The sequence below is a fragment of the Myodes glareolus genome, chromosome 3, assembly GCF_982192425.1.
Source record: "Myodes glareolus chromosome 3, mMyoGla1.1, whole genome shotgun sequence".
NCBI classification, from domain to species: domain Eukaryota; kingdom Metazoa; phylum Chordata; class Mammalia; order Rodentia; family Cricetidae; genus Myodes; species Myodes glareolus.
In genome coordinates this window covers 96,863,758-96,985,653 of record NC_142028.1, presented here as the reverse complement: position 1 = coordinate 96,985,653, position 121,896 = coordinate 96,863,758, and the positions used below count along the sequence as shown (strand labels likewise).

At 42.1% G+C, this 121,896-nt stretch overlaps 1 protein-coding gene and 1 pseudogene across 2 annotated transcripts; both read left to right on the top strand.

Annotated features, from left to right (window-relative positions):
* The first annotated feature begins 431 nt into the window (after positions 1–431).
* Tek (TEK receptor tyrosine kinase) lies at positions 432–109,164 on the top strand. Of its 2 annotated transcripts, none has more exons than XM_048453082.3 (23): positions 432–988; positions 38,354–38,665; positions 47,994–48,104; positions 48,491–48,643; positions 52,601–52,732; positions 53,168–53,308; positions 60,356–60,484; positions 63,224–63,375; positions 74,012–74,156; positions 74,462–74,623; positions 76,702–76,836; positions 81,329–81,616; positions 88,493–88,792; positions 90,637–90,788; positions 92,115–92,325; positions 94,070–94,180; positions 96,473–96,663; positions 97,165–97,278; positions 102,385–102,455; positions 103,225–103,265; positions 104,138–104,234; positions 107,372–107,471; positions 108,196–109,164. In XM_048453082.3, the coding sequence occupies exons 1-23, from the start codon at positions 937–939 to the stop codon at positions 108,268–108,270; spliced, it is 3,375 nt and encodes a 1,124-aa protein (XP_048309039.3). In that variant the 5' UTR covers positions 432–936; the 3' UTR covers positions 108,271–109,164. The 2 variants fall into 2 exon arrangements, with proteins under 2 accessions (XP_048309039.3, XP_048309038.3); XM_048453081.3 differs by having other exon boundaries at positions 90,637–90,791.
* On the top strand, positions 54,140–55,849 carry LOC125412365 (polypeptide N-acetylgalactosaminyltransferase 1 pseudogene; annotated as a pseudogene).
* Positions 109,165–121,896: the final 12,732 nt, after the last annotated feature.

Below are 121,896 nucleotides of genomic sequence, written 5' to 3'. Positions count from 1 at the left end.
GGCTTACCAAGGCTATAGAGTCAGTGCCTCTCTCAATCAGCTTCTGAAATACTGTCTGCCAATAACCATGAAATTATTCATGTTCCTAAAATCTTCCCATGCCAAGTTCTCCAATAAATTAGATCACCCTCCAATGGAATGCTCATAAAAATTAAAGCTGTAGCCGGTAGCATGCGTATATTTGGGCTCGGGGCCAACAAACAAGCCGTTCGGGTGTAAGAAAATAGGCTAATGGTTGTGGAATCTAGTCTCCCGTGGCTACACTGAGAGCTGACCTCAGCCCTGCTCACTCAGATTGATTGCTTTCCAGGTTATGATTCCTCATCACAGGAAGCGTCTTTGCCCAATTCACACTCCGTGAGTTAAACTCAAAACACAGAGCAAATGCGGATCCCGGAGCCCCTTCTGTAAGGAATCCCGAGTGCACCCCAGAGAACTGCTCAGTCCGAGAAGGGCTGGTCCTCATCGCATACCATACATAGGTGGAGGGCTTGTTATTCAATTCCTGGCCTATGAGAGGATACCCCTATTGTTCCTGAAAACGCTGACCAGGACCTCACTTGTAACAAAGATCCCTCTGCTCCACAATCCAGGCAAGGCAGGAGCAGAAGCAGGAAAGATAAGTGTTTGGATGAAGGGCAAGATGGATAGGGCTCGCAGTGCCCCCCAGTCCTGCTGATACCAAATGCCTTTAAGATACAGCCTTTCCCATCCTAATCTACAAAGGAAACAGGAAAAAGGAACTTAAAACTCCCTGCGCTCAGACAGAAATGAGACTGTTACCGCCTGCTTCTGTGCGATTCCTTCTTGCCTCCGACTTGTAAACAAGAGCAAGCAGACCATGCGAGTGGGAAGTCACAAAGTTGTGGGATTGTGAAAGGCTCCCAGGGACCTCATGCTCATCTCTGGACGCTGGATGGGGAAATCTGGGGAAGTATGGACTCTTTAGCCGGCTTAGTTCTCTGTGGGGTCAGCTTGCTCCTTTCTGGTAAGTTTTGGCTTGATGTTTATTTATTTATTTGTATGTCATATTTTAAAACACAGTGCCTACTCAGCTTTCTCTCTCACCAAACCGTCATTTTGGTGATGCTGACACTGCTTTTCTGGGACTCTCCAGTTTACACACGTAAAGGCTGAAGTTCAGATTCCCCGCTGGCGGCATGAGTTGGGTTTTCCTAGCCATCCCTTGTGGATGCTGCCTCCTGGGTTGCCGTGGCCTCTTCCAGGACGGAGTAGTCACCTTATTTGAAGAGATCTGATTATTTAGGCATATTCTTTCTTGCTTCTCATTCTGGTGTGTTTCCTTATCGATAACAACAAAAATCAGGTTGTAATTACTTCAAAGAAAGTCTTTTTTTTGTAGCAACAAAATTCCTACCTATCTCAGTACAGATTGTCATTATCAAATAAAAACAAAAAGTGTTTCTCTGTTAAAATTTCATATATCCATTCATTTCAATCCCACTATTCCAATGCGAGGCTTTTCTTTCTTTTTGGTAGGAGTCAGGGAAATTAGGGCTATGCCACTGACCTTAGTCTTTTTGATGTTTTACAAAGAAGAAATCATAAAGAACAGCGTGATCTAACTAAAACTTAGCAGTTACCAAGGTCACTGGATTTTTACCAAATCCTGCAGTGGCCGCAGGGAAGAGCTGGTAAGAATAAGCTTGGGTTTTGTGTGTGTATCACAGACGCTACGCAGTGGGCAGCCCTGTAACTCACCCAGTATGTGTAAAGCATGCTGGAGAAACATCAGGACCCAAACTGCAGATCACAGATGCATTATTGCCATGGGTTCCTCCCTAGTGGTTTGAAAATAGTCTAATTATTATAATAAAAATGGAATTGACACAGGGAAATGAGTTTGGGAAATTTTACCAAACTTACTGATGAGGCTTTTATATAGCAATAGAATTGGATACAAATGCTTGTGATGTATGTTATTTTGTATTTTTCTATATGTGTAAATGTTTTGTTATTAACTCAGTAAAGTAACATAATTTGCCATACAGCTTGCTCTTCAATTTGGTTTCAACAACCAATATATTAGAAATGTCATATTTTAAGAGTAACACAAATTGCTGAAAGGAATGAATATCTACGATGGTGCCAACTACTTATATAGTAATTTATAACTAGTATAAACTACTACATATCTATGTTACTATTAATGTTAATGTAAAAATATGTCAATTTCTCCATTATTATGTATTTTAAAATAATTATCAAAAACGTCTACTTTTGTCTTGATTTCCAAGTGTCAAATTTATCAGTGACATAATCTGGGACTGATTTTACACCAGAGATTATAATAGTACAATGCCCAGGTATCAACTTTTGCTCTGATGTAGTTTTAAGTTAAATAAAAGAGTAGTATGCTTATGTGCACACATGTGCATGCACACACACACACACACACACACACACACACACACACAGAGAGAGAGAGAGAGAGAGAGAGAGAGAGAGAGAGAGATACACCTGATTTTAACTTACTATTTCCCCTTAAGTGACCTTGTTATGACATTTTGAAATAAAAGTTTAGAAAAATTGCCATAAAATCAAACAGAAAAGTCCTGTGGCCAAAATAGTTGTCCCATTGCTGCTTGAGTTTAGTTCCTTGAAAGAAATTTCTGGCGGGAAGGTGACAAGCAGGAGGAGGCCATGTTCTCATTAAAAGGTGAAATACAGAAAGGTTAGACCTTCTGGGGAAGGTCTGTACTGATTCCTAATTTTCATTCTGGTTCTAAGCTTCCATGAACATGACTGTTGAGGCTCGGTGACCACAGCAAAGCCACAGGAGTCCCTTATTCAAGCCAGTCTCTAATAGTAGACCTCATTAATGTGGCAAGCGATGTAGGGCTAATATATTTATTGTCTGATTGGTGACCTCATATTCCTTTTTTGGGGGGAACAAACATAATTGAAAAATAAAGATTTTATATTTGCTCATATAAAGGTTGCTCTGCATGGCAAAGCAGCCTGCTAATACATAATCTCAAAGAGGTCTGTAGCTCAACAACTCAAGATTCTGGGGTTTGCTCCTCCCATTTGAGAATTATTGCCAATTTCAGCTTGCAAATAAGTTCTCATAACTTAGTAATATTACCCACTCCTTAATTTGCTATCTCATCAAACCTGGCTGCTTGCTCTAAAGAGCTAGATACCCTTAAAAAAATTACCTTTCTGTTTGATCATAAATGTCCTACATGATTTACACTGGTGGAAAACCTGAAGTCTTTAGGTCACACAGCTTAAGCTATCTTTCCTGTCTTGCCTGACATTTTAAACAACTGGATTCAGAGATAGCAACGATGTTGTCTGGGGTGGCGGAGGAAATGCAATAGTTGGGTCAGGAAAGTGGACCCAGGTGGCGCCTCCTCCTTGGGCTTGGGATCAGGACACCTCTTGGAATTGTTTTCCAAAGGAAGAGCTGGCCATCTTCAGAGATGTTCCTTTCCAGCCACCGCTGTTGTTAGCACTTCCCTCTCAGCCCGGCCCCGAGGAACTTCCGGGAAGAGTCCAAATCTTCTAAGATGTCTGTCCAGCAGGAAAAGAGTTGTTCAATTCCCTCTCAAAAGACCAAGAAGGTTGGTTCTCAACCTTCCTGCTGCTGAAGCCCTTTAAAACACTTCTTCATTTGTCATGACCCTCCAACCATAAAATTATTTCTGCGGCTGATTCATAGCTGTGCATTTGCTACTGTTAGAAACTGTAATGTAAATATCTTTGAAGATAGAGGTTTGCCAATGGGGTTGAGAACCACCGCTCTAGATGGGATGGTTCTTAACTCTTCTGAAAATATCAGTTTGTGACTTGTGGTTCCACCTGTCAGAAGGTGGGTCACGTTACCTTTGATTTCTCATGGGTGACTCTCTAGTTACCACATAGAATCAGGATTCAAGAAATATCTGTAATCTAGAAGGGTTGGCCCAAAGCAGAAGATACCATTTCAAAAATAGTTAAATGTCAAATTTGTTACTTGAGTTAAACACAAACTATGAATGTTCATTGTTGGAGAGAAGTGGTTAGTTTAAAATTCTCGAGAATCATAAGTAGGTTTTGATAAGAGACAGAATTAACAGGAGCTCTGCTTACGTGAAATATAATGCACAAATTAGGTGCAAATGAGAAATGATATTGCCTCAATGTACTGTGTAGAGTGTACCCATTAGACACCAAAGACACAGAGAAACTTGACAGCCAATTAACACGGAAGATGTAACAGTTTAAAATATAGATGAGGAATCACATATTTGAGTTATATAACATCAAAGCTCAAATGGATAGTGACAGCAAAGTAATCATTCATCCTTTTGGATGAGAATATCCATTTTTCCGGGTTGCTATAAGTATTAAAATTGACTCTGCATGTCAAGTGCTTAGTAAGACTTATCCCAATGAAGCCAATTTTTAACCAAAGGAGAAGTTTGCCACCAGCATCACTGTGTGAAGCAACAGTGATGTCATCTCTTCCAGAATCTAGGTGAAACTCTGATCACTTATAGTCTTTTTCCACATGACCTTATCATGGTTAAACCCCTCAAGGTTCTATCCAGTTACCCCTGCTTATGGTACAAGACCTCCTTCAAAATCTACAAATCCTGAGGCTGTAGAGATGGCTCAGTGGTTAAGAGCATTGACCACTCTTCCAGAGGACCCAGGTTTGATTCCCAGAAGCCACAGGGCAGCTCATAACTGTAATTCCAGGGGATCTGACATACACGCATAAAATAAAGCTAAATTATTAAAAAAAAACCAATATCAACAAAAACTACCCATCCTTTGTCTTGGCTCTTGTCTGTGGAATCTAATCCACAGATTAGAAACAAGAATTTAAAATTAAAATACTATTATTTTGTATGGGTTGCTTGGCTGCATGAATATCTGTGTACTATGTGTGTACCTAGTGCCAGTGGACACAGAAAACGGCACTGGGTTCCCTGGAACTTATGGATGGTTGTGACCCACTATATGGATGCTGGGACTCTAACCTGGGTCCTTAGGACTAGATGCTTTAACTGCTGAACCATCTCTCCAAACCCATAGAAATAGCATTTTTAACCACCCACCCTGCAAACAGTGCAACCTTCCTTAGGTAGTTTTTTCTTTTCATGTTTTTCTCCTAATCCCATACAGACCATCAATGTCTCTTTGAGTTTGGGGCAAGTAGATTTAACTCAATTTGATTCTTAAATTCTTTTACAACTGATGCCATTCATTTTCTATTATTATTAGTGCATTAATTTGACTTTTAGTGATTTTTTTTAACTAAATAGAATTTAATAGTTGTGGTAAGGAACACTTGGCACCCTATAGTAGACCTGAAAGAAATAAGAAATGTTGTAGACAGGGTTGAAACCACATTCAGACACTATTTATAGTAGAGAAAGTTCATAAACAATGAAAATAATAGTTATTGTTATCTTAAAAGGTTAATTTTTACATAAAAAGATAATTTATTTTTTTGGACATCAAAAATAAAGGATAAACGCAAAAGAGTGTTTAGCTAGACTTTTACTTAGTATTAGGTATTTTATAATTGTTGAATACTTCCTATAACATATGCACAGGCTTTATTTGATAGACATTTAACACATTTTTGCAAGCCTTTTGATATCCATTATTTGTATGTCTTTGGTCTCAGTCAGTGGTGGTTTACTGAAGACTTACTTTGGGCCATGACAGCACTGGAAACTAAGAATACAAACAAGGTTGACCCATTCCCCCTCTTTACCTCACAAAGCTCATATTTTAGTGGGAAAATAGACGATTAATTGTAAGATTTTGTGATAAATGATGTAATTGTAATTTATACAAAATTTATATAAAAAGTATTTACAAGGGTGATAGAAGTATTTATTAGATTTGGTTATACAAAATGAGATCACAACATCTAAATTCTATATAAATATTTCTTTTTATTTGAATTTTTTAATTGCTGGGGATTAAAATTATTTGGTTTTTGATTGCTGGGGATCAAATCCAAGGTCTCGTACATGTTAGGCAATCACTCTATTAGTGAGCTAATTTCACAACTCTTAAACATAACTACTTAACAACACGTAGACACGTGCATCTTTAATACCATCATTTAGATGGTGGAGACAGGAGGATTATGAGTTCAAAACCGAACTGGATTGCATAAGGCACGTAAGTCTAGCCTGAGCTACACAAAGAAACCCTGTTTCAAAAGCGAAAGACTGGGTGTGTTACTCAGTAGCAGAGTGCTTGCTTCGAGTTTACATAGTCCTGGGGTTGCTCTTCAGCATGATAAATAGTTAAAATTATAATAAAAAGTAAGTAAACATTAATTAAGTGTCGTTAACCACTATAATTACTTCATTGACTGCTTATTTAAAGAAAAGAAAAGAAAAGAAAAGAAAATGACACTAGGAAACTTGCAGGTTGAGGTGTTTTTTCCCCCTCTTTAGAACTTTTAAATAATCACAAATATTTTTATGAGTTATGCAGAGGCAGAGGTTTTGGAGACCAGTCTCCTTGTAACTTGTGTAACTTGTCTCTTGAACTGAGTCATAACTCTGTGTAGCTTGAGATCCTCCTGTCTCTGCCTCCATGGTGCTGAGATGGTGGGAGGAAACTACCACGTCTGGTCCAAATTATTTTAAACTCAGAAGAAAAACTTTCTGTTAGCGGAAGCAACCCAAAAGGGGGTTGGCGGTATGAAACCATGGGTCAGGCTGCAGGAAGAGGAGTGGAGTTGGAATGTAAAATATTAAGGTTAGAATCAGACTGGGAAGGGCCTTGGGGACTACTTTAAATAGCTTGGATTTTGTTCTCTATATGTTAAAATTTAGCATACATCCGATTTCAGCTCTGGAAAATTCACTGTCATAGTTGTGTGGAAGACGGATTAAAATGGTGGGGACTGTAGGTTGGGTCCGATATGGCTTCTCAGCCTTGTAGGCAAGAAGGCTGCAGGGATGAACAGGAAGTTCGAAAGAGGCTTAGGAGAAGAAAATGCAGGGTTAGTGATTGGTTGCACAGGGGAGAGGGGAGCAGCATTCTGGTTTGCGAAGAGATGGCGCCATTTAGTTTGCTGGGAAATATGGGAAGTATGAAAGAAGTAACTGATGGAAGAAGGGCTAGGGTAGAGCCATGATGATTTTGTACATTTTGTACATCATTTTGTTGATGCTGAGATTGCGTTTGAAGGAAAACATTGAGAAAAACTTGTTTTCTGAGATCTGAAAGTCAAAAGAAGAGAATTAGGCAAAGGAGAAACAGAAATCTTGATAGTGAAGGGTTTTATAAAGAGCTAGCCAGGGACGGTAGAAAGAGCAACGCCAGGCAGATCTCTTTCCTGAAATCGCTAGCTACAGGAGTTGTCAGGAGGAGGACAGCTAAGGTGCAGGTACCAGGGTGATAGCCTCCAGGCCTGCAGCATTAGCCTACAGATGAGTTACTTTACCGAGAGCCAGGCAGCTGCACTGGCCGAACCAGATCTGGGAGGGGGTCAGGAGATCAGCTGGCTTCACTCCCAGCCTCCAGGAAAAGCAACTTCTAAAGCTGCCTCCCATGTTTCTGGTATTTTAAACTGATAACCCAGTTCCCACCAGTCTGACCAGGCTCTTCCTTAGCTTACATCACAAATACAGGAGTTTTAAATGGAGTCATGCTTGCTTTCTTCTACCTCCAAGATTTATTTTATTTATTTAGAGTGTGTGTGTGTGTGCGTGTGTGTGTGTGTGTGTGTGCACGCATAAGGAGGTTAGAGTTCGGTTCTCCCCTTCCGCAGTGTAAGTCTTAGAGACTGAACTCAGGTCTTGTGAGCTTAGTCTGTGAGCAAGCACCTGGATCCTTCCCCTGTTTCTTCAGGAGTCTGACCATGTTCCCTCCCCAAGGCTGTGGGAGCAGGGATGAGGATCACAGTCTGCCAGATGGGCAGAGTCTTTACTCTCTGGTACATCTGCTGATGATAGGGAGTGAGCTTCTGTGGCTCTAGGACTGACTTGGTGTGTAAGCGACAGAGATGGAGACATCCAAGGATCAGTCACAGGAGTCGTTAGGGCTGAGGGATGTTGTGGGCAGCGGCTGTTTGCTCCCCGCCTGTCACGGCTTGACTGGGGAGGTGTGCGTGGTGGCCACACCCATCTCAACAGATCTGTCAGCTTTCCCGCTTTTGTTAAAGGGTGATATCATGCTTCCTGGGGGGAGCTCTGGAAGACAATGAGCAGCCACTTTCCTCTAGATACAATAGGCGGAGTCAGGAAGGTAGTATTGACATTGCTGGGGCCCAGGAGCTACTCGCTGCTCTGAGGCCATCAGATGGTGAACCAGTGTAACCTTGGCACGCAGGCCTGGCTCGCACAAGGCGTCTGGCTGCAGAGCCAAAGAGGACTCCGCCCTAGGGACCGGAGTGCTTTAGACATCTGGGAATCTGGGATGGGCTTTAAATTCAGATCTCTATGTCAAAAGCAACCCAAAACAAAACAAAACAAAAGACCTCAACCCAATCCAACTAAAACAAAACAATAGTCTCACCAGTAATAACAAAAGTAAGTACTGTAGAGTGAACACCTATGTGCCAAGGACTTTAAAGTAACTTTAACATCTTGTCTAGTAGTTATTGTTACTCGTTTTTTAGCTCAGTGGTAACCAAGGCTCACATGGTTAAATTACTTGCCAAAATCTAAACTGTGTGGCCGATATCAAATATTTGGAACTTCCGAACATCCGCATTCAAAAGATGTCACCCCTTCCCACTGTGATTCAGATGGGGGCTGTCAGTCACTGGACATAGGGTGTCTTTTCCATCTAAGGACAACAGCTGGTTCACTCGGAAGATGCAAAACCCAATAGGAGTTTAGAATTTGCCTGGGACTTTATGAGGACTTTGAATGAAAGAAGTTCATTCTCTTTCTTCACCAACGTCGGAGTCTGTGGCCACTCAGGGAAGCTGGTGATCTGGAGGAGAACCTGACCTGAGAGCAGAACAGAACCACGGCAGGCACAGACAGTATTTAATGCCTGGGTTCAGCGCTGTGGGACCAGAGACCCATCCCCGTCCCTTGTGATAACGTGGATTTCATTATTTGCTTTGACTACCTTGACCTGGTTTCTGTCTTCTGAAAGTGAAGCATCCCTAATGACCACGTACTTGCCTGGGAATGATGGGAAACAAAGCTAAGCAGAGCAATCCTTACAACATCCCTCTAGGCTGATTTCTGACAGGTCACTTCAGGCTGCATTCTGGACAAGGCTAATGGCATTTATTCATGTGGTCTGGGGAAAGTTTTCAAAGGAAAGCTACTTAACAGGACTTGCTACAGTGTCAGCGTGTGATAAGCATCCAAATAATCAGATGTTCTTAACTGCTTCATGTCCAAAGCGGGACCTTCTTATGACGCCCGATGTTGGTCTGTTAAGAGCAGGCCTTCATTCCTGAGCTAATCTGTTGATGCATGTGTGGGGATGACTCTCTGGCTTCTTTGACTGCCTTAAGACCACTCTTCTATCAGAAAAAAAAAGGAGAGAGGGGCTTAAAACTCTGAGTTCTTGGGCATCTGCGAAAAGTCTGGATTGTCAGGTGGGAAATTCCTTGTTGGTGACTCATCCAGCCAAGAAGATGGAGCCACTACTTTCCCCAACTTCTTCTGTCCTCTGGCTCTTGGCCTAGCAGAGACCCTAGGGATGACGCATCACCTGTAAGGTCCGCCTCCTTTCAGTTGTCCTCAGCTGTTGCTGTCTAGTTGACACCTGGTGAACTCAAGCAGAATCTCTGCTTGTGGGGTTTTGAACCTAGGACTTTATGTGTGCAGGTCCAGAGTGTGACCACTGAGCGCCCCACCCTGACAGTCGGCCTCACTTGTGATGAAGCTTGTTGCCGCCTCTGCTCTGCTCACATTTCCCCACTTCCTCCTCCTAGTTGCCCCCTCTTCTCCGTCTCTGTTCTTGTGTCCCTCCGCCTGCATCTGAGAACACTGCTCTTCTTGGGTGGATCTCATCCTCCTCCTAGTTTTCTATTTGGACCTCCAACTTCAGAATCAAGGAGGACGAAGGGGGCTGTAGTCGGTTGTTTGAAACCCTTCTGATGCCAGTTTTGCCCATGGCATCAGCCTGTTGTGGCTCTCAGTCCCTCACACAATGGAGCTGTGTTCCATTCCTGCTGGGTTCCTTTCAGTTTCTAAACCTTTACCTTCAAACCTGTGTGCATTTGCATTTGGTTGGGTAGGTTTTTTTTTTAATTTTTATTTTTTTTTTGTCAACTTGACAGGAGTTTAAAGCTATCTGGGAAAAGGAGCCTCAGTTGAGAAAATGCCTGTTTTCAGTTGGCCTACAGGCCAGTCTGTGGAACATTTTCTTGATAAATGACTGATGGGCCCAGCCCCACTGTGGGAAGTTCTGCCCCTGGGCAGGTGGTCTTGGGCGCTATAAGAAAACAGTTGGAACAAGCCAGCAAACAGTGTTTCTTCATGGCCTCTGCTTCAGTTCCTGCTGTGAGTTCCTGTCCTGACTTCCCTCAGTGATGGACTGAAGTGTAATATGAAATAAACCATCTCTTCCCCCAAGCTGCTTTTGGTCATGGTGTTTATCACATCCATAGAAACCTGACTGAGACATGTATATACTATGTCCTCTGCTTGGACTACGTCACCTATCAGACATATCCATAATTAGTGGTTGAGCTCACATGTTATTTCTAGAAAATCAGTCTTGACCTTCATGCGTAAATTAGGGGCCTGCCTTAGATTGAGGTAAAAATAATTAATTAATTAATTACTTAATTAAAAAAATGGCCCTAAGGACAAAGGCAGTCACTCAGCATATAATCACATGGTCTGAGAGTGAAGGGCCAGAATCGTACAGAAGGTATGATCAGGTCAGCCATACAAGCATGGTGCTGTCAACTGACTGAGGAGTCTTAAGAAACAATACTCCCTCTGGCTCACATGGGAATGAAAAGGAGGGGCATGGTTCCATTGTGGTCTTCCTCCATCATCGATTAAGAGTTTCATAGGAAAAATACAGCTGGCGAGCAGTGGGGGCAGTGTGTATGGGCCCTGGATGAGCTATTTTGTGCCTGAATCTGCTCAAAGTTCAGAAGTGGCCGCTGACCGGGGAACCTTTCAATCTGGCACATAGGAACTTTCAGATATAAGATGCTTGCCTCTGTTATTATGCTTGGAACTTTGGCTTTATTTTTATGCCTACTGATCTTTATTTGTTATTTAAATATTCTTAGCACTAGGCATATGCGTCACACAAGTATTGGCAGAGCCATGCTTAATAAGCAGGTTTGCTTATTATTGTTCAATTATTATTGTTCTGAGCATTTGTTTCTCTAAATGTTTTATACAGTAGAATTCCTCACATTAATGTTGAGTGTTCAGTGGGCTATGTCCTATCAATCAGGTATTCATATGCATATTGCTCAGCATGAGGCTAGGAAAATTAATTTAAAAAACAGAGCTAATAGAACAAGTTGTGTACATTGCATCTAGAATTAGTAAGAATCATGGAAATGATGTGTGAATGAGTATAGATGGGGAGACATTTTTCTAGCCAAATAGACAAGCCATTTTTTTAAATCTTGCCTGTTTCCTAAAGAATGATTCACACATGTCCAAATAAATAATATAAAAGTAATTTGGGCATGTAGTTTATTCTATGCCAGTGATGAGAAAGCCAGAGTCTCAATGCTTTTAGCTTGTCTCAGAGGATGGTGTGGCCTTTTATCTTGCTTTCCCCAGGAACCCCGGGAAGTAGACACCTAGTTTACCGCCGGGACATAGGGAGCCCCCTTGGAAATGGTCTGGAAGTCAGACGGCAAGGCACTGAGCAAAGCCTGGCAACAGAGGAATGAGTAGGGCCACTCATTCATTCTTGTTGGCATTTATTGAACTCTGCCAGGCACTGATCCAAAGTTAGTTAAGAAGGGGACCTGATCACAAGCATTAATGCCTGTTGGAAGAGAATCCTTACTCTTTCTAACAGGAGCAGGTAGAGGCACGTTTGCTGCAATGAAGGATTCTGGGAGAGGACAGGGTCTTACCGAGATAGTGGCATTTGAGAAGGACAAATAGGCCTATGGAAAATCAGTAGATGTAAAGAGAGGAGGGAGATCTTAGGAATGGTGGGAAAGCGTTGAGAATGAAGGATAGAAGGTTTAAGAAACCCTTCTGTTCCTCAGTGTAACTTGGCTGTCAGTACAATGAGGAAAGAGGCAAAGCTGGGAAAAGAGGTTGAGAAGAAGGGAATTGGGCTTGAGATTGGATGGGATGGAGACATTTATCTGGGGTTCTTTAGGACATATCATGAGGCCATGAGAGGGAGTGAGGTGTTCCAGGATGGAAAAAAGATCAGCGTAGGTCCAGGAACCCCTGCATCAAGGGGCAATATGGGTAGATGAGGAAACACAGGGTCCCACCTGAGAGGATGAGCCCAGGAGGGAGGGACTTTTATGAAAAATGGTGGAGGTATTAACAGGGGAGGAGCAGAACTAGAGAATCTGGCTATTGGGTGTCATTGTTGCAAAAATGTTTTTAGTGACTAGATAGGGATTGGGCTATGAACTAAGAAAATATATCAGGTAAGCATAGATTGCTTTCTGAGAGATGTTTCCTGTCTGGCAGCTCCCTAGTTCCATAGGCTTTTCTGTGAGCTAGATTAGGAGGTGGACTGATCAGGAGAAGGATCCAGGGTCTTCTCTCTACCATCATCGACTCAGGATGATGGAAGGTTGTGCAGGAGTTTGAAAGGAGGTAAGCAGGGCATACTGTCCACTGCCTCTGAAGCAAGGAATTCTTTTAGGTTTGTGGATGCGTCGTAACAGGGATGGGTGGGTTTTTTGAGGTGTGTGTTTGACACTCTGTCATCTAGTACAACAGTCAAATTGGCATTTTCACGCACGTATACTATATGTGACTCATGCCCACTCTCATTATCCTCTCTTGCCCTAACCCCAATGATCTTTTTTTTTTTTTTTTTTGGCAATTAATCCTCTTACTTTCATGTACTTTGGCAGGGGGTTGTGGCTCTATGAGTTTAATTAGGTTGCTTACTGGACCCTGGACAAGGGTATTTTTATAGGAGCATGAACAACTTACCAGCGACTACATGATTGGAGAAGATGTCTCTCCCTCCAGCAACCATGAGCTGTTACAGTTCTTCAGGGTAGGTGGAGCCTTGTGTGTCTTCCCTTAGGCAACAATTAACTGCTGAACATCTAGAATCCTCAGAAATACTTTATAGGTTACTGCCTTTTCAAAACAGAGAGACAGAAAGAACAGTGGGGGAAGGGAAGGGAGGAAGGGGAGGATGAGAGAGAGAGAGAGAGAGAGAGAGAGAGAGAGAGAGAGACTCCCAATGTGTTCATGCTAGCCCCAAACTTCTGAACTTGTCCACTTCCTGCCTAAGCCGCCTGAGTCTACAGCTGTGTGCTGCTGCACCTGGCTAACCTTTTAAAAATTAGAGATCATGTGGCGTTAATGTCCTTCATGGTAAGTAATGCTGTTTCAGTTCAGCCTGCTCATTTGCTAGATGTTGACGGAGACGCAGAGAGCTCAGCATTTTGCTTGAATCCCTTAGCTCTTGAGAGTTTAAATGTCTTCATTTGAGAGAGTGTGGAAGGCAAGAGGACATTGCTGTGGGGTAATGCTCTTGTACACGATGCTGTTGTGTAATGCTCTTGTACACTGTAAAGATTTGTTACTTGTATTGGTTTAATAAAATGCTGATTGGCCAGTGTCCAGGCAGGAAGTATAGGCAGGGTGACCATACTAGGAAGAGGAAAGGCAGAGACGCAGTCACAAGCCAGGCACAGAGGAAGCAAGATGAAAATGTTTTACTGAGAAAAGATACCAAGACACATGGCTAAACATAGACAAGAACTGTGGATTAATTGAGGTTGTAAGAGCTAGTTAATAATAAGCCTGAGCTAATAGGCCAACCAGTTTATAATTAATGTAGGCCTCTGTGTGTTTCTTTGGGACTGAGCGGCTGTGGGACTGGGTGGGACAGAAACTTCAGTATATAGTACGTAAGCACTTAAAACAAGTCCCGTGCAATTGCCTGACTTGAAATCATAGTCCTGCTTAATGGTTACATTGGTTAGCACCGTGCAAGAGGTCACTCCCCAAACTCAGTGGCTAAACTGATTTAGGGTTTGGTTCCTCACTTGTGCTGCCCATGCTTGCACATCAATGGGGTTCTGCTGCAAGTGACAGCAGCTGGGGTAGCTCAGCTTCTTGCTGCCAGTGTGGGGTGTGGGTTGTTTGGATGGCTCAGCTCATGCACCCACCTCTGTGGGCCAGCAGGTTAGGTTAGGTTAGGTATTCATTTTCCTGATGGTATTGGAAACTCACGAGGGCTAAGTGGAAACTGGTAAGTGAGATTTCCTTAAGAACTCAGTTTTGGATAGCATTGTTAAGAACCATGTCAAGCCTAAACTCAAGGACTAAGAAATATACTAGACCCTGCAAAATCTAAAACAAATACATGGATGTAAAGAATATGGAAGAGTTGGGGCCAAAAGGTCAACCTAAAGCACCTGCTGTGAGCTTTGAGTACAAGAAACATCATCTGTAAAGCTTCCACTGTAACAGTACCCACATTAACAGTACCACATCTGGGGAAGAATATGAGTCACTTCTTACAGGCATCACATAGAGCAGGGCTTGACCACAGAAGATGCTAAGGAAATGTTAGTATTGTCACTAATTTATCCACCTAACATGACTATGCATACACAGAGTGGAACAGAAAGGTTTGACTTCACCATTTGTCTGAATTCTCAGTCCTTTTCCATCAGCAGAAGGACCCCAAGGAGAAGCCTTCTAAAGAACCCTCAGAGAATTCATTTGTAATTTCATTTTCTTGGTCTTGGAAGTACCTCAGAGCCACAGACTCCACTTCCCGCCCCTGATTGGGCTTGCTCTGTTCTGCCTGCCTTCCCAGCCCCCTCCATCCTGTGTATGTCACGGCCAGTGTCAGCACCGCAAGGCACACAAACCACCTGCCAAGAAGTGTGGAACCGGAGCCAGAAACAGACGCCAGCTGCAGAAGCTCTGCCTCGTCCAGAGGCCTGGAGTAATCTAACAGGCCTGACACAGCCTGACCACGGAGTGACTCCAGACTAATTCCAGCATGAGTAACGTGTGAGTCCTCCCAGCTGCTTCTGGAAGCAAACAAAGGCAGTGCTGCTGCCAGCCCAGGGAAGGATCCCCTCTGACCGTATCATTGTTTTCCCAGGGGTGGCTCTCTCTAGGGAGAGCCAGCGACTTGGGCTAGCGTCTATTAGGCATCCCCAAAGTCTCCAACAGCTTAAGTTCTGACAAAACTCAGAAGTGTGTAACCCTCACTTAGCCCACTTTTCCCTCTTATGGAAGGCGATTAAGAACACAGATAACTGGGCAAACGGATCCGGGCCAGAGCCCTATTCCACTACACATGACCTTGGACAGTGACCTTGGATAGGTCATGTCGCCTTGTGTGGAGCAAGAATAGCAATGTTATCCACCCTAACAAGTTGTGATATGAAGCGTGGCCAGTGCCTAGCAAAGTGCAAATTAATAAATTTTCAAAACTATTAGCTGTCATTATTTCCCATCTCTCTGTGCAATGAGGCTAAATTTCCCTCAAAGCCCCTGTCTTTAAGAATCTATATCCAGTACTCTTCCCTTATCTGTGATTTTCTTTTTCACATTTCTTTTGTGGTTCTCTGTTAATGTCAGGTCAAAAATATCGCATAGGAGACTCCAGAAGTAATCACACGTTCTCAGTTGCTCACCATTGTGATTCAAAATCTCTTCCCGTTCAGCTGCTCTGCCTCGCAAAGGCCTTTGTCCAGTGTGTCCATGCTGTATACACTGTCTGCTCCCTGGACACTGGAGCCGCTCCATGGGATGCCAGACTAACCATTGCGGCGTCGCAGTGCTTATATTCAAATAGCCAGCATTTTAAACTAGTGGTTGAAAGGTGATCAAATAGTCATGGTGTCAATGTGGATGCACTAAAGAGACTCCACAGGCAAAGCAGCGTAAGATGTGAATGTGTTAGGGAAAGAGAAAATATATGCTGAGGTTGCCAAGGTTTATAGTGCAAGGCTGTGGAACTGTGAAGAAATAAGAGGTCATGTTAACTTCTCCGATGTTTGTCATGTGACAAACGCTTAGTTCATAAACACACTTAGTTAAATGAGTGTGTTCATTAGATGAGTGTTCATGGATAGCAAAAACAGCATGCATAAAGTTTGGTACGTTCTGTGATTTCAGACTTGCTGTGTAACATGGGCTGTTCCGCCATGAATAAAGGAGATTGCTGTACCCATTATTCTATTCCATACCATTCCCTCTCAGCACACTTCATGGGACCCCAGCCCTTTCTATTCTTGAACTATTTTCCCCCAAGACTGCTGGTCATTTATTTACTTACTTAGTAAATGAGTATAGCGTAGATGACAACTTATATTTCTCTTCGTTCTACCATGTGGGTCAGAGTCTTTGCAGATATAATCATGACCAAAACATCCACTTTGCTATAGAAAGGGTTGCTTTGCAGTGTGAGTTGTTGTTAGGCATTCAGCGGGTAGATGCTCATGGTTGCTGTGTTTTGTAAGCCCTGGGCACAGGACTAGCATCCTGCAAAGCTCTGGTCACAGCATTTTCATTATATTAAACAGTAATAATTTCAACTGTTTACATCAAGCCGTATTTTTTTTAAAGCGGAGAAAACCTTATCTAGCACATCCCAGTCTTCGTGTGCTAGGAAACTAGATAGTGCTTGGAGACTCTTTCAAAGGTGAAATTGTAAGCCAAAAGCACAAAAATGTAAAAAACGTCCCTAAATAAATTTTAAAAAGATAGTTTGTAGTGTGAGAGCGGAACAGGAGAACGCCTGCTCCACCCGAGCTGGTAAATTAAGAATCTGTGGTCTCCACCTGCATTCAAATGCCTGGGAAATACTGCAGCATGGGATTTGAGAACAAAAGTTAACCTTAGCTAGTAGGCACATTCATAGAAACAGTGCCTGTAGCTAATCAGGACCCCTCCCCTTTCCACAGACTGCTCTGCAGAGCAGAAGTCAGGTAGACACCCTGCTTCACCCAGCTCCTTCTGGAAGTCTTCTCAGGAGCCTGTGTTTCCGCAGAAGCACGGCTTTCTCTTGTCACACTGTTCTACATGTTTTCCCTAAGAGGCTTATCCAAATGTCCATCCAGTGCAGGAGCTTCTCCGTGTCTTGGCCTTAGTGTTCAAGAAGAGTGAGGTCCCAGGGGAGCTGCCACTCCGAGGTGTTACTGCCTCAGCCTTTTGCTGTACATAGAATATTCTCTCATCTTGGAAGCATGGTTCTGAACTTCTGCAACTTCAAAGCAGCCCATCCAGTCCCAAGCTATGTGAGATATGCAAAAGCGATTAGATTCCCACTAAACGAATGACCTTGGGGAAAGAGCTGACTGTAATGGTACCTTTGACAAAGCTACCGTGTAATTTCAATCACTTTTTCTTATATGTGATACAATGTTTTATAATTTTTGTGCCATGTGTCAAAAAACTGCTTCCTAAGAGCTGGGCCATGGCAGCACACGCCTTTAGTCCTAGCAGACTAGGACTTGGGAGGCAGAGGTAGGAGAATCTTTGTGAGTTCGAGGCCAGCTTGGTCTGTAGAGAGTTCCAGGAGAGCCAGACTGCACAAAGAAATCTACACAAAATACCAAAAGACAAATCATGTCCCCAACGATACTAGCTTTGAAACTTAACAAAATATGTATTTTTATATTAAAGAATAAGGATATATGTTCTTCAGCAGAATAAATAACAGAGAGAATTCTGAAAATAGAATAGTGTTTTGGGACTAGTTCTATTAGGTTTTAATGTGGACTTCAATACCTTTTCTGTTTCGAAATTATTGTTTCTATGTGTATAGATGTTTTGGCTGCATGAATGTCTGTGTACCATGTGTATGTACCAGTCCTCTGGAGTCCAGAAGATGACATCAGATTCCCTGGAATTACAGATGGTTGAGAGCTGATATATGGGCACTGAGAATTGAACCTGGGTTTTCTGGAAGAACAGCTAATGCACTTTCAACTGAGCTCTCTCCCCAGTCTCTATAGGAGCCTTATGGCCATGGAAGGCAGTGTCAAGAGTGTGGACACAGACTATCAGAAAGGGCAAACCAGTCCTGAATTTCTATAAAATTTTGATACAGTATAAAGGACACAGAATTGTGAAGGAGTGAATGGTAATTCCAGAAAACTGGTATTTGTTTGAAAAAGAAGTTATTTAATAAACACATCTCTTATAAAGCAGAGCATAGTGGTACATGCTTATATCATAATTCTGGAGGCCGAGGCAGGAGGATTGCCACAAGTTCAAGACCAAGCTTGGTTACATAGTGAGTTCCAGGCCAGCCCAGGCTTCTGAATGAGATCCTTTCTTAAAGAAGAAAACCCAAAACAACCCTACAAGACAATATCATTATCAAGTCAATATCAATATCAATAAATCAAGTCTTCACAAGAAGATGGAAGTAAATATATAATTCAGTTTTCGCATGGAGAAAGATCTTTTAAGCTTAAAAAAGATGAAGGAAGTCAGAAAAAGTGAAAGTCTTATCTGGCAGTGGAGACACCATGGCCATCCAAAGTAAAAATCAATTTACCTTGTCATGTAAATGCCAATTCAAAAATAAACAAAAGTTAGAGATAAAGAACAAAACGAGAAAAATATTTGCAACAAATAAGATAGATAGACCTTAAAATAACATTTATCCTAAAAAGTCACTGAAATCAGCAGAATAAAATAAAAATGGGAAAAAGGAACAAAATGCATGAAAGGGGAAGTCCACTGTCAAATAAAGGTATGAAGAGGATTGCTTTAAATTGATTAAAAACACGAGATTTTTAAAAGTCATAACAGAAAAGATCAGAAATCAGTGAGAGAACTCAAATGCAGGTCAGGCTGGTGAATGGTGCCTTTCTCATGGACCACAGCCCTTTAGGAGTAACCTGACAATGTAGATCAAGAAACTTTTAAATGTTGTGATAAGGCTAGACAAACATTCAGGAGATGAGACTGTATTCATTTCAGCCGAGGTGGGGGCTCCTGTGCTTTCTGCCGTGTGTCCCGTCTACGTAAAGGAAGGTTATATACCAACATGTTAGCAAGCACTAAAATATTCCTCCCTAACCATTTCCTCTCACTGTCTTGATAAGCCGGAGCTAATGTTTAAAAAGGCTTTTCATGTGAAGGGTTATGTCTTTTATGTAAATTTTAGAAAGTTGTGAGATATGTTTTTCTTATAATTTAAAAAATACTGTACTTGCTTTTACCTTAAAATTACCATCACCTAAGTAAGCTAAGAAACAATGACCAAAGTGTCCATGTTTATCATGACTGCTGTCTATTCTGAGTACATAAAACGTTGTGATATTTATCAGGTTATCAATATGATAGATACATGGTGTATTCAGAGACAAAATTTCCTGGACATTTTTATTAAATTATTCTAATAGACAATTAAATAAGGAAAAAAACATTGAGAAGTGTTTCTCTCATAATATATAGTTGATTTCAGAAGTTTGGAAATAAAAACTTTGACAGTGGGAATCTAGGCAGTGGTTTTTCTTTTTTAAAAAGCATTTACTTACTTGTGTGTGGGGGCACCTACTTGTCTTCATGTGCACCACAAGTGTGCAGTGCCCACAGAGGTCGGAAGAGGGCGGTTGATCCCTCAGAACTAGAAGGAATTACAGGTTCTGGAAGCTGAATATGTTCCGCTGCAATAGCAGCAAGTGCTCATAACTGCTGAGCCCTCCCTCGGGCCTCTAGATACCCATTTTAGAGTATAGCATTTGTGTTAGTGTTGTTAAAGTAGGTATCTTTTCCTTTTTAACTTTTTAACATAATTTTCTTTATTGAATCTTTGGGAACCTCACAGTATGCACCCAATCCTTCACCCTTGCAACCTTTCTCACCCCCTACCAAGGAAAAGTAAAAAAGAAATTCATCAAAACAAAACAAACAAACCCCACCTCACTCCTCCATCTCTCCTGCCTCTCCATCATTTCTCCATTTGTCTTAGTGACACTGGGGCTGTGGTGTGTCACATATATGTGTGTGTGTATGTGTAGATATCTGGGTCTGTGGTTCTACTGCAGTTGGAGTCTGTGTTGATGTCCGTGGCCCATGTTACTATGAGGCAGGGGAGGCATGCGAACCATGTGTGTTGGAAGTTGAGGGCTTTGCTGAGCAGGGGTCTCCTGGCCCTTCACTGGCCCTGGCCCCCACTGGCCTCTGCAGGGAGAGAGCTGGCCCTGCCATTCATCTCACAGGAGAGTTGGTCTTGCTCTTCACCAGTCCTGGGAGAGTTGGTCTCACCCCTAATGTGGTTCAATACTGGGGGGAGCAGGTTCCACCCCTCAACATGGGCACAGGAGAACTAACCCTGATAACATGGGCTCAGTTGAGGCTCAGACTGACCAGCCAATTCAACTACTACCCAGGCCCACATCCAGTGCTTTGAGTTGTCCACCCCAACATCTACCCCATCTATTACCTCCTGGAGTGAGTGAAGGGACTGGTCCTGTGGAAACATAGCCACACGATCTTCATGACATGGCAATAGCAGGATGTACAAGAAGAGTCTCGGTGAGGGTCCAGTATTGATGGACCTTGAACTTGACCAACAACTCATTACAGTGAACATTTGCAAGTAAAGGTTTTTGGACAAAAGGTATGTATACACACATACATACATTATATAAATATACACACATATACATGTACACATATACACACATACATACACATATACATACACACACATTTGTGTGTGTGTGTGTACGTGTGTGTGTTTGTGTATCCCAGGCATCTGAACCTTCGGGCCTTTGATGGTAACAGGAACTACAGACAACAACACAGACCTTGGTTGCAGTAGGACCATGGACCTAGACAAGGCCGTTGGCCTAGGCCTCAGACGTCACCATGGCTCTGGGTGGCAACACAGGCCACCCACATCAGCCTGTTCCTCATCACCTTTGCCTTTTCAGTTGCACCTCTCTCCACGGTACATGAACTTCTCTTCTCCTCTTTCTCTCCAATTTCTCCACCATGTATTTATTCACTGTAATGACTCTGGGTGGGACTGTGAGTATCTTTCACCCTCCCCGGGCCAAACGGTGCCTGATGGGCCTGTGATATTTTTTTAATTCCAAGATAATTTTCATTCACACAAAGAATTGGATACACACAGTTTTGAATAATCCAGCCAGTAGCAATAACTATTATGTTTCCTTAAGAATGTATATCTACACACAGATAGCAAAAGATAGGCAAAGACAGGATTGGATGTTTGAATGGGAACCTTTGTTAAACATTGTCTCTAAACACAAACACAGTTGTCCTATGCTATGTTGTAAAACCTAGCTGGGAGAGAGAATTATCAGGATCTTAACCACAGGATTATTGGCCATAAACTAGAAAGGGCTCCATAGAAGGTGAACTCACAGAGTAAGCTCTGGTTTCTGGCGCTGCCATGTTACCAAAGTGTAGTGTTTCAAACATACAGCCTCCCTCCTAACTCTAGATTGCTCATCATTTTAGCTTTACCTGAAGGAAGGAGTGTGGAATGAGGAAAGTATTGAATTGAAGGTAAGTCCCAGAAATGGTATTAGAATCTCAAATACACAATACTGTTCACTTTTTTTTTTGTACTTAGCAGTTGGACAGGTCATAACTTATTTTAGGGTCATGGAAAAACTGTATAACTGGGAATGTCCCAGATTTCCTGGCTTAATGAGCAATATGTACCCCTGACTCTGCTTATTCATCTTTGTTTTCTTCTTCCACATAAAGAAACTTCATCCACTGAGTGTAGGGAAGATGACAGCATCCCAGAGCTGCTCGTCAGTCTTCCACAATGGCTTTTTTCTCAGGAAAATGACCTAGTGATTCATTCAGCGTTGGAAGCCAGTGGTCTCACTTTATGCTTGCTGCCTGCTCAGATTTGTATGAAATCAACTGCTAGACCATGCTCCCCTTTGAGAGCTTTGTTTGACTGGGTGGCTTTTATACTGACTTGATAGAGATCTAAAATTTCCAATAAGGCATTCCAGGAGCTGCCATGCTGGTCAGGGAGAAGGGCATGTGTGGGAGTCTCTGGGTGATACCCTGCCTGCATGGCTGCACTTAGGAAGACCCCTCTGCTGATAAATGTTATAGGATATGCTCTGGCAAACGAAGTTCAGAACCTAAAGTAGGAGATGCGTGTTCTTCTTGAAGAACTGTTGGCCAAGGCAAGGGTAGAAATATGTATTAGCAATTAGATGATGAGGTATGGACAGTTGATTCACATCTTTCTTTTTCTCTAGGCTCAAAGCAGATAGCATGCAAAGCAATAATTTGATGGGTTGACTATTCTAATAGGACTGTTTTGATGAATGAGTTAATGTGATTGAATTTTTCTTTATTGAAAAAAATTTACCCAATATATTTTGATCATACTTTTTCCTCCCCCAGTTCCTTCTAGATTTCCTTTACCTCTCTACCTATTCAACTTTGTTTGTTCTCTCTTTCAAACAATCAAACAAACAAAAATAAAACAAGACCCCCCCCAAGCAAAGAAACAAAAACAAATAGCAAAGGACTACTAAGACAAAAACTGTCTAAACAAAGAAAAAAAATAGCATTAGAGTACCATTGAGTTAGTTTTGCATTGGTCAACTACTCCTGGGTATGGAGTCTTTCCTGAGTGTGGTTAATATATTCAGAAAAACTCCATCGGAGAAAACTGATTTTTCCTTTGCCAGTGGGTACCAATTATAGACAGCCGCTTGATTAGGTATGAGACCCCATTTAGTCTGAACCCATGTAGGTTTTGCACATGATATCACAATCTCTATGAGCTCATTTGTGTATCAGTCCTGCTGTGTATGTAGACAATATTTTCTGGGAGCCATTCATCACTTCTGACTTTTACAGTCTCCCTCCCCCTTCTCCTACATACATTCTAAACCTTGAGGAGAGATGAAAACGTCCCATTTAGTGCTCCAGAATCACTCTCTGAACATATGACATTGACTTCTTGATAGTGATATGGTGAGGTATGCTTGTTCTTGGTACTGTCATTCTACTGATAATTAGCATGAAACAACCTTGGAGTAGACAGATATCCATTCTGTGAGACTTGCTGAGGAACCTGAGGAGTATGAGGAAGGTGAGGTTACTTTCTTCTTTGCTGACATTTTGGTGTTGCAGTTTTGACATCAGTCACACATACCTCAGTAGCCAAGTTTGAATTTCAATCATACAAAATAAAGCAAAACTATGGCTTTCTTAGAACATATTCAACATCACACAATTTAAGCACTAAAATCAATTTAACCTAATTTGAGTCTCCCAGCACTCTGGGTAGTGAGTCATACTACAATTCTGAATCAAAGGATTCTAGATTTCTGTTCTTAGAGCACAAGGGTTGTAATCACCCTTGTGACATATAAATATGTGTCATCTTTAGAGTATAATTAGATTTAATCAGTGTATATCCTGCTAAGTAAAACTTATTTTCAAGATCTACTGCTAGAAGGAAGATGCATTAAAAAAATAAATATAGTAGGTGTAAGATTCTGTGACACAGCTCCACATGCCAGCACCGGGCACAGTTGCCAAGTTTCCAGAAGAACATGGAAACCAAGCCTCATGTCTAACCAGGGTTGATGTTTCTTCACTAGGCTGTTGCTTCATGAAGTAAGTGATGAGCTGGGAATAAAGGGGGAAAGTTTCTTGTCTTAGTCTAGTGTGATTGAGCTGGGAGCTGTTTATTAGCTCATTTTCTAGAACTTTGTTCTCTGGACATAAGATTAAGCAAATCGTATCTACAAATATTTACTTCTCCTTGTGATGGGCTCTGCAGGCAGGGTGTCACTTACGAGGATCTGATTGTCACAGTTTTGGAGGGAAGCAAAACCCACTTTCTTTGCATTGGCTTCACAAAATTAGGAAATCATAAATCAGTATACCCAGAATCATAAATCATTGTCACCTCTTACACAATAATCATTACTATGATCACTATGTGTTCTACTGCGTGTCACATAGTCTTTTTATTTTGGCGACAGGGTCTTGTAGTATTTTTCTATGTAGCACAGGCTAGTCTTAGCCTTGCCTCAGTCTCTTGGGTGCTAGAATTACAGGTGTATGTTACTATGCCTGGCACATACTCTTTTTTAATTGGTAAATATGTATTGTATACATTTATGAGGTACCATGTGATATTTTAACTCATGAATACATGGTATACTAGTCAGTTCAGGGTAAATTTATCCTAAACATTTATCGTTTTTGTGATGAAGAATTCTTACCCTCTCCATTTCCTTGCCCTCACTCCTACCTTCCATTCATTCTCTTCTTTTTGTTTCTTTGTTCTCCTTTCTCTCCCTCTCTCCCTCCCTCCCTGTCTGCCTCCCTCCCTCTCCCTCCCTCTCCCTCCCTGTCTGCCTCCCTCCCTCCCTCCCTCTTTCTCTCTCTCTCTCTCTCTCTCTCTCTCTCTCTCTTTCTTCCCAGTGTAGCCTCTTCCATGTCTCAAGTGCTGGGGTTGCAGTATGCACTAGCAGGTCCAGCTATGCTGAACGTTCAAAATGCCCCTTTCTAGCTTTTAAAAGTGTTCAAAGCGCATGGTCATCCTACTGTAAAGTAGAATATTAGACTTCTGTTTTCTATCTAACTCCATGTCTGTTTACCTACATTTCCTATCCCTTCATGACCCTGTTGTCCCAACCGAACCTTACACACACTTAATATATTGCAGCTATAAAATCTACAAAAGATGTCTTTTTGTACATATGCGTTCATTTATCCATCCTCAGGGTAATGCTTAGAGATAGGTATCTTGGCCTCCTCTTATAGATGACCAGTCTGAAGTGTAGAGGCTAAATTAAATAACTTGTTAATGGTTCAGAATCACACATGGCTAGTATGCAGAACACTACTACCGTTCTTCGCAAGAATTCAATTTTGACCGTATTTATTGTTTTATTCTTTGTGTACAATACTGCCATGCAGACATAGCTACTGTTAGAATTTTCTAGATAAGGTTGAATTTATAGCCCGCTCTTTGGAAGTCAGTTGCCCTCTGTAAGCGCTCCTTGTGCGTTCCTGGAGTGCTTACATTCTCATTGTTCCTCTGACTCTGAGCTTGGGCTCTGGGTCTGATCTAGTTTACATTAAACTAAACACCCCCTCGTTCATTCCTACCTGTGCCTCCTTGCTGGTCAACTTGCTAGCAATCTCTAGATTTTGAGTTGTACAAAACAATGGAACATAAATCCTTTTCAACCCTGGTATTTAAGCTGTAACTCCGAAGAAACTAGACTTCAATGGATAAATGTGCACAGGGAAGAATACTTCTGGTAGAAGGAGCAGCAGCAGCCGGAAAGGAAGGGGCAGGAAGTTTGATCATCAGTACTGGAACTTTACAGTAGTTCCCGTGAGGGAGAACGGAGGGTGAAAAAAGTGGCCTAGGGAAGATATAGGACACGGAGGCTCTGGGCTCTGAAGTTAGGGCGGAAGCTATTGACAATGGCACATCATCTTCAACCACCTGAAATTAGAAAAGTGGGCTTTAACAAATGAGGATGAAGGGCTGGAGAGACAGCTCAGTGGTTAAGAACACTTGTTCAAATTGCAGAGAACCCAAGTTGGGTTCCCAACACCACATGTTGGCTCACAACTGTCTATAACTCCAGTTCCAGGCATTTGATGTCCTCTTCTGGCCTCCATGGGCACCTGTGTGCACATGGTGCACATGTATACACCCAGGCACATATCCACACACACAACTAAATGAATAAATAAGGAAGGAGAGAAAGTTAAGAGAAGAAAAGAGCTGGGCGGTGCTGGCTCACGCCTTTAATCCCAGTGCTTGGAAGGCAGAGGCAGGTGGATCTCTGTGAGTTCGAGACCAGCCTGGTCTACAGAGCAAGTTCAAGGACAGCCATAACTGTTTCACAGAGAAACCCTGTCTCAAAAAACCAATAAAAAAAAAACAAAAGAAGAAGAAAAGAGAGAGAGAAGAGAAGAGGCTGAGTTCAGCCTGACCATTCTAGCCATTCTACATCTCTGACCCATACTGGGATTTAGCAGGCACTTTTCTCTGGGGTGAGGGCAATGCCACTTGCTGAGTGTTAAAAGGTCCAAGGGAAACCTGCTGTTTAAGATCCATGGTCTTTTGCATGGAGCATAGAGTCACATGTGCTCCTACTAGAATAGGTAAAGAACTCAGTCAAACGAGCGGTGTCACACAATGCGTACAGAGAGACTGTCAGAGAGGAAGGGCTAGGGATTCTAGGATGTGTCACATCGGAGGTCTCATGGAGCCACCTCTAGTCCTTCCTTTGTCTGAGCCCGTTTCCTTGTCTGTAGTATGGAGATACAATATCCAGATCATGTGGTGCTAGCAAGAATTACAATACACTTAGTTATCTGAGATAGGTACTTAATAATGTATCGCTATTGTATTATTAAAATAATTTTAATAATATATATAATTGAAAAATAGAACTAGCAGATACTTACTCGATAGCAATGATCTGCAAACTGTTTTCTGTAAAGAAATGGGGACTCTAGGGAGGTGCCCAGGCCTGGGGGAATAAATGCAAAGCCAGCATCCTCCACTCCACTACCAATCCACAGAAAGTATCGTTTGTTTGTTCCTAGGTATTGCTTATTGTCAGGATAGACCCAAAGGCACAGGGCCGCAGTTAGAGAGAGCAGTGGCAAGAGAGGCCTGTGCATTGTAGATGGCTCAGGGACAAGGGGGTTGCGAGAACAACTACCCCGGCAAACTTCTTCTGCCATCTTTCTCTCTTGCTGGCGCTATCATCCGGTAGCCGAGATCTGGAAAGTCGCAGATATCCTCCGTGGATCTAGAGCTGAGTGGAGAAGGATGGGAAGTAGCTGGAGAAGGGCAAGTGCATGGTATCCTGGCTAGGCATGGTTGTACATGCTCGTAGTCCCTGCTGCCTGGGATACTGAGGTGGGAGGAGGCTTAGGCACAGGAATCCAGGGCCAGCCCAGGCAACATGGTGAGAGCCTGTCTCACACAATGATAGTGGATAAACTGGCATAATACATTTGGCTTAAAGTGGAAATAGTCTATGCTAGAGTATCTGATTGGAATGCATAATGAAGCTCTCTGATTTTCAATTTTTTTTTAGATGGCTTTCCCTCAAGAGACTTTCTGGTTCATTTTCTCTCCATCTTTAAAAAATCTATGACTAGGGTTCACCTTATTACTTAGCTTTTCTAAGGTTATGGACTATAGGCTCACTATATTTTGCTTTACAACTAGTATCCACTTATGAGCAGGTACATACCATGTTATCTTTCTGGGTCTCATAATGTTTTTTTTCTAGTTCCATCCATTTGTATGCAAATTTTAAGATGTCATTGTTTAGATGAACTCCATTGGGTAGATGAACCACATTATAATCCATGACCCAAGAGAAGCTAAGTAACAGGGTGAAATCTAAGAAAAATATATATATATATATAGATCCACTTGGAAAGGTGAAACAGACAAGATCACATATCAAAATTGGGAGCATGGGGGTGGGAAGAGAAGGGAGGGTGGAAGGGGAAGAGGAGGAAAGGAGGGGAGGGGCGAGGAGAACTTGAGGAAATGGAATAGATGAGAAGGGAGAAGGACAGAAATGAGAGCAAGGAAAGAGATGTTTTGATTGAGGGAGCCATTATGAGGCTAGCAAGAAACCTGACACTAGAGAAATTCCCAGGAATCCACAAGGATGACCATAGCTAAGACCCTAAACAATAGAGGAGAAAGGGGCCGGAACTGGCCTTGCCCTGTAGTCAGACTGATGAATATTTTAAATGTCACCGTAGAACCTTCATCCAGCAACTGATGGAAACAGAGCCAGAGACCAGCAGTGGAATACTGGGCTGAGCTCCCAAAGTCCACTTGAAGAGTAGGAGGAATGAAAATATAAGCAAAGAGGCCAAGATCATGACAGAGACACCCACTGAAACAGTCTACCTGAGCGAATGGGAGCTCACCAGCTCCAGCTGGAGTGGGAAGGAACCAGCATAGGACCAAGCTAAACCCTCTGAATGTGGGTGGCAGTTTTATGGCTAGAGCAGACTGCGGGGGCCACTGGCAGTGGCACGGGGATTTATCCCTACTGCTTATACAGGCTTTTTTGGGAACTTATTCTCTTTGGATGGATACCTTGCTCAGCCTAGATATGGTAGGGAGGGCCTTGGACCTTCCCCAAAGCAAAGTGCCTTACCCTCTCTGAGGAGTGGCTGGGGGTGGGTGAAGGAGAAGGTAGAGGGAATGGGAGGAGGGGAGGAAGTGGGAACTGGGATTGGAATGTAAAATTTTAAAAAAGGTTAGTTTGTTTTCTCTTTTGAAAAATTGATATAAAGATTTTTTAAAAAGTCTATGACTAGGTAATAAGAGACACCTGCCAATGGTTTTGTGGGATTTAGAAATCAAACGGACATCCATCCTCCACCCCCTTGCTTTAGTATGAAAATGCTAGTCAAGTATGTCTTTGTAATAAGAACACTGTGAGGACCCAGGAGATCTACATGAAAGTGCCTGGTAGCACGTACCCTTTTCTTAGGAAAACGCTAAATGCTTTTGTTCCTGGACTTTGAAACAACAACATTTGTAATTCTTGCCCCAAGGACTCAGCAGATAAAGACACTTGCCATAAAGTCTGACAACGTGAGTTTGATCAACCTGAGTTTGGTCACATGTGGACGGACAGAGCCAACTTTAAAATGTTCATAGGCCATGGCATGCATGCATGCGTGCATGTGAGTGCATGTGTGTGTGTCCGTACATACACACACACCATCACAAAGAAAGGAATGTAATCTTTTTTAAAAAGAAAATCAATGTCAGGGAGGGCTATGAGGCCCAGAGACACCCCGGGTTTTGGTTTAGCCCCGTGCAGATATCTACGGCAATGCCTCAGGTGCATTCCTCAGTAACCTTCATCCTGTCCTGCCCAGGAGTGTGTCAGACTGCTTTTCAGTGTGCAGAGAGTTGGCTTCCTATTAAGGTCAACCCTACAAGAAGAGGGCAAGAATCAAAGGGCTTCAGAAAGAAACACACCATCCTCCTTAGCTCTCCGCTGGCCTGGGTCTGCTTCCTGTGCATGAGTGTTTGAACTTTACGGGAGCACAGGCCCACAGCAGGGCACAAAGCATTAGCAGTTCTCTTTACTGAGCCACCTTAGCTTCCAGACCTTGTAGCAAAACAATCTTTATTGGTGGGGCCAACAGAGACTGTGGTTTCTTGCAGCCCTTCATATAGTGTAACCTTTTGTCATGTTATTACAAATATCCCTTAATGCAAGAATCAATTCTTTTATAAATTAGTTCCCATTTTAAAGTGAGGACAATGTGACAGAGGTTCGGTATGGGCTCCTTTCTGTCCCCTGAGTGGCTGCCTGTGTGAGGCAACTAGCAAATCACAAAACAATTCCCAGGGTTCATGGTGAATTACCTTCAGTTGCTGCTGAAGTTCTTCCTGCTCAATCCAATTATATTAGACATGACGGTAGTCTGCAGACACAGGGCCTGGGCACTGTGGAGGTGAAGGCGGGAAAAGCAGAGTCCTTTCTCTTCATCTCTTCATTCTCTAAGGAAGGGGACAGACAAGTCGCTGACAAATTGGAACCTTCATTAATTCTGTTAGTTGTGTGTTCTTTTCTATTTAAATACTTTTTAAAACTTAAAATGATAAAAGAAACGGAGTTGTAAGTGCGCATGTGCAAGTTGTAAGTGCGCATGTGCAAGTACTAAGCGAGCACCCACGGGGCTTCTGTCCCGCTCCTGGTCCCTGTGCCTCGCAGTGTATCAACCACAGGTAGCCATTGCTTTGTTTTTTTTCTATAATTTTAGTACTTTATAGACATGATCCTTAAGTGTTATGTGTACTGATGTTTTTACCAAGTGGAAAACTTTATTCATATAGCACTCTTTAGCTGTGGAGAGGTTTTTGGCCTTTTACATAGTCCAATCCGTCAGTGTTTTTCTTCAGGATTTGGTTAGGCCTCCGAATGAACAGACTGTGAGTCTGTTGAAGGCAGAGACTATATTTTATTCTTCTCTTCACCACAGAATGTAGCACCAAACACGATACTTACATGTTTATGGAATAGATTTATTGCAGTCTCATTTGCATGTTTGTGTACATACGAGTGAGTAGGTGCTCATGCATGTTTGTGGGTATGCATGTGGAGGCCAAAAAAAAAAAAAAAGAAAACAACAACAACAACCTTGGGTGCCATTTCTCAGTCATTATGCGTCTTGTTATTTTGGAAACAGAGTCTCTTGTTGGCCTAGGGCTCACCCATTAGACTTGGCTGGCTGGCCATTGAGACCCTAGGAACCACCCGTCCCTACCTTTCCAGTTCTGGGATTTCAAGTGAATACCAGTGTGCCAGGCTTGAGCATCGAGCCCTTGGCCGACTGAGCTCTCTCCCCCAACATATAGTCTTGTTCATTTTCACACTATTCGTTTATGAATGTGGGTTTTATATCGATTAGGTCTCAAGCATTCTATCAATTGTTACATGTAGAATGACGGGAAAAGTTGATTTCTTTATGTATTTGCAATGGAGCATGGTAAAGCGTAGTAAATATATTATCAGTAAGATATGAGTTTAAATTTCATATTTATACCAAAGGATCTTGGGTATATTGAGCTTTTTTATAGTGAGTTTTCTTTCTTTTTGAGACAAAATCCTTTCTATGCAGTCTAGGCTGGCTGTAAACTCATGATCCTTTACTTCTTAATTCTAAGATTATAGGCTATGCACTGCCATGTATGGCTTGGGATTTTAAATTTTTAACCTACAAAATGGACTACAGATGCCTTTTATTCAACATTTTGAGACCTCAAATACACAGTGTTTGTAAAGGCCATAACAGTGTTTTCTGTACAGTGTAAAATACAAACAGTAACTTTCTTTCCTGAATGGTGTAATAGTAATCTCTTGGTGGCCTAAATTTTTCCTTTTGTCAGTCTCAGAAGGTGTCATGATTCTAAATTGCTTTCATGGTAAACATATTTCCTTGGTTTTCAGTGGGCAATTCCTAGACACTCTTTCTGAGTGTGTTCAGGACAATCCATCAAACTGCTCTTTTTATTAGGAGCTAAAGAACAGGGTATTGAAGAGATGAGTCTTGTTTATTGCTGTCATGGAGAACAGAGGTGTTCTTTTGTGGGTGATGACATACACCTTTTGGGGCAGCATAGAAGAATAGGGAATTTGGAAGTCGACTTAGATAGCAGAAGAGGCCAGAAAGAAAAAGCGACTTAAGTTCAAGGACAGGGTCATGCCATACCAGACACATTTCCCGGTAATGAATAAACAAGGTTTCAGTTAGAGAATTCGTCAGTCCTATCATTTTGATCAAATCTGTAAGAACATGACTTAAAGGAGGAAGGGTTTCAACTGGCTTGTGACTTTTGAGGTCTTAGTCTATGATTTAAGTCGTTGTTGACTCCGTGCTTGGGTGAAGTGGCACGTCACATGGTGGGAGTCGGTGGCAGAGGTGACTCACATGTTAGCCACAGGAAGCAGAAGCGAGGAGGAGGAGACTAGGGAGCCTTCTGAAGCAAGCTCCCAGTGACTGGCTGCTTCCAGCAAGACTTTGTCTTCTCTTATACCTCCCCAAATAGCATGGCGAGCGGAGGTCCAAACAGTCAGCACAAGAGACTGTGGTGTGCAGTTCACACTCAAGCCTCTTCAGGTAAAGTTGGGTAGGAGAGTTCTCAACCCTGGGTATCTCTGTTCTCTTCGCCTACTTTTTTTTTTTTTTTTTTTTTTTTTTGCCTCTCTTCAATGTCTTTTCTCCATTGTTCTAGTTTCTCTCAACATTACCCGGACAAAGTCGTAAATGCGCTAAATCCCCCACATCTAGTATCCATTAGGTCACTTATATTATTATTCTGGAGTGAGAGAAAGGGTTCCAGAGAAACTTGAGAACTTCAGGACTGGCATTATCTTTAGTACGACGACAAATCATTGATCATTGGTCTCTTTGTTGTTGTTGTTGTTGTTGTTGTTGTAAAATGTGTGACTTCTATCAGACAACCCCAGGCTTCAGTTTTTGAAAGTCCTCAGCTTGATGGTATCGCACTCCTTCCACTTCAGACACCCCCCAGAGTAGAGTTTGCATGTCGGTGCACACATGTGCCAAACATCTATCAAAATCTAACTGGCTGGATGCTCAGCTTCATCCTTTGAAATAAAAAGGTTGCCACCAGTTGTCTGGTCCTAATTATAACTAACCTGTATTATTTATTCTCTCCGGAAATTTCCGGCATTTGAAGATGGGAGAAAATGTCTTTCCCTCCATCAGACAGACAAGGACCTCATTTGGCTGGAAAGCAGGGAAGGGAGTGGGAATGCCCCAGGAAGAAACTGGCTTGGCACAACACCTGCATGAAAACAGTTTGTGGGAGAGACATAACCTACTCATACCCAGGATGCACTTGCCAGATTCTCAACGCCTCGCTATTCCATAAAACAGTAACTTCCTTCGTTGCTTCCAGTCTTGTGCATTTTGGTATCATCTTGTTAGCTGCCTGACCTCTGAGAAAGAACCTTGAGGATGAAGCAGTTGCTCAAACACTTGCTGTGTACATGAAAGGATCATGGGAACCAAACAGAAAAGGGGTGGCCTTGTGGCAAACAGGGTCAGGAAACTGGACTCCTTCTCTGGAGATGAGAAGGCAGAAACATCCTAAAGGAAATGTAACATAGGTTTTACGATGCACCAAGTAGATTTTAATGCCAACTTTAGAATGAATTTAAAAATGTAAAAAGATACCAGAAGGTAATCCTTCTAAGTATTTAGTCATTTATTTTTAGAAACCTGACCAGTAGTTATTTTTCTGGAAAAATTCTTCTGCCTTTTCATGTCTTTCATAGTCTCAGTAACTCCAGTCCTCTTTTGTTCTATTTTAGAAATGTGTTTATTTATATTGTTAGTGTGTGTGTCTACATCCATGTCTGTGTGTGTGTCCTTGTGCACGTGTATGTGCATGCATGTGTTCCACAGTACACGTATCAGAAGTCAGAGGACAAGTTTATGAAGTTAGTTCTCTCTTTCCACATTTACACAAACCCCAGAAATGAAACACAGGTCACCAAGCCACCTCACTGACCCCAGTGCTCTTTTATGCCAAATATTTACAAACTTTCCAACCCTGTTACAAACTTTCCATCCCTGTGCCAGTCAAATCTTGTTAAGTTCACTATTAAACAATGCCATAGAGTTGTGCAATCCCCATCATGGCGCTAACATTATATTCGTGTGATTAATTTTATATATCTGTCTTTCTTCTTTGTGGTAAGCCATGGGAGATTTGCAATCTCCAGGGCTTATCATAAAATAAATAAACAATGTTTAGTTAATGGACATAAAAATAACAGTTTTTAAAGGATAATTTTCCTCGTATAACTGTACTTCAACTCCAACAATTGCCCAACTATTCTGCATAGCTTTTGACTCATCACAAGGGTCTAAATTCCAGAACTGCTTTCGGCTAAGGCCTTTTGGGGTTCACTGCCCTTCACCTGGGTTTTGAAGTGCTTTGGGCCAAGAAAGAACCAATAGTCATTACAAATGCACATGACTGTAAGATATCCCTTTCTGTTACAAAAGCGAGGGGATAGTTTATCCCTGCCTTCCTCTGAACTTGCCAGTCCTTCAAGGCCAAGGACCCTGGTTAACCAGCAGTTGATCACTGGAGCTGTGTGGCACTTGGATCTGGGCTATGCCAGTTGGAGCACAGTATTGCTGTCTGATAGTGGATGAGTTCTCATGGACGTTCATGATCAAATCTTTCATTCATCTGTTTGAAAATGAGTTAAAAATTGATGAGCTTTGAATACATTTAATGAAAAAAAACATTTTTTTGTCAAATAAAATCAAATGTAGGGTCTAAATGTAAAAGCGGCTCAGAGAGACTGAATGTGTGGGTGGGACGAGGGGAGGGGTTAAATCCATTTTGTTGATTTTTTCCTGTTTGTTCTCAGAAACTTCAAGAATACATTTAAGAAAGTGAAAAATAATGATTCCTTGAAATCACATTTAAAAGCATAATTCTTTCTCTAGTTTTCAATTTAATTTTTTTAAACAGGTGATGATTGAGGTCTAAAGTCATCCTGTGATGTCTTCTAAAGAAAAGTATTTTCATTTCTTCATTGTTGTTAATATATTACTATCCACCGCAATGTCAGCTGGAAGAACATCTAAGTGTGAAAACAAACATTAAGGGCCGGAGACATGGCTCAGTGGTGGAGCACTTGTCTAGGACGCACAAGGCCCTGAGTTCAACCCTAGCCTCATTAAAAACAACAGTGAAGAAAAGGAGTTGGGCAGGTAGTTCAGTTGGCAAAGTACTTGCCGTGTAAGCGCGGAGATCTGAGTTCAGATCTCAGAACCTGCGTAAAAGTCAAGTGTACTGCTCCATTCTTGTAATCCCAGACCTGGGAAGGCAGAGACAGGCAGACCCCTGGGTCTTGCTGGCCAGTGAACCTAACCTAATCAATACCCCCAAGTACCAGTCAGAGACCCTGTTTCAAACAACAAGGGGGATGGCTCCCGAGGAGCAACACCTGAGGTTAATCTATATTCCCAACATTTGTATGCACTTACATGCCCATACGCCTGAATACCCAAACGTTGCTGTCGTTTCCCAAGTATTTCTAAAGACATGGCAGCAATATCAGTGGTGTTGGCCTCCTGCAGAAGGCCCCACTGTGGCTCTTGACCCATTTTTTTTCCAGGGAAGGGCAATGGCATGTACGTTTTTTGCACTTACATTTACAATTACATTTTACATTTTAACTTGGCTTACCTAAGTAGAGGGTAAAAGATTTCCTGCCAGCATTTCCTCCTGATCACCCAGTACTCCCATGCCACCCCTGAGCTTAGTCTCATGTACCACCTTCTAAAAGTTATTGAGACACATACAGATATAGACTCTATTTTAAGAAAATTAAAGAGACGGTTTTAAATATATATTCTAAGACTCTACTAGGTATTTTGTTACCTAGAGCCCATACATACAATCTTGTGTCTGTCATAAATGGTCTGTCTCTGTTGTAAATGGTTCCGGTTAGAACTGAAAGCAGAACTCACTGATGGAGGAGCGCTGATATAATTGATATAATAAAAAAGTTGGCAAATGTGACCAAGTTCAGACTCTCAAGTATATAATTTCATTTTTCATCATTGAAAGTAAGAAGTAGCTCAAAGGGGCTGAATGATAAAGAAACCTGATTCCTGACTCGTCAGTCTTTTCAAATCGACTGTGTTGTCCTGTATTTCCTAAAGTTGTAAAATGAGCCATAGCCCAGTGTTAAGGTTGAGCAGACATCATGGTTTTGGCAAGCCAGTTGACTGGGCCTAGAAAAAGGGCTGGATGGAACTTCAGTTGGAAGAATAAGTGCGTTTCCTTCCTGAGGAAGGCCTTTTGTGGAACACTCCTGGAATGAGGACATCAGGAGGTGCGGTGATGCTCAGTCAGGGGCTTGGCTGGCTTTGTGTATGGAATGGAAGGTGTGAGCTATTTTGGGAGGCTATCACTTCCCTTTGAGGTTTTTCTGGCTTATCCTATCCACAACAATTTGATGATCTGTCTATGTTGGCCTCGGCTGTCAACTTGATATAGCCTAACATTACCTGAAAAGAGAAATTTCAGTAGAGGAACTGCCTAAAATGGCTTGACCTGTGGCTCTGTCTGTGGAGGGCTGTCTTGCTTATTAATTGATGTAAGGGGGTCCAGCACTGTGGTCACTACTCCTGAGGCGAGTGGTGCTGGCTATATAGGAAAGCTAACTAAGCACAAGCAGAGGCGGAGCGAGGGAGCAAGCTAGCAAGCAGCATTCCTCCACAGGCTCTGTTTAGAGTTCTTGCTTAAGTTTCTGCCCCGACTTCCCTTCACGATCAACCTTGACCTGGAAGTGGAAACTAAATAAACTTTCTAAGTTGCTTTTGGTCACAGCACTATACCATGGCAACAAAACAAAGCAAAGGCATTATCACCAACTTCACATTTTCCTGAGGACTTACTGTTGAGGTTAGAAGCAAGAGGGATACTTTGAGATCAAGCTTGGAAAACTATGCTACGCCCACACCCCTCTCATTCTCGTAGATAAAATACAACCAACTATAAGTCCTACTTACATTGACTTGACCTTGGCATTCTTCTTCCCAATGAATCAGATAAGAATGTCACTCTCAGTAAGACCATCTTTACAACACCACGGCATATGGCAAACACTGGCAGCTGGCATGGAAAACAAAGTGTACTAGCAACACCGTGCTAAGTGCTCAGCTGAGATCTGGTAAATAAACTCCAGTCAGCCTCAGATCCTTAGCCACCTTTCTGTGACATTCTCTAGAAGTGATGACATCAGTTTCTGTCCCCTTGTAATCCAAGTGTTGAAGGAAGAGAGAAGCTGGATGAGGGTCTGGAAGGGAGGGAGGGAGGTAGATGGATGACATATGGATGGGTAAAGGAAAACAATGAAAGCAAAGCAAAATACGATTTCATTTTCTTCTATACCTGTCAGTCTATCTATCTACACCAGCACCTCTCCCCACCATGCTTGGGTTTGAACCCAGGGCCTCACGTATGCCAAGTAAGCACTCCACCAATGAGTTATTCTCCTAGCTCCGTCTTCATTTTTAAAATGTAAATATTAATGTCGTTTTCCATGTAGTTAAAATGTCAAAGGTCAGGTAGTGTTTTGCTTTTATATTTGGAGAAGGGGTGAGGCTTGGTATTAGGCCTTCAGGAAACAGAGTAAAGGGAAACGAGATATGGTCGTCAGGTGCTGGATCTATGGCTGCTGGCTTGTAAGAACTTTAGGAGGTGTAGGTCTCTCCAGCGCCACTGTAAAGATGAGGCGTTGAGACCCAGGGAGGAGAGGTCCCTTAGTCATCACCTCCCTCATTTCTTTAGGAATTTAAGGAATTTAAGTACAGACCTGCACTACTGTATTTTTCTGAAAATATCTTCTGCTTTTGAAGAGACTACACTTTTGCCAGATGGCAACCAAGTTCATGAAATGTGCTTTGAGATCTCCAAAGACTTGTATTCAGTCTGCTGTCCTACGGTGTACTCCGTCTTCTAGCTTGTTTAACTTGCCTTCAAGAAAATAATGTAACTGAACCTTACTCTGCTTTGGATTTCCCGTGCAACCACCTTTTATACAGCCTAAGTTAATGCATAGCTGTAATCTCAAACTGTGTACTCGCCCATGCTCCTCCTGGTCTTTAATAATGTGTGTGTGTGTGTGTGTGTGTGTGTGTGTGTGTGTTTGTATGGTTGTGGTGACCATTTGCTGAAAGCAGCCACCAGGTTGAAAATAACTTAAACAACAAATGATCCTGTCTCAGTTGGAAGCAGCATGCGGCTCTAGGCTGATTACATCTCTGTGTGGTGGTGGAGTTCTGGGTTACTAACATAACTTGTTCGTTCTTTTTCTGTTGAGAAGTATCCATCATTCCTCCCCCATACAATGTTTCTGTGCTGTTCAATAAATCCTGAGCATAGCCCCTTGTTATAATAGGTAACATGGACAGGCAGCCAGGACAGATGAAAATCAGAAATGGACATCAGACAGTAACACAGACAGGCCACAGATTGCAAGTTACACAGTGACGAAGACATAGGGAGAGGAGTGGGTTTGGGTTCTCTTAGTCTAAACTACTTCAAGGGGAAGTCTTTTTTTTAATCCCTTATTGGGACACTGACACATTTTGGTGCCACTCTGGGTTTTTTTAATGAGTAATTCACACAGGGAATTGTATAATATTCTGAAAATGAAGTCTATAAAGTTAGCATAACTGTATGAAGTTGATATATACCTTTATTATGCTTAGTGGGCAGTATAATGGCATAAATTCATTAATTAAAGGCTAATTATGATAATATTATATGATTTTAATTACTTATCTCAATTGAGCAAATATTTAATGAATGTCTAACTATGTCTCAGGCATTATATTAGAGAGGTATGTGGGCATATATATGCATACATGCATATACACAGGTATACACACACAAATATTGTTGGGAGGAATAATAGTTCAAGTATATTGTAGTTAGGATATGCAGTGGGGAATTGAAGATAATAAGTCCTAGAAGGTGAAGAAACTTGATTTCTTAGTAAAGAGTTTTGATTTTGTCCAGTGGAATATGGCTACATTTTAATATCAGAGCATTTTAAATGACTGTTCATATGCCTATTTTTAAATGAAGCCTTAGGCAAGAGGAGCTTGACCTGCGAAGCCATGTTAATGTCATCATCATGCGTCATGTTCTCTCGTTTTAGGACTAGCAGAAGGAGCCATGGACCTGATCTTGATCAACTCCCTACCTCTTGTGTCTGATGCCGAAACATCCCTCACCTGCATTGCCTCGGGATGGCACCCTCACGAGCCCATCACCATAGGAAGGGACTTCGAAGCCTTAATGAACCAGCACCAAGATCCACTGGAAGTTACTCAAGATGTGACCAGAGAATGGGCAAAAAAAGTTGTTTGGAAGAGAGAAAAGGCTAGTAAGATTAATGGTGCTTATTTCTGCGAGGGCCGCGTTCGAGGACAGGCAATAAGGATACGAACCATGAAGATGCGTCAGCAAGGTAACATGCTCTCATTGATGGACAGGTTGGATCCACTGGGGGACACACGTATTTTACCAGCTGCTCTCTTTGAGGTTGTACTAGCTGCCTGAGTGTAAAGAGTGAAGACACTGTGTTCCTCAGCATTGCTTAGCTCTGCTACCCACACATTAAAGATGGAAGGTATAATCCAGGCAAATTCCCTCCCTAGACCGGGACCAGTCAGACCAATGCTATACATCATGTCTACTTCATAATTTGAAATGAAATATGTTGTATATTCTACTTTTCTCATGATATTATGAGCATGTAATTATGTTGCTTGCAAATAATATGAAAATATCCCTGTCAAAATTATTGCCTACATATTTTCTTTATTTGATATCTTGTTTGGCCTGTTGATCATTGCTTCTAAAAGCAACTAAATGTTTTAAAAAAATAAATATGCTCTAAAAAATTACAAAACGGTAGCCGGACAGATGGCTCAGGACTTTAGAGCACTCACGTTTCCTGTAGAGGAGCTGGGTGTGGTTCGCAAGACCCATGTCAGGAGGTTCACAGCACTTGAAACTCTAGTTCTAGAAAACGGATCCACTCTTCTGGCCTTTGAGGACACGTGCTCACATGTGCACAGACCCACATTCAGACACACGTACATACTCATATTCCAAATAAAGTAAGTCTCATGGCTGGGGAGGTAGCTCAGAGGCTAAGAGCCCTTGCTCTCTCAGAGTACCTGGGTTCAGTTCCTAACATCCACATCCTGTCTCACAACCCTTCACAATACAGTTCTAGGGAATCTGATGCATTTTTCTGACCTCCAAGGGAACCAGGCACCAGACACACAGACAAACATGCAAACACTCATGTACATAAGTAATCTAAAAAAATCTTAGAAATTAACAAATTAATTAAAAATAGACAAACTGTAGTGAGGAGTTGCGGGCAGGCCTGCTTTTCATCCTGCCCGGCTCCCGCACAGCTAGCTTAGCCCCAGAAATAATAACACACAGTTATATTCATTTAAACACTGCCTGGCCCATTATCTCTAGAGAGTTAGTTACTGACTAACTCTCATATCTTGATATTAACCCATTTCTAATAATCTCGTGGTAGCACCACGAGGTAGTGGCTTACCAGAAAAGATTCAGCATGTCTGACCTGGTGGCTGGCTCCATGGCATCTGCCTCATTGCCCTCTTCCCAGCATTCTGTTCTGTTATCTCCGCCTACCTAATTTTCTGTCCTATCAAAGGGCCAAGGCAGTCTCTTTATTGACCAATGAAAATAACACAATAGACAGATAACCCTCCTCCATCACAAACTCATTAGGAACTATCTGTAACCCAATTACGTTGGTTTCTTCTATTTTTGTTTTTAAACAATGATATCATGTAACATAACCACAAATAGATACACAGCTGTATACATCTATAGCTTGAAAAACTAGACTTGAAAAATATGTAGTGTTTGTTGGCGATAGCTATATAGGACTGACCTTGGCTGAACTTGGCTCAGTTCAATATGTCTATTGTCTATAGCAGGCTAACCTAGGTATGTTCTCATGGGGATGGAAGAGAAAGAAAAAAACAAATGCAAACTTGAGACTTTTTGAACTTTAAGCCAGGACCTGCATGTTATTAGTTATGCCTTGTTTTATTGTCCCAGAGAAGTCAAACAGCTGAGCTTAGGGTTAGGGCGAGGGTTGCTACAAACATACATGGCAAAGAGAAAGATTTTAAAGAATGGGGAACTGTGACCCTCTTTGTAAGCTACCATTTCGGTAAAGAGCATACGCTTTACTTTTAGTGGTTGAGGACTCGGGCTCTATTTAGAAAATATTAGAACATGGATGGAAAATTTTGAGAACCGCCTCTAACTAAAAACAAAAACAAAACAAACAAACAAACAACAACAACAAACCCCAAGACTCTGCCTCTGTATCTTTCTCCACGGGGTGGGTATGATTCTGTCAAAATTGAAGTTTTAGTGCAATGGCATTTGGAATAGATAGGGTACAACATTCTTCACTGATGTGCTCTTGAGGCCCCCGGACCTGGACAGCAGGCAGATAGATGTCTGATAGCTTTGATTTGTCTGATGAATTTGATGCTGTGTTCCATGAAGAAAGCACAGATTTCATAATGTGATGACCTTGCCTTGGTCTCAAAGGAGTGATCTGGCCCCTCACCCATCAGCCACCTTCTCTGAATGGCTGACACGACAAATAAAGACTTCCTTTTTAAGTGTTTGTTGCTTAAGCCTAGGGCTCAAGAGTTGCCATTTCATGAAAGGATGACAGTGTGCACACTGTCTTAATTCCTGCACCGCATTTCCACACCCCTCAGGGCTTTCATTTTAGAGGCTGATCTAGGTAAGCTGAGTCCCTCTGCACATTTTGAGGCAAGAAACTGCAGGACTTCTATGTTTTTATTTCTACTGTCTTTCTTTTAGTTTGGATTATTTTTCGTTTGTGGGGTGTGTGTGTGTGTGCGTGTGTGTGTGTGTGTGTGACCACAGCAAGGGTGTAAAGGTCAGAGGACAACGTTGTGAAGTTGCTGGTCTCTCCACATTTATCTGGCATTCAGGGATCAAACTCGGGTGGCCAGATTGACTGCTAGTGCCTTTACCTGCTGTGCCACTTTGCTGCCTCTCACAGGGCTTTTTAGATCCTTAAAGGTATTTACAAGCCACCTGTGGCTCTTTTTACATGGAGACTTTGACTCAGAATTTTGCTGAGCAAGCCCTGAGATTTGGCGTTTGTGCCAATGGGCCCAGAGACAAATGCCTACCACTGGCTGTACCCTGGGTAGTGAGAGTTTAGAATCAGCCCCTCTCTGACATCCACCTGAAATCATTTCTTTGAATTTGCAGTAAGTAAAATATTTGGAGGCGGCAAACTCAATTTAAGGTCAAAAATGATAAAAATCTGGATTCCTCACAAACAAAGGACTTTCCTAGAAAAACTATACTGTTCACCTTTAAATGACAGTGGGGTAAGTGGGAAAGGCACGGGGCAGACATTCCCAGGAATGCAGCTCTCCACCGAGGGAACAGAGGTTGAACAAAGGGATATGAGGTGTGCCAAAGCTATCATGGCCGATGGGCAGCTCTGTTATTTTTCACATGTCAGTTGCATTTGATTTGTGTAAAGCGGTGTGTCGTTTTGCTGAGTCTCCACATTCCTAGAGAAGATGATCTGAGATTTGTGCCCCATTTGTTTAGAGTATGGATGGTCAACATTCCCTCGTGGGGTTGTCTCGGGGTCATCCTTAATGAATATAAATGATAATATGTAGAGAATACTGAACAGTGTTTGGACTTAAAAACTATCACTAATGAGCTACCCAGACGAAGAGCCTGGGTCACAGAAGTAATGGGTATTTTAAATGAGGCAAGGCAGGTAGATGGTGAGCCACAGTAAGATGGGGTAGGTTTTACACTTTTACCCTCAAATCTGAATTCTTTCTTTAGCTCAAAACCACTAGCTGACTTCCGTTTGTCTCATTTGTCACTATCTGTGAAATAGGTATTACACCCACACTACACAGTTGTGTTCAACTTTGAGTAAGATTATACGCGCGCGCGCGCACACACACACACACACACACACACACACACACACACACACACTGAAGCTCCATCCCAGAAACACACTGATTTACACAGCTGTGCTCTCAAACATTTGTATAAAATAACACAATTCAACATAAGGTACCCATGAACAATAGAAATGGGATTTTTATAATCCCAATTGCAGAGGTTGTGTTCATGGTTCTACATAGCCCTTTGTGTAGCAGCCTCAATATTAACAGTTCTTTCTTCAGCTCTGAGCACTGGCTTTGGAAGTACAAGATTTCTACTTAAAGCCCCAGTCAGGAACCAGAGCAAAGGAGGGAGGCCTGAGAGTGGAAGGCAGCGGTGGTCTGAGCATGGGAGCCCTGGCTCAGGACAAGTTATTCTTAATTGAAGTCAAAGGTTTTCCTTATTTGAAAATTAAGGAAGATAAAGATTTTTTTTTATTAGAGTTTGCCGAAAATCAAATGAGGCACTTACAGGTTAATAACCCTATCTGATTCACAGGAAAGGTTCAATCACTCTCATAGGATACCAGAGTAGTAATTTAGTGGGATTTTTTTTGTGGTGGGGAGTGTTTCGTTTGCTTGTTTTAAGTCAATGTCCTCCCCTGTAATCCTGGCTGGCTACAAATTTTGGGTAATCTTCACGCTTCAATCTCCCGAATGCGAAGATTAGAAGCGAGAACCACCACACCCAGCTCTCGGGGGATTAGTTCTCCTACTCAGAATTGTAGAGTGTGTACGCATTGTGGAGGCATACACAAAGAGGTGACATATTTTCTCTAGGATTCGGACAGTAAGAACATCTGATACTGGTGACTGGGTCTGCCTTTCCTGTTGGTCCTTCAGTGAAGGAAGGACGTTCTACAGAGAGTAATATGGATTGTGCTATCAGGAAGACCTTCAAAACTACGTCTTTATGCTTCTGCTACTGTGAACTCCATAGTAAACCATCTTGGGCGGGCTAGGGTGATGGTACAATCAGAAAAATGATGCCCTGCTTTCCTGTAACTACAAGGACCTGAACTGGATCCCCAGAGCTCTTGTGGGAAGGACAAGTTTGCAATCCCAGAGCTGAGGAGGCAGAGCCAGTAGGAACCCTGAGGATGGCTAGCCAGCTAGCTTAGCCTAGTGATTAAGCTTCAGGTGAACGAAAGACCATGTCTCAATAAAAAGAGTACATGGAACTCTTAAGGAGCAGTTCCAGAAGCTGTCCTCTGCCCTCCACATCAGCCCACACATATCCATGCTTACCAGAACACACCATCATGGGAACTCACACGCCTCTCCAGGAACACAGCATGACAGGGACAAGCAGCAATCTATTCCTCCTTGCTGCTGAATCATACAACTGGGGAAGAAGTAGAAAATTCATTTGAGATGTGCCAAACACAGCTTCAATTGGCTTACACACCCCAACAATTAAACAACTTCTTTTTTTTAATCAATGAAATCTAAAACTATCAAGAGCAGTTTGCTCAAACCTCAGTGGAGATTTTATTTTGGGGTAGTGAGTTACAGATCAAAGTTTGTAGCAGTCTTAGGTCCAAAGATCTGTTCCAGAAGGAACCAGGAGAAGAGATGGAAGTCTTTCCTTTTTTCCTTTTTTTTCCCCTGAGAACTAACTTTACAGTAGAACATCAAATTGCCTAATCATGATGATAATACTGAGAGGAAGAGCCCTCTGTATTGTATTAACATAAATATGTTATGAATATTAAAAACAAAACAAAACAAAAAACAGGAAAGAAGTTGAAATCAAATGCTCCCACTTCATTCTTCTCATTGAGACAGGGGCTCATGTAACCCAGGCTGGCCTGCACCTTGGTATGCATACAGAAGAGTATGCACCTTTGAACTTGGGCTCCACTTCCCGAGTATAGAGATTACAGCGCACACTACCGTGTCTGAGCTCTGCAATGCTGGGGCTTGAACCAGAACTTTGTGCATGCTAGGCAAGCAAGCACTCCACTGAAGGGGTCGCAGCCTCAGTCCACATTCATTTTATTCCCCTACGATTATTTTTGAGTATGTCATATATTGGAGACCATTTCCAGGAGAACTCCTGCAGGACATTCCTCTGGCAACTTTACAAATGTTTCCATCTAAATTAATCTTTCCCAAATGCATAATGAGGGCTACTAAGACCTCATTAATATGTAGACCCCCTTACCCTTGTACTCAACTGCCTTCACTAGCTAGTGGGTGTTGGACCCAGGAGAGTGAAATTCAGCCTGATGCAAGGCCTGGCTGCAGCTCCCACCCAGTGCTATCTTTTGAGACAGATGTGATCTTGCCCTTCTGGAGCCTCGAGGAAGCAGCAGGGGACATATTCTGTAAGCAAGGCTGTGACAAGGAAAGGGACACCATGAGGTCCCCTAGCCCGAGTTCTAGGGGTGTGTAAGGCCCCTGCAGTTATCTAGCTACAGAATGGTTGCAGGGGTAGGAGAGGAGCAGGTGAGGCATAAGGGAATGAGCCAAGGGAGAGCATCTATGTCTTAGACCAGAGCCGTCAGAGTAGGGATGCTGCGGAGTAACTTGTAAGCTGAGTAGGATGGGAGTGGTCCTGAGTCTATATCCCTGACGACCCAAACTGAGCTCAGCAGCGCCTATCCAGGAGAAACAACTTTGCTTGCAACTTCGCCCTCATTTGCCTTTTCTTCCGGCCCCAAAGTGAATGAATGAAGTGTGCTCGCAGTTTTCCCACCCAGAGATATTATGCATGTCATCTTCCAGTATAGAGCTCGGCATTCTCATTTATAAAATAAAGCAGTTGGCCTTTGACATCTTATGAACACTGATATATAACCCCTGAGCTCCCTAATTTAAAAAAAATCCTGCTTTCCTGGAATTGCTGTGTGACCTTGAGCTAGTTACCTAAACTCTCTGTACCTGTCTTCTCATTTGTAAAATGGGGATAATGACAGTGCTTATATCATATGAATATTATGGAAAAGTAAACTCTTGTGTTTAGAACAGTATTTGGTCCAGATCTCTATCAAATGGTGCTTGTTGTTATGATCCAGGCTTTGGTAAATGCACCCTGAATATATAACAAGCACCCATACCATAAGAAGCATGAAGTCGAGCATGCAACTTGACTCCTTTGCTAATACCTGGCAAAGAATGACCAGCTTAGAGACATTCCTGCCGAGGGCAGCCACAGCCCTTCAGTGTGAAGGTGCCCCTAAGAAAACAGCCCGCTGAGAGAGCAAGTCTGAAATAATAAAAAGCCACGGAGTAGAGGGAAAAAGCTACATTGGAGTCGAGCCTGCGAGCCTGCGGAGGAATCTGAGTTCCTTTCCGAATACAATGCCCAGGGAGAAGTCCCACGCTCAGCTAAACAATCTCCACACAAAGGGGAGAAAATATAAACAAACTGCAGGGAAAGTCGCAAAGATGAAATGATCAGAAAAGTTCTCACAGGAGCCTCTCCCAGTCAGGAAGAGCTTTGTGTGTTAGGGTGGCCCAATTGTCAACGTGAGAACGAGCGCTCTAAAGCCGGCCCTCTATACCTGTGTCCTCAGTCCCTGCCTGCCCTCTCTGCATGGTGGTCCGTTTCAGTTCCTGCCACTCATATTACAGATTCATCATGGTAGCGATGTCATCTGTTGATATTCAGTGCCTTGAGGCTTAGCTTCTACTGCTTCATGTTCATAACAGCCTTCATGGAAGATTTTCTTTCTGAACTCTAGATGAGAAAGCTGCAGAGGTGAAATGACTTGGTGAGAGCCAGAGGCTGGATTCAGGCTCAAGGCCATGTGTTTCCAGTGCCCATCCCCCCTTCTAATCTATACCTTGTTCCCTTCACATTTGCCCTGGACATCGAGTACACTGAAGACATTCACTTTCCTGGCCATCCAGGGGAGACCTGGCAGGGAGCTTTTCTTCTGTTAACAGCCGCTGCACATAGCCCCAAATAAGTAGATCACCAAAGTCTTCTTGGTGTGGTTCTCTTCCCAAGGTGCCTGTCTGAGCCAGCGGGTCTCTCAAGCTAGTCCCCATGCAAAAGTCACAGGCAAAACAAGAATGAAGATACTAAGCAGGTCACGAGGTCCTTAACAGAGCTTCTCCGATTTCAATACTTGGTCCTGGGTTGAAATTCTATAGGAATTTTGTGATTTTGCCATTAAGAGTAGAATAGTCTGCTGTCGATTTCTGATTTAGGTGTATTCTGACCAGAAAACTCTATTTATGGAGCTGTGCTTTGTAGCATTCATATAATTGGGGATGGGGTTCCATGAATATCTGAAGACCTCTTCAAGCCATCTGTAGTTTTTGCTTGGAAGTTTATGGGACTTGATGACTTGTCAGTTTCTCCCTTTTACTGTTAGTGTTTTGTTTTATGGACTTCAAAGGACTAATGTTATTCTGTGGACAAGCCATCTGAGTGAGATTTCCTGATGACTCCTAGTCACCATAAAAAGACTATCTTGATCCGTAAATATTCTTGGCATTAAAAATACTTTTCCAATCTAAGTACTGCAAAATTAGTTTCTTTTACTTAGTTTAGTATATATTTTTCGATTGCTTTTGTCTCAAGATGATGTATTCATTTAGTTTCATATATAGTGTGCAAAAAGAGTGCCTGGCTAAATGTATGGATTTTAATGCATTCTGGGATCCCTTATCTTTTTTTATGTACTTGGTATGTCTTTCTGTTACTTTATTCTGTGTTTTTTGTGTCATGATTTTCTCTGTCTTCACCTGTTCTCTGTCTCCTGTTGACGTCCAGTACCTCTTTAAGAAGGCTGTACATGTTGCTTGTCTCCTCTTAGCATGAGTACTTCTATTTTACACATTGATTTAACACTACCTAAAGATAACCCCTATCTTATCCCAAGGAATGTTGTTCTCTGCAGGCTAAGGTGTATGTTAAAGGAACTCAGACACTTGCTTCTGGAAGAACGTTAGACAATTTCACATCTTCTCAGTAAGCCGAGCAACGGAGGCAATGCTGTATTCCCAGATTGACACAGAGGCAGGAGTTTTCAGTAACTGATGGCACTATTAGTCATATACAGAAGCCTTCCTAGTCCTGCTTAGTGCTGGCCAGTTCCACAACCGAGTCAGCTCATCCGTGCTAACTAAGGGGTAGCGGGTGAGACATTAGTGTCTCTCCTTGTCTTCCCTCTTCAGTGTTTCAGTCTTTATGTCATAACCAAGTGAAGCCTTCTACTCATTCCCCTTGTTTGGGATGCTCTAGAGAAGTTGCACTTGCTTTGTTTTAAAGTAGCAATCACCCCACACAAAAAGATGAAAGGGAAAGTGAGTAGGCAAATGTTACCGTCGTTTCCACATTTGAGGACACTCATATCCCATTAGAACCCTTTTGTATTTTAACATGGTAGTGATTGAGGGAAATGAGCAGATTAATAGTTAATATATTAATATTTATAGTTACTATCAGGATATAGTGTAATAACAGATGTCAATCATCAAATCCCTACTTGCCCAGTAATTTTCATGATAAAATGGTCATATGCATGCTGTGTGTATGTATTTTATAAAGGAAATGGACCTTCCTTTCATTCGATTCTATAAAAGGCTCATACAGTCTATTATCCACTCTTGGTCTTCATATGGGAAAAGCCAGGTAATGCTTGCCGTACGCTGGGTCTCATCCTCTGGACTTTGTATTAGCCAGGTAATGTTTGCCATGTGCTGGGTCTCGTCCTCTGGACTTCGGTGTTTATTAGCTCCAGAGAGAAATGTAAGAACTCATTTGTGTGTGTATGTGCTTATTTATCCATTGTCTTTCTCTTTTCAAAGCTTCCTTCCTACCTGCCACCTTAACTATGACTGTGGACAGGGGAGACAATGTGAACATATCTTTCAGAAAGGTGTTGATTAAAGAAGAAGATGCAGTGATCTATAAAAATGGTAAGTCTGTTTCATCCCCTCCCATCCCCGTGGTACGAGACCCTGGGTAGCACCTAATCCATTAGACATCGTCACAGTGCAGTTTCAATGGTAGTTGCCTAAGAAGCTGCTGTGATTCAACCTTGTCAAATTTTGTCTGTGACAGAAGTGTGTTTGGTTCTTTAATTGAGCAAATGGAGGCAGGGATTCAAATATACGCGTGCATGCATGCATCATGCACATATAGGCTGTGGGTGCATACACTAAAAGCTGACTGACAGAACAAGTGAAATCTCAAATCCACCCTGGTGAGATGTGAGGCTGTCTGACTGAGCGGCTGTTTGATTGCAAGGACAAACAGGAGTGTTTCAGCACGGCTGTTTTCCTCTACTTTTCTCCCTTGCCAGGTTCCTTCATCCATTCAGTGCCCCGGCATGAAGTCCCTGAGATTTTAGAAGTGAACCTGCCTCACGCTCAACCCCAGGATGCTGGTGTGTACTCGGCCAGGTACATAGGAGGAAACCTGTTCACCTCGGCCTTCACCAGGCTGATAGTCCGGAGTAAGTGATGGGGAGGCCGCCGCTCTGTACTGGTGTGGCTGTTAGGATTTGTGGTTGCGAGTTATGGAAGCTGACAGTTGCTACAAGAAGCAAAAGGGAGGCATGGAGCGGCAGGATACCACGGACTCTGGGAAATTTGGTGCAGAGGCTAGCAACCAAGTTGCAGAAAAAATAGACTCTAGCGAAGATGTGGGGTTCAGAGATAGTGCGGTTGGACTAAGCTTTTCATCTGTGAGTTTGCTGTTACCACAGCTCAGATCTACGGGTTTTATATTCCTAACAGAAAGAATGAGCATGGTCTAAATACATGGATGTCTACCAGCCTGAACCAGGGAGCCCCAGTCAAGAGTAGAGGCATAAAACAGAAGTCAGAGTGGTATTGCAGGACCATTCCAACTAGAATGGGGAGCTGCACTAGGAAGATGGTCTCCCTGGGTCCTATGATGTGACTGTTGAGCCGCCTGGGCTCCTAGGCAAACATTTCCTCCAAGTCCCATGTGTGTTAGGTCATTTAACCCTCTAATGTGATCTTTATTTTTAGATTTGAAAACTGCGAGTGTTGGAAATAGGGGACTTTCCTATTCACCATGATATAATCATCATCAAGGTAGAGGGTGCCAGAAACAGTACTTTTTTTTCTGGAGAAATTGATTTATAGAAAACAAGAGACTTGCCCTGAATTCCCCTCAGTCCTGCCAAGTGGTCTGTGCTTTTAATCACTCAGGTCTTTGGGTCTAAGTCACTGTTATTTCTCTGGTGATGGAACTCTAATTCATGAAGATGATTTATTTTGCTTTGCCTTGTGTTCGTTCATCATCATTCATTCAATAAAGTGCAATGATAACTGTATTGAAAAGCATTGTGCTGGTGTTAAAGACAGAGTATAATGCAATAAACCTCTATCCTTGGGTAATTCCCACTCAGAGCAGGTACATAAATAATTAGATAAGTCAGCATTACAATATAATAGAAGTATGGAAAGTGTGGTTCACCTCGTTTATGCCCTATGCCATGACACCTCAAGAGATATGAAGTATTTTGTAGTCGGGATAATTTGAATTTGACTCAAGAGAAACCTGCCCTTGTTCCCCAAACTGGTTTCTTGTGCAGTGTTCATGTAATGCTAATCTTTAAAGTCACAAGCCAGGATGGTAGTAAACCTGCAGGATTTAGCTTTTGATGTCTAGCTTTTCCACTACTTCTTTACCTCTCCCCAGGTTCCCTTTATTCCACTACACGGGAGAACTCAGATGGTAAAGGAGCAATTTACATTCATTTTTAAAGATAGTTCTTTTCTGATAAAATGCTATCTACTCGAGGCCTCAGAATCTGGGACAAATGCGTGTGTTGCCTTGGACCAGACATTAGACTGGTGAATGTCTGCCTGGACATACGATTTCTGGCACAAATGAGTGGGTACCATCAACACTGAGAAAGTCTTCAGAAGATGTCACCTGGGACTCTTCTGACTCTGCCTTGAGAGAGTGTCAGCTCCCACAGATACGGGTGTAGCTGCAAGCTGAAAACCACAGGTCGCTCCCGTGCTCCTGACCAGATAGCTGTTCATCATGGTTTCCCAAGCTTCTCTCTGTTTTGGTGAATTGCTAGGCCATCTCTCAGAACTCAGGGAAATAATTCAGGTTTATTATAGAGAACATTACAGGGGATTCAGATTAGTGGCCACGGGGCAGAGATACACAGGTCATGGTGCAGGGATGGGAGAGGTAGCCCCTCCAGGCACTCTTCAGAAACCTTCTAATCCAGAAGCTCTCTCAGTTTTGTGCAAATCATTAGCCAACCTTTAGCTCTTAGTCCCTCCAAGAGATTACAGGTGGGACTAATGTCCCAACTCTCTAGTCAAGTCTTGGTGTTTCTGGTGTCCCTTGTCATAATGTTAGTTGAGAGCCCCGTAATTAGCATACAAGAATAATCTCATTAGCATACAAATGATGTTCATCACTTTGAAGGTTCTAGAAACAGTGTACCAGGAACTAAGTATAGGGACAAAATTTTTTTATTTCTTAATATACTGCATTGTCATCTGTAAAAACGTTTTAAATCTTTGTGGGTTTTTTTTTTCCTTTTTTGGTAAGACGGTCTCCTGAAGAGTCTCCTAGTTCAGACTCCCAAGTATTAGGCTTACAGACCTGAGCCACCATGTCTCATTTACAGCTTTTTGTAAATTGTCAAAACATGAGTAGAGATTAGAATTTGGAGCTTAGCCGGTCTTTTCTCACAAAGCAAACGATCCCACTTTAATCTCCACACTGTTTTCTGGTTGGCGTATGTGTCATGTCTCTGTGCTAGTATATTTAATGAAGCTACTTGGGAAGTACTGCTAGTGTCCAGAAACATCCAAAGGAAGCTATGATCACCCTATTGAACAATAATCCCCAAAATGACTAGTTGGTGTTTAGGAGGGAAGCTGGAGGCATTGTTTCCTTTCCCATAACCACAAGGCATCTCGTCTGTGTGAACTCAAGCATACAAACAGATTGGACTTTAACATTTTGTCTTAGGAATCCCACTGGTGGTATTTATAGATGTCAGCATAAATTTTCTCCTTGACGAAAGATTTCTTACAACATAGTTTTTTTCCTTTGCGTGCCATGAATACATGATTTCTTGAATATAGAATCACAAAGCTTGAAATAAAAACTAAGTTACATAAGCGAATATTATTTGGTTACTAACAAACTCTTAGTTTCTCCAACCGAAGAGATCACCCTGTTATCCCCTAGAGTTAGTCTTTCCTCCGTCCTGGGATTGGGAATGAAGCTGGGCTACAGCTACAGGTAGACACTCGGCTGGGGAACACAGTTTCCTGCGGGAGGAGCCTGTTCTACTTACATCGTCTGCCATTTTGGTTAGCGTGTGTAAGCGCCTGGTTTCCCGACTCTCACTATTTGTGTAGGTTCCTTTCTCCTATTGTACGCCAGGGAACCTTACTGTTAGTTTTCAGCCATCTGTATTTTTATCTATTCAGTGGGAAGCTGTAAGAAATGGTGGGTGTTGATAGTCTTCCTGATTGTTTTAGAGAAAATACTGATAGCCAGGAGTTCTTGCCAAAGAGGTTGGGAGCTTACATCAGCTGCAGGCCTGTATCCAAGCTGTGAGACCAGTGTCTGGGGACAGTGATACTAGTGCCCTGCATGAACTACTGAACTATTGATGAAAACTGAAACCAAATTTTCAACCACAGAGGGTTGAACCAGCGCTCCCAAGTTTTCTGTATATTTGAAGTTATTCTTGAGTCTAATCCACAATTTAAAATCACCAAGCATTGGAAGTAACCAGGGAAGATGAATCTACGAGCAGTTTTACCCCCCTTGAGTCAAGTTTGCCTATTTTGGTATTTTTTCTTCCCTTGTTGCTTATATAACTTCCCGCTGAAAGAGTGTATGGAACTAGCTATTTCTTTTTCTTGGCCTTAGCCCTCCTTCATCTACTCCATGTAGAGTCAATGTGCAGGCTTGCTGGGTTTAACTTCCTGGCATGAGAGTTTTTCATCCCAGTGTTGTGAGTCTAAGGTTTGGATTCCCGCCAGGTTCCTTGGTAGTTGAGATGCCATTGATCTGTATTAGAAATGCTTCAGTCTTGGGCCATCCCATGGGCATGCCGAAGTTTCTTCCTTTATAGCGCCTCTAGCCTCCTCTTTCTTGTTGTTTTTTGTGGTCCTGCACATCCAGTGCACACCCCACTCCCACAGAAAGTCTTCCTTTACGCCCCTTTCTATCAGCAAGGCAGGATTTGGTACTCCTTGTCTCTGCTTCTGTTGTTATTTTACTGTTTAACTCTCCATCCCCATATTACAGTATGAGCTTTCTGCGTGTAGAGACTGTATTTTCTCTCCATTCCCCATTGCCCATGGAAATGACTGTCATGTGTCAGTTGTTCAGTAACACTTTGTTGGACAAATATGTTTACATCCCATCTCCATGTCTCTCTTAACCACAGGATGCGAAGCTCAGAAGTGGGGGCCCAACTGCAACCGCCCCTGTACTAAATGCATGAACAATGGTGTCTGCCATGAAGATACTGGGGAATGCATCTGCCCTCCTGGCTTTATGGGGAGGACGTGTGAGAAAGGTAAGGGAATGTATGTGGTGACTAAACCATAGCTAGAAAGAATTGCTACCGAATGGAGTTTTAAGTCTGGACAGAGATGAGAAGGGGGCCAAGTGGCTTTCCTTAGGTCTATGGTGCCATCTTTGTGGATTAGATACTTTTTCTAAAAGTTATTTTCTGCAGGCCACTGGAAACTCTTAACAGAAAACACCAGTCTGTGGTGCTACAGTCAAAGTGAAGGTCCCTGACCTGGGAAACAGTGCTGGCTGTGATTCCCCCATCTGTGAGACAGTTTCCTTTTTTGTGAAGTGGACCATGATGGCAGGCTCGACCCGGCCCGCAGCAGCACACAGACTGGAATCTCCCTATCCAGGACAGACTTTGAAAGTAGAGCCCAGTGATTCGAGGGGTTGCAATTTGACTCTGAATCCATCTTTGTGTCCTCTTCTCCCACAGCTTGCGAGCCACACAAGTTTGGCAGGACCTGTAAAGAAAGGTGTAGTGGACCAGAGGGATGCAAATCTTACGTGTTCTGTCTCCCAGACCCCTACGGGTGTTCCTGTGCCACAGGCTGGAGGGGGCTGCAGTGCAATGAAGGTAGGCCCCACTTACCCTGGGAACAGGGGAAGCTGCAGCTGGTGCAGGGAGGGCATGCAGTTAGCGGACATCACCAAAGAGGAACATTGCTTGGTTATTTACTTACTCCTGGGTGCAGGGATTGCAATCCCAGGCGTTTTCAAGAAAAAGACATGATTTGGACAGTGAGACTCTGGACCTGGCAGTGGGTGTTTCTCATGCATGTCACCTAGGGATCAGAACACAGATTCTGACTTCTAGGCCCAAGGGTTGGCATTAATATTGGGTATCTAGGCAACTATGTTGCTGTTGGGTTTTAGAGCATGCTTTGGATAGAATGATTAAGGAAGGTTTTATTTATTTCCCTTACACTGTAAAATTAGGCTGTAGGATAGATCTAGATTTTTTGTTTGTTTGTTTGTTTTTTGTTTTTCGAGATAGGGTTTCTCTGTAGCTTTGGAGCCAGTCCTAGAACTAGCTTTTGTAGACCATACTGGCCTCAAACTCACAGAGATCCAACTGCCTCTGTCTCTTGAGTGCTGGAATTAAAGGTGTGTGTCACCACCGCTGGGCCAGATAAGATTTAAGGTTCAGAGGCAGACGGTGGCCTGGTGGCCCTGTCGGAGAGGAGCGCCTGCGCCAACACTGCCTGTTGTTGTGGAGATGGTGTGAAATGTGGATTTGTGATAAAATTCATTTGAAAAGCCTCTTTTGGGGTATGACTATGATTTCTGATTAAATCAGATTGAAATAATTTTCATATTTGTGTGTGTGTGTATATATATATATATATATATATATATATATATATATATATATATATAAAAATTTTTCCATTTGACTTAAAGTGCCATGAGAAAATTTGCAAGTTACAAGATGGTTGTAGCCATCTTCTTGGTTTGGGTAGTTTTGGATATGTTCCTGCTGCTTTACTTCAGTGACTGCCACAAGAGTAGTGGAAAAAAGGAGGGAGGACTTCCTCCTGGGGATGTTCTAGAGCCAGTGCAGAAGGAGGGAGGGCTTTCTCCTGGGGATGATCTAGAGCCAGTGCAGAAGCTTCATGAAGCTCCTAGAGAAATGGGGAAGCCAGTCGTCATTCCCAAAGAGGATCAAGAAAAGATGAAAGAGATGTGTAAAATCAATCTGTTCAATGTAATGGGAAGCAAGATGGTTGCACTCAACAGATCTTTACCAGATGTGCAGTTAGAGGGGTGTAAAACAAAGGGCTATCCAGATAACCTTCTACAACAAGCGTGGTGATTGTTTTCCACAATGAGGCATGGAGCAAGCCCACTTCTTCCTACAGTCCACAGTGCCATTAATCGTTCACAAGACACATGATGGAAGAGATGATGCCAAGGAAAGAGACTTTTTGAAAGGATCTCTAGAGAGTTACGTGGAAAAAAAACCCTCAAGGTGCCAGTTCATGTAATCCAAAGGGAACAATATTCTGGATTGATCAGAGCTAGATTAAAAGGTGCTGCTGTGTTCAATGGCCAAGTGATCCCCTTCTTAGATACACACTGTGAATGTACACCAGGGTGGCTGGAGCCTCTCTTAGCCAGGATCAAACATGACAGAACAGGGGTGTGTCCAATCATTGATATGATCAGCGATGAATCTTTCGAGGACATGGCAGGCTCTGTCATGACCTATGGTGGATTCAGCTGGAAGCTCAATTTTCGCTGATATCCTGTTCCCCAAAGAGAAATGGACAGAAGGAAAGTTGACCAGACTCTCCTTGTCAGAGCACCTGCAATGGCCGGAGCCCTTTTTTCAATAGACAAAGATTATTTGCAGAAAATCGGAACATATGATGCTGGAATGGATATTTGATGAAGAGAAAACCTAGACATTTCCTTTAGGATTTGGCAATGTGGAGGAACTTTGAAAATTGTAACTTGTTCCCACATTGGTCATGTGGTTTGGAAAGCTACGCCTTACAGGTTTCCAGGAGGGACAGGGCAGATTGTCAATAAAAATAGCATATGGCTTGCAGAAGTATGGATGGATGAATTCAAGAATTTCTTCTACATAATTTCTTCAGGAGCTACAAAGGTAGATTTTGGAGATACTTTATCAAGACTTGGTCTGGGGCATAAACCACAAGGCAAACCTTTCTCTTGTTACCTAAAAAATATCTACCCTGATTCTCAAATTCCACATCTCTCTTTCTCATTGGGAGAGATACAAAATGTGGGAACAAACCAATACCTAGATAACATGGCTTCAAGAGAGAAAAGGTTGAACTTGCAACTGTCATGGCATGGGAGGTAACCAGATTTTCTCTTTTACCGCCAACAAAGAAATTAGAACAGATGACCTTTGTTTGGACATTTCCAAACTTAACAGCCCAGTTACCATGCTCAAATGCCACCACCTAAAGGCAACCAGCTCTGGGAGTCTGACCCAGTGAAATTAACCCTGCAGCGTGGGAACAGCAATCAGTGCTCGGATAAAGGCCGGGAAGAGGACGGCCAGGTGCCCCGCATTAGAGACTGCACTGGAAGTCGGTCCCAGCAGTGGCTTCTTCGAAACGTCACCCTTCCAGAAATATTCTGAGATCAAATTTACAGCAACAATAACAAAAAGACAAAAGAAAGAAAGAAAGAAAAAGTAAGGTTAGACGGGGCTACCTCCCCGTACGTTTCTGCCACATTGTTCAGTGGCAAAAACGAGAAGTGTTTTTCCGTCTTCTGTGGGATGTAAGGTTAATCTGCCTTTAAGACTTAGATGCCTCTAGCTTTTCACTTGCTTTGAACCAGCCTTCCTGTCCCAGGACGGGAGACTGCAAAGTAGAGAGACTGCGCACATTGATGTTTACGAGGCCGGAAGAGTCTTCATCGAGCACAGTGGCAAATGGCCTTCAGATCCCAAACAGGCACAGAATGTGCTCCCTGAATAGGTGCACCTTCCACAGATGTTGTGCACGTCAGCCATGTCTGCTGAATGTGCCTCGTGAAGACGAGATCTCCTGATTAGAACCAGTAGCTGGAATATTAAATATTGATAGAAAACTAAGTGGAAAAGAACTGGAATCCTTTCAGAATCATGAGAACATTTTTACAATAAAAATTATATCAAGTGAAGTTTAAAGGAAATTAATACAGAATTATGAGAAGTACAGTTTGTTATAGTATCAGATTTCTATATAGATTTTATACCTCAGTAGGGAAAAATACATTTTGTTTTCATCTGTGATAGTCATATGGATGCCTTTATTTTCCTTGGGGTGCAGAAAATGAGATGGGGGTGGAGCTCTGAACATAGTTTTAATTTGCTTTTACAATATTTTGATGTGGTTTTTGGGCTGTTGGAATGGTAAGATTTAATTGCCTTCTTTTAAAGAAATGGAGATTTAACATGCCGGGCCTCGACTGAAAAGTTAGAGATATCTCAGTTGCTCCTGAATCACTTGGCTTACAGACTCTCTCTCTTACCCCATTTCCCCTCTTCACCCAGTTTCTTACCACAATTTCAACTTTTCCACTTGATTCAACTGATTGTCTTACTACCCAAGACTCCTGCTGCTGTCTCCAGATTTATTTTCCCACAGTCACTCCTCAGTCCCTGTGAGTCACTTCACACAGCTTGTTTGTTTGGGTGTGTGGAGATCGTGCATCTGATGGGCTTTTTTGAAAACCCTTTTCACTCCATAGAAAGATGGGCTTCCCTGTCAGGTGACCATTTAGATTCTGCTTCTGTTGTGATGCTGATATGCTGCATCACAGCAATTAAATTAAAATTGACTGAAAAAAAAAGATTTAAGGTTCAAAAGTAAAGTTAACCCCTGTTATTTCATGGACCTTACTCAAGAACTAATGATTGCTACTGCCAAATTCATTAATAAATCCATTGTCTCAGGCTCCTCTTTGTGTGTATGCGAACCCTTGAGATCTATGCTCACCAAATTTGAGGTACACAATGCTGTATACCTGCCTGTTCTTGCAACATCACACCTCTAAGAAGGTACTCAAACAGCACAACTAAAACTTTCTACCCTTGACTAACATCTCCCCACTTCCGTCATCGATCCCTGGAAATGACTGTTCCAATGCTTCTGTTTCTTTAGATTCCATCTATAAGAAAGAGCGTACAATATCTGTTCTTTTCTGCCTGGCTCATTCAGCTTAGATAATGTGCTCCAGATGCATCCATGTTGTCAAAATTAGTCATAGAATTTCCTTCCCTTGTGAGGTTTTACCTCTCATACACTTACACACACACACACACACACACACACACATGCACACACATACACAATCATTTTATTTGTAGAATTTCTGTATTGTATGGTAATTGTGTAATTATTTGATTGTTTTAAGGGGACTTCACATATTTTTTGATAGTTACATGCCTGTCAAGAGTGTGTGAGTGGTCTTTTCTTTATATCACCCACATTTGCTACCTTTTGTCATATCAGTAACAGCCATTTTAACAGATACAAGATCATGTCGCATTGAATTTTTAATTTGTGTTTCCTTGAAGTTGTCTGACTGTGGACTGCCAGTGATCACACCAGGGTCATGTGCATGTTGAGTTGAATCACTTACCTTTCTCTGATGACCAGTGTTGTCAAACGTATTTCCATGTATGTACTGGTCATATATGCATCTTCTAAGAAGTTCTTTTGCTTCAGTGAAAATATTCCACTGGAACTTTGATATAGAGTGTGCTGACTGAGATGAAAAAGGCAAGCTGCCTCTTGGATCCTTAAATACATTGTCAAGTTAAAACTATCCACCAGGAAAAACCCAAGGGACAATATTGCTTTTAAATCAGTTGACAAGTAAAAGTAATGCTATCGTTGATCAAAATAAGACCAGTTGGCCAGCAGAAGCCAATCATGGTCTACCATGGTTGTCCGAGGAAGTACGGTCCTCACAGGAAATGTATGGTTCCTGCTCCCCTCGAAGGAGCTTGCGAAGTTCAGAAGTGCAAACAAGGACAGAAATACTCTGTTGTGAGGAGAAAATAAGGGACAAGGAAAGACAACCAATAGCATCATAAATTCTTTTATTGTAGTTTTTAGTAGTTTAACAGATATTTTGCTTAATATTTGCACCTCCTTGATGTTTCCTGAAATATCAGATGTGTAAGAGTCAATAGGTTGGGGGAAACCTGAAGCACTATTTCTTTTTTTTAAAGCTGTTTATTTTGTATATGTGTATGTGTGTGCGAATGTGAGCATGCCTACACGTAGACTTCAGAGGGAAACTTCCAAGAGTCAACTCTCTTTTCACCACGTGGGCCCAAGGGTCAAATTCAAGCTGTCGTCTTAGCAGCAAGTGCCTTTGCCCACTAAGATATCTAACCCAATGATTGTCAACCTGTGAGTTGTCATCCCTTTGGGGGTCACATATCAGATAACCTGCATATCAGATATTTACATTACATATCCTAATAGTAGTAAAATTATAGTTATGAGGTAGCAATGAAAGAATTTGATGGTTGGGAAAAACCATAACATAAGGAACATAAAGGGTCCCAGCATTAGGAAGGTTGAGAACCACTGAATCCAGTCTACAGCACAGTTTCTGCAATGTTTTTCTACAGTGGTCTTTCCACACCAAGGAGTTTCACCTTAAGCTATTGTTCTGAGAGCCCTGGTCATTGTTTCTGTCCCTTTCTTCCTTTCCTTCAGGCCGAATGTCTGTAGGTATACCTTCAAATTTGCTGTTTTCCTTTTCCATCTCCACTGTTTCTGAGTTCACATAGCTTTCTTGTAGTTTAGATACAGGAGTTGTCTTAGTTGCTTTTCTATAGCTGTTTTTAAAAATACCCTAAAAAAAGCAACTTAAGAAATAAAGGGTTTGTTCTGGCTTATAATTCAAGAGTATGGTCCATGTGATGGGGACATCAAGGTAGCAGGAGCTTGCTGCAGCTGGTCACATGGCACACACAGTCAGAAGGCAGAGAGTCATGATGCCTTTGCTCCGCACACTTGATCCTTTTAATGTCCTAGGATACCAGCACCTAGAACGGGACCTCCCACGACTGGCTGGTCCTCCACCCGCAGTTAACCTTGTCAGCCCATTCCCTCACAGGCACGCCCCCAGCGGCTCATTCCCCAGGCGTTCTAGGTCTCATCAAATTGATAGTTGAGATTAACAATCAATCAATAATCATTGTTTTCTCATAGTTTTTTGAGGGGTATTTTCACGTCTCTGCTGAACTTTCTCATTGTCGTGGGTGTACTTTCTGTGACCTCATTGAGCATAATTATTTATACTTGATTTAAAAATCGTGTCTTCTCTTTCTAATATTAGACCCTTGCAGTTAGTTGCTATTAAGTTTTTCTTTTTTTAAAAAAAAATTGAACACAGTTTTCTATTGCTTCTTATGTTGAGCAATTTGAAACTTTACCATGAGCACCTAATGTTACACCATGGGGATTCTGGAGTATGCTACGTCCCTTAGGGGGAATGCTGGTTTTGCTTTGTTTTATTTTAGTAGCCAACTACCATGGTGGTAGAACTCATGCTAGAGGCTGTGACTCCTGGTCATCAGGTCAAACTCTCTGTTAGCTCACTTTGTCTGGGCTTCTCTCAGTAGGCTGAGTTTTCTTTCTAACTCATTATTTCTGATTTCCCTTTTCTCTCCAGCTACTGATATTTCCAACTCTCTCCCCCAGTTTGTCAGGTCAGTGAGATAACAGATATTTTTGTATTTTATTTTCTCACACGGTGTCAGTATGTCTCTCTAGGGTTATACCCAACACTTAGGCAAAAAGCTGAAAAATGAGAGACACCCCATTCCTGTCTTCCAAATTTCAATTTCCCTTTGGAAGTTCTGTAGTTTCCTCTGCCTTGCATACCTTCTCCAGTGATCTAGAGTAATCGTTTTCTGAATATTGTATTTAGAAGAGTGTCCTGGTAGGAAATTACTGAATTCTCTAGAAGCAAAACTGCTTAGCCTTTAAATCTCAGTAAATCTCACAAATGACACACTACTATATATAAATCAGCGAAGTTGATAGTGTGGAAGGAAGCCAAAACTAGCCATTGAGAGCCTTAGTTTTCTTCCTTCCTCTATTCTAACATTGGTTTATGACATCTTTGTTTCCAGCATGCCCACCTGGTTACTATGGACCAGACTGTAAGCTCAGGTGCCGTTGTACCAATGCAGAGAGGTGTGATCGGTTCCAAGGATGTCTCTGTTCTCAAGGATGGCAAGGGCTGCAGTGTGAGAAAGAAGGTAAAGCAAGGTAACACTGTGGTCAGGGCGGTGCTCAGCATATCTGAGGAGAGCCCCTCTGGTGTAATTCCTGCCCTGGCATCCTAACATCTTCAAGCTATATCTTATAAGCTGTGCACACATGTACACACACACACACACACACACACACACGCACACACACACACACACACACACACCAAAATAAGACAACAACAAGAAACACCATTCTAATTCTTCCTAAGGATCTTTATTAGTTTCTCTTCTGTTGCTGTGATAAGACACCATGGCCAAGACAACTTATGAAAGGAGTTTGACTTAGCCTATGGTTCCAGAGGCTAGAGTCTCTTTCTGATGGCAGAGTAAAGGCATAGCCATAGGTAGTTGGAGTTGTAGGGAAGAACTCACATCTTGATCCACAAGCAGGAGGCGCGCGCACACACACACACACACACACACACAGAGAGAGAGAGAGAGAAGCAGAAAGCAGAGTACACACTGGAGATGGCCCAGAGACTTTTAAAACTTCTAAACCATCCTCAGCAACACATCTCCTCCAACAAGGCCATATTGACTAATTTCTCTCAATTCCACCAACTGAGGGCTAAATACTTAAACACTGGAGTCCATGGGTGCCATTTTCATTCAAACCACCATAGAATCCTTCATTTCTCTCTACTCTGAATTAAGCCAAATGCTTGCTGAGATCTTCAGCTGCTTCTTCTGATATCTTCTGGAAAACCAGACTTGTCCTGGGCCTGAATAACAGGGGAACAATTACTTTGGAGGGACTCAGACAAAATCTACTTGGAGAAGAATGAGAATGGGGGAAATACTTCACTCACTTACCAAGGTTTATTTGAGGCGTGCCCACACTGAGTGTATGAACATCTCAATTCCTTTTCCTACAAACCGTATGTAAGTTTCACCTAAGGTCAGCTATAGCCGTTCATTTATAATGTACAGATTGTGGATGCTTCTGTGCTCTTTGGCAAGTTTTGAATCACCATAGAGAACATAGCTCATACAACTAAAAATGTTTGTTCTCTTTGCCTGGAGAAATGGTTCAACAGGTAAGAGCTGCTCTTTCTGAAGACCCAAGTTCAGTTCCCAGCACCCATATGGTGACTCACAACCATCCATAACTCGAGTTCTAAGGGACCCAATGTCCTCTTTTGACCTCCAAAGGCATACATATGTTCAGGCAAAACATCAATACACATCAGAAATAAAAAGCATATAACGCGTTTTGCTAGTGTAAATGTGATTTGGGAAGAAATACATTCTTCATCTCCATCTTTGCTCACAATAAGGCAGCCCACAATAAGCTGGCTGGGCTTTTTGTCCTTGTGAGATAATACCCGAGACAGTCAGCAAGATTGCGTACAGGTGAGGTCACATGATGCCACAGGAAGACAGAGGGATTCAAGGACCAGACTTATTCTCTTTGTGCTAGTCTACTTTTGAGTGAACTAACTGTGCTCCCATAAGAATTACATTAATCGTTTTTGAGAGCATGACCCCAGTGCCCTGGTTGTCTTGCACAGAGGTCTCACCTGTGAAGGCTTCCGTCACCTCAAAACACTGCCACATTGAAGGTCCATTTACTGGCACACAAAAACCAAAATCCAACAATACTAGCCATCTCTGTATTTAATAAAGATAATTAGTGTTTTTCTCTATCAAATATTCTGTACTTTAATTGAAAGATAACTATTTCTCCACAGTACAGATAGTAGGTGCATGGGATCTTCTGTTAATGCCAGGGAACTGTTCTCATTCCATATCGGCAGCGCCATTTTTTATTTGACTAGCTAGAGATTGCTTTGGGGAGTTTGTCTCCTGTCGCTTTTGTGATGCAGTTGTGTATGATTTAAATCACTCCTTTCTTCTTATTTACTCGTCACTTACAGACTTCCCAACCAATGAAAGAGCCCTCATACTTCCACACTGAGACTCATATTGTTGACAGCAACGTTATGAGGGTCATCCACTTATTCATTCATTCATTCACTGTCTGTCTATTTCTTTACTTATTTTCTAATGGTACACTTGAAAAGCCAGATGGGGACTGAAAGCTAGCTCTGGGGAAGTGTGTGACTACGATGACCTTTTTAATATTGAGGCTTTTCCCTTCCTTCCAAGTCCACTGAGGGAGCACAGCCCCGTAGAAGAAGAATGTGCACCAGGGCTTCAGGAAGCCATGAGCTTGAGGCTGAGTTTTGAGGTTCAGTCCCCTCTTCCCTAAAGTGGAGATGACAGAAGTGCCCTCAATGATAAAACAAAATAGCTGTAAAGCTCTCGAGCCGCGTAGGTTTCTTTCCTTCTTTCATTTTCTCTTGCTGTAGTAAACTACTCTGACAAAGCAATTTAAGAGAAAGAGGTTTTATTTCGGCTCAGAGTTCAAGGTAGGTCCCCATGATGGCGGCGTGGTCGAGGCAGCAGAAGCTGAAGAGGATAGTTGCACCGAACCCGAGTCAAGATGCGGAGAACAGCGAATGGTAGCGCTCGGTTTGTTTTCTCCGGTTCAGGATCCCTAACAGGGACGGTACCACTCACAGTGAGCGGGACTTCTCGCCTCAGCCTATTCATCTCTTGCAGCGTCTCTTGCAGACAAGCGCATAGACCCATCCATCTCCTGGTGACTGTAAATCTTGTCAAGATTAACTCAGCTACAGTGAGAGCTTGCTGGAGTAGCGATTGTTGTTACGTTGAAGATTAGGCTACATGGGTCTAATATCTGTATTTTTTAAAATTCAGGCAGGCCAAGGATGACGCCACAGATAGAGGATTTGCCAGATCACATAGAAGTAAACAGTGGAAAATTTAACCCCATCTGCAAAGCCTCCGGTTGGCCACTACCTACCAGTGAAGAAATGACGCTGGTGAAGCCGGATGGGACAGTGCTCCAGGTAAGCGCCGTTCTTCAGTATGCCGGCTTAGCCTCCTAAGATGGTCTCAATGCAGTCATCTGTCTCCGGAAGCTAGATTTTACTTGGGCTTAACCCGTCCCTGACTGGTGTGTTAACAGCTCTGATAAAGTGGCATGTGCCTGGAGGTGTAGAGTCCACTCGCTGCAATCACTCAGACTTCCTCTGTGTGGGCAGCGCTGCGGTGCCATGCTGAGAATTTGCCATCGCATTGGGGCTGTTAGCGCAGACTGTCAAGGATAGCCCCTATCCTATAAATGTCCAGCTGTGTGTGGTGAACTATGGACCATGCCAGGCCACCCTCCCTGCCCGCACATTATCTCCATGTGTCTAAATCCTATAACAAAAGAGCAGCATGACCTAGGGGCCACACAGGGATATTTAAACCCATGAATTATCATCGTTCTGGTGTTAATAGGTAGAGACCTAGGGAAGGTTTCTACCGATGCTATATGTCAATCCCAGACATGAGGATTTTTTAATTGAAAATATTTTTTTTTCATACAATTTATTCTGATTATGGTTTCCTCTCCCTTATCTCCACCTCCCCACCTATCCAACTCCAAACCATCTCTCTCTCTCTCTCTCTCTCTCTCTCTCTCAAACAAACAGGCCAATAAGTAAACAAACAAACAAATCAGAATAAAACAAAGCAAACACAGGGAAAAATCAAATGAAAAACATGATAATCACATACCCATCCAGAGATAGATGTATGTACCTACACAAGACCCATGAAAACACAAAATCAAGCCAGTGGGTGGGGGTGCATGCAGAGACAGGCAGATTTCTGTGAGTTTGAGGCCAGCCTGGTCTACAGAGTGAATTCCAGGACAGTCAGAGATACACAGAGAAACCCTGTCTCGAAAAACCAAACCAAAACAAACCCAAAAAGCAAAATCAGAAACTATAATAAAGTAAAAGACAAGTAAAGTGAAAAACAAAAACCAAGCAAAAGCATTATGAGTAAAACTTTTCCAAAAATACCACTGAGTTCAATTTGTCTTGTTCTTGTACCATTGGGCCCAGGACCTTCCTTAAATGTGGTTTGTATACCCAGTGAGACTCCATTGGCAAAAACAAATTTTTCATTTGAAAGTGGTTGTCAGTTGGTGGTAACTTCTAGTTTGGGCATGGGAGACTGTGTCTTCTTCCCATCCCAGCACTGGGACCCCAGTGGTTTGGACCGTGCAGGCCCTGTGCATGCTGCCTCAGCGTCTGTGAGTTCATACGTGCATTAGTTCCGTTGTGTCTGGAAGACACTGTTTCCTTGGTGTCTTCAATCCCCCCTGGATCTTACAATCTTTTTGTCTCCTCTTCCACATAGATTCCTGGACCCTGCAGGGAGGGTTTTGATGCAGGCATTGCATTTAGAACTAAGTGTTCCAAGGTCTCCCACTCTGCACATTGTCCAGTTATGGGTGTCTGTATTTGTTCCCATCTGCTATAGGAGGATCTGATGTTGGCTGAATGAGACACTGATTTATGGGTATGGCAGAACGTAGTTAGGACTCATTTTATTGCTAGCAGAACAGTGGTATTTGGTTTTCCCCTAGGTCTGTCTAGTCCCACTGTCTTCCTCCTCCTCCTCTTCTTCCTCCTCTTTCTCTTCTTCTTCCTCCTCCTCCTACTTCTTCCTCTCTCTCTCTCTCTCTCTCTCTCTCTCTCTCTCTCTCCTCTCTCTTCACTGTCTCTCTGTGAATGGACATCTATCTCAAGCATATCTAGGTCTTAGGTTCATGGCCATCTGAGCAGTGTTAGGTGTAAGTTTCTTCTCATGGAGAGAACCTGAAACCCAACCAGATAGTGACTAGTTACTCTCCCAACTTCTGTGCCACTAGTACACCAGCAATAAGTCACAATTGTAGACTGTAGGGCTTGTGGTTGGGTTAGTGGTTACCCTTCTCCTCTGGTAGTGTACAGAGTATCTTTCAGTACCAACAGCACTCAGCAATAGGGGTGAGGGCTCTAGGTAGGAACCAGCCTGACTTCTTGGTGTTCAGTGATTAATGTCGGTTGTCGTCTTCAACAACAGGGTCTCACTGTCAGTCTGTGGAGAGCTAAAAACAGTCATGATAATAGCCTGGGTTGTTTGGGGGTTTCCATGAGTTCTTGTTGGCCAAGAACTGATTAGATGTAACCTAATCCTGGCACTGGAGGTATCACTTGGTGACAAGAGACAACTATCTAGTTGGGCCTTTGTCTCCCCTGCCATTTGGTGATTCCACTCAAAAATTTTCATATATGTGTGTATTTTAGCCATCTTCTACTGTAATAGGTTTCCATATGATCCCTAAAATGGCCCTGACCTCTCCCTCTCCATTTAATCCTCCAATTCCAACCCCCTACCCATCTCTCCATAACTGTATATGCAATTTCCCCTACTTTAGGAGTTCCTTCACTCCCCTCTAGTCCCTAACTCTATACCCAACACCTGTGGTTATATGGATTATAGCCTTCTTATAGAAGATTTAACAGCTGACATCCACATATAAGAAAATATATACTACATTTGCCTTTTTGGGTCTGGGTTATTTCACTCAGGATGATTTGTTTTCTGTCTCCATCCATTCACCTGTGAATTTCATTTTCTCTTTTTATCAGCTGAGTAATACTCATTGTATAAATGTCCCATGTTTTCTTTATACGGTCTTCTGTTGAGGGACATCTAGATGTTTCTACTTTCTGGCTATTGTGACTACAGCAGCAATAAACAAGGGTGAGCAAGTGTCTCTGGGAGAAGATAAAGTGTTCTTTGGGTATACATCCAAGAGTGGTATAACTGGATCCTGATGTATATCTATTCCCAGCTTCTTGAGCCACCACCCTGATTTCCATAGTGACTGTACAGTTTTTCACTCCACCAGCGATGGATGAGTGCTCCCCGTACTCCTCATCTTCAGCATCATGAGCTGTCAGTTGATATGAGAAGACACACCTTAACAGTGGATGATGGTCCTAATCTAAGAATTCCTTGTCCATACCAGTGTCCTGAGTGTTTTCACTTCCCGTTTGGGGTGTGGTGAGACTGTAGTCCAATCCTGTAGACTGTGAACATGCAGTTTCTTCGGTGTCACTGACTGAGAAGACTATGCTTGTTCGAGTATCTACGTTTAGCACTTTGGACATATTAGTTTGTTGTATACATGGGTCTACTTCTCAGCTCGCTATTCTCTTCCATTGTCTGTGCTTCTTATTTTATGTCAAGGAGGCACTGGGACAGACATGGAACAGTTCTGCATCACATCTGGGTCCATAGACAGCCGGAAGAGAGAGATTCTGGGCTTGGCTTGGGCCCTTAAAAACATCAAAGCCTACCTCCAGTGATACACTTCCTTCAAGGCCACACCACCTATCCAACAAGGCCACACATCTTAACTCTTTTCAAGTAGCGCCACTCTCTGATGACTAAGCATTTAAATATATGAGCCTGTGGGGGCTGTTCTTCTTCAACCATCACACAGTAGAATAATAAAGTAAGATCTAATGATTTTCTTCATTTATTTGGTATCTTCTGTAATGTTTCTTTTTATCTCTAATTTTATTAATTTGGGTCCTCTTGCTTAATTTGGCTATTTTGTTTATATTTTTAAAGAACCAATTCTTGATTGTTTTCGCTTTCATTTTCTGTATTGTTATTGTTGTTCTTTGTTCCTATTCTTTAATTTATGCCCTGATCTTAATGATTTCTTATCATATACTGAGTTAGGGTCCAGTTTGTTCTTGTTTTTCCATAACTTCAGGGTGTATCATTAAGCTAGTGTTTGTCTTTTGTGGTGATGTGCATTTCTTGTACATACCAAATACGTGTTTCCTGCTTTTTGTCTGTTTGTTTTTTGAGACAGGGTTTTCTGTGTAACAGCCCCAAACTGTCCTGGAACTTCCTTTGTAGATCAGGCTAGCCTCAAACTCTCAGAAATACACTTGCCTCTGCCTCCCAAGTGCTGCGCTTAAAAGTGTGTTCCACCACACCTGATGTAGTGCCTGTTTTTTTTTTAATAGTATCTTCTAGCCCATGTCCTTTAAATAGGAAATTGAGACCATTAATATTCAGAGTTAATATTTAAAGGTGTGGATTGATTGATGCCATTTCATTAATTTTGTAATATTTGGTATTTTTCTTCTCTCTTGATTAGCTATTATTCTAGTGTGGTTTAAAGTCTTTCCTGTGACTTTGTGGGTAGGTTTGTTTTTCTTTTTAGTATTCCTTCAGTATTCAGGGTTAATTCAAGTATTTTCTGTAAAGTTTTCCTAGTGGTCATTTACTAGGAAACTAATTCCTTTAGTCTATTTACTACTGTTGAAAGTAAATTTTCTTTGATGACAGCTTTATTGAGTATAGTTTTTTGGGTTGGTAGTTGTCTTTCAGGACTTGAAATATTTCAAGTTCTCTGGACTTTTAAAGTTTCAGTAGAATATCTGCTGCTGTTATTATAATAAGCCTGCTTTTATATGAGACATGGTGTTTCTCTCTAGCTACTTTCAATGATCTTTCTTTGTCCTAAGTATTTAGTGTTCTTAATTACAACAGAACAGGGAAGTTCTTTAACGATCTGTTTGCGTGGTGCCTAAATGACTCCTATATCAGAAATGGCATCTCTTTCCCTAGCTCTGGGAATTATTCTGTTACCTTTGTCTTTGTTTGATTTGATTATTACAGTTCTTCATCCTTCAGTTTTAGATATTCTGTCCACTCCTTGTCTCAGGCCATTTCTGAGACTTTCCGCAGCTATTTTTTTTTTTTGGACCATGGTTTTATTTCCAGCATTTCTGACTGTTTTCCTATCTCTTTGTTTGAATTTCTCCTTCACACCAGTCATCAACAATTCATTCAATCAACTGTTTCAATATCTATTGGTTTGTGTCTTTGACCATACTTATAATCATTATTTTGAGTTCTTTATCTGGAATTTTGTAGCTCACTCTCACTTGACAGCCATTATTAGAAGATTAGGAATGTTGTGTTTTGGAGAAGTTACATTGTCTTAATGTTCACCTTTCTTATGTTACCGTATTATGATTTACAAATTTGTCATGTTTTATTTTCTGGCTTATTTTTTAAGTAGCTGTGTTCTTCAGTTTAAATATTTGCAATATTCAAGTGGTACTTGGATGTCATAGAATTGAGGTGTAGAAAATAGCTCTTTGGAGTGTCTGGTTTAAACTCTAGATTATTCCTGAGTAGGTTATCAACTATGAGAACAACCACAGCCCCTGGATATTTCCACTATGCAAATGTTAATAGTCAAAGCATAATAGCTGCCTCTTTTTACTTCAGTAACTGTTGGGGATACATAACCAAGACTAACACAAGTGTATTTGAATTTCATTTAATAATATTAGGTTATATTATTATTATAATTAATAATAATAATTATTATTATTATTAGGATTGGGATGGTGAGTAAAGATAAGGAGAGGTCAACTAGATCGTCTTTGGAAAGAAAAAGACTCAACTTGATAAAGAAGTTAGGAGGGGAAAGTTAGATATTGTCAGGACCCACACACAGACTTCAGAGATTGTTAAAGCTATGGAAAGCTGTGTTTAAGAAGGAAAAAAAAATAGAGGATAAGGATTAGAGAAAGAGAAAAAAATCATATAAATAAGGAGAGGGTGGCTCATGAGGTCCTTCTGAAGAGAATAATGAAGAATGTCAAAGAAGATGCTATGTGGAGAAACAGAAACAGATGGAGGAGGTCACTTGTTTCATTCCGGGCTGTTTAGCCCTGAAATAATCACACAGAAACTGTATTAATTAAATCACTGCTTGACCTCTGGCTTCTTATTGACTAACTCTTACATATTAATCTAACCCATTTCTATTAATTTGTATATCGCCACGTGGCTGTGGCTTACCAGGTAAAGTTCTGGGTGTCTGTCTCTGGTGGAGCTACATGGCTCCTGTCTTGACTTCACCTCCTTTCTCCCCAGATTTAGCTTAGTTTTCCCCGCCTACCTCTATTCTTTGTGCAGGCCCAAGACAATTTCTTTATTAATCAATGATATCTACAGCATCCAGAGGGAAATCCCACATTAAACATGTCTGAAACCTAAATGAGCAACATACAATGGAAGCATAACCATTATGTGACATATGTACGAGAGTGGAAACTAAATGAAGGAAAAGAAGAAATAGAAAGACTATGTCTAGAGTAAATTGGTGGCAGAGCTGCCTTGAGGTGAAAGATGAAGTTCTCACACTCTTCTGGCTCTAGCTGGTTCCAGACAGTACCACAAGTGGGAGGAGCAAGGGGAATAGGAAGGAGGTTGTCGGTCCCTCCCTGCTAGTTCTTCCAGCCCTCTGCAGGTCTCTGCTGGTCCTGCAGGTCAGTGTGTGAGACTCATTTTCTGCAGCTCCCTCCTGGGCAGTAGACAGGGCCTGTAGCTGGACTCTGATGCTAAATTTTCCTGTTTGCTTTCCTGCAGGGATGTCCCTGGCTTTAGAAAGTTCACTAGAAAACTTCACATCTTGCAGACTGAGGGCTTACTGTGTACATTTTTTTTATTCAGAATTTTTTTAAAAAAATAATTATTTTTTTTAAATTTCATTTTACATTCTAACCACGGTTTTTATTCCCACCCTTCCTCCTATCCTCCTTTACATTCCCCCCAACCCACCTCCATGTGTTCTTCACAATGGGTAAGGGCTCCCATAGGAAGTCAATAAGGTCTGTCACATTAAGTTGGGTTAGGACCAAGTTTCTCCCCACTGCTTTAAAGCCTTAAGGCTGAGGATGGCATCGCACCGTAGGAAATGGGCTCAACAAGCTAGTTCATGCACCAGGAATAGATCCTGGTCCTACTGCCAGGGGCCCCGTAGATAGACCAAGCTTTACCACTGATTCTTATATGGAGGGCCTAGTTTGGTCAATGGAGACTCTACAGTTGTTGGTCTAGTTGTTGGTTCATGAGTTTCCATGAGCTTGGTTCAACTGTCACTGTAGATTTCTCCATCATGACCTTGACCTCCCTTGCATATATATTCCTTCCTCCTTCTCTTCAATTGGGTTCCTGGAACTCGACCTGCTGCTTGGTTGTGGATCTCTGCATTTGGTTCCATCTTACTTTGTATTCTTTACACTGTTTTCTTTCCCTAAGTTTTATTTTTATTATAAAGGAAAACATTTAATTGGGATGGTTTACATTTTCAGAGGTTTAGTCTATTATTTTCATGGTGCAACATGGTGGTGTTCAGGGAGATCTTGTGCTGGGAGCTGAGAGTTCTTATATCTTTAAACATGGTAGAAGGAAGTGATCTGACTCACTGGGTGTTGCTTGAACATATATGAGACATCAAAGCCCACTTCCACAGTGACACACTTCCTCTAACAAGATCACACTTTTTTAAATTGATTTTTATTGAGCTCTACATTTTTTTCTGTTCCCCTTCCTGCCTCTCCCCTCCACTTCAACCCTCTCCCAAGGTCCCCATGCTCCCAATTTACTCAGGAGATCTTGTCTTTTTCTACTTCCCATGTAGATTAGATCTATGTATGTCTCTTTTAGGGTCCTCATTGTTGTCTAAGTTCTCTGAAATTGTGGTTTGTAGGCTGGCTTTCTTTGCTTTATGTTTAAACCACTTATGAGTGAATACATGTGGTAATTGTCTTTCTGTGTCTGGGTTCCCTCACACAAAATGATGTTTTCTAGCTCCATCCATTTTCTTGCAAAATTCAAGACGTCATTTTTTTTTTCTGCTGTGAGTTCTCCATTGTGTAAATGTACCACATTTCCCTTATCCATTCTTTGGTTGAGGGGCATTTAGGTTGTTTCCAGGTTCTGGCTATGACAGATAATGCTTCTATGACGCTTCTACTTCACCATCTTCTCTAAACACAGAGCCATCCCAGTGACTATTTTGCTACTTGTTTTCCATCTTTGTTATAGATCTCCCTCTTTCTCCCTTACTGTGTTTTTTTGTTTGTTTGTTTGTTTTTGTTTTTGTGGTTTTCTTCAGTGACATGTTATAGTTCCTTCTTATTTTTTGTTTGTCTATTATAACGTTTTGCTTTGTGGTTGCAAAGAAGCTTTGTGATATTTTTGTATAAGCGTCTGTTTTCTAATGTTATCAACTTAACATTGTTTATAAATATAAGAAAAGAAATAGGGAGAGAAAAACACCAACACAGAGAAGCCATGTCTGTACAGGTGTGCATGTCTTGGCTGATAGGTTGGACCTTGTGCCATAGGGCTCACATCTGAGCAAGGTCAATGTTGCCTTACCCCATACCTTCAGTCGCCCACTCAGCACCTATCGTGGCTTGAATGTGAGCCAGCAAGGAGGTTTCCAGTTCAGTGCCAGCCTGTCCACTCTGTGTCTTTTAACCAAGCTGTGTGGTGCCTTCTGTAGTCTGACCTGATCCCTCTAGTTCTGGTGGGCAGCTGAGAGGATGGATGAGAACTGTATTGTTTGGGAGTTTCTGGGGCCTCCCAGGCTCACTTCTGTGGAGGTGTTTCTTCCTTGGAATAGGATCTAAGTTAATATTCCACTGTTTCCAAGGGCAGCGGTGTCCAGTCATACAGGGCAACTTCTTTCAATTGTGTTTTGAATTTTTTCATGTGTGTTACAATAAAACAGTATCTCCTATATGACTTTTTTAATGCTCTCTTTATTCCCAGCTAATCTTGTCTCTCCTTGTAGCCTCATTTCTCTAATCCTCCCACCTCCCTTGCTCTACTCTTACCATTCATTAGTTTCCCTCTTCCTTTTTCCCGGGTCCGACTACCTCCCTCCTCTTCTTAGTTTCCTGGCTTCTGGAAGTTCTCCATGTAAAGCAAACAGAACTAACGAGTTGAAGCTAGACTCACATATGAGAGAGAACATGAGGAGTTTGTCCTTCTGGGTCTAGGCTACCAAAGGGTTCTCTTTGATTCTGGGCCTCACTGTGGAGGTCCCCTTACTTTGTATCATGCCTTGGCACCTCTCTCTTTCTTCTCAGCACACGGTCTATGTTGTGACACCTTGGCTGGGAGAGCAGCAGGGTAGGCTGCTCTATAGCCATTAATGCTGCGATGCTGCATCACCCTGGGAGCCCACAGCCATCTCAGTCCAGGGTATCATAGGGGTGGGGCCAAGGCACAATTTGCTGTGGGCTAAGCTACTGCTGGGGTGCACTCAGCTCACTGCAACCCCTCAGAGTTGATACTGGCCAAAAGAAAACTCCAAGTAACTGGAGCCATGGATCCCCACCTGGAAACCAGGATAAGCCTGGAGGCTTTGTTTGCATCCAGTAGCCTGAGGATAGGCCCCGTGTTTGATTTTCAAGCCACAATTCCATCTCCATTGGAGGGCTCTTACTGTCTAATGTGCTAAGCAAGGTCAAGGGAGGGGTGAGGAAAGGAATCCCGGGGCTACTCGGGCAGATAGATGTTCAATTGGACCAGCATCTGGTTGGTACAATTTCAAGGGTCTGCACAGTCTTGAGGATTTGTTTGAGGCTCATACTCTGGCTGTAAATGACGCAACTGAAACATAAGTCTGTTTGACCAGGGGGCATGCAGTCCTATTGGGTGCCAAGTACGGGGGCCCTGTTCTTAAACATTGGTCTCTGGATATGGGAATTCGGGATCCACCTAGTGCCTGGTCACACTGTTGAGCATTGAGCTCCAAGGCAAGTCCTTATGCTCACTTTCCTTCCCCGCTCATCAGTTGATGGAATCTTGCTCTTTGCTATGGCCCAAAGGTTGGGTGATGGAGGCAGTTCTTGAAGAACAATGGTCCAACAATTTAGTTTAGAGAGAACATACTGGCAGAGGCCATGAGGCTCTGCCTGATGCTCAGTTTCCCTGTGATGTGCCTGGCGCTGGCTCAAGTCTAAAGCTTGGACTTGATCCTCCCCCCCCTCCCGCCCCCCGCGCCCACCCCACGTAGGAGGAATCTCTTTCCACAGTGTGCTGCTCAGAGTTGAGGGAACTTAAAGTAAAGTTACTTTCCACCTTTGAGAGTATACCTTTTCATATTTTCATGGTAAAGCCAGACACTGGTTTCCCTTAGCTGACTCCCTCAGCTCCCGTGAAGGCAATCTGGAGTAGGAATAGTTCTTGGGGCTTATTGCTCTGCGAAGAGACCAGGACTGGAGTGTCCAATTCATCCATTTTCTTGGTCTTCTACCCATAACATTTTATCATTGTCGGCCTCATGTCTACACAGTAGGGAGCTGGATGGGTACCTGAGGAAGTAGACAAAAAGAATAGAGACACATGTGTCTTTAGATTCGTGTCTTTTCCCATCGCACCATACGCAACGGCTCCTCAAATACGCAGGAAACTACTTGGCCCTTCCATCCTGCTATCTCTGTATTAGGTTAGAAGAGAAAAAAAATGCTATGCAGAGCAGTTTTTAAAAGAATTAAACTCCTTGCTGGTAAGTGTTTATTCCTCACTTCCAAACACAAATACAACAGCAGGATCCGGGAGGGCACCCGTCCAGCATAAACTTTTGGGGCTGCTACAATAGCTTTGGAAATAAGCCAGTGATTATATTAGCATTGTACTTGGCTCCTCAGTCTCTCCTAGAAAACTTCCTGCTAAACAGTGAGCTGGAGTATGTGTTATGGACCTTTGTGTTTTAGCAGCCCAAGAAATGTTAATATGTTTTTCTGTGTTTGACTGTTGTAGCCAAATGACTTCAACCATACAGATCTTTTCTCAGTGGCCATATTCACCATCCACCGAATCTTCCCTCCGGACTCAGGAGTTTGGGTCTGCAGTGTGAACACGGTGGCTGGGATGGTGGAGAAGCCTTTCAACATTTCCGTGAAAGGTATGTTTCACTCGCTATGGTAAGGGTATGCTCTTGAAGCAGTGATAGGATCTGGTGGGTCATGGTATAAATTTTAGCCTTCCCATAATCAGAACCCACTGAAGGGCTGTGGCAGTGGCTATTTTAAAGAATTAGTTCTAGTGTAGATAGCAGTAAGGAGGCAGAATCAAATCAGAGCTCTCAGAGAGTTAACTATGAGATTAAATCCCAGCAGGGAACTTGAAGGAGCAGATCCTCCTTCCCCACTTGACAACAGCAAACCCCTAAAACTCAAGAACGAATCTGACTGCTAACCTTTTATTCAGTTCTCCCAAAGCCCCTGCATGCCCCAAATGTGATTGACACTGGACACAACTTTGCCACCATCAACATCAGCTCCGAGCCTTACTTTGGGGACGGACCCATCAAATCCAAAAAACTTCTCTACAAACCTGTTAATCATTACGAGGCCTGGAGACATATTCAAGGTAAGGTCTGGATACAAGAGGCACCAGCAGGAGGTCTAGTGCCAGGAAAAAGATTTCCCCCACATATCAAAATCTCCTTCTACCCTCATTAGCCCACGTTGCATTTAAGACGATTTTGGTACATGAAGAGGCCACGAAAGTTCCAGAAATGACTTTCCGAATGCTCCTGAGCTCTTTGGGACACAGATGTAGCCATATTGTGGGTTACTCTCTGTATCAGCGTTCCTTTCCCGGCCTCTGAACCCCCAGTTGTAGTTTAAGAGCTCTATCATGCCTGGCCATGGTAGAAAGTGTGTGTTTCTACCATGGGAACAAGAAAGTCCAGGGCCACTCTGGAAAAGTAGAAGCGCTTAGTCTGCCCGAATCTTGAGAGCAGTTACTTCTACTCTACTAGATTTTCTTCCTTCTCGTTTCTCACCTTGTTTCATCCTGAAGACTCCTCACATAGAGGGTTTTATAAAAATTTGAACCTGGAAAAGTTTAGTCTGTGGCAGACAGGATTGCACTCGGGAGAGGGAAAAGAGAGGCGGTGGCGGTGAGAGCTGCCTGCCCCTCTCTGTTTCTGCGGGGAAGAGAAAGAATGCAGCAAACTGAGACAAAAGATGATGAATGTCATGAAAAAGATAAATGTATCTTAAAACATAATTTTTATTTGCTGTGTGATAATGTAAAACCATAATTTTTTATGAAAGTAAGTAAAAAATAAATAAAGCATTGCTAGTTGCCCTTGCTGTCCTAACTGGGCCGTCTTGCAGCCAGAGTCATCAGTGCCCTGCTGGTGGGCAATGTGGATCCGGCCACTCCTAATTTCAGCAGATTATGCCCTACATTTCCCTTAAATTTCCTTTGTTTTATTTATATAGACTCTTGAGAAAGTTAAAAAAATAAGAAAAAGAGGACCAGATAGCTGGCTCAGTGGTTAAGAACAGTTTTGCTGATGCAGAGAAAGGGCCTGGGTTCAATCAGGACCCACATGGTGGCTCACATCTGTGCATAACTCCAGACCAGTCCCAGGGGATTAGATTCACTCTTCTGACCTCCATGGGCACCAGGAGCCCATATGGTACACTTATATATGCAGGCAACAAACTCATACACACACACACACACACACACACACATACACACACACACACACACACACACACACACACATAAACAAACACATCTAAAAATATAAGAAAAACAGGGGTTTGGCTCGATAATGCAGCCGAGCTTGACATAGTAAACAAACGGACAGCATTGTTTATTACCTAACTCCTTGGACTCCATTGTAGACCCTGCCCAAACTTGCAATCTCAAGGATCTAAGGTTGTTTTGTGACTTTTCTGTTTCCAACATCAATAGCTGGTGTGTGTGTGTGTGTGTGTGTGTGTGTGTGTGTGTGTGTGTGTGTTATATGGTTTTACTAATAAAAAATGAGCTTCTAAGAACTGTTAAACATAGTTCACTTTTTTCTTACCCATAAGCAATTTATTAAAAGATAAATCAGAAGTTAAACCTTGCAACATCCGCAGATATGAAGACAGAGATGAACTGACTAAACAAATGGTTAAGAACAAAGTGCATGCCGGCTGTTTGTGGAAACTGTTTTCAAAGGGCTCTAGAACCCTGATTGTGAGGATATGGCTATTAGAGAGCCATTGTCTGCTAACATTAAACAAAAAACTTTCTGGGCCTTTTTTTTTTTTGTCTTGACAGCTTGATTGCAATCAGTGTGTGTCCTTGAAAAGAATGAAAATAACACTATTTTATATTATGTTAATTGACCCTCCCAAGTCTGGCATCCTGTGTGGCAGATCTGTGCGGCTTAATTTTGCAATTGAAAATGTAACAATGTAGACATGGCCTAGAAATATACGTGCTAATGTACACACTGAAACCTGACATACCCGTTCAAAGGCCTAAATTCCCTTCCACTGGAAACGGGACATCCTTGAAGATGGAATTACCTCTTTATTTCACCAAGACACTGCTTTATAAAAACCTGGTTTAGTTCCCCTTGCAGGAGCAGTCGCTTTGGTTTAAGGAACATAACAGGACGCAAACTGAAGGGTTCTGCGCTTTCTCTCTTCCAGTGATGAACGAGATCGTCACACTCAACTACTTGGAGCCTCAGACTGACTACGAGCTGTGTGTGCAGCTGGCCCGTCCTGGAGAGGGTGGAGAAGGGCATCCTGGACCTGTGAGACGATTCACAACAGCGTCGGTCGGTCAGTTGAAGCCAACAGCCATTTATTCCTGAGCTGGGTGGGAGCGGGTAGGAAGGGGAAAGAGGAAGGAAGACCAGGAAGGGTGGTGTCGGCTGAGTGGGTGGGTGGGGACGGAGGTGGAAGGAGCTCGCTGTGGAATGGGTGGGAAAGTGACAGGAAGGCTCGAAACTTCAAGCCAAGCAGATCCTTTATTTGGGCTGGACTGCTGGTCTGTCTCCCTGGGGGAGGGGGACTGTGACCATCCCGGGGACAGAGGAGGAAGCAGATGAGCCTGCAGGAAGGCAAGGCCATCCCTGAGGACTGGAGATTTACTTAGCAGCCACTGGGTTGAGCCTTGACTTCTGTATGTCACCCCCAGCTTCCTGTTTCCATCCCAAGGGACCACACCAGGCTTCTGCCACAAACACACTTCAGAAATACAAGTTTATTTATTTAAAAAAAATAATTTCTATTTTCAAAGTAATCCATGCCCATAGTTCAAACATCAAATAGAAGGAAAGGCTTTTGTCTGAAGAACAGCCCTCCTCTGCCCCACCCGCCTCCTCCTTCGGCCCTGCTTCCTATCTATCAGCCTCCGTTTCCATGCTAAGCTATTTCTTTCAGTGTTTACCTTCATGTTGCTAAGTCAGTGGTTCTAGTGTTAGTATCCATCAGAATCACCCAAATTCTTTTTTTTTAAAGTTTGTTAAAAAAAAAAGGCTGGACCCTACTGCCAGAATCTTTCCATTTTTTGTGTATTATTTTGTGTGTTTGAGTGTTTTGCCTGCATGCATGTTTTTGCAATGCATTCATGCAGCGCCGGCGGAAGCCAGAGGGCCTCAGATCCCCTGGGACTGTAGAGATCAAGCCTGGGTCCTTTGGAAGAAAAGTCAGTGCTCTTAATCACTGAACTATCTCCCCAGCCCCCATCCACCCTGAATTTTTGACACAATAGGTTTGAAACAAGATTATGGTTCAACCGTTAGGGGTCTCTCTCTCTCTCTCTTTCTCTCTCTCTCTCTCTTCTTTTTTCTTTCTCTTTCTTTCTCTCTTTTCTCTCTCTTCCTTTCCTCTCCTCTTCTGTCATCTCCTCTCTTCTCCTCTCCTCTCTTTTCTTCTTTGTTTCCAGATAGGACTTCACGACAGTCCAGGCCCAGCATTCACAACTTAGCCCGTGTTGATCTCTAGCCGTGGTCATCCTCACGCCTCAGCCTCTCCAGTGCTGGTCACAGTGAGTCACACCTATGAAACATTTCTTGATTTATTAGTGTTTTTTATCATCTCCTAGCCTTGCACTGTGTGGATGGAGGAGGAGCTCTTGATGCTTGCGCACTCCTTGATGCTAGCCTGCATTCCAGTTTCCTGCTACTTGACGCTCCTCTGAAACCCTGGAGTGACATGTGTAACATTCTCTTCCTGTCCTTTGACTCGTTCTGCGTGTTCTAGCATTCTTTCCCTATCTCCCGATGAGCGTTTTCTAGTAGTACGCTCTTCTGTGTTTTCTGTGCAGTACCCTGGGTTGTATAGCAGGGCATGGCTGTTTAGCTCTGCCTTAGCTTCCTTGTCACTCAGAACAAGCTCCCAAGACGACATAGGAAGGAAAGGTGTGTTTTGACTCGTGGATTCAGAGGGTTTACTGCACCATCACCTACTCTATCTGTGTAGACAGAATATACTGGTGGAGGGAGCCCATGCCAAAGGGACCTTCTTCCTCTTATGGTAGACATGAAAAGCAAAGTAGAAGACAGGGCCGGTCACCAGGCCACTCCATATCCAGTAAGTTAATCATCTACGGACGTTTATGTCTCAGTATTCTAGAATGTCCAAAAGCAACCCCAGCCTCTGAGAGCCAAGTCTCTGGTACATGAGCTTTTCAGGGAACAATTGGCATTGAAACGGCAATAGCTTCCAGACACAGAAGCTTTGAGCTGGAAGCCCAAAGCTCGGAGTCAGAGGTTTATTGCTCCAGACCCTTAAAGTCTTATGGTCCAGAATTTAATGAACCAACAGCTAGCTCCTAAGTTACAGCTCTAGAACTTTGGCTGTTTGGTTCCTAGAGCCTTTATCTTAATAGTGGTCTACTGGGGCTTGTAGTCTTTGCAAGCACAGCTCCCACCCCCAGCTCCTGAAAACTTGTCTCCTAGTCCTCTAGAGTCCCAGAGTCCCCGCCACCTCTCTCGCCTTCTTAATATTTCTGCTGTCCTCCCTTCTTACAGACTCTGACATCCATTTCTCTGTAAACGCTCTAGTCATGTCTAAGGGGACAGTAAGAAATGGCAACCCACACCTACAGAGTTTGTGCTATATTTTTGATTGTGATGGAACCCCTACTACATATATGTATATGAACCTGCTATATATATATGCTATCTATATGAATCCTGCAATATATATATGTATATATATACATATATATATATACATATATATATATGAAAGGTTCACACACACACACACACACACACACACCTACTATGTCATTACACTGCACTTAGAGGCAAGTGGCAGTTAATTCTCTCTTAGTTTTGGTATTGAATCAAAAGGGGAAGCCACAATCTGACTCAAATGGAAAGTATTCATGGGACAGAACATGAAAAAAATCTCCCCAGACCTGCAGCTCTGCCCTCCAGTCCTCAGGATGCATTCAGAGGCCTCTTGGAATATTTCAAAGAACTTGCGGGGTCAGTGGAAAGGGAACTCTTGAAGGTGCCTCTTTCCCACCAAGTGAATTCTGCTGATGCTTGCTTTTCAGTTGGTCTGGAAGCATCACTGTTTGTTCTAACCGAGGTGGGGAAGGCAAGGGATGCCTGGAGAGGGGGAGGTGAACATGTTCTGAGCTCATTACAGAGAAAAAAACAAGCCAAATCTGGGTGAAGGTAGCTATGTCGCCAAAGGGAAGCTAACATAGAGATGGCTGCCTTTAAAGATCCTCCCACTACCTGAAGCGAAGGTGGAAGCATTTTACAAGTGTTTTCCAACACTTGCCTGTGTTGTGTCTTTATAAGCCGACTGGGGATGGTTTCTGTAGGGATTCAACCTCTAAAGGCTAGTAGAAGGAGTAGACGTCACCTCTCTTCATTTTCCTAGATCCTAGTGACAGAATCAGTAAGACTTTCAGAAAGATGCCAAGTAGATGTGGGCCCAACTTCTAGTCTCATTAGTCTATAAACAGCTGGGTAGGCTCTCCGGACTCTTCTTGCTTCCTTTGAAGGAGAGTTTGAAGTGTTTTTCAAATTCCTTTTTAAAATCATACCATAAAGAGTTGGGGGTTTTTTTCCCCTTAAATATGAGCCCTATTACACTATATTGCACATAAGAGTTTAATACCACAGGGACACTGTCTATTCTTGCGTTGTGACCACCATTTGTAAAGCATTGTCATGATCCAAAATGTTCTCACGCTATGCAAATCAGTCCGTCCCCCCCCACCCCGCAGCAGGGGGGATGATGCCACTGTCCTGAAATCAGGAAGGAAGGTTCTTTTCACACTTTAAAGGGACTTTTTATTTGGAACCTATAAATCAATTACTGTTATTAGTTAAAAGTCTCATTTATGTTCCCGTGTCTGGAAGACAAGACTGGCTGTGAACTTAGGTTATGAATTTGTCCAGATTACAAAGTAGAAGTGGGATGCTTCTGTTTCTCTATTTTTAAAAACTCACACTAGTTCTTTTGGCAACTTCTCTGGTACCCCAGGTTCCTGGGTAAGTGTGGCCCGGCAAGACTTACTTATGGTATAGTTGGTACCATAACGTGGTCAGAATGGGGCTAGAGCCAACCTCTCACCATAGTGAATGTGATACCTGAAATTCCCCTGCTGGGAGGAAGTGACCAGACATTTATAGCTTGAAAATGTCTTTCTCAAAATGGTAACGAATCAAAACCCTGAGTTCATTGCTATCAGTCTCTCTGCTTCCCTTTCTAGTTGTGGACTTGGCCTCTAGGGGGTTTCCATTACCCATAACACTAGAAGTATTTCTGTTGAGCTCCTGCTCTTACTCATTCCTAGTAACCCTTGGGATGGCTCTATAATTTCATTAAGGAATTTTGATGCTTTGCTTCCCCCCAGTCATTTACAATTTTAAGTAATACTGTAATGAACATCTCCGTGCCCAGATATTTTCATCTTCCTTTGGGATATTTATTTCCCCAGGATACGTTTCTGACAGTCAGGAGCTAAAGCCAAGGATATGGACGTCTCTAAGGTTCTTGGAAAAGTTACCCATGCTGCAGTTGTTCTCCAGAAGGCTGTAGTTCTCTGTTAAAACTCCCCATACACACACACACACACACACACACACACACACACACACACACACACACATATATATATTACTGCAAAAATTTATTGTTGTGTTAGGAGGGGAAGGGTCATGGCTGCTCGCTTGTGGTTTTTGGTAGCTTGTGGACATTTTATGTAATTCTAGAAGCCAAGATTGTCTTTGCAGACGCCCTCTGGAGCTGCCATTACTTCTCTCCAAGATGAAAATAACCATCTTCTGGTGACTTCTAGGACTCCCTCCTCCAAGAGGTCTCAGTCTCCTGCCAAAAAGCCAGACAACTCTGAATTTGACCTGGCAACCAATATTTCCAATCTCAAAAGATGAAATTTATGTCGAAGTTGAGAGGAGGTCCATGCAGAAAATAAGCGATCAGCAGAACATCAAGGTGCCAGGGAACCTGACCTCGGTGCTGCTGAACAACCTAAACCCCAGGGAACAGTACATTGTCCGAGCTAGGGTCAACACCAAGGCCCAGGGGGAGTGGAGTGAAGATCTCATCGCCTGGACCCTTAGTGACAGTAAGTAACGGGTGCTGCCCCTGCCTCATCCAGCAACGCTTGCCTACTGCTATTTGAACTTGGCTTCTAGCACGAGCCCTTGAGGTCATAAGGGAGTTCATTATGTGAATGAAGGCTAATTAGCATTCATGGAATCATCTTAATGTCCTTTAGTATTTATTATACTGGAAGGTCCCCTGGGATTTGGGCAAGACCATGCTGCAATTTGTCTGTCCTTGCTATCGACTTGTTTCTTAGCAACAAGAATATCAGTAGTAATAATAAAGTTCTCTAGGGCTTTAACAGCTATAGAATAATTTTTAAGGATTTTCATTATTATATATCTTTATATATATATGAATGCTAATTCACAATGAATGAGTCTTCCCCAGTTTTATAAACAAAATAATTCTCTTTGGAATTTTTTTATAACATACTGTTATCAGAGTTAAAAAATATTTATGAGAGCAGTAAAAATCTCTTTTCTTTAAAAATGTCTTACAATCCAAGCTTTTCTGTATTTATGTTGGTTATTTGAAACCCCAAGGTTCTTTGTAATATTGAAACTTCTTTGACTTTGGACCGTGAGTCTAACTTGATTCATGGAATGAGGACTATGTCTTTGCAATCTGAAGCCTTGGAAAGATGGCCAAGAGACACCTGGTGGCCATCCCACCTGCCACGTGATCCTCACTAACCCCAAAGTCCAGGCTGTCTGCTTCACCTGGTTCTCTTTGCTCAGGAACATGGAGGAGAAACAGCTCCGTATTTCCTCAGTAATACCTTCTTATTCCAGCCACTCATGGAAGTCTGCACGGTTTTGCCAGTGTTTAGGGATTATTCATCATTGCCATAGTTAGAGTTTCTACTGTAGTGATAAAACACCACAACCAAAAGCAGCTTTGGTGGAAAGAATTTATTTGACTCACACACCCCATGTTGCAGTCTACCAAGGGAAACCGAAGCAGGGATTTGAGGCAGGAACAAAAGCAGAGGCCATGGAGAAACAGTACTTATTTCCAGACTTGTTCAGTCTCCTTCTTAGACACCTCAGGGGCTCAGGGGCGCCCCGCTCAGGTGTGTGGCCCCACCCACAATGGACTGGGCCTTTACAAAGCAGCAGTAATTATAGGTCAACCTTTTGGAAGCATTTTCTCAATTGTGGTTCCCTCTTCTCAGATAGATCTAGCTTGTGTCAGTTGAAAAACCAAACAACCAGAACAGTCATTCACACTATATATTATAATTACTATGTATGTATTATTATTCACATTATATATTATATATGTATGTATATGTATATACACATACATATACATACATTTATATCTATATATGTAGATACATTCTATATTTTTAATTGTGTGAAAGTAAGAAATTATAGAATAGTATAAGTATGTTGTGTAATACGACATAGAGAATGAACAACTGTCATACTTTGTCAGATGTACTTATTTATTTATTTATTTATTATTTTTCTCTGCTCCCCTTCCTTCCTCTACCCTCCCCTTCTACCCTCCCCCATAGTCCCCATGCTCCCAGTCTACTCAGGAGATCTTGTCTTTTTCTACCATCATCCTGATTTCCGCAGTAGCTGCACAGGTTTGCACTCCTGCCCCCCAGGAGATAAGAGTTGCTCTTTCTCTCCATCCCCACCAGAACTTGTCATTTATTTTCCTGATGGCAGCCATTCTGCCAACTGGGGTCAGGTAGGCTCCCAACACAGGTTTAATCTGCATTTCCCTGATGGCTAAGGATGCTGAACGTGTTTTCAAGTGTTCACTGGAGTTTATTCTTTGGAGAAGTGTCTTCTCATCTTATTAGCCTCTTTACCAGCTGCGTATTTGAGATTTCCTACTCGTTTTGTTAACCAGTCTGCTGACTGGGTATTTGTGGTTTTCTTAGTGTTTAATGTTTTGAATTCTTTACAAATTGTGAAAATTGGTTAATTGTCAGATGTGTAATTGGCAAAGATTTTCTCCCGTTTCTTAACCTGTCTCTGCATCCCACAGATTGCTTCTTTGCTCCACAGAAGGTTTTAATTGCATGCAATCTTTTTTAAAATCAACTTTTAGGCTGGTTTTCTATGCTATTAGGATCCTTTTAAGAAAAACCCTTACCTGTTTCTATACCTTGAAGTTCCCCCCTGTTTTGCTGTAGCAGTTTGAGAGTTTCAGGCCTCAGATAGTCTTTAATAACCATCTTGAAATGATTTTTGCACAGGGTGAGACATAGGAATTTAGCTTCATATTTCTATATCTGGATATCTAGTTTTTGTAGCATCATTTGCTGAAGAGGCTGTCTTGTCTCCAGTGTGTCTTTTATGACTTTGTCAAAAGTTAGGTAGTTGTAGGTATGTGGCTTTATTTGAGAGTTCTCTGTTCTAGTTAATTTATCCACGTGTCTATTTTTGGTGGCAGTACTGCGTGACTGTGGCTCTGTGACTATTTGGGGATTTTGTGCTTTTATATAAATGTAGGGATTTTCCGTAGTTCTGTGATAAATGTTATCAGACTCTTTCAAAGGATTGTGCGGCATCTGTAGGCTACTTTGGGTGACACAGCCATTTTCACAGTGCCAATCTGTGAGCATGGGAGGTCTTTTGATTTTGTAGTCTCGTCAACTTGTTTGATGTGTTAAAGTTTGCATTGTAGAGGTCTTTCACCTCTTGGTTAGGTTTATTCCTAGATTACTTATTTGAAGCTACCACGAGTGGGATTTTTCTTCTTGGCAAGTTGATTATTGGTGTGTAGGAAATAATACGTTTTGCTGTTGTTTTGAGACAGAATTTCATGTATTACAGGTTGGCCTTGCACCTGCTGTAAAGCTGAAGATGACTTTGCTCTACTGATCTTCTGCCTCTGCCTCCTGGGCTGAGTTGTGGAAGTCAGGCATTCACCCTCACACCCAGTTTGTGCAGCACTGGGGATGGGATGCAGGGCTTCATGCATGTTAGGTGAGCTCTCTGTCAACTGAGCTACATTCCCAGTTCCTGGCCTGTTTGGTTTTTGTGTTTATTTTGTATCTTGCTACTTGTTAGAAAGTGGTTGTCATATCTGTTTCTGTTTGGGATCTTTAGGCCTCTTTAAGTAGAAGATCATGCTGTTTACAAGTGGGGATAGTTTAATTTTTAGATTCCTATTTATAACCTCCATTCTTTCATTCTATTGTTGTTTTTGCCATTGATATGTGTTTCTTGGAGACTACAAATAGTTGGATGTTGTCTTTTAATTCATTAAGGAGTTCTGACTCTGTTCAATCAGAGAGTTAAGACCACTTATAGTTTTGGCTATTAAGGTTTGCTAAAACTTGTAACTTACTCAAGTGTTCTTCCGGTTCTTGTTCACTCTTTTCTCTCTTCTCTATTCATTTTAGTGGTTTCCTGGTATACAGTGTTGGACATGATGGATTCCTTCTTGTTCCTCTTTGATTCAGCTTTTCTTCTCATGAAACTTATTATTTCCTGTGCTCTCAATTGAGGATATCTTCTTACCTCCTCTGTACATAGTGTTCATTTAAGCATCTTTTGTAGCGCTGTCTTGGTAGTTACAAACTGCCCTAGTGTTTGCTTGTCTTGAAACACCTGTCCTTGCTTTGTTGTCAGTTTTTATAGATACCTTTACTGGGTAGAATAATTCTGGTGGGCAGATCTTTACTTTCAGGGACTTCTAGGGCTTCTGTTGAGTGTTCTCGTGATGTCTTTGTAAGTGGATTAGAGATTTTTTTCTCTAGCAGCTTTTAGCATTCTTTTTTTGTCCTTTTCGCATGTCGAGTATAATGTGCTGTGGAAAGATTCTTTTATAAATGGCTCTTGTGCTTGTGTGTGTGTGTATATATATATATTTCTTTCCTAGATTTGAGGCAATTTCTACTCAAATGTCATGAATTACATGTCTTCATGCCTTTGGTTTTTAATTTCAGCTTTTTCTACTCTATGGATCCTTACTTAGGTGTGAACTTTTAATTACATTCCAAGGCTTTTAATGTAGCAGTCATGCTCATTTATTTTGTTTGTGTGTGAGTGCACACACACACACACGCACACACACACACGCACACACACACACGCACACACACTTATAGGTGCAAGTAGCTGTGCATGTGTAAGAACCCAGAGAGGAAAATTGGGTGTTCTGCTCTTTCAACCTCTGCCTTATTCCTTTAGGAAAGGGTCTCCTATTAAGCTGCAGTTAGGCTGGTGGCCGCAAGCCCCAGTGATCCTCAAGTCTTTCCTGGTCCACAGCACTGCGTTACATTCAAGTGCGAGGTTATACCTGGCTTTTGCATGGGTGTTAGGATCTAAATGTAGTTTTTCTTGCTCACATAGCAAATGCTTTTGTCATCTCTCTAGTCTGATTTTTTTCTAAAGTTGATATTTGAACATAATATTTTCTTTACTTTTCCTTCTATCCCTGATAGTTTTCTATCTGCTTGGTCTACTCTGTTGGTAATCCTTCACAGTGTGGGGTTTTCTATCTGCTTGGTCTACTCTGTTGGTAATCCTTCGCAGTGTGGGGTTTTCTATCTGCTTGGTCTACTCTGTTGGTAATCCTTCGCAGGTTTTTAATTCCTGAAAGTCCTGCCCGTCTTGCTTTTTATGTGAATTTCTATCCTGCACTGCTGATGTTTCCTTCCAGATTGCTGATTTTTCTCAACCATTTTGAGATTTTTGGTTGTAAGTTGGTCTTCTTACTGTCTTCATTTCTTTACTTGTGTCCTCTTTGAGGTTACTGGTTACTTTTACAAGTAAATTTTGAATTCTTTATCCAATACTTTACCCATACTTTGAATTCAGCAGTAGCAATATTATGATTAAAGAATTCTTGTCGCCTTTTTTTTTTTTTTTTTTTTTTTTGGTTTCTTGTTACTGTTTCAACTTCTTTGTCTATCAGTTGGGATGCCTCTTCTAAATTTATATGGGATTCTTTCAGTGAACAATAGCCCCCAGAAAAGAGAAAAGCAACTACTTGTGATATCAGCATGGCTAAACTGGACAGGGGATAGAAATGCATCTTAGATCAACTAGAGGCCACTGATACCATCCAACAGACAGTTACCCTAGGACAGAGAATGACAAAAATCCCTAAGAACGTACTACATATTCAAAGTTATGTGAAATTAGTGTAAATGTAGAAATAGTAAATGAATGATATAAAGGGAGGGGCCAGAAAAGGGAAGTAGAGAAACAGTTAAATAAACAAAGGCCAAGGAAAAATAGAAAAGGAACTGTGAAATTATGAAAGCAGCATGGAAAGAGAAAGACATAAACATTTTTTAGGGGTGGAAGAGATGGAACATCTGATCAGGTGCTTGTTTGAAAAATTTGAGTTCAGAGCCCATCCAGTAAAAGGGTGTGGTGGGCTGCATCGGTAATCCTAACACTGGGGAGGCAGAGGGAAGAGGATCCCTTGACTTCACTGGTGGGTGGTTCCATCCCAAAACTTAAGGAAGACACCAGATGCCATAAACTTAGGCACACACAGTTATGTGCACACCCCACCCAAATACATGCACACATATTTTTAATTGAAAGGTTGCCAATAATGAAAACTTCATGGAGAAAATTCAATAAACGTAAGAAAGGAAACAGCGACGAAAGCATAAAAGCCCTGAAAAATCAGACAAAGTCAGACATTACTAAAAGTATAGTAAAATAAAGAGGCAAAAGGAAAACGGAAAAAGGGAAGAGTTTGCTTAATAATAAAAACTATATATTAAACAAAACCAGAAGGATGCACAAAAAGGTTAATTTAAAAGGAAGATGAGAAGTTTGAAATCACCTCCTCTCTTTCATCACTGTATTACACAGAGGTGGCTTCCAATCTCCCTTTTTATCAGGAGTCTTTATCACACTGTTTACCAATTTCTTTTAATATTTATGTTGCTATCCTTTATTTATTTGTATGTTTGCTACCACACAAAAATTTTAATGCCTGTTCTTATACGTGTTCCATGTACACAGGGTTGACAGCTACTCTAAGGGAACATTCCAGAAGTAAATATCACGTGTAGAGTTCTTCTGAAAGAACCTAGGGAGTGTGCACTGGGCCCAGGAGTGCACACAAACACTGCCTCCCTCTATCCATCTCCATATTTGCTCCCTGTGTTGACATCACCTGAGGTTGTTGTCAGCAAGGTTTTGTTTATGAATCTTAAAAGCTCACGGTGGCTCATGGTTGCTTGGCGAGTGTCTCAGGAAGACTGCAGGGATGATTCTGCCCTGGGAACCTCAGAACATGTTTTTCCGACCCTGTCTGGATCCCTGAATGGAATGTGGTATCGCTTTCCTCAAATCTCTGGAGTCTTGTCTATAAGGGCTTAGCCCGTTTTCTTGCACACACGCTAGTGAGCATACTATCTGTGACTGTGTTTGGGATAAAGAGAAACACGCAACACTATTGGTAAGACAGTGAAATCCGGGGCGACTGCCAGAGATGAATCTCATATCTTTTCTCTAACAGTAGTGTGATCCCGACTGAGTCCCAAATCTCTCTGTGTCTCAGTCCTTACAGTAAGGAAGAGAAAATGAGTCAAAACCCGGACCAATTAGAGTGATATATGGCATATTTTAAGCACCTTATAAATGTTAGTCCTCCTAGTCTTTTCAATTCTTCCAGAATCAAGAACATTGTAGATAGGCAAGGGAAGCAACAGAATTCCCCAAGCCTTCATTTCCTGTAAGGAGACAAACACATGATATATGTGTGGTATCGTCGTCTCTGGGCCAGTGTCTCACGCCACACTCCAGCCAGTGGACTGGAGTCAGCACTTCGGGAGTGCTGCTTCTGTTGACGGCAGTGGACGGTAGTGAATGGGTGGACATAAATCCTCTCTCAAAAGCACATTAATCCATGACGTGGCAGGAGGTCTTAAGTGAATTCTTTTTTAAATTTCCAGTTCTTCCCCCTCAACCAGAAAACATCAGGATATCCAACATCACTGACTCCACAGCTCTGATTTCTTGGACTATAGTGGATGGCTATTCTATCTCCTCCGTCATCATTCGCTATAAGGTCCAGGGCAAAAATGAAGACCAGCACATTGACGTGAAGATCAAGAATGTCACCATCACTCAGTACCAGCTCAAGGGCCTAGAGCCAGAGACTGCATACCAGGTGGATATTTTTGCTGAGAACAACATAGGATCAAGCAACCCTACCTTTTCTCATGAACTGATGACGCTTCCACAATCCCAAGGTTGGTGGTAGACTGATATCCCCATAGGGTACTTTTGGACAGCATCAGAGAATCCTGTCCTGAGATATTTGCTCCATATATCTTCCTAATAAACTTTATCATCACTCTATAAATCCTGAAAATCAAAATTTCTTGAGAAGTATCTTAACTGATCCATTTTCTATTATTAAACTTAGAATTAATTAACCTCAAAGCAATCCCATTCAACAATCTAAGAAAAGTGTAAATAATATAAATTTCAATTTTGTGGACAGAGAGGTACATATAAACTGATTATGGGAAACAGATGTGTAGATACTTCAGTAGGAGGGGGCTTCCCTGCTTTTCATTATTTTCTTGAGATAAATACTTCTTTTTCAATGACAATACGCTATTCTGAATTTTTTTTTCTCCCTTTCTTGTCTAATCTAAATCTAAAGTGGTTGTAGGTACTAAACACATGCTAATTAATCTTTACTATTTGGACTATCTGACAGGGCTTGAGATTCTTCCATAATGCCAGGTGCACTGTGCCCATTGCTTGCCATTGGTAAAACACGTTGAATATAATTGCATGTTCCAGGGCCCAACATCGATGTAGCCACAGCATGAAGACAGATTTCTCATCTGTGAAGTGATGCCATGTGGCACTCTTCAGTGACATATATGTGCAAAGGATGTAATCAGAGATACCAGGGGAAAAGGCAATTGTGCACATGTATAATTTGGACCACACTTTACTTTTACAGAAGATATGATAGTTCTTGGTTCTGTGATCAGGGTCATATGTGATCTTAAAATGCAATAAAAGAAGCTATATATTCATTGATGATTCTGGAATATTTTTGAAAAAAAACAAGGAATGATGTATCTGCCAAATTATGCATGGAAATTGTAGTTCTTGAATTGCATTCTTTATCAGTTCTTCATTTTTATAAGTATTGTAGTTTGCTAAAAACACACATAGATTCTATGTATGTGCGTTTTGTGAAAATTTTAAACCAAAACACATCAAAACAACCCCCCACCATTCTTGATGTTTCTATGATCAATACATAGAAGGAAAGATAGATACATATAGAACACTTTTAAAAAGTGGGGTCATGGATGGTGGTGGTGCACACCTTTAATCCCAGCACTGGAGGCAGAGGCAGACATGTGTTCATGAGTTCGAGGCCAGCCTGGTCTACAAAGCAAGTTCCAAAACAGTCAGGGCTACACAGAGAAACCCTGTCTCCAAAAAAAAAATGGTATCATGATCTGTGTATTGATTAGTTAGAACATACTGAGTTTAATCTCATTTGGATATAAAGGAAAGATGTAGAAGGTTTTAAAGCAGTCTTAAATGGATTATTTTGACATAAACTCTAAATGTAAAGCTTTATTTTTTCCCTTCTTATTCTTTCCTCACTCTTGTCTTCGATAATCACCAGGTTCTCTTCACCCACTCTTTAAAACAGGGGAAAATACATAAATGAGACCTCATATCTTATGGGCTCTATGCTGTTGGCATCAGGACATTAAAGAGTTTCTAGGGAAACTGAGCTACAAACCACTAAAAAATTAAACAACTAGTTAAGCAACTAAATAATGTTCATCTATGTGGGTCCCTACTTGGAAGCAAAGTTTAACAGATGACATCAACTGGTAGCCATTTTTAAAGCATATTTGTCAATCCTAGAGATCTCGTAACAACCCTGTGAGTTAGATGCATTTCTACTGAGTTTAGAATTACTGAGTGTACCATAGGAAGCAGGCAGGGCTGGGTGGTTATCTTCCCATTGCACTGTCTTTCCCAGCAGATGGTCTTGGCCCATCCATCACCTAAGCTAACTCAGCTGCTTCACCTCTGCTCTCCTGCACAGCATCCACAGACTTTGGAGGGGGGAAGATGCTGCTCATAGCTATCCTTGGGTCGGCTGGAATGACCTGCCTCACGGTGCTCTTGGCCTTCCTGATCATGCTGCAGCTGAAGAGGGCAAATGTCCAAAGGAGAATGGCTCAGGCCTTCCAGAACGTGGTAGGATCTCATCCTTTTCCTAGCTAATAAACACAGGCTTACCCAGAGGGAGACCTTTGCTGTAGAAGTTTTTCTTCCATCATACGATGGGAGGCAAATGACTGAAATTTCTTATTCATACCAGATGAGCTTTGCAAGTGAAAAGGATACACTTGATAAACTTGATAATTTCACAGAGGGCTAAAACTAAAACAGTATTTCTCCTCAAAGTGTGATAAGTCAGTTGCCTGAGAGTTGCTTCAGTAGAACAGACTGCTCATTTTGTGATAAAGGACATGAGGATATCCAGACCACAATATAATAGTTCATTTCATAATTATGTGTGGCCTTAAATGATTTTCCACACATTTTCCCATTCTTACTTCCTATTTCCTATTTCTCGGATCTCCCTCGATCCCATCACCCCCTCCTATGTGTAAGAGTTGTGTATGAATACATTTCTTTTCCTATGAACAATCTGTGGTTGGAATTTGTGGCACATGACATTGCACTTGACCAGCAGTAATTTTTGAATGCTAAAGCCTGGGCATTTCTGAAGATTATGGCTTCGAGGTCTGGAGAATACATTTGTGCCCAATGTTGCCAACTTTGTATATGAAACACCGAGCACAATGCTGTGCTTCTGGTGAAACCTAACTCATGTGTCTGAGTCCTCAAGATTCTCTTCCGTGGAAGACAGAGGGACTTCAGTGTCTGAGTCCATGCCAGAGCTGGTACGACTCTGGCTATTACTGGAGAGAACGGATGGGGGCGGAGGCGAGGGATACTCTGAAGCTTCTCATGGTGTCAGTGATTGGTCAAGAGACTGCTAGTTACCACTTGAATTCAGGAGAACAAGAGGTGTGCTGGATTTTGCCATAGGCACTAGTCATTCTGGGCTACGGTAGGCTCTAGAATTCAGACTCGGATGAAAGAGCATGGGATAGTAGCAAGGAGAGACCAGGCACAAGATGGTGTTAGGAAAGGCCTCAGCGAGGCGTGCCCTGAGACCGCCATGAGTTACCTTCCCTCTAGAGCTACAAACTAGTCTCTGTACAGTAGAGTAGGATGCAAACATGTCATTCAGGCTGTCCTCTCTCCTTCTTCAGCTTTAAGGCACTGCTAATGGGCAAGCTCAGTGCACATGCAACGTTATAGGCCGCAGTTCCATTGGCATGGGCTTGCAAGGTGAAAACGATCTGCATTCCCATTGTAGAATTAGACTTGCGATTTATTTTCCACCTGGTAGATACAAACCAGATGATCTTGTGCACCTTAGGATAACAAATGGCCTGACACAAAAAATGATAAGAATATATATATATATATATTTTTTTTTTCCAGAGAGAAGAACCAGCTGTGCAGTTCAACTCAGGAACTCTGGCCCTAAACAGGAAGGCCAAAAACAATCCGGATCCCACAATTTATCCTGTGCTGGACTGGAATGACATCAAGTTTCAAGATGTCATCGGAGAGGGCAACTTTGGCCAGGTTCTGAAGGCACGCATCAAGAAGGATGGGTTACGGATGGACGCTGCCATCAAGAGGATGAAAGGTAGGTGGGTTGGAAGACAGCCTTTCTCTGGGGAGGGAGACAGCCATTTCCTGTTGAGATCTTCCCTTTGTGGCCGTATATTATTTAGACCAGAGGTTGCCCTGGTAGCAGATGTGGTTGTTGTGTGTGCAGATGAAGGTGGTGTTTCCTTTACGGTGAGGCCTATGGTAGATAGCATCAGGATATGGATGTGAAGGACAGAGGTAGGAGCCACTCAAATACCAATAGATTGGTTCCTGGGGATTTGGGAATGCGGGTGTTCTGCTGCTTATTGCTCCTTTGGGGAAGTGTCGTCATTTCTCATAAGGCTCATTCTTGAAATTGAGTGTGATCAGAATTACCTAGATGACTTGCTCAAAAACAGACTCATGCCCTGCCCCCACCCCCATCTCCCTTGTGTAGTCTCAGTTTTTGATTTGTAAGTCTGGACAAGGTTAGAGAATTTGCATCTATGTTCTGTGTGAGGCTGATTCTGTGGGTTTTCATGCTTTTTTGACCATATTACTGAACAGTGAGGACTGACTTTAAATCTGCTGCATGCCATGGTAGGATTAAGACACCAGGAACTAAACCAAAGTATTATCTAAACTTAGAGATAGTTTCTCTCTGTCCATGGGTCTCCTTGTTTCTCTCTCTCTCTCTCTTTGAGACTGGGTTTCACTGTGTATCCCAGACTGACCTGGAATTCACACTGTAACTAACCTAAAATTCAGGGCAATCCTCCTAGCTCTAATGCATAGGCATGAGCAGTGATATTTTTAAAATAAACACACACAAACAAAGACTTAATAGCCATAAATCCTTTTTCTGTTCTGTTTTTATCACAGAACGTTTAGGGAACACTGAAAACAGTAAGAAGGGAGGGGATTTGGAATACAGACTTAGGAAATCATCTTTTATTAGGATCCTGCCTGAAACTGGTTTTTTTTTGTTTTGTTTTGTTCTGTTTTTCTTATTTCATGTACTGTGAAAAAGTAAAGCAGCTTAACTGTGTGCCACTGCAGAAAATTTTCACGGGTGGAATAATACATTCTAGATCAGCCACTGACAATATGCTGATTTTTAAGAAATCCCAAGGCATTGGCTCTCGGGACCAAAGCTACACTGTGAGGAGGAGCAGGGCAGTGGGCCTGGGATGTCCAGGCCATCCCTATTACAGATGCTTCTGACCCACCTGATCAGTTGGAACACTCTCTAAGCTTCTTCTGGTCTACACACATCCACCAGCATCCCTCCCCTGATCATGCTCCTGTTCCAAAACCAGCAAAGCTGACCAGTCACTTTGAGCATCAACCAACAGTCATTCCTCCAGTCCAAACCCGATAGTTCTTCTCACCCAAGTGCTGCAGAAGAGACAGGACAAGAATAGAAGAAAAGTTGCAGCTCAGTTTCCTGACTCTTCAGCAGTCTTAGAATATGTCCCCATGTGAGTGGTAGTGCTCATCCGGGCAGGTTTTGCTTGGGAGGGGGCATGGGTTAGTTTGTGGATGCATCTTCCATTGGATTGCTGGTATCTAGCAAGTGAAGGCCGGGGATGCCACTGAACATCCTCCCATGCTCAAAGTAGCTCCCAGTAACCCTTACCGGTCCAGTCGTCTGTAGTGATGATGGGAAACTCTGCTTTAGACAGAGTTTTCCAAACCTCTGATGGTGACTGATCCAGCAGTCCCGGGATCCACGACAAGACAGTTCCCTTTGGAAAGGTGCCATGTAGCGACATTACAACCCTTGTCTTCCTTCCCAGAATATGCCTCCAAAGATGATCACAGGGACTTTGCGGGAGAACTGGAGGTTCTCTGTAAACTCGGACACCATCCAAACATCATCAATCTCTTGGGAGCGTGCGAACACCGAGGTAAGATGCTCCCACCCCTGGCAGATTTGAAAAGATAAGATAGGAACATTCTGTAACAAAAGGAGGAAAGCTAACAATCTTGAGAACGTTGCTTATTTTAAAGCTACAGTTTCAAGCTGAATATCTATCTAGTCCCATGGCTAGGGGGCACTGCTGAGGCTAAATCATTAGGTAGCTGAAGTGGCTTAGCTATGAATAGACAAGACATCTATCGTTTCTTCTCACCCTTATCTTTACTAATCAAGAGAGTATTTAAAAATTGAAATTATTACTAGGCAAATGCAAGAAGTCTTCCTTTAAGATTAGAAACAGCAGAGTGCATTGACTCCTGGGAATTGAATTTTTTATTTTTATTATTTTGCTTTGAGTTAGGGTCTCACCATAATCCAGGTTAACACGGAACTTACTCTGCAGCCAAGGCTAACTCTTCCAACACCAAGGAATTGGTGTTCTGAATTTTGAAGGCACCGATATCAGTAATGCACGGTGATGCGAAGCACTGATAATGCTTAGGTTAAATATGACATCAAGTTCATATGTGCATTTTTATTTCAGTTATATTGTAGTTTTACAACTGCTCGGTGTTCCCACAGTTTCAAACCTAGGAATTAGGATGATTCCAACGTTTGCTGCTGCAATGTATGTAATCAGCTGTGAAGGGGGTCACAGCAAAAAGTCATTTAGGAGTTTGCCTCTACCGCCATGCTTCATGGGTTTGTGGTTCCTAGTCTGCGTCTCAACAAAATTCCTCATGGAAAAGTTTGCTCCTACAAAATAGAAAAGCTTCATGCTGTACTTATTTATAAACCTGACAACCTTTTGCTGACTTTCTTGGCAAAAACATCCACAATACAAAAGAGATGACTCCTATTTCCTCGATTTCTTAAGCTAAAAATATGGGTGTTTTAAGCAATGTATCATCCTATGATCCAATAAGGGTGTAATTCTGAAAGCCAGATCACGTCCGTTAGATTAAATAATGAAGTAGTGACATTTGTTTTTGAGTTATTTCCTGGAAACAATAGTTTGTGTGGGACAGCAGTACATTAAAAAAAAAAAAAGTCCAGGGCTGGAGAAATGGCTCAGTGGTTAAGAGCACTTGCTGCTCTTGCAGAAGACTTGGGTTTGTTTCCTACACCCACGTGGTAGCTCTTAGAACCACCTGTAGCTCCAGTTCCAGAGGGATTCTGATGCCATCTGCTGGTCTCCATGGATACCTACTCCAGTGTGGTGTACATACATACTCCCAATCAGGCACACACACGCATAAGATTAAAATAAAAATCAGACAGTAACTGAAATGTGTCTTAATTTGTTTTTATCACATTATCACATAATTGCTTGTATCTTGAGAAAGTAAAGAAAGCACACTCATGATTTTCCTTCCTTCATGGTATAATGGGGTTTATGTGGGAATACTTTTCTATCTTTCTTTCACTTTCTGGCAGGAAGGGTGGGAAGAATTTCAAGTTCTTAAAAATACCTTTCAGTTCAAATCCACTTGATGTTTTAAAATGATGGCTTGGGCTCTAGTGTGTGCACATACATGTGCACGTGTACACAAATATCCTTCAAAGCAAGAAAATCACTTCGTTTTTACTGCTTTCTAGCAACAAGGAAAAGATTAGGAAAACCAACGAGACAGTCTTTCTCTAGCAACTCTGTTGTTTTGCTTTATTCTCCTAAATTCAAGCTTTCTGATGTGTGTGAACAAAATATAATTTAAAGACTAGATCCCAAAATATAATGTAAAGACTAGATCCCTGCCAGGCAGTTGCCTAAGGGGCACTTAGTCACTTAGAGCCGCTTTCATGGGAAGAGAAGGCAGAGGAGACAGCTCTGTGCCGTGGCTCCTTCCTCTCTGGGCATTTAGCCATTGGTCCACTGCTGCTGGAGACACAGACCAGAATGATGTTCCTGGCCTAGGTTAGCTTCTTGATGAATCTTGACTGAAGTTAGTGGCACTCTGACGACCGTACCCTGGGGAGGAGAATGCCTTGGGTTCCCTGCCCCTGTGTTAAGGAACTGATGGAAGCATTTCAGGAATAGCATGAGAGTTCACATTTGTAGCAACAGAGGAGGGGGGGGGGTAGACTGAGTTCAGGGCTGGTCCCTTAGACAGCTGTGGGGCAGTCTCCCTCCTCTCCCTCCTGTCCCTACCGTCATTACTAGGTATGCCTCTCTCAATCAGAATGGAGTTTGTTAGCCAATCCCCAATACCGTAACACATCTCAGAGATTCCCCGGCTGTTCCCTCAGTGTAAGATGACTGTCGCTCGACCCTTGCCTGCAGGCTACTTGTACCTCGCTATTGAGTACGCCCCGCACGGAAACCTGCTGGACTTCCTGCGCAAAAGCCGGGTGCTAGAGACAGACCCCGCCTTCGCCATCGCCAACAGCACGGCTTCCACGCTGTCCTCCCAGCAGCTTCTTCATTTTGCTGCCGATGTGGCCCGAGGGATGGACTACTTGAGCCAGAAACAGGTTTGTCCTGAGAACCTTGCCTTGGACACCTTTCTGTGGCGTTCTCTCTGGAGGGCTCTCAGGTGTCTAGTTTTCCATTACCTGTCTTCTCTGGTTCTTTCTCGGTCTCTCTGAGTTAAGCAGCTGATACTTTCCACATGCAGAGAGAGACTCCAATTCCCAATACTGACAGTGTATTTCCCTAAGGACTTTAAAATCTTGTGTTTAGTGAGGTACCCTGACCTTAATCTAAATAACGCCCAACCGCAGAGGCTCTAATTGCTGGGCAAAGCCCTGTACTTCCTCCCAGCTGTAAAATGATTCTTACACGATGTGAGGAGTCTCTCGGCAGAACCCGCTGTTTGCGGCTGTGGTACCCGGATTCTGAAGACCTTTTAAAGGCCTTTTTGTGCTGTCGTTTCTTGTGCATCTCTCTAAGTCCTCGACCAAGAACATTCTGCTAACAAAATGAAGACTACACCAAGCATTATACTGAAGATACATGATCTTTTAAAATTTTAGTTTATCCACAGGGACCTGGCTGCCAGAAACATTTTAGTTGGTGAGAACTACATAGCCAAAATAGCAGATTTTGGACTGTCACGAGGTCAAGAGGTCTATGTGAAGAAGACAATGGTGAGTTCTGAACACAGAGGACCTCCTTGTCCCCCTAGAATGTTATTGCTGTGGTGACTGATGCATCTGGCAGTGTCCCCATGGGTATTATGTGGCCCCTTCATCATTCCTTCACATTTAGGTTCCCTAACATGACACTGTTGTCGCCGAGGACATACACAGCCAGTCCTCTTAAGACGTTCTTGGTCTTGTTGATAAAGTAATTTTAAAGTGGACCCAGAAGGGAACTCAAGGACAACTCATTAAATTAAAGAGATGGGTGGGGCTCTGCGTGTTAGGGTGAAGGACTTGGAGGAAGGAAATGGAAGAGAAGGAGGGAAAAGGTTATATATTTAGTGTGTACAAGTGAAAGATACACCCTAGAGGGCAGGGTGGACATCCCAAGAAAGAGAGTCGGGTACCTAGGACTTTGGTTCCTGTCATTTTTACTGGACAGGGCAGAAAATTGCTTTTCTCTAAGGTGGTATGGCTTTTGGAAATGAAAGTAATAAATACACTTAGTAAATACACTGTCAGGAAATATATAAGCCTTTGTTTCTTTGGTTGAGCCTTGTGGTTATCTCAGAGTGGCTCTGAGTGACCCGACACTGAGGGTACGGCTAAGCTGGGGACTAACAACTATATTCACCGCCGTCACTTTACGTTAAGCTGTGGCCTGTGTAAAGCCCTGCCATTGGCTTGCTTTTATCTAGCAGTTTGTTGCAAGCAGTGGATGGGTGTTCATTACTCACTGGAATGACAAGGAGCCTAGAAATTTCCTACTATAGTGCTTGATAGCTACCTCATGATAATTTATTGATCACTGGCCATGTCATGTGTCTCAAAGGCTACTTGTATATCTCCAGGCAGGGTACTTGGGAAGCAGGTGACTGAAGAAGCCTCTACCCCCTCCTTCCTGCCCATTCCTCTATCATTGGCCTCTTTTTTCAAATAAAGAAGCTTCATCACGTGTAGCCATGCAATGGAATGTTCAAGCCTAGAGGTCAGGGTGTTCTGTCTGTATCTAGTCTAGACCTGATGAGCTGCCAGTCCCCAAGTCTGAACCGCAAACAGGGCAGGGAAACGAAAACCTTAGGAACCCATAAGAGAAGTATGCTGTCACAAGAAGGCCCTCTAGAGAAGTTGTAACTTATGAAGGACTGCCTATGATTGTCCTCTCAGTAAAAGAGACATCCAGTCAGCCCAAATCAAAGCTAAGGAAAGCACTCTTTCCTTGTGCTACTCGCTCTGCCAAACAAGATTTTATATTCGAATACAAGATCTGAGCAGAATGGAACATGTAGTATTTGAAGCAAAGAGAAGTCAGATTGATCATCCTTTGTTGCCCACTCAAGAATAAAAAAAGCCCTGAATGTCATGTCCCTAAACACCATCACACTGATGACACATTCCCTAGGTAAGCAGAACATGGGTGGGTAGTGCAGGGGTAAGTCCAGCCGTGACCACCATATCTGGCAATCGTCTTCAGTGCCTTGGCTCTACCTCTCCCGGCTCTGATGACCATCTCTAGGACTTGGTTTTCCTGGGACATCCCCACTTGTCATGAGTCTGTGCCTCTGGCCTCTTCACAGAGCTCAGGACTCGGCATCACCCTAAACACGCTTCCCTTCCCTTGCAAAACAGTTGTTTCAGTTACCGACAGAGCAGAAAATACTGAATCCTTTCTAGAAAGAAAAGTGTCCCTAAGTAGTCACTTTGATACATTTTCTTATAAATGACCCCTTTGCTATTTATTCCTCTGTCTATATAGCTATAAGCTTACATGTTGTCATCATTTCTAATCTTCCACTCCTGGTTTTGAGGAGCGTGGAAAGCGGAGCCTTACGTGTGCCCACATGGCCCTTTAGTCTTGCATCAGCATCCTCAGGAGATGCAGGTGGATCCCTGAGAATAGGCTTCTGGACAAGACCTTCTTTCCTGGTCCCGGCAGATGGTGCCCCGTTCAGTGCGGTGTTCTCCTTGAAGAAGGGGGAGCTGTCACTTGCCCACATAGTCCAGCTCCCCAGCTCTTCGCCTGAGTCCGCAGAATCCCCTTCCTGGATTCACTTTGGCATTTGGTGGTTTGTAGTCCCAGCTGAGGGCTCGAGAGGGTATGTGTGGGTGATGTTTAGGTTCATGGCCTGAAATGCCATTTCTCAGATCCTCAGTGAAGGTACTCCTTGCCTTGACATCTCATAAAGGCAAAGGTTTCTCTCGGGGCTCAGGAGGAATGGATGCTGTTGGGGCAGGACTAAATTCAGTCTCTCAAAGGCAGGGTAAAGTGTTTAGCAGCAACACAGACTTGGAACAGAAGGCAAGATGGTGGCAGGGAAGGAAGGGTTGGAAAGGAAAAAAAACAGATGCTGAGCAGCAAGATGCCGCCCTGCGGCAGAATGGCTGTTTCCTCGGGTCCAATCGAAATCAGTGGTTTGAACCTTACAATCATCAACAAAACTTTCAAAAATAGATTCTGAGTCCTACCTTCGAGACATCGGCTAGGTCTACAGTATCGAACATTAATTCCCTCTTTTGTCCTAAGACTCAAATCCAGTTAGAAAGTCACCCCGCAGTCCCGTTACTATCGCATTGATTGGTGTATCTTATTGGAAGGTGAGGGTTATAGCACATGCAGGTTCTACATCCGGGTAAGTCCCCTGATGCTTTTTTCCCCCTAGCAGCCTTTGTGTTCCCTCTCAGCACTCTGAAAACTAGGGAAGTTCTCTGCTCAGCTGCAGCTTTCTCTAAGCCCTACAGCCAGCATGCTGCGTCTTCAGCGATAGGGTCTTTTAGCTATGGGGAACTAGGAACAATGTGAATAGTCAGTGTTGTTTGGGGAGTGTCCGGGACCTCACTGACCAATAACTCGTAAGAAGGCATCCCATGCTTGGCACAAAGATTCTCATTTAATAACCCAAGTCCTCTCTGGGGGAGAGCATTGTCTACCCATGCAGGGTGGCTCTGTTCAAAGTCCTTTTGAATTACACTTTTAATTAGCTTACAATACAGTGTATTGCCATAACTATTTTTAGTTTGGTTAGCCTGATCCCATCCCCTCCACCCAGTCCTTGCTTACATCTTACACTCTCTATTTTTCCTTCCTTCTACTGCCATAATCACATGGGTTCTACCCCCTCCTCCCTATTTGAAGGTCCTTTCCTGTCCCCACTTGCATGTGCCAGTTTTAGTTTCCTGTCCTGCACAGACACTCCAGATTAAACACATAAATCTAAAAATTGAAAGCTAGGATCCAGGTGTTTATCTTTCTGGGTCTATTATTTTTTTCTCAACCCTCATAGCAATTATACTGTTGAAAGCATTACTGTGAACTGCACTAAGCAATTCTATGTTACACTATCATTAATAGACAACAGCCATCACCTCACTGGTTTGTTATGAGATCATTTATAATAATTATAGTCGGTTCGAGTAAGTAACAGTGATACTTACTTGGTACTTTCAGGCAAAGGTCCTCAGATAGCCACAGAGTTAGCAATCACAACAGTTGAATTGCCCGAGGTACAGGAACACGTGTGTGGAAGCACAGAGAAGGCTCCCTGGACCAACCCCAGGGGCAGTCATGGAGGGTTTCCTGGAGGAGGTCAGCTCCTGAGTGACATAGTGAATGTTGAGAGGGTACTGGATATGAAGACGGCAAGAGCGAGAGGGCAGGGCTGATACAGAGGTCTAGAGTCACAGGAGAGTATTGACTTTGGGGGATGAAATAATCCAGCAAGGAGATGGGGATTCAAGTTCAAGGTTGGAGGAGACAGCAAGGATAATGTCTTGAGGATCCTTGAATTCTAGTCACAGCTTTTGAAACTCAGGGAAGGACTTGTGATCTTAGGACATGGATGCTAAAGAATGTATTTTAAGGTAAAGATCCGCATACTTAAAATAGTCATTTAGAACAACCAGTCTGTGTAGGAACAGGCCGTTAAAGAGTGAGGTCTATCAGGTAGAGCGCTCACTGAAAAGGATGCTATCGCCAGGGAGGAGCTGAATCAAGGGGATGGGGACAGCAAAAGAGGACAGAACCCAAGAAAAACAAATACAGAAAACCTGAAAGCACATGTGGAGCCTTGACAGTAAGGAAGTCAAAGCCTGTGAGGTCTGGGGGCGGAGAGGGGGGGATGTTGAGAGCGAGCAGTTGGTGTGACCATAATTTCATTTCGGTGGCTACAATGCAAGAGTGAGTTAGCGGAGCCTGTGGGAGGTGGGCTCAGGGAGGCACAGAAAGAAGGGAAGTATGAGTGTGAGGGAGAATATTGAGTGAGCGGGGAGATGGGAGGACGCTTTCAAACCTGAGCTGAAAATACAGAATTCTCCCTTGTGGCCCGCAGCCATTCCACAGAGGGCTGGGAGAGGACTGCACAGCTAGAACCACCCTAGAGATGAGAGGAGGTGGTCTCTACAAGGGCATTCTGGGAGAATGCCTGCAGGGGCGGGTTGTGGAAGATCCCCAGAGCCTTCTGATTTTAGTCCGGGCATATTTCTGGACAGGGGAGAGGGAAGAAGGGAGAACTATATCTTTCAATAGTGAGCCATATGATTATTGGGTTGCATTAGAAGCCCCCACACCACAGAGAATTTGATGGAAGTAGCAACAAGCCTCCAAAGGTCCACAATATCCATCTCTCATATCCCCCCGCCTGGACACAGTAAGACACTGAATGGTCTATTACTTGTGGCCTAAAACATTTCCCTTCCCTGTCATCAGATGCCTAAGGGAGCCCAGACATGTCCACCTCTGGAAAGAAATCCATGGCCTGTCCTAAGGTGGTTTGTACAACTCAGCCCTTGCTCCTTGTTCCCATTATCCCCTTTCACATTTCAGTTGTATATTCTGTTTCTGTGCTTGTCCCTATGTAAAAACCTGTGGGTGCCCCTGAAAGCCACCAGGTAATTGGTGAATAGCTGAATGACTATCAAACGTGCATATTCACATTGATTGACCCACGTCAGACTCCCCGGGGTAAGGCTTACACTATCTGCATGCCTTCAAAATTGAAAACATGTCTGTGGCTGGAAATTCACACCAACTCTTCATGGGTTTGCTGTGCCTTACATCTGGAATTCTAAACACAAAGCCCTTCCTGCGTAAGTGGTATCTCACTTGGTTCTCTCTAGGGAAGGCTCCCAGTGCGCTGGATGGCGATTGAGTCACTGAACTACAGTGTCTATACAACCAACAGTGATGTGTAAGTATATCAGCAAAGGAGTTTTTCCAGTAAGTACGTATTGACTCTGCAGAGAAGCAGGGACAGCCTGTACCCCGAGGAGGAAACAGAATCAAAGGAAATGAAGACCCAGAGTGGAATTTTCTAGTGGAAAATCACAGGTGTCCGGTCTGAGGATATCTTCACCCATCACATTCAGACTTCAGATGATGAATTCATGACCTCTAAAGAGAGAAAGGGCATAGGGGCCTCCCCATGATTCCACTCCCTGGCTCTATAGTAGTAGGGCCATGTCTTCCTGCAGCCTACATGACAAGTCACCTTGCCTTGGACACTCTTTGTAGGAGGAGAAAGTGAAGCCAGGAGGGTGGGGATGCCTGTCCCAGAGGCCTTACTGAGGTCTGAGAGAGGAGGAGCAGACAAGCACATCACTAGGGTCTCCCCACTTTTGGAAGACTCTTCTTAGGGGTTCCACATGTTCAGTAGTTCATAATGGCCATTCTAACATCAGACAGGAGAGAAGGGACTCAACTCCCAGCTGTCTGGTGTGGAATCCATGGTCTTCTTGCATTCTCTGCTTCCTGGGCTAAGGGTTGGGAGACGTGAGTCACTTTCTCATTACAATCCACTGTTGACCCAAGAGGAACTCATGCTGTGTGCCGCGTCTCACCCTGGACAGCATACTATTACCATTTCCTCTTTTGATAAAAGTTTCTTGCCAGGGCTGGGGGGCACAGACCTGAGGTCACCCGATTAGCTGATCACTTGTCTTATGCTGTCCCTCCCGCAGATGGTCCTATGGTGTATTGCTCTGGGAGATTGTCAGTTTAGGTGAGTATTTAATTTACCCAGTTGTCAAAATGCCGTGCAAAGGCCATGCACCCTCCAGAACTTCCTCATAGCCTAATTCCACAGAGCACTACTTATTTTTTCTAATGCTGCCGGGAAGATGCTGCAAATAGAAGTGTTTCCAAAGATGAGTACAATTGCGCACTCTTCTCTTTCTAAAAGCTGTGTATTAACATCACACTTAGCATGAAGGGTCTCATGGCTGTGAGTTTCACTATCAATTGTTTCTGTCTGTGCATGCATGTCAGAGAGCTGTAATAAGTTTCTCATAACTTTAGATGGGTGCTATGTAGTCAGTAGAAACCTATCTCAAAGGCTATTTAATAGCACAGGGAAAAGCACGTGCCCCAAACCAAACACTTCATGAATAACATGAAACTGGTTTTACAAATCAATATTTTTAAACTGTAAGGTGCTATATTGAAAAGAAATGAGTGTTGTTATAGGGTTTCTCTTAATTGGGTTTTATATTCCAAGTTTTTCCATGATAAGTATATAGCTTTTCTAATTTACGCTGTACGGTAACTATTGCTGATAAACTAGGATTTGCATAAACACACACTTTCAAGATGAAAAGGTAAATGTCATTGGTACCTGAGATGTGCTCTGCATAGACTCAGGGGAAAGAAGTGGCACTGTTGGGAATGAAGCTTTGATGGGTCCACTGATGGAGTGGCAGTGTTGTGGGGTGTTTACCGATGTAAGCCTAAGCCTGTTGCACAGTGGGGTTGTGGAGGGAGGAAATAGAGTGACCTTCTTATCTATATCTTCCTCCTCCTCCCTGCTTAGCACTGGGCAGAAAGCACAGCTTTCGGTGTCCCTGGGACTCACATGTCCTACTTCCTGTGTTCCAGGAGGCACCCCCTACTGTGGCATGACATGTGCAGAACTCTACGAGAAGCTGCCCCAGGGCTACAGGCTGGAGAAGCCCCTGAACTGCGATGATGAGGTGTAAGTCAGGCCTCACTGAGGTTCTCCCTCCCTTCTCCATGTGACTCTAATGGAGAAGTCATTAGATACATTAACACACCCATACTGAGATCTCAGATAGGTGAAAAGGGATTTCTGCTGGGAAGACCACTAGGCGATGGGCAATAAGTAGCAATTTTCCCTGCTACTTACCTCTAGGAGAGCTGTTAAGGTACTGCCCTTGACAAGGTTGAGATAAGGAAGGACAAGGACGGAAGGGTATGAAATGCACAGAATTGTTCATGAACAAAGTCAGGCAGACTTTTTATTCAGGTTGGAGCAGAGATTTCAGAGTTTACTCCACTAAGCAACAGCTTGATCACACTCTTGTTTCTTTTGAGAATAATTTTCACAAGGAGGAACAATTCATGTTAGTGATACTTCCATCCCAGAACTAGTCAGCAAAAGTCCCTGAGTGACATAATTTCAAGAGTAGTAAGTCATAGGTTGAACAAGCAGGACATAGTTCAAACTTTAAGAGAGAAGGAGATGCTACTACTTCCCCTGGTACAAGAGGAAGAAACTTAGGTCACCCTGGACAGATATGAATATCAAGGGACTCCAAGAGGATGTGAATAAATTCTGGAATGAAGGTTGTAAAAACACAATTGAATGAAAAATGAAAGTTTGGCTATGATAATGTAATTTTATAAAAAGAGAATCTTTGAGGAAAATCCAAAATGAAAATTTCAGGAAATGAAAGTACACAGAAAAGTCTAGTCAATAGACTGGATCAAGTGGGAAACAGAATATCATGTCTTGAAGACAGGGTAGAGGAATCAGATAACTCAATCAAAAAAACATAATAATTTTAAACAAACAAGCAAACAAAAACAATAACTGAGAAATCGAACACACAAACAATACTGTAAAAAGACCAAGCCTACTAAATCATTGGAAGTAGAAGAGACCAAGTCAAAGGTACAGAAAATATTTTCAACAAAATCAAAGAAGAAAACTCCCCAAATCTAAGAAAGCAATACCTATCAGGTAAAAAAGGCATTTAGAATATCAAATAGAACATGGAAATCCCCTATGTCATATAATAGTCAAAACACTAAGTGCACAGGGAAAAAAGGGTACAGAAAGCTGTAAGAGTGAAAGATCAATCCATGTATATAGAAAGGCCCATCAGAATACAGCTGATGTTTTCCATAGAGACGATGAAAGCCAGAAGGGCTTGGATGGAGTTATGAAACAAGTTATGAAAGAACAGAGTTACTAGCAGAGACTACAGCAAGCAAAACTGTCAGTGAAAATTGAAGGATAAAGGAAAGCTTTATATGATAAAAAATATTTTAAATTTTTATGACTAAGCTTTCGCTACAGAGGATGTTAGAACAAGATAAACACATCTAAGAAGGCACAGAGAATAAAAAAAACTCCAGAATGTTAAATCAAAATAGGTATAATAAAATATCACAAAGCAATAAAATAAGAGGAATTAATAAACACTGCTTAATAATAATTAACATTTCATTATCAATTCCCCTAATGAAAAAAAGACAGATTAACAGATTGTATTTAAAAACAGCATCTAGGGTTGAAGTGATGGCTCAGATATTAAAGAAAAAGACTCAAAACCTTTATTTTCTTAAATAGATGCCATCATTTTGCTGCATTCTTTAAAAAACCTCAATATCAACAATAAATACCACTTTAGGTTAAAGTGATGAAATTTTCAAGCAAATGTAACTAAAAACCATGAAGGAGTAACTATTCTACTATCCAACAAAATATTCTTAAAACCAAAATAGTTCAAAGAAAGGGATACCTCATTCTCATTAGAGCAGTGGTTCTCACTCCTCCTACTGCTGTGACCCTTTAATACAGTTCCTCATGTTGTGCTGACCCCCCCCCAACCATAAACCTATTTTGTTGCTACTTCATAACTCTAATTCTGCCACTATTATGAATCTGAGTTTTCTAATGGTCTTAGACAACCTCTGTGAAAGAGTCATTTGGCCACAAAAGGGGTCACAACCCACAGGTTGAGAACTGACACATTAAAGAAAGCCTACAGAACAATGTTACAATCTTAAACATTTATACATCAAACATAAGAGCACCTGATCTCATAAAAGAAATACTATTAGATCTTAAGACCACTAATGGACCACGGCATAGTGACAGTGGGTGATTTCAATACCTCTCTGTCATTGGTAGACAGGTCATTCAGAAATTCTGAAGATAAAAGACATCTTAAGTCACATAGACCCAATAGATACCTGCAGAACATTCCACACAAACTAAGGAATACACATTCTTCTCAGCAGCCCATGCAACTTTCTGGAAAACCTGCCACCTACTAGCACACAAAGCAAGTCTCACAAATACAGGAAAATTGAAATCACATCCTGCATTCTATCTGACCACAGTGGAATAAAGCTGGATATTAACAGCAATTTAAACAACAGAGATTACAGAAATTAAACAACACAATTCCAAATGGTAATTGGGCCAAGGAAGAAATCAAGGATGAAATTTTAAATTTTTTTTAATTGAGTGAAAATACAAATACAACATATAAAAGTCTATTGGACACAATGTAGGTAGGCAAAAGAGAAAGATTTATAACAGTCAGTGCCAATATCAAAAATGCTTTAGAAATGTGAGATTAATAACAATGTATCTGAAGTCCTTGTAAAAATAAGAGGAAATCACATTCAGAAACATATAATACAAATAGTGGCTGAAATCAATACAATATAAATGAAAACAGGTGCAGATAATCAATGCAAATAAAAATACGAAGATGCGGGCTGGAGATATGGCTCAGAGGTTAAGAGCACTGACTGTTCTTCCAGAGGATCTGAGTTCAATTCCCAGCAACCACATGGTGGCTCACAACCATCTGTAGTGAGATCTGGCGCCCTCTTCTGGTGTGCAGGCATATGTGAAGGCAGAATGTTGTATACATAATAAATAAAATCTTTAAAAAAAATACGAAGATGCAATTTAATAAAGGGGTGGTTCTTTGAAGAGATTATGCCTGTCAATGTCATGACCATACATCCCTCAGTGACTAACTCTCCTTCCCCTCCTGTCCCACGCCAAGGCAGAGCCATGTCTGAAGCACAGTTGGAGTTGATCTTATCTTTTATTCCTTATGTTCAAAGGTATGATCTAATGAGACAGTGCTGGCGGGAGAAGCCTTATGAGAGACCATCCTTCGCCCAGATACTGGTGTCCTTAAACAGAATGTTAGAAGAGCGAAAGGTGAGCAGAGTTTGATGCAGATGCCCTTGCCCTGGAAATGTTGGTGTATCCAAGGTGATCTGTTATTAAAACGTCATTGGAACAACTCAACAAGCCATTCTGAGAGTAGCCTTAGGCGGTACAGCATGGCAGATGTGCTCCCTAATTTCGAGGAGACAGAATTTAGGGGGAAATGAGATTTCTCTGTAAGATACAGTCATTCACGCATGCACTAAAATACAACCTGCAAATGGTCTATTAGAACTGGAAGGAATCTCATTCATGTAGCCTGTCCTTTAGTTTTATCAGTGAAGAAACAAAGAGGTAAAGTGATCTGGCCAAGAATGCAGAGACAGCAAAGTCTGTTTGGAGGGTAAGAAAGTCTATTGATACATTTTAAAAGGTGATTGATTGCCTGTACCATTTTAGGGGTCAGCAGAAAAATCTAGGTTACCAGGAGAGATGAAGAGTAAGTGTAGTCAGAAGAAGGAGCCTACACCAGCTGACCTTTTCAGGAGAGGCCAATGAGATACTAAAGATACTCAGAAACTAAGGCTACGGGGTGTAGGGAATCTTATTTAGAAGCCATGGGATACATTCAGAAAAAACATTGTCAACTATACAGAGGAATTGAGGGCTGGTGTCCCCCCAACTATGAAAGATAAACCAAAGGGCATTGACCTAACTGCCCCTGGCAGAGGCAGAAGCAGTGCAGCGTGGGTCTAATCCTTTCTCATTCTTTCAGACGTATGTGAATACCACACTTTATGAGAAGTTTACCTACGCGGGAATCGACTGTTCTGCCGAAGAAGCAGCCTAGGGCGGAACCTTTCATTTTCAGCTGCCTTTTGCCCTTCACCGGCGTGAGCGCGCCTTGATACCTGCGCTAAGCGAGCAGCCCTCTTCCGAGAGATGTGCCATAGAACTGTATATATTGTGCTATGTGTTTGGGACCCTCAACGTAAAGCCCATGCGGACCTGACTCTAACGTGACTGTATATACTGCTCAGAGGAAGAATGTGCGGAGATCAGAATGCCTGTTTGTGGTTTCAGAGAATATATTTTTCTAAAAGCACGGATTGCACAGGAAGGTGTGAGTGCAGATACTGTAACACAGAATTTGTGATTGTCCTAGGTGTGTTTTTTATATTTACCTCTATAATTGAATGCTATAAAAAGGTTCTTCTGTGTACACATACAATACTGTTAATAAGCCTAACAATTCCCTTGACAGCATAGGAAGGAACGTGAGGGAAATGTACAGATTATATTAGAATGTGGGTTACTCCCCAGGAGTCTGAAAAGGGGGTCTCTCCATTTTGCCCCTCACCTACATTTGGTCAGGTGACAGTTTGGCCTGTGTTTCTACAGCAAACAAGTTCTTCCAAACTCTTACCACGTAAAACCTGCCTTAGGAGACTAAGAACATTTAGAGAGATATAAGCAAGGTCAATATGTAGATTGGTGGGCCTTTTAGTCTCTCTGATAATCTGTTGTATATTCTAAGGAGTCAAACTAGGAACTGAGGACCGATGTGTGACATTTGTGCCATGGAGTAACTATTCCCACATGTATCGCACACTGATGTACCCCTACATGTATTGCACACTGTAAAAGTTTGTAGTTTTGATCATCTGTGAATTTACTGTTGGCACAGTAGTCACCTGCTGCATTGGTTCTTCCTGTAGGTGAATAAATGTCTCATCTACCCACATCCTGTTCAGGAGTATATCTCATAGGTATTGGAAATATATTTCTAAGATGTCTTAAGACATTGAATCTGTAGAGTGCTTTTGGTAAGATTGCATTTTTTTACTATGTTAATTCTACCTATCCAAGATCAGGGGACATTGTTCCATCTTCTGGTGTTTTCTTCAATTTCTATCTTCAAAGATTTATAGTTCTTGTCATACAGGTCTTTCACTTATTTGGTTAGAGTTATCCCAAGATACTTTATGTTATTTGTGACTATTATGAAAGGCGAGGTTTCTCAGATTTTTTTTTCTTGGCCTGTATGAAGGAGGGCTACTGATTTTTTTGAGTTAATCTTGTATCCTGCTACATTACTGAAGGTGTTTATGTGTTGTAGGTGTTCCCTGGTAGAACTTTTGGGGTCACTTGTGTATACTAGCATATCATCAGCAAATAGTGAGAGTTTGACTTCTTTGCCAATTTGTATCCTCTTGTTCTCCCTTTGCTGTCTTATTGTTCTAGCTAGGACTCCAGGTGCTATATTAAATAGATATGGAGCGAATGGACAGCCTTGTCTTGTTCCTGATTTCAGTGGAATCACTTTGAGTTTCTCTCCATTTAGTTTAATGTTAGCTGTTGACTTGCTGTATAGTGCCTTTATCATGTTTAGATATGTTCCTTGTATCTCTGCTCTCCCCAAGACTTTTATCATGAGGAGTATTGAATTTTGTCAAAGGCATTTTCAGCATCTAATGAAATGATCATGTGGTTTTTATATGGTGGATTACATTGACATATTTTTATATGTTGAAGGATCCCTGTATCTCTGGGATGAAACCTACTTGGTCATGGTGAATGATTTTTCTGATGTGCTCTTGGATTTGGTATTGTTGAGTATTTTTACATTAGTGTTCATGAGTGAGATTGGTCTGTAATTCTCTTTCTTTGTAGTGTATTTGTGTGGTTTGGGTATCAGGGTAACTGTAGCCTCGTAAAAAGAGTTTGGCCATGTTTCTTCTACTTCTATTGTGTGGAACAATTTGAGGAGTATTTGAGAATCTTGTAGAATTCTGTGCTGAAGCCATCCGGTCCTGGGCTTTTTCGGTTGGGAGACTTTTGATGACTGTTTCTATTTCCTTAGTGGTTATAGTTTATTTTATTTACTTATCTGGTCTTGATATAATTTTGCTAAGTGATATTTATCCAGAAAACTGAGTACAGGTTTTTGAAGTATGACCTGATGATTCTCTGTATTTCCTTCATGTCTGTCGTTATGTCCCCACCATTCATTTCTGACTTTGTTAATTTGGATATTCTCTTTCTGCCTGTTGGCTAGTTTGGATAAAGTTTTGTTTGTTTTGTTGATTTTTCTAAAAGAACCAACTCTTTGTCTCATTAATTCTTTGTATTGTTTTCTTTGTTTCTATTTTGTTGATTTCAGCTCTCAATTTGATTATTTCCTGTTGTCTGCTCCTCCTGGGTGAGTTTGCTTCTTTTTGTTCTAGATCTTTCAAGTGTTCTATTAACTCACTAGTTTGGGATTTTTCCAGCTTCTTTATGTAGGCATTTAGTGCTATTAACTTTTCTTTTTAACACTGCTTTCATTGTGTCCTGTAAGTTTGGGTATGTTTTGTGGTCATTTTCATTGAATTTTAGGAAGTGTTTAATTTCTTTCTTTATTTCTTCCTTGACCCGTTGGTAATTCAGTTGAGCATTGTTCAATTTCCAGGTGTTTGTGGGCTTTATGGAATTAGTGTTGCTGTTGAATTCTATCCTTAAGCCATGGTGATCTGATAAAATACATGGTGTTATTCCATTTTTTTTAATCTGTTGAGGTTTGCTTTGTTACCAAGTATGTGATCAAATTTGAGAAGGTTCCATAAGGTCCTGAGAAGATGGTATACTCTTTTATGTTTGGATGGAATGTTCTGTAGATATCTGTTAAGTCCATTTGAATCATAACATCTGTTAGTTCCCTTATTTCTCTGTCTGGCAGACCTGTCCAGTTGTGAGAGTGGGGTGTTAAAGTCTTCCACTATTAATGTGTGGAGCTTAATGTGTGATTTAAGCTTTAGCAATATTTCTTTTACATTTTAGGGTACCCTTGTATTTGAGGCATAGATGTGCAGAATTGGGATTTCCTCTTGACGGATTTTTCTTGTGACAAATATGAAATGTCCTTCTGTGTCTCTTTTGATTGATTTTAGTTTGAAGTCTGTTGTGTTAGATATTATGATAGCTACACCAGCTTGTTTCTTAGGTCCATTTGTTTGGAAAAATTTTCCCAAACCTTTACTATGATGTGATGTCTGACTTTGAGGTTGAAGTGTGTTTCTTGTATGCAGCAGAATGATGGATATCCTGTATGTTAACTTGTGTCTTTTTATAGGTGAGTTGAGTTCATTTATGTTAAGGGATATTAATGATCAGTGATTGCTAGTACCTGTTATTTAATTTTTGTTGGTGGTGATGTTATTGTGTGTGCTTTTTCCTTCTTTAGGATTTGCTGCCATGAGATCATCTATTGTCTCTGTTTTTGTGGGTGTAGCTGACTTTCTTGGGTTGGAGTTTTCCTTCTAGTATTTTGTGTAGGACTGGATTTGTGATAGGTGTTGTTTAAATTTGGTTCTGTCATGGAATATCTTGTTTTCTCCGCCTATGGTAATTGAAAGTTTTGCTGGGTATAGTAGTCTTGGCTTGCATCCATAGTCTCTTAGTGTCTGCAGCACATCTGTCCAGGACCTTCTGGCTTCCATGATTTCCATTGAGATGTAAGGTGTAATTCTAATAGGTCTGCCTTTATATGTTACTTGGCCTTTTCCCTTTGCAGCTCTTAATATTCTTTCTTTATTCTGTATATTTAGTATTTTGATTATTATATGGTGAGGAGACTTTTTCTTTTTGGTCCAGTCTATTTGGTGTTCTGTAAGCTTCTTATATTTTCATAAACATGTCTTTTTTTTAGGTTTGGAAAGTTTTCTTGTAGGATTTTGTTGAATATATTTTCTGAGCTTTTAAGTTGGACTTCTTCTATCCCTATTATTCTTAAGTTTGGTCTTTTCATGGTGTCCTATATTTTCTGGATATTTTGTGTTCCACATTGTTAGATTTAATATTCTCTTTGACTGATGTATCCTTTTCCTCTATCATATCTTCAACACCTGAGATTCTCTCTTCTATCTCTTGTATTCTGCTGTTAGAGCTTGCATTTGTGGTTCCTGATCATTTAGCCTTATTTTCCATTTCCAGAATTTCTTTAGTTTGTGTTTTCTCTATTGTCTCTATTTTGATTTTCAAGTCCTGAAGTGTTTCTTTCACCTGTTTGATTATTTTTTCTTATTTTTTTTAAACAGGTTTTGTTGATTTCTTCCAATTTTTTGTTTGTCTTTTCCCCTACTTTTTTGAGGGAATTTTTCATTTCCTCTTCCTCTTTAAGGGCCTCAAACATTTTCCACCGGAGCAAAGAAATCCAATCAGAACAAACTAAATGCCTGTTTAATAAATGTTGCACTCTCGGGTGGCCGGGAGAGCATGGCGAGGGAAAGAGACAGAGGGACAGCCCACACAAAAACAAAAAACCAAGCGTTCCTTTTTCTTGTACAAGCTTAAATACCCTGGGGGGTCAGCACTTGGCAGGCTGGGAGTTTGGAGTCCAAGCGCTTGGCAGGCTGGGAATTGGAGTCCAAGCGCAAAGCGCTTGGCAGGTTGGAAGTGACACTTCCAACTCACAATTACATTTCAGCCTCTTTGAATATAGGGATGTTAGAGGACTGGGGTCTCACTTATGACCAAACATCCCAGAGTCCTTGGATATAGGGGTGTTAGCTCAATTCTGGCTACTTCCTGCAGACATGGGGTGACATGGGAGAGGGAAGAACAGCGAGTTGGGCTCACGCTCAGCGAGAGGTGTGGCTGGAGTGGCATCCAGTTTGTTGTCATCCTAGAGTCCTCAGGCAGCTGATTTTTGTGGGAGATGAGAAGACAGTTGGCCAGGAGGAAAAATATTGTTATTACTGGTCCTATGCATTAACTGCCAGAAAGACTGGAACAGGGAAGTGCCCTGGTTGGATAGGTGAGGTTCGGCTGTATCAGATAAAACCAGATTTTAGTTGGTAGATGTCCTTCATCTAGGAGAGTTGATACCAATGGTGAAGTTCCAGGAGCTGGTACAGGTCTTTTGATGTTATCTGGAGAGCACTTTGTGAGTTGGTTTGGGCCCAGGCAGCAGGAGTGGCCTGCAAAATATGCTTGAAACTGGCTGGAGTTAGCAAAAGACTCTAGAGACTGTTAGTTTACCAGACCTGATTTTGATACAGCAGTAGAACTTTTCCAGGAACCTGTAAGAGAACTGGAACAGATTTACATCTTGGTGTCATAACAAAAGGCTGAGAACCCTGGATTTCTAAGATACACACCTGAAACCTGTTAATCCTGGACTAAGAAGCCTGTTAAAGAACAAGCAGTACCTTAAGTTGTCAAATGCCCTTAGACAGATCTGGGAGGGATAAATGAGCAAAAATGAGACAGCTTTTTAACTACACAAGCAATCCCAAATCCTCTCCTAGTCCTTGGGGAAAAAAACCACTCTTAGAAGTGCTTGCCATTAGCTGTTGAGTGTAAGAGGCTCAAAGATTTTTTCTGTGTGAGAAAGATTTAGTCTACCTGGCTTGGCAGAATGAGCAGATTAATTTCCTGGTGAAGCATCAGAAAGCTGGAGAAATAAAAGGCCATTTTTGACTCCTGTGTGGGTTATGTGAAACCCAAAGGCAAGGCATGGAGGCGGAAGGTTGTCTGTCTTCTTTGAGAAGCTAAAGGATGCTGCAGAAGCTTCATGTCTGTGTTAGAAGCTCTTGTTAAAATGCCACAATCTAAGATCTGTAAAGAACCAAGTACCATTACCTGTTATTTTAAACTGGGCATATAAGCTAAATTTAGATGTGTATTTTATCCGATTCCAATTAATTACAGTTTATTAATGCTAGTAAATGTAAGAAAGTTAAAAGGAATATTTTAATAAGTCAGAGAATCTTAAAATGAGCACACATGCACACAGAAACATCTATAAAGTTACAGAGACATACTGTGGCCACATCATTCTAACAGAGAGACAAATAAAACACTTTTAGAAACCAGTGTTAGCTGACCAAATTAAAATCCCCAACTTTTATTTCCTCCGTAGTCATTCTGCTCCACCCCCTCCTTGCTGCTTGCCCCTTCCCTGCCAAGTCTAACTGCACTAGGATTCTCCCTCAACTGTTTCCCTGGCCTTTGCCGTTTGTGCTGGAACCACTCTGCCCCGCTCTGCTCCCCCCTTCCTTGCTGCTTGCCACTTTTCCGCCAGACCTAACTGTTCCGGAAGTTTTACACAGGTCTCTATCTGCCCCTCTCCTTGTAGCTGTTTGCTATTTGTCTCACTCTGCTAACTACACTGGGGTTTTTAAGTTGGTTAGCTGACACAGGTTCCCCTTGCAGTGTCTGCTAAACTATAGCAGGATTTTAAGTTTTTAAGAGGCAGAAGGGGGACAGGTCAAACCGCGTGATATTAGTCAGCAGAGAAGAAGAGGCGGGGCGGGGGGCGAGAGCACACATTTGAAAAACGTGGGCTTTTGGAGCATTGTTTATTTAGGTGAGATAGCTCCAATTTAAAAGGATTTTTTCTCATTCTTTTTTTAAATTCATTTATTTATTTTATTTATTTATTATGTATACAATAGTCTTTCTGTGTGTATGCCTGAAGACTAGAAGAGGGCACCAGACCTCATTACAGATGATTGTGAGCCACCATGTGGTTGCTGGGAATTGAACTCAGGACCTTTGGAAGAGCAGTCAATGCTCTTAACCACTGAGCCATCTCTCCAGCCCCTAAAAGGATTTTTGTAAACGGCCATCTAAGGGCATTTTAGAATCGGCTTAGAATTGCAAGAAACCCATTTTAAGCACATGCCTGTGTGACTCAAACCCATTGCGATGCATCCACCAAACAGAGCCCTTGAGTCAAAAAAAAATGGGGGTGCATGAGAAATGAATGGGAATGTCTCCAAACACATTCAAGTCCCAGCTCAGCAACAGGCTTGGCTTTCGCCACGTGGATCGGGCTTCTGGCACGGCCAAGACTTCAACGAAAGCCTAAAAAAATGAATGGGTTACCCCCAAAACCCTACCCACATACAGTTTAAAGGGGGAACTCACTAAGTGAAGGGGAGCTTGCCTTGCAGAGGGGGCACATGTGAAGGGTGTTTCCCAGCAGGCAGCCCTGGGCCTTGGGCCACTGGAAAGAAACAGACCCTTCCGGTGGGACCTCCACCTGTCAGGGATGTTTCCTAAGACGAGCATCTCTGCTGGTGCAAAAAAAAAAAAAAAAAAAAAAAAAAATCCAATCGGACCAAATTAATCGAAATTAAATGCCCGTGTTTAGTAAATATTGCACTCTTGGGTGGCCAGGAAAGCATGGCGAGAGAGAGAAAGAGAGAGAGAGACAGAGACAGAGACAGAGAGAGACAGAGACAGAGAGACAGAGGGGGAACCCGCACAAAACCCAAAACCATGTGTTTTTCTTTCCAGTGCGAGCTTAAATATCCTGTGGGATCAGCACTTGGCCCAATTCAGTTTTACAGATAGCAGATCAGAGATTGATTTTTAGCACTTTGGAGAAAGGTACTCTTAACTTTCTCAACCCTAGACCCATAGCTGGTCTCTGGAGTTCACACTCCTGTTCTGGGCTCCATCACTATACAAATTGCAGTCACCACAGCAAGGAAGTTCAGTCTCTAGGCCCTGACTTTAAGCCTCCAAACAAGCCTCTCCCCTTACAGAAATCAGCCCCATCCAAATTCAACAGCTGCCCTTAGCACACACCAGAATCCTATTCCTGCTCTCTGGCCACACCCCAGGCACTCATTACTCAACAATAATATGGCATCATGAGTGTGTGTGCCCAGGCACCACTGTCACTGGCTCTTCAATGCCAGAGTGATGGGTCATTCAAATATGCCTGAATTTTGTGCCTCAGTTATTTGAATGTCTTATAGGCACCACTCATCAGAAACCAATTCAACTACAGAATAGCAGCACACAAAGCAGAACTGGAGCCAAAGGGATCCACTCAACCCCAGCTTCACCCATAGGAGAGAAAGAAGCCAACCATTAGCAGGCATTACCACCAAAGACGCCAGTAACCTTAACCCATATTGCTTGTGTTCATGTTAGCTGCTGAGAATCCTTGTGGCTTTCCTCAGTGCCAGAAGATAGTGGCACATTCACTGATGTTAGGAATGTGTTCCACTTACCACACACCCCTGTAATCATTTGCAGGGAATGTCTTTCCACAGCAAAGCAGGTCTATAAAGTCTGCAGAAGGTATCTTTTTCACTAAATGCTGACATCATAAGCAACAAGAAACATGAAAATTCAAGGAGACCAAACATTAACAAAGGAACACTGTGTCTTGTAACTGATTCCAAAGAAATATATGTATCCCTAGCAGAGAATTCAAACCAATATTTTAAGCAATTTGTCTTCAATTTGCAAGAAAACATGGAGAAATAATGCAGTGGATTTGGAAAGCAGAAATTTAGGATATAAACATACACACTTATGTGTACAATTCTGGAATAGAAATGTACTATAAATGGACCAAAAATTCAGAGAGGGCATCAACAGCAGAATAGCTTAACAGAAGGAATCTGATCTTAAAACACATTTCTTGAAAATACACAATCAGAAGGAAGTAGCATGAAAAGAAACTTAGGAAACTTCAGGGTCCTCCCTCTCTGCCTTCATTCCCTGGGGAAGCCACAGATCCCCCGGAGACACGACCTTCCTCTATCACCCCTTCCAGTTGTAGCAGTTATGAATACCATGAGGAACTAAACCTGGGGTCCAGCTGGTCACTCCAACCTGGAAATTGGAAGGCAATCTTCATTTTCCTTCCCTCTTTTTCCTATCGTCCAATTCCAATTCCCCAGTCTGATCCCCAGCCCTGTAGCAGACCACCTGCAGGGGTTTGTATGCTCTCTGCCTCCACTCCCTAGGGACTCCACCAAGCCTCCTGGCAGATCTAGCTTTCCTCCTTCTTGTGGTTCCACGCATCCCCTTCCCCTTCTACCCGCTTCTCATCCCTTCCTGTCAGCTCCCAATAACTATCTATACATTCTACCCAGGACCCCCAGTGGCCAAACCTCAGAGGGACTCCGAAGTATTCACTACCAGGCAACCCACAGTCACCAAACATTCCCAAGATCCAGAGATGGCAACAGAAACCAAGGAATGGAGCAGCCACCCAACAAAGACAAGACATGACATCAACACCCAGAATCACAATCATCCCCAACCAGGATGCCTAGACACTAGTATTAAAACAACCAGGAGACTATGTTTTCACCAGAACTCAGCAACCCTGCTACAGCAGGCCCTGAGAAATACAGCGTAGCTGAAGCCCAAGATAAGGACTTCAAAATAGCTATTATGAATGTGTGCAAGGATCTTAAAGAAGAGATGAATAAATCCCTTAACAAAGCCTGTGAAACCCTAACAAACAGTGACATGAATGATGAAAATAGTTAAGACATGAAAGTTAGAAATAGAATCACTAAAGAAAGTCTAAACTGAAGAAAAACTGGACATGAAAAATTCAGGAGTTCAATGAAAACATCAGAGGCAAGCCTCACCAATAGTGCAAAAAAGATGGAAGAGAGAATCTCAGACATTGAAGACATAATAGAGGAAAAGGATACCTCGGTCCAAGAAAATGTTAAATCTTAAAAGTCTAGTCCCAAAACATCTAGGAAATCTGGCACATTACGAAAAGACCAAATATATGAATTATAGGAAAGAGAATAAACCCAGGTCAAAGGCACAAAAGATGCTATAGAGTAGAATTTCTCTAACCTAAAGAGGTTCCTATCAAGAAGCACACAGAACACCAAATAGACTGGACCAGAAAAGAAATATTCTATGATATATATTACTATACACAAAATATATAGAACAAAGAAAAACTATTAAAAGATGCAAGGGAAAAAAGAACAACTACCATATAAAAGCAGACATATTAAAATTACACCTGATTCTCAATGGAGACTCTAAAAGCCAGAAGGGACTAGGCATGCATTCTAGAAACTAAGAGACCACAGATGCCAGTCCAGACTACTATACACAATACTTTTAATCATAATAGATGGGAAAAAAACATTTCACAATGAAACCAAACTTAAGTAACATCTCTCTACCAGTCAAGCTCTACAGAAGGCACGAGAAGAAAAACCTAACCACACCCAAGAAAAAACAGAAGGAATTAATAATCACAGACCAGCACATCAAAAAAGAGGGGGGGAGACCCACATTACAACAAAATAACAGTAATTAACAAATGCTGCTCATTGATAACTCTCAATATCAATCATCTCAATTTCCAAATGAAAAGATAGACTATCTGAATGAATTCTAAAACAGGATCCATCCTTCTGCTGCATTAAGAAAATATACCTTAACATTAAGGATAGACATTATCTCAGGGTTAAAAGATGGAAAAAGATATTCTAAACAAATGGATCCAGAACACAAACCAATGTGGCCATTTCAGTATCTGGAAAAAAAATGACTTCAAAACTAATCAAAAGAAATAGGGAAGTATACTATATACCCAAAGAAAAAATCCACAAAAAAGGTATTGCAATTCTAAACACTTATGCAATAAACACAAATTCATTAAAGAAACAGTACCACAGCTGAAACAACACATTTACCCTCATACAATGATAGTGATGACTTCAGCACCCTTCTTTTGCCAATAAACAGGCCACCCTGACAAAAACCAAACAGAAATGATGGAGATAAATGACATAAAAACCAAATGAACCTAGCAGATATTTACAGACCATTTCATCCAAACACAAAAGAATACACCTTCTTCTCAGCAGCTCATAGAACTTTCTTCACAGTTTACCACATACTTAGATAAGAGGCAAGTCTCAACAGATGCAAGGAATTTGAAATAACACCCTTTGTCCTATCTGACCTCCGTGGATTCAAGCTCTATAGCAGCAGCAACAACAACAGAATGTTTATAAACTCATGGAAACTGAACAGCTCACTACTGAATGAAAACGGGTCAAAACAGAAATTAAGAAATAAATACTTTCTAGAATAGAACGAAAATGAAAGTACAGCATATTCAAACTATGGGACACAAGGAAGGCGGTTTTAAGAGGCAATTTCATAATACTAAATGTCTATATAAAATTCAAGGGATTTCATATTAGTAACATAAGAACACATCTGAAAGGTCTAAGGTAAAAAGAAGAAATAACACTCAGAGCAAGTAGACAATAAGAGAACAGAGTTAGGCACATATTTACACCCTATACAAAAATCCACTCCAAGTGCATCAAAGACCTTAAGGTGAAGCCCCAGACACTAAAACTGCTAGATAAAGATGAAGAAAAGGCCTTCGTGAATAGGACTCCATTCACTCCGGGTTAATGCTAGCAACTGACAAATGGGAACTCATAAAGTGGCAGAGCTTCTCTGAAGCAAATGAAACGGTCAAGTGAAGAAGCCCTCATGGTGTGAGAGCGGCTTTGTGAGTGATACATATGCTGGAGGATTAATATCTGGACTAATGCATAGAACTAAAAAACAACCAAAAAATCCCAAAGTATCAAGAAAACACACAGAGATCTGAATGGAGCATTTTTAAAATAAGAAATGAAAACAGGTTTAAAAATAATACCTTTAAAATGTTCAACATCCTACCTGAGAGAAGGAGAACCTTCTTCCCTAGTGAAAAGATCCCTGATAAGTTGTCCAATCTCAAGTGGCCAGTCCTAAACAAATACACATCTGAGTAACAGTCAATGGTCCCAGCAGGTTGCATTTGTATGTGTGTATACATATATATGTAACCTAATTGAAGAAGAGGTCATGAATTTGAGAAAGAATGGAAAAACGTGAGAAGAGTTAAAGGGGATTAGAAGGAGAATAGAATATACATATAGTACTCCTATATGAAATTCTCAAAATAATTAAATAAAAAAATGAGAGGTCCTCAACAGCAAGAATGAATTCATAGTTTATAGTCCCATAGCAGCACATGCTAGCTTCATCACTAAGGGCACATCCTCACAGCCAATTATCAGGAGCAAAGTCTTTGATTTCCGCCACAATGGCCACACTACTGGTCACCTGTGACTCAGTTCCACTACAGACAAGGCATCTCTGTTAGTTCTGTAGCCTGTATGCATCTTTCACATAGAAAATGCCATGGCTTTTGTTTATAGCTACAGTCAGAGTAAATAAAGTCTGGTTCCTATGGGCCTGTTTTCAAATAATATACAAGTCTAAAAAGAACAAAACTCATACCTGGAAGAGATTAACACACTTCCGGCATCGGAAACAGAGTCCAGACCTGAGTATGTTCCGCGACTGTCTGATACTGCCTCTGACATAAGAAAGGCCACTCTGTTGACAGCGATGAAAATCAGGTGCTGGCACACCTGTGACATTGGAAACACCTTGCTCTAAAGCCATATTACCAAGTTCAGATCAACAGCATGCAGGAGACAGTTTCCATTTACTTTAAAACATTTTATGAGGGAAAATTCTGCTTATAGGAAAATTCTGCTTATAGGAGAGCTAAAGAAAATGGATGCAATTTGTTAGGGAAATAATTTGTGATTTTGTTTATTCAGACAGGGTCTCACTGTGTAGACATGGCTGGCCTGGGATATACTGAACTGTAGACTGGACTGAACTTAAATTCATAGAGACTCTATTGTGTCTGATTTGGGGTGCTGGGATTCCAAGCACACCCCCACCACACCACATCTGGCTGGGAAAGTTTTTTACATCAAGAAGAATGATGATGTCAAGAATGTAGAGAGAAAAAGAGATGCCTATGAGAAACGGCCTCCGTGGCCCCAGGGTCTCGTTCTTCCAACTCTGCACATGCACAAAATGAAGCTCAGCACACAGGATGGTGGGTCCAAACTTGAAACTGTCTTCTCTTTCCATGCTCACTCCACTCTAGAAGCCACTGTGGAAATGGTACTTTGAAAGGCACTGGATAAAACTTCATGCTGTGGTGCCATCTTTTCTCCAAGGAAGGTTGAGAAAGCCACACATGGTCAAAAATAAACTCCATAGCAATGCACAGATTGAGGATGTTTTTGGTCCGTGTGATTATTATTTTCACTTTCGTGCCATCTTTGCCTCTCAAAAGAACTAGTTCCAAGGCAGCCTTTGCATTTTCACTAGAATTATGACCTTCAAATAGTATGGAATATTTTAATAAGTGTCAACCATAAGATGACCATCTCTAATGTGACCATCTGTCCTTGAAATGAAGCCTTCAGTCTCTAAAACAAACTTCACACTATCTGTCAACCAGGTGTTCAGGACCTCAAAATGGAAACAGAAGCAATAAAGAAAATACAGAGGAATTATGGAAATGAAAAACTTATGAATTCCAAGAGGAAGTACAGAGACAAACTTGACCAACAAAATATAAAAGATGGAAGAGAATCTCATGCATTGAAGACACAATAGAAGAAATGGATATATCAGTTAAAGAAAATGTTAAATCTAAAAACCACCGGACCCAAAATATTCAGGAAATCTGGAACTCTATGAAAAGACCAAACTTAAGAATAAGAAAAAAAGAATAATAAGAATAGAGGAAGAAGAAGAATCCCAGCTCAAAGGCACAGAAATATTTTCAACAAAATGATAGAAGGAGATGCCTATAAAGGTAAGAAGC

Bases quoted from the DNA above. Each gene is read 5' to 3' on its own strand.
- Tek (XM_048453081.3), top strand. From the start codon at position 937: ATGGACTCTTTAGCCGGCTTAGTTCTCTGTGGGGTCAGCTTGCTCCTT. The intron at 38,666-47,993 runs GTAACATGCTCT...CTCTTTTCAAAG, and splicing joins CATGAAGATGCGTCAGCAAG to CTTCCTTCCTACCTGCCACC. The intron at 76,837-81,328 runs GTCAGTTGAAGC...GGTGACTTCTAG, and splicing joins ATTCACAACAGCGTCGGTCG to GACTCCCTCCTCCAAGAGGT.